The sequence below is a fragment of the Poecile atricapillus genome, chromosome 1, assembly GCF_030490865.1.
Source record: "Poecile atricapillus isolate bPoeAtr1 chromosome 1, bPoeAtr1.hap1, whole genome shotgun sequence".
NCBI classification, from domain to species: domain Eukaryota; kingdom Metazoa; phylum Chordata; class Aves; order Passeriformes; family Paridae; genus Poecile; species Poecile atricapillus.
Window position 1 is genome coordinate 177961171 of NC_081249.1, and position 141376 is coordinate 178102546.

At 45.5% G+C, this 141376-nt stretch overlaps 6 protein-coding genes and 1 non-coding gene across 16 annotated transcripts; 3 read left to right on the top strand and 4 right to left on the bottom strand.

Annotated features, from left to right (window-relative positions):
• The first annotated feature begins 2861 nt into the window (after nucleotides 1-2861).
• Nucleotides 2862-11485, top strand: TBPL2 (TATA-box binding protein like 2). Its single transcript, XM_058855719.1, has 7 exons — nucleotides 2862-2912; nucleotides 5819-6225; nucleotides 6965-7052; nucleotides 7270-7361; nucleotides 8422-8589; nucleotides 9581-9675; nucleotides 11406-11485. Exons 1-7 carry the CDS (start codon nucleotides 2862-2864, stop codon nucleotides 11483-11485), a joined length of 981 nt encoding a protein of 326 aa, XP_058711702.1.
• Nucleotides 2980-3051, bottom strand: TRNAG-UCC (transfer RNA glycine (anticodon UCC)). The gene has a single exon. It is a non-coding gene; the product is annotated as a tRNA-Gly (tRNA).
• Nucleotides 11486-14116: 2631 nt separating the features above from the next.
• Nucleotides 14117-37472, top strand: ATG14 (autophagy related 14). Its single transcript, XM_058829884.1, has 10 exons — nucleotides 14117-14343; nucleotides 19028-19090; nucleotides 19226-19268; nucleotides 19673-19754; nucleotides 23937-24174; nucleotides 24819-25048; nucleotides 25562-25679; nucleotides 26812-26902; nucleotides 27012-27097; nucleotides 29989-37472. The coding sequence occupies exons 1-10, from the start codon at nucleotides 14126-14128 to the stop codon at nucleotides 30293-30295; spliced, it is 1476 nt and encodes a 491-aa protein (XP_058685867.1). The 5' UTR covers nucleotides 14117-14125; the 3' UTR covers nucleotides 30296-37472.
• On the bottom strand, nucleotides 32803-76058 carry FBXO34 (F-box protein 34). 9 transcript variants are annotated; one of them, XM_058829876.1, is made up of 5 exons: nucleotides 75924-76058; nucleotides 62349-62427; nucleotides 50590-50689; nucleotides 47987-48186; nucleotides 32803-39661 (listed from the first exon to the last, which is right to left on the bottom strand). In XM_058829876.1, the coding sequence occupies exons 4-5, from the start codon at nucleotides 48061-48063 to the stop codon at nucleotides 37525-37527; spliced, it is 2214 nt and encodes a 737-aa protein (XP_058685859.1). In that variant the 5' UTR covers nucleotides 48064-48186; nucleotides 50590-50689; nucleotides 62349-62427; nucleotides 75924-76058; the 3' UTR covers nucleotides 32803-37524. The 9 variants fall into 9 exon arrangements, with proteins under 9 accessions (XP_058685859.1, XP_058685862.1, XP_058685858.1 ...); XM_058829879.1 differs by lacking the exon at nucleotides 75924-76058 and adding an exon at nucleotides 62761-62963; XM_058829875.1 differs by lacking the exon at nucleotides 50590-50689.
• Nucleotides 76059-82983: 6925 nt separating this feature from the next.
• Nucleotides 82984-102482, top strand: DLGAP5 (DLG associated protein 5). Its single transcript, XM_058847739.1, has 20 exons — nucleotides 82984-83004; nucleotides 83606-83663; nucleotides 85592-85841; nucleotides 87046-87254; nucleotides 87715-87819; nucleotides 88228-88312; nucleotides 90030-90122; nucleotides 90944-91014; nucleotides 92676-92968; nucleotides 93349-93464; nucleotides 93542-93659; nucleotides 94049-94134; nucleotides 94673-94833; nucleotides 95564-95656; nucleotides 97078-97297; nucleotides 98306-98528; nucleotides 98870-98927; nucleotides 100029-100185; nucleotides 100528-100577; nucleotides 101258-102482. Exons 3-20 carry the CDS (start codon nucleotides 85601-85603, stop codon nucleotides 101378-101380), a joined length of 2502 nt encoding a protein of 833 aa, XP_058703722.1. The 5' UTR covers nucleotides 82984-83004; nucleotides 83606-83663; nucleotides 85592-85600; the 3' UTR covers nucleotides 101381-102482.
• Nucleotides 102483-103445: 963 nt separating this feature from the next.
• On the bottom strand, nucleotides 103446-108427 carry LGALS3 (galectin 3). 2 transcript variants are annotated; one of them, XM_058829712.1, is made up of 7 exons: nucleotides 108350-108427; nucleotides 105910-105963; nucleotides 105742-105764; nucleotides 104995-105480; nucleotides 104756-104844; nucleotides 104345-104513; nucleotides 103446-103716 (listed from the first exon to the last, which is right to left on the bottom strand). In XM_058829712.1, exons 3-7 carry the CDS (start codon nucleotides 105757-105759, stop codon nucleotides 103561-103563), a joined length of 918 nt encoding a protein of 305 aa, XP_058685695.1. In that variant the 5' UTR covers nucleotides 105760-105764; nucleotides 105910-105963; nucleotides 108350-108427; the 3' UTR covers nucleotides 103446-103560. The 2 variants fall into 2 exon arrangements, with proteins under 2 accessions (XP_058685695.1, XP_058685696.1); XM_058829713.1 differs by lacking the exon at nucleotides 108350-108427 and adding an exon at nucleotides 108241-108272.
• An 8442-nt stretch (nucleotides 108428-116869) lies between these two features.
• MAPK1IP1L (mitogen-activated protein kinase 1 interacting protein 1 like) lies at nucleotides 116870-129128 on the bottom strand. The gene is made up of 4 exons (XM_058846123.1): nucleotides 129031-129128; nucleotides 121204-121231; nucleotides 119987-120700; nucleotides 116870-119537 (listed from the first exon to the last, which is right to left on the bottom strand). The coding sequence occupies exons 2-4, from the start codon at nucleotides 121225-121227 to the stop codon at nucleotides 119526-119528; spliced, it is 750 nt and encodes a 249-aa protein (XP_058702106.1). The 5' UTR covers nucleotides 121228-121231; nucleotides 129031-129128; the 3' UTR covers nucleotides 116870-119525.
• Nucleotides 129129-141376: the final 12248 nt, after the last annotated feature.

A 141376-nucleotide genomic window follows, 5' to 3' on the forward strand; every position in this document is an offset into this window, starting at 1 on the left:
GTGCAGAGCACTGATGAATTAAACAGGTAGAGGTTCCTTAATGACTTGCTCCTTGTCCCTTCCAGGTTTTTGGAAGTCTCCTGTGATGAGTGCCATCCCCTGATGAGATTCCAGCATCCAGGTGAAGCAGCAGTGCCTGCTGCAGAAATGTTGAAGAGGCTGATGGAGAGGTGCTAGGAGGGCTCTGTGGAACAGTCTTCTCCAATTAGTTACCCAAGGAAGAGTGATATTGAATGACTCTTACAAAGAATGCACAAAGCACTTATTGTGGCGCTAATCATCAACTTTCTAAGTAAAATTAACCAATTTGCTAATTAAGGCTCATGACAATTCATCATTACAGGAACTGTGCACTGCAGTGACTGATCACCCGCTCACCAGCTCCTCTCGGGGACATGGGGAAGGGCTCCTCCAGCGGCTCCTTCCCTGCCCTGACTCACTCAGGCCGGGATCTGGGTGGCTGCTGCTTCCCAAAGGAATTTAAAATGTGCAGGGAAAGAGAAGGAGAGGAAAAGAAAGGGAAAGGGGGAAAAAAATGGGGTGGGTGGAACTCCAGGCAGTCTGAGAGAGAAATAATATTTTTTAAAAATTGGCATGGGAAAAATAGTTGCTTTTTCTAACATGATTTGACTTGGGTGATCAGAAATTAAGCAGGTAGGTCTGGTGAGTTCTAAGTGCTACATTTTGCATTAACATCTGTCCAACCCATGACAGGGGTCAGTCTCCTGCTGAGGAAGGAAGGCGCAGAGAGGGAATGATGCCTCTGCTGACTAAGGAGAGACACAGGGAGGCTGAGGGGAGAAGCCCAGGGATTCTGTGGCTCCTGCTCGCTGGAACACTGCTCTCTGGACCTCCCACCACCTGGGCTTTCACTCCCTGGGGCTGCCCACCACTGCACACCCCTCTCATGGAGCCTCCCCCACGGGTACATGCCCAGCTTGGAAGAGGAGGCTGCGAGTACAGAGCCCTCCCGAGGCACAGCCATAGCTGCCCTCCTTTGGGCAGAGGCCACAAGACCCTTCCCCTACAGCAAAGCAACCCTGAAAGCTTGAATTGCACATACAGTGTGACTCTTGGGTCCTCAGATGCTCCCTCAGCTTTCTAAACATCTTCCCTTCAAAAGGGTAAGCAATCTTTCACCCACTTAACCTGAGACACCAAAACTCCATGACTCACCCAAACTCTCAACACTTCCTTGTGCCCCTCCCATTTGTTCCTACTCAAGGCAAGAAACAACACCAGTATCAAGAGATTTGTATTTTGTGTTCCCCTCTGATATAGCCTCACACACTTGAACACCATAATTTGACCTTCTGTATCTCAGGTTCCCAAAATGCAGACAATTCAATTTTGGGGGCTGCAGGATGAACATAGCTCCTCTCCATGGGGTTCTTCAATGAAGGATTTATTAGCTGAGGATATTCACAGCACTACAGCTGCAGTTCTACAGGCAGGGCCACACCAGAGGAGACCCAGGAGCAGCTCCATCTTCCCAGCTCAAGCACAGCAATAGTGTCAGGCACTGGGGGAGCACCAACCTCCTGCCCCCTGAGATGTCACTGCAAGGGCAACACTCAGCACAATCCCCATGCTCAATTTAATGATTTCTGTGGGCAGGGCAGGCCCAAGCTGTCAGGAAGAAGCTGTGAAGGCTGGGCTCACACTGCAGGTAGGAGCAGAGCCCCCCACCACAGCCCTCAGTACCCCACCTGTTGTGCCCACAAAGGTGGGGAGAAAGAGAAGAGAAGAAGAGGGGGAAAAAAGGGGGTGGGTGGAACCCCAAGCAGCTTGAAAGAGAAATACTATTTTTTTTAAATTGGTATGGGAAAAATAGTTGATTTTTCTAACGTGAGACCATGGAGCTGTCTGCAAGCACCCCGATCACCTGCCAGCCCTAAATGGGACATTTTAGATTTAACCATCCTGAGCTGACACGAGCTAGCTCCACCAGCCTCCCTAATTCAAAGTACAACCTCTCTGAGTCCTCTCCTTGCTTTGCTGCCTGATTTGCCTCCCGGGTGCTCCAGGACAGGCTGTGTGATGTAAATCAACCTGCTCAAGGCTGGATTTTTCTGGGGCTGAGAGGATATGGCACCTTTTATTACTCACTTGTAAGGTGAGTCCCAGAAATACCACAAACAAGCCCAGCAGGCTGGCTGAGGAGGGAAGGATGTTCATCAGCCATGTATGCTCTGTTCCTTGGATAAAGAGCATGAAGTTAAAGCCTTTGCACTTCTGGGGCAGTGAGGAGAGCCTGGCAGCACCTCCCAAAGACCTGCTGCATGGCTGAGCTTTGACGTCTTCTTCCAAAGGGTTTCTTCAGCTCAGCTTGCTGGTTGTAAGCAAATCTGACAGCAAAGTCTCGTCTGACAGAGCAACAGGTGCAGTGATCACGACAGTCAGCACATCCACCAGGCAGGCACAGGGATGTGTTCCCAGCTCTTCTCGAAGGACCAGATGTGCCTCATTGCACTCGATGAGGCAGGTGGGAGAAATTCAGGTGCACATGACACTTGCTAAAAAGCATCATCCGTGCAAGGTCTAAACTGCAGGTCTAACACCATTTCTCTTCAACCCTGCAGAGGAAAACAGGCTCAGAGGAGCTCGGGGACAGGTTGTGGTTTTAAACGCTCCTGTAAAGCACACGAGAAGAGCACCCTGATTTCTCTAGTCCTGCAGGATGGGGCAAACCCTCTCAGACTGTGCGGCCAGGAGAGAGGCTCCAAGGCTGCCTGATGAGGGCAGAGCTCCCAGCTGCGATGGGCTCTGCTCCCTGACAAGCCACACGTGGCCCCGGTGCTGTCCCTGGGGATTAAAAGCAGGACCGGAGCAAGGTTTGGGGATTTTTATCGGCTGTGCCCATGGAGGGCGAGTCCCCGCTGGAGCAGTACCTGGAGAGCTATAGCGGGCAGGTAACGGAGCAAGGAAAAAATAAAGTGAGGGGGGGAAAAAAGAGAATAAACCTAAGCAAAACGAAGCTGCGTTGGCCGGGAATCGAACCCGGGTCAACTGCTTGGAAGGCAGCTATGCTCACCACTATACCACCAACGCCGCGCTGAACTCAGCCCCGCAGCCGCGCCTCAACTGCGGCAGTACCGCGTTCCTGCCGGGCTGAACCCCAAATCCCGCTGTCCTGAGGGATTCCCCCTGTCCGGGAGCACGGAGGAGCTCTCTGCAGATTTTTCTCCCTGTAAGAGGGATTATACGGCTGTGTTTAAACTCTTGTTGTGAGATGCTGCTTGCGAGGGTCAGCCCGGGCGCTGGTGTGGTGTGCACTGAGAGAGTGCAAGGCTCGCATCTCCTCGTTCGGGTTGATAAATGTCTGTAAAAATTTGTTATTTCGGTATTTGGTATGGTCGTCCTGATCTCAGGTGGTTGTAGGAACAACAGGGTGAGGGACTGGAGGAGAGGGTTGGACTCCACAACTGAGCATTATCGTTACTCAGGGAGCAAAACTTCTTTGCATCCTGTTGTAAAGTACTTTTCAGCTCAGCAAACAGGCTTAGCACAAGCTGTTTAAATCCCAGAGACCATCCTGTGCCAGTGGGTAAAGCCCTCTGAATGTGCCCTCACAAAGTATATAATATGGTAAGGTATAATACAGCTTTTACAAATGCTTAATGAGCTTTTTATATTTAGACTTGCTGGAACACTTGATAATAGCAGATGTGTGATATCACTGCAGGGAGGGGAAGAAAAAAAAAATCTAAGTCTGTTGCTTAAGGCAGCTGGGTTTGATTTGTGTCTACCTGAGTTGTAGGGATTTCTGCAGTGAAAGTGGAAAAGGCTGTTTCCCCTCAAGCTGCCCCAAACTGAGGGATTTCAGACAGGATCTGTGTGTGAAATCTCCTCCCTGGAGCTGCTGGGAGATATCCAAAGCTGTGCAGTTGGTGGGGCTTTTGGTGAAGTTAATTAACCCAGAGTCTATAGCAATAACCCTTGGCAGCCAGCCCAATGCAAACATGGTCTTGTGCCCCTTTTGCAGCCTCTGAGCATCTGTCTGACGTGAAGAAAATATTCCCGAGCACTTAACCCTATCAGGGCTTTTCCTCAGACCTCTTAGGTGCAAACCCGAGCAGAAAGGAAAATTTGCTTTCTGTCTCTACCCGCTCCAGGCAATTTACTCTACTTTTTGGAAACTTTACAGCTGTGTGATACTTCCAGCCTCATGCACCACTAATTTCTCTATCAGTTTCTTTAAGATATGTCACAAATTGACTTTGGTTGTTTGTTTGTGGGTGTTTTTTTAATTGTTATGTTTATTCTTTGATGCCCACTAGTATGATGTGAGTAGTCTCACAAGGGAGCTTTTCTACCATTTTCTCTACATTGTGGCTCATATAAAACCTTCCTAATGAGCTGCTGAACTTCTAATCCTTCATCCACTGGAATTCTTGCAGAGACTGTGACTTCCTTCCCTTGCTGCTGACTTGAAAAATATCTGTTTAGAATAGATGTATTTTTGTGATTCCATAATGTTTTATTTGTAACTGTTAATTACATATTTAACCCTTTTTTCTAAAGGGTAAAGGAATACCTAGACTTATTCAACAGCACCCTGCCTCACCAGATCTCCTGTGGAGCTCTGTAATTTAAAATCAATTTTAAATGTAAGTGTTGGCAATGCTTTCCTGATTGCATCTGTATTCAGGCTGGTGAGGGTCCTCTGGGAGGATTTGTCACTTTGTCAGAGTTTTCCAAGTGTCTGCAGGTAAATAAACTGCAAAGTAGGAGCAGAGATCTCCCCATGAGCATGGCTGGGTTGCCAACTGAGCTGACTTAGAAGAGAGCAGCACTAGCTCAGGGCTGGGAAGCATTGATCTGGAAATCCTGCTCCAGGTCAAGCAGCTGCTGCCAACTTGAGAGCCTCAGTCTTACGCACCATTCCCTGCTCTGATTTGTGCTTGGACTTTTCAAGTCCTTCTGGCTCTTGAGCCTAAAAATGCCTGATTAAACACAAAACCTCTTGTATGGATTCTTTAGTCCAAGCTGTCACCTGCTGTGGATGTTGGCAGAAACTCCCTTCAGAAAGAGGCTTATGCACCAATGGAGAGGAGGGAATAAATCCTATCCTGAAACTCTTGCCTCATTGACATGATGATGCTTTTTAAACAGCTTTTAGTAATAAATAGTTGACAAAGAAGGACATTAGTATGAAAGAGCTTACTTGCAGGTGTGTTGTGTGCTTGGTGCAGGGCAGGATGCTGGTTCTGCTGACTGTGGTGAGGCTTTTTTTAGTCCCATCTTCTCATCTATAGCTTCAATCAGGCTGGTGGCCTCCAGGAGCTGAGGAATGAGCTGCTGCTGGTTCTGTGAGCTGCTGCCCTCTGTTGCACAAAACAACGCTGACACTGTCCCCTGCAGAGAGAGGAAATGGAATAATATACTGAATGGGAGATAAAGACAGCCAGAAAATGCTGTCTGTCTTCCATAGAAAAACTCATGAGCGTGATAATGTGGTTGTGTGCATGGCTGAGGGGGGTGACAGTGGCTGTGAAGGGTGAAGTGCCAGTGTTACACCTGCATTTCTCAATTTCTGCTGTCCCAGGAGTTCTCTAGGATGCTCAAGGGCTGTGGTAGGAAAATGCATTATACAAGATATCTGGATTTTTATACACTCACAGAGAAGCAAAGCACTTTCCATTTTAAAACTAGCCTTTGTTAAAATACATATTGGGGGAAAATCATTGAAACTTCCTCATTGAAGATTAATCTTAAGATTAATCACTGAGGATTAATCTTAATTTACTCCGCCAGTTATAGAGTTACAGTCTTGCTTTAATACGAGACCTTTAATTGCACTTTTTCTTCATTCAAGGATGACTTCTCCACTAGTCCTCATCTGTTCACTCCTACGAACCTTTATGATTTAGAACTTCCAATTCAAACAGCTGAAGATGGGGTGTTTGCTTCCCAGTTCAGTCATTCCAAGGAGCTCTGTACAGACTTCTCCTCCGTGGATCTCAGCTTTCTCCCAGATGTTACCCAAGATAACAAAGAACAAAACCTCTCTGAGGACGGTCACGAAACGCAAAAAGAGCTTGATGGGTCACCAACAAGTAATGAGGACAGTGGTGTTTTCATGGATGAAAGCAGCTTGTCACATCCAGGTGCAGCTCAGCCATCTCCTGAGGCACCTGGCGTGTGTCCTCCCATGACTCCAATGACTCCCATGACCCCAGCGATATCTCCTTCAGAAAGTTCTGGAATAGTCCCTCAGCTACAGTAAGTTATGTATTATTTATGTAGCACACACCACAGTCAGAGTTTGGCTTAAACTGCAAGGTGTTGCTCTGACTTTTCACTTGGAGAATGTAGCAAGCACGGCTCAGTCTTAAATAAGCCAAAAAACTACAGGAGCAGTTGTTCCTTTTGAAGGGGAGAGGTGGAGAAAATGAATTATCAATATTGGATAAAAATATGAAGGTACTTGACTAGGAGGATTTCTTCCAGGAAGGAGAATGTGAAGGATGACAACAGACTCCAGGGGTTTAAAGATGTCACTTTGCTTTTTCAAGAGAAACAGAACTGTCTGTGAAAAACTCTGGCCCTCATTAAAAGGTGCTGTCCTGTCTAGGATAGAGCAACTCTGGAGTAGTTTATACTTGTAGAAAATAGCCCATCCATACCTACCTTAGGTGCTGTTGCAACTCTAAATAGTCAATAATGGTTCAATCCAAAGCTGTGAAAGACTTCAGTGACAGAGTTTTTGGAAGACACACAAATTTATAATTCAGAGGCTAATAATTTCATGCCTTGTTCTATCTCAAAGTGCACTTTTGGGATTGAATTACTTAAGTTTTGCCAGAAGCAGCTTAAAGCTAGAGTGGAGAAGAGACAGGCAGGAAATCAGTTGATGGCAATTATTAATTGGAATGTGACTCCACATTAAGCCTGTGCTGCTGGGGGGTGGCTCTGCAGTGGCTGGGTTTTGCAAGGAGAAAATTCCTCCCTCATTCCTCAGGAATATCGTGTCAACTGTAAACTTGGCTTGTAAACTGGATCTGAAGAACATAGCTCTGCATGCCAGAAATGCAGAGTACAACCCAAAGGTAAATCTTGGACTCAAAGCTTTACCCTCACTTCCCTTTCCCAGTGCTGATGGATCCAAATGGTCCCATGACTGTGGTCTTAACACTCCCGCTCCTAGGTGGGTGGAAAATAACTTTGGGGTGGTAAAGAAACACTTAAAAAACAAATATGTGTTGTGATAAACTTTGAAAGTGTTAATTGTTGCAAGACTGAACAGAAATTTCAATGAATTTGTAGAGGTTTGCTGCTGTGATCATGAGAATCAGGGAACCACGAACAACAGCCCTCATCTTCAGTTCAGGAAAAATGGTCTGCACAGGAGCAAAGAGGTATTTTTCTGTTTTTTCCCTTCCCTCTAAAGGCCCAGGTCTTGCAACTATCAAACATTCTCCATCAGAATATATGCAAAAGTCTTGTTTAAAATATCTAACAAAGGACTAATTGCAAGAAAAAGTGAAGCACTGATATTGAAAATCTTGCTTTCTTCATGATGGCACCTTAGCAATTTCTGAACTGTGTACTTCTGTCTCTGAATTTAGATTGAGCTAAGCAGACATTGGTAGAAAAGCTGCTAAAATTCCCAGAAATTAAGGGATTATTTGCATTTCTCACTGATTTTAAGGTGTTTAGGACATAGCTTGTGTCTGTCAAGACTCTCATCAGTGTCAGTGTTCAAGAGTCAACACATCTGCCTCTAGAGGAAATGGGAATTGGGGAAAGCAAAAGTTTATTTCTGTACTCTGAATCTTTTTATCCCGAAGTCCAGCAGAGATTTCCTTGGTTTTTATATCCCAAAACAGTCAATTAGAATTAACTCATGCTTAAGAGACCTCTTCCCCAGCCCCTAGCACCACCCCAGGTAGGTGACTGTACTGGTGCCTGCAGTCTAACTCCTGGATCAGCACTGAGAAGCTGTTCTGAGGAACTGAAAACCTCTCAAAAGGGGAACCTTTGAGTGATGAAACCTCTCCAGTGGGTTCTACCTGACCACAGAAAGGTGAATGAACAAGTGCCTTACTCCTTTTAGCTCCCTGTAGCTGTTCTGGGGATGGAACCTTGCTATTCTGAGCACCAGGATCTCTTTTTCTGGAGTGCAGATTAGCATAGTGGTGGCTATAAACTGAATTCCACCTTGTTGGTGTTTAGGGAGTGCAGTAATAAAAGTTGATTTTTCCCCTTTGCTCTTCCTTCAGTGAAAAGCCCCATCCCTGGAAGTGTTCCAGGCCAGGTTGGATGGGGCATGGAGCACCCTGGAATAGTGGAAGGTGTCCCTGCCCATGGCAGGGGGTGGAACAAGATGGACTTTAAGGTCCCTTCCAGCCCCAACCATTCTGGGATTCTGTGGTTCGAGGGCTGTTTGAAGATTACAATAAAGGTTTCTTCCTCTAGTGAAGAGCAGTCAAGGCTGGCAGCCAGGAAATACGCACGGGTGGTGCAGAAGCTCGGCTTCCCTGCCAAGTTCTTGGACTTCAAGATCCAGAATATGGTGGGGAGCTGTGATGTGAGGTTCCCCATCCGGCTGGAAGGCTTGGTTCTCACCCACCAGCAGTTCAGCAGGTATGAGGAAATCAGGTACAACCCTGTGCACCTTGCAGCAGGGTCTGCAGCTACTGGAGCCTGGTCCATGCCTTGGCTCCACTCTGGATTTTAGTACCAAGGTGGCCTCTTAACTCCCAGCAAAGCAGATTCCTGTCTGCAAGGATTTCCAGCCTTCAGACATGAAGCCAAACTGCATTTTCAAAATACAGAATTGCAGGTATATTGTGTTTTTCTGGGATATTGTTTCGGTTCTGTTCGGATGTTCTTTAGCCAAGAATTGAAAGTAAAGCTGTAGCTGAGTGATGGGCATGTTGTACCTGTGAGATCAACTTGTCCAAAACTAGATATTGCCATCAGGAAAGGATGATTTCAGCACTGACAAAACCAAAATTCAGTTGTCTTTTATTAGCACTGCATCTAATAGTTTCCATTTCATTTAGGAATTAGATATACATTAAATATTTATGTTGGCTGTTATCTTGTCTAACTTGCACAAGATGCTTCCTGATAAGGGCTCTTTGCAGACTGAGGAAGGATTTACTGTGAGGGTGGGGATGCCCTGGCACAGGGTGCCCAGAGAAGCTGTGGCTGCCCCTGGATCCTGGGAAGTGTCCAAGGCCAGGCTGAATGGGGCTTGGAACAACCTGGGATAGTGGAAGGTGTCCCTGCCCTCAGCAGGAGGTGGAACTGGGTGATTTTTAAGGGCCATTCCATGACTTGAGGACTGTTTGAAGATTGCAATAAAGGTTCCAATGCCATGACAAATCAGAAGTGGCTCACAAGTCTTTACAAGTCAGCATGAAGATCCCTCACCAACTCCAGCTGGGTTTAACAGGTTTCTCTTCAAGATGTCCAAAACCTGACCTGCCTTTCTCAGGGCAGCTAGATAAAACCTGTGGTTAATTACCCTATTGTTACTGTAACTAAAAAGCACTTTATTTTTTATTTATTTATACAACACTGAAACAGCATTTGCATTTTACTAATCTTAGCTGCTTGCTTTGAACAGCTATGAACCTGAACTATTCCCTGGACTGGTTTACAGGATGGTCAAACCAAGGATAGTGCTGCTTATCTTTGTGTCTGGAAAAGTTGTACTGACCGGTAAGTGTTGCCTCTCTATACCTGTAGCCCACTGCTACTTCACTTTCTGAGAAAGCATTTAAATTAAACATTAACTAAAAATCAGTATCCTGCCACAGCAAAGCCACTCAGGGATCTTTCTAATGGCTGCTGCATCTTATCTGTGTTTTCTGCAGATACCATCAGTGTTGTTGCACTGGAATCTTGTCATGTTTCATATATAGAGTCTCAGATTTCCATGTTAAGTATTTTTTTTTCATTCAAAGCCTGATGCCACATGCCAACACAGAGGATGCCAACAGGATGCTGACATGCCAGCAACTGCTTAGGCACTTAAATAGGAACCTCACAATAAGCAATTTAGAATTGCTTGGACAGGAAACAAACTTCTTAAAACACTTCACTGACAACATTTAGTAGGGATTGTCAGAGGAAAGGGTGGAGATCTAAGAGCTTGTTCCAGGCTGTTTGGAAAAAAATCACGAGGCAAAAGCCTTGCTGAGTCAGTTGTGCTCAGCAGATACCTGTACCTCAGATCCCAGGTCAAAAAAGGTGAATTCCTGAGCTCTTGGCACATCTTTTTTGTGACGCTCATGAAACTGCTTCTATTCAGATGTACTGAAAGGTAGATGATGCTTGTCCCCAGAAGCTCTGAATGCAGTATTCATATTCACAACACAGCTTTGAGGCATGTAGAAGGCAAGAGAAGTGCTGCCTGCCTTAGCCAGAGATTCTCACAACCATAAATCAGGAATGAGCTCAGTGAACTGAAGGATGGGGCACTCAGGACAAAGCTTAAATTCTTCCCTCTCCAATGTCCCCCATTTTCTTAGGTCTTACTAAAATCATACTGGTCAGTTCCATTCCATTGATGCTTGCATTTTTTGGGGTACATTAATTGTAATGCCCTTGCTTCAGGGCCTGCTGCACACTCAGTCCTTTTCTCTGAGTATTGGGCTCACCTGTGATGATAAAACTGAATTCTCTGAGCTTTGAGGAGTTTTTTTCCCCTAATCAAGAAAGTAACTTTACTTTTGAAAGTAAAAGTTGTGATAAGGCAGATTAATTATTTATGTCCAAGTGAGGACATGAGAAAAGATTTACACATTCAACTTGAGTAGGGCTTAATTCCTTTTAGTTCATTTAAATGCAGTTTTCTTGTAGCTGATGTTTGTTGGGCCAGCATGAGCAGTGTTTCTGGAAGGGAATGTTCCTGCCTACTGCAATGCAGTTTGTGTGCAAGACTTGGTATTAAAGATTTGTTTACAGTACCACAGAAAGGGATTTGAAATCAAAGGTGTCTTAACACACAGCTTAAAATTAAAATTGCTTCTCAGAGCTGGAGAGTTCTCAAACTGTGGAACAACTCTCAGTATGAAATAAAGACCTTTCACTTCTTGTTTCTACCTTTTCCTTCACCTTATGAACTGGCAGAGCTGTTATGCTTAAGCATATAACACCATTTTTCCTTCTTCAAAGCCAGTATTTTACACCTGTCAAGAGCAAAAAATTGCTGTTTTGCTTTCACAGATTAAACAAAACTAGTCTTAAAGCTAAGCAAGCTAGAAATTGTTCTTTGAGGTGGCAGATGAAAATTCTGCATTTATTAGTAAGGTGCCTTCAATCCCCTGTGTTTCTTCATGGTTTGTAATCCTACTGGGTTTAAACTGCATTCAGTTACTCTCAGCACTGATAATTCATGGGTTGTTTTGTCTTTGTTTTTTTTTTTTTTTTCTTAAATGTCTGTTTAGGAGCAAAAGACCGTTCTGAAATCTATGAAGCATTTGAGAACATCTACCCCATTTTAAGAGGTTTCAAGAAACCATCGTGACACGGCTCACAGAGCAGTCCAGAATAACAGCTGGGTTTATGCTGCTGTGCATGGAACAGAAGCCAAGGGGATTCCTGGACCCATATGTGGGGTTGTGGATTATTAAGCAAATTATTCATTTCTGAATGCCACATATGCTGATGCCTTTCTATAGCTTGTGAAATGTTCTTTTCTTTCAGTTTATCTGCCTGTAATCCACCTGAGTTCGGACAACTTTTGTCACGTTATAGCACTTGACAAGTGAACACACTTTTAATAGGATGTATATTAAGGTAGCACTTAAAAATATTTTGTAATAGGAGCCCTGTGTCTCTCTCTCCCTGTTGAACAGGTGAATCCACAATGCACTTCAAACTGGCTTAATGAAAATCCTCAACTTTAAGTGTCCTGAAATGCTCCTGCAGTGTTGTAGCTTCATGTTTAATCTCAACATATATTATTGTCTACAACATGGCTTACAAAATCCTCCATGAGTTAATTTTGGTGTTTAGAAGACATGTACTGAACCACTCTGATCCCACTGGCTGGGTAAACTCTTGTGTGTGATGGTGCAGGATTTTCTTTCACAGAGAAGACACTGCAGCTCCTGACTGCTGGAATATACCTAGAAAAATCTGTAGGTGGAGGGTAACTAATTAAATTATCTAATTTGACAAGTTAGATTTTAACTAAATGGTACCCACTTGTATTACTGAAATACCCTTAGATCATGGGAGTTTGGTGCAGAGAAAACCACGTTGGTTTGGGACTTTGTTGAAAATGGATTTGAGGAAAATATGAAAAGTCTTGGATACTCCTGACTTAATTATCTGTATTATTTAAGCATAATTCAGCCAATGGCAGTACATTTGGTAATTTTTGAGCAAAAACAATGGGGTTTCCTGTATTTGGTTTGAACTCAAGCCTTTCTTTTCAGAAGGTGTCTTGCTCAGAGTGGTTCTGGGAGCAGGAACAGTGCAAAGCCGATCCCATGGCTGTTCTGGAAAGCCCCTGGAAGCAAGCCAGAACAGTCTGTGTTGTGTTCTTCCCTCCTGAAGGTGTGGTACCTGTCTGGAAACACCACTAGAGGTTGCTCTTAGATGACTTAAGTGTAACCCAGGCCAAAATCCTGCTCTGTCCTTACTGGAAATACTCGGGATGGGCTATGGCTCAACTCACAACAGGGTCTTGCTGGGCTTAGTTGCTGCCACAAAAGTTTATTTCTGATTCGGCGAGGGTGTGACTTCATCGTTGGTATCTGTTATGTGTCTCTCTCAAGTGTTTTTATATCTATCTCCCTGCTTCTCTGGAAAAAGAGTTAGAAAAACTTTGTGCACTTCCTTGTGATAAGCTGGTCTTAGCTGTTATCGGTTTCTCTGTCAAACTGTGGATTTCCACACTCAAGTCAATTGTAAACACAGGCTTACTTTTCTGTTTGCTTTCTAACACTGGAGACTTTCCATAGCCATGGGCTGGAGTTTTATTTGCACCGTAGCTGTAGGAGCAGCTGATGAGCTTCAGTTACAATAATCTTTTGTGAGTGAAAACACCTGGTTTTATTGCTGTTGGTGTGGGGAAAAAGGTTTATCTAAGATGAGCCCTCTTCAAGAAATCACATTTTGGTTAAGAGCTTGCCACATGATTTCAGTGGTAAAATTAGTGCTGTTTAGAAGCATGGATAAAGCCTTAGAGATAAGAAATGGGCTCTGTGCCTTTTCACTGATTAACTTCATGTTTGCTATGGTAACTCTTGTCTTAAAAACAACAATCTTGATTGTACCTCTACAGTGCTGTTCCTGCTTAGTGTTTGATAACATGGGGATGGGGAGAAATATAGGCTGGGAATTGCTCTTTAAAAAAAACCAAAAACAGTTGGACAATGTTTTGTTGCAGTTGCATTTCTTTTGGGAAGGGGGATATGGGGATATTGCTGAAGTTATTCTGGCTTCTGCGGACTCTCATGGCCTGGTCTTTCTCACTACTGACAGAAGATGGAATGGCTTCAAACAGAGTGGGTTCATATTAGGAAATATTAGTTATCAGGAAAAAGTTCTTTACTCAGAAGGGGGTGGTGAGGCCCTGGCACAAGCTGCTCAACCAAGGCCAGGTTGGACAGGGCTTGGAGCAGCCTGGTCTAATGGAGGCTTCCCTTTCGAGGTCAGGAGTTTGGAACTGGATGATTTTTAAGGTTCCCTTCCCTGATCCAGAGCTGCTCCCTTCTCAGCCCTACATCATCCGCTGTATTTAACTCCTCATCGTCGCTCCACCATGGAGGCCGGTTTGAGTCAACCTGCCCCTGCGTCGTTTTTAAGGATGTGCAGCGGTATTTGCTACTTGGCCAAAGCGATTTGGATGTTATTGTAAATACACAGCCGTGCTTTGCTTGGTAGCCATAGTCCCACGGCAGCGTTACTGCTACGGCTACCCGCTGGGACGCCCTACGACCCGGCATACAACACCCACATCGCTCTGAGAGCAGGACAGGGGTGATGCCTTTCCTTCTGCAGAAGGAGAAAGGAGCAATTTCTATTAAAAATCGGGATTTTCCCGGCGGAGCGCGGCCCATCCCGCGCCCTCCCCCGCTCCCGCCCGCCGCCTCAGCGCCCCTTCCCACAATGCCCTGCCCGGCAACAGCGTCCCACGTGACCCGCGGCGCCCAACATGGCGGCTCCCAGCGGCCGCCGGCCGCAGCCCGCGGGGCCGGGCGGGGGCAGCGGGGCCGGGCCCGGGGCTCTGCGGGGCGCCGAGGAGGACGCCGAGGGTCTCTACGTGGCGGTGGAGCGGTGCCCGCTCTGCAACACCACGCGCCGCCGCCTCACCTGCGCCAAGTGCGTGCAGAGCGGCGACTTCGTCTTCTTCGACGGGCGCGACTCCGAGAGGTACCGGCGGCGCTGAGGGGAACGGGCCGGCCTCTCCCTGCCCTGCCGCGGGCCGCCTCGCCTCGGGGGCCCTTCGGGCTGTGCCTCGGGGATGAAGGGCCGGGTTCTGCCCCTTCCCCGCTGTCCCGGGGCTCAGGGTGTGGGCGGGGGAACGCGCCGGGGGCTGCCGGGCCCACCCCGGGGCTGGGGGCGGACAGAGCAGGACCTTCGGCACGGGTCTTGAAATGAGAATTGCTTTAATAATAATAATTAAGGAATCACCCCGACTTTCACACAGTCAGGTGCAGATGGCTCCGTGTCGCTTACAGAAGCTCCAGGCAGTTCAGGGCACAGAAATCCGTATAATGTTATTTCAAACGGGTTACCTGTTTTCGTCAACACTCCTTGAAACAGGAGTTTCCTGAATCGTTAAGCGAAATTAGGAAGGTGTATAAGAAAGAAACTAAATGTTTTGTTGTGTGTAGACCCATAAACGTGAGCACCCCCTCCTTTAGCATTACAAAATAATACTTCACTTGAGTTAATCGTGTGCCATCCTGCTCCTTTCGGAGCACTGGCTCTCCCCGAGGGAGGCTGGATGAGTGCTATGCCCATAAACAAATTTACTCATGATATGACTCAGATGGCTCCTCCGTCGCTGTTGTTCACAGCGTGTCCATCCCAGATTCTTAAAAAGTCTCCCAGTGCCGTGTCTGGGATGGCTCTGATTCTTGGCTGGCACCGTGCTCTTGGTCCCTCTCTCGCAGCTTGGTTAGCAGCTGTTGGGAGCGATTCCTGGAGCTATTTTGGGAAGCGGGTGGGGTGCTGGTGTCCTCGCTCCAAAGGCTCCTTGTGTCCCCAAAAACAAGCAGACAGCAGTGCCTTTTACCCATCAACATCCAGAGCTGTCAGCCAGTGTGACACAGTTTGCAGAATTGAGACTTTAGTCTGTCACTGGATGGCTTTCTCTTTTTTTTTTTTAATATAAAAAAGCTGTGTTGTAGAACCACAAACTAGATTTAGCCTTTCTAAAATAGGTAGAAAACGTGTAGTTGTGTGAGACTGCTTGGGGTTTTCTGCAGATTCTATTAAAAGATTGGATACGGAGCTTGGAACATAAACCAAGTTTGGGTTTTTTCCTGTCTCTTTTGCAGCCTTAAGTTTTTGGCTAAATATCAGGTTTAATTATAGAAATTCAATTGTAGCCTGTGTTAGAGTTGAAGCACTGTTGTTCTGTATTAACCAAGGTTTAAGAAGTCTCTGCCCATCAGAAAAATGAAGTCATAAAGAAGCAGCTTTAGCCAAAGAAGCAGCAGTGTAACAGAAAACCCTCTTTATCTTCTCACATGAGACAGGATCAGCTTTTCTGTCTGACAGTTGTCACTGCATCCTCCTGAGAAGCTTTCACTGCCCCATTTGTCTGTGGCTGGAAAAGCTCCTGTATATTTACATTGTGTTTTTAACTGCAAGGATTAAATCTTTTTTTTTTTTGGTCTTTTTTTTCCCCCTCTCCTGCCTGGATCACAGTTCCATCTCTGGGGGGTCACTGCTGTTGTATTAACCTGGGGCCTCCCTACACACTCCATTTCCCCAGGCTTTGTTTCTCCTGCTGCTCAGAACTTTTCCATTTATGAATTGGAGTTGTGCAAGTCATTTAAAATGGCAAATTTATTTAAATGAATTAAAGGAACAGCACACCTCTATGAATAACACCGTGTTCACAACCTAAATATCCTCCATGGCTGCAGGAACACTGTGTAGGACAAAAGCTTGGGTTTTGAGGATAATGGGATTATGTTTAAACTGTGCCTGAAATACTTTGTTTGCATTCCCTAATTAATATTTGGAATGACTGATGTAAGTGTGAGGAAGAGGTCAGTTTTCTTTGTTTGCTCTTTGTGAGTGTCTCTGAATTTCTTGTGATGTGAGCCCTGGGAGAGGGGGAGATGTTTGAAATGGTGACCAAGCACCACCAGGGCAAATCCATGAAGGGACAGGTGCAGTTCACTGGCTGCCTTTCAGCTGGTGTTTACAGCCATCATTATTTATTTGTTTATTTTATGCCTTCTAGTAGTACCTGGGTTAATTTTAGATCAGCCAGTGCTGGAGGAGTGTCATGACAAGGGCTTTGCTGAGTGGCAAAATTCAGAACATGGAAGTGTTTGGGGGCACTTGGGCCTCCCATTTGTCTTTTTAAAGTGTTACAGATGGGGGAAAAGGATCATTATCTTCCTGGTTAAATATAAAGTAACCAAGCATTACTCCTTGTATCCAACAGTAGTTTATTTTTAGAATTTTCTTGTGAATTTTCCTTATATGAAGACAAACAATTTCATGTTCCAATTATTTCAGATTTCATGGGACTATTTTGTGTGCTAACTTTCAGAAGAGCTGCAGTAAAACTGGAAGTTTTTCATCTGTCTGGCAAAAATCACACCCCGTATCTGTGAGGGGGAGCTCCTCAGCTGTTAAGATTAATTACTTAAGGAGAGCTACAATTAAGGATGAGTAGTCCAGAAGTCCTCCAGTAAAACAGTCACTGTCATCCTTCTTTTCATGAGTAATGTGTTGTATATTCAAAAACCAAGCTGGCATCTTGATGTTGGTCTCAGCTCAAAGGTTCTTCTTCCTCCCAGGAGTGTCCTCCAGCCTGTCATGTGCCTGAATTCTCACAGTGTGTTTCCCAGACTACTGAATTGTTTTGCTTTATGTGTCTGCAGATGGCAAAAACCAAAGACAATGTAATTGTGACGTCTGATCCTGGCTAATTTCTCCAAGCTATGGGTTATGATTAGGAATAGCGACTTTTTTTCAGCAAGGGAGTTACAGTGGATATAGTGCCCTCAACTCCTTCAGCATTAATCAGCTCCTGTAGATTAGGAAGCCACTCTCTCTGGTTTCTTCTCTCTAATCATGAACATGTGGAAATAAGCCAGGCAACCACAGAAAATCTCACCTTAATGTGATAAGACTTGAGGAAAGACAAACATTTCATGGGTAATTCAAGACGTTCTCTCATCTCAGTTTACATTTTATGGGAGTTCCTATAATAATTCATCCCAAGTTTTGTTTCTTTGCCAAATTGAAAGGCTAAAGATATATAAAGAGAAACGAGTTGCAGGATGCAATGCAATTGAAATCAGAGCTATATAAAGAAATGGAAATGTTTGCTTAGGAGAAACCTGCTGGAGAAGTTGGTAGGAGCTGTTCGACATCGCTGCCGGAGCGCGTGGTGAGCTGGAATTTCTACAGGCTTCCACAAATATTTCTGTCTTCTCTCCACAGTCAGAACTTAATTTATTCCTGTATTCTTTGACACATCATTCAACTTTTTGCTGATGTGACAGATGGCAGTTGGGTAATTCTGTTCAGAGCCTGTGCCCATTAATCCAGCTATGAGCCCAGGAATCGCCAAATTACCCCAGCGCTCTGCCTGCGTGGCTGCTGAGCTCTGTTTCTGGGCCAGGGGATTTTTGGTGGCAGCCAAAAGTCGGGGTGCAGTAGGTGTGCACTGCTCTGTGGTAAACAGGAGGCTCATGCAGGGCCTTTTGTCATTTCCAGGGTGACTCCTGGGGTGAGGACACACAGGAAGAGGGGACACGCTGGGCTGAGCAGCTGGGCTCCAGTTGCACCACATTCCTCCAGCTCACGTGTGGCCTCTGGCTTTTGTGCCAAGCACCTGCATTTGGTTTTGGTTTGTTTTGGAAGGAAAACAGATTCTTTTGCTTGACTACAGAAGCAGCAGCCAGTGGCTTTGTTGTTTTAATGCTAATGTCATCTGGGAGGGTGGTTACACATACTCTGAATCCAAAGGTAGTCACCAAGCTTTCAGATTTCAGCAGTAGAATGAAAAAAGTGAAGCATTTTGAAGTTTTACCTGAAATCAAACCCACATAGTAACAGAGAGGGAAATCCAAGATGTCATTCTGTCAAGGCTTAGTGTACCATTATTTCTAAATAAAGCTTAAATATCCATGAAATGAAGGTAAAATCATAAAATTGAATTGTTTGGGTTGGAAGGAACCTTAAGGACCATCTAGTTCCAACCCCTGCCATGGGCAGGGGCACCTTCCTGCCCTATCCTGCCTGGCCTTGAACACTTCCAGGGATCTGGGGACATCTGCAAATGTCACAGCTTTGTTAGAGTGGAATTGTCAGTTCTGTATGTTGCAGAGGAAAATAGAATGAATTGTGGAACAATAAGGGGGGCAGAATGTGGCTTCTGTATACTCAAAGGGTGAAAACACAGGATGATGAATCCTGAAAAAATTCCTTTCTGGTCAGTTCCCATAGCCTAGAATCCAGTGAAGCAGAGCTGAAGCAGACGTTTGGGTCACGGGCTATGTGAGATAATACTGTTAATTTCTCCAGTGGCTGAAGGCTTTTAAAGTACTCAGTGTTTTTTGTAACACACAAAATACTGATCTTGCTAAGCTATAAATCTAGAAATAACAGTACTTTGCTATTTGTTTGATAGTTTGACATTCTGGTGTTTCTCCAGCTTAGAGGTTCTGTTGCAATTCCAGTGAGACACATGCTCTGGAGTTCTGCAAGAGTTTTACACATTGAGCCATTAACTTCCCAAGATGAAGACAGATAGCTGAGGTTTGGAGCATCCCCAAGCTCCAATTTTATTATCTTTTTCAGACAACTTACAGTGCTGAAATTGTGCAAAATACCAATAAAAGAATTTAATCTCTTCCAGGTTTTCAGACAAGAAAGAGAGGCTTATGCATCTTAAAACCAAACAGAGAGAATTCCAAAAACAGTAAGTTGTATTTATTAAATTGATTTAAAATCTAAGAGATCTCATAAAATGAAAAAGTCTCTTTTAACACACTGTTGCTGGAGGCAGACGGAGTCCAGATAGTCATAAAACTTTCAATCATGTTTTTTCCTCTAGTGTTTTGAAGGCCATGGAAGGGAAAGAAATAACTGATCAGCTGGTGAGTTGCTCCAAGTGTCCCATGGTTTTTAAACTCTCCAAATTCCTAGATCTCATAGTTTAAAGTTACAGTTTACCTTGAGGGCATTGTGTTGCTTTCCCAAATAGCCTGTTGTAAGCAAAACTGCAATGGGCTCTGCCCAGCAGAGTGTTCCAAGCTGAATTTTTCATTTCTCACTAGATGTTTGTTCAATAACTTATTTTACCGATTGACTTTATACTAAGCACTCATTTTGTTTGTGCCATTCTTCTGTGCACAGAACACTGTATGAAATATTTAGTTGTTTGATCCATTCAAGAGCATCCTGCTACTTTTGCACTAAAGCTGCTGGCTTTGTTGTTAATCATTAGTTCAGTGTGTTTGAAGTAGTTTGTGCCCTAGAGTTGCCGAATGTTCTTTTTCAGAGATGGAAAATAATGTCTTGCAAGATGAGGATTGAGCAGCTGAAACAGACCATTTGCAAAGAAAATGATGAAATGACAAGACGTGAGTAATGCCTGTGCTTTTGTGATGTGGAAAAACTCCCTGTGCCTTAGAGTGAAAAATCAATTGAGGTGAATTTGAGCATTAGGTTTTTAAAAAATGGTGAATTTCAAAACCATCACTTCCTAAATCAACTTGAAGGCAAATCACTGAGTGGATTTTGGCCTTTTTATGCTTGGGTTTTAATTAGCAAACAGCAGACATTATTCAGCTGGATGGAGATGGTTTTGCAACAGCTTTAAGAGCAAATGCTTAGCAGCCTGTGACTCTGGTTGTGTCCCTAGAGATGGCTTTATTCAGTGTAGTGTTTCTGATCACTTCCTCTTGATAAAGAGGAGCAAACAGCTCTGCAGCTGTCACAGATTTCCTGAAACTGCTGAATTTTAACCCACACCTGTCTGAAAATCCTAAAATCCTACTTGAGCAAGAGTCACTGAAATACAGTGTAGGCTCCATTCAGAAACTTCAGTTTTTGAAATTAAAAAAAATAACTGTTTTACACTAAATTTGCAGGGTCATTTTTCAGAAGAGAATATGCAGCTCTCCTTACCACCTACATGCAAGGGAAGTAGAGGAAGCATATTCAGAAGCATATTGATTGAATCTGGGATATTTTTATAGCTTGAAATTCAAGAAGAGCCATACAGAGAATGGAAGCAGAGGCATAACCTGAGAAGAGTCATAAAGAATTAGCACAGGTTGGGGTGAAAAATCAAAAAGGCTGAGATACAAAATTATTTTCAATTATTAAGGAGGAGGGATAGTAACAATAATGAATGGATTATAAAGAAAAGGTGAAGGAGCAGACAAGTTTGTTAATTAACAGGAAAGAGAGCAAATAACAATGCAGAGAAGTCTGAAGCATTTGTTCAGTGCTGCCTTTGTTTCATCTTCCTGCAAAGAAAATGTGATCAGCTGCTTAGCCAGGTTAAATTTTATATCATGAGAGGACTGCAGGCTGAGGAAAGGAAACAGACAGCTGCACATTAGTTTGCTTTATGGAAGCATTTTAAGCATTTAAGGAACAAGCTGAAGTGGTCTGTGGAGTGCTTGGGAACACGTGAGGGGACAAGGGTGTCTGAGGAAGCTGAAAACAGTCCCTGCTTTCAAAGGGAAAGGAGAGAACCTCAAAGTGATGACACAGGCATCCTCTAACAGACCTGGAGGGGCTTTGCTGGTAACTGACAGATAAGGTGGTTAAAAATTGGCATCACTTGGTTATGATATTCATGTCAAATCCACGTTTTGTTATTTATGTCATGATATTCATGTCAAATCAACCCCCCGTCTGGAGATCAAGTGGTGCAGTGGAGCATGTGGCAGAAGCTGCACATAACTTGGATTTGGGCACTGTCTGAATCTGTCTTGTGAGCAAACAGAATTTGCTCTGGCTGTAACCCCTGCAAGGTCATCACAAAAGGTTATAAAAGCTGCATTCAAAGAGCGGGGACAGTGGTCAAGCTGAGGAGGTGAGACAGGTGGAGCTCAGCAGGAGCCAGTTCCTGCCCCAGTTCTCTTCAGTATTTCCCATAATAGCTAAGTAGAATAGAGGGTGGAATGGAGGAAGCCAGGCTGGATGGTGAAACGACTCCTGGAGATCAGGACCAAATTCAAAATTGTGCAGATAAATAGACAGCATCATCTAAAAAGGACAAAATCAAGGTATACATTGTTGTAAAGAGAAACAAACCCAGAATGGGGGATGGTGGTGAGATTTAGCAGGAAGGGATCTGGGGAATTGCAAATTAAATAAAAATTATCAATCTTGTGCTGCTCCAGAAAGGTTCAGGCCTCTTTCTGGGTTAACTAATACAAGTGCTGTATTTAAGATGGAAGCAGTTATCCTGCTGTGTCAGGTATTGCTGTTGCTTCAGTGGAAGTCTGGTGTCCAATTTAAACAATTTAAGAAAGATACAAATCACCTGGAGAAAATCTGAGTATTGGAAATGAAACAGAATGGCCAAGAAAATTCATGTTTGGTTTAGAGACGAGAAAGTTGAAGAAAAACAAACTTTTCAGTTGGTAGAAGATTACTGTTATAGGGATTAGATTAGATTATTAGATTACTTTTTGTCGTTTGCCTGTGAAGAGAGGAAAAGAGGAAATTAATGTGACTTTAAGGAATTAAATCACCTTTTCTCACAGTGCTCTGCTCTGAAGGTGGCAGTGTTAGGATCAACTAGGGAGTGGAGTTCTCCATTTTCCCACTCTTCTGTGGAATTTATTGTCTGCAACTTTTGCAACTTCTCCTGATTCACAGTGCATTTGATTAGATTTAACCTAAAAACTGAGCTGACTATTGCCCAACTAACCTATTGTTAGCTCAGTTGCTTTTGGAGAGAGACCAGAAATGAATTCCAGCTGTGAGTAGCCAACATCAGGATCCAACTTGGTCACTTTTGGGCCACATTGAAAAGTGTGAAGAGGTTGTTTCTCTGCTCTTGGATGTGGCATAGTTTAATTTTCTGAAATAAAAACCATTTCTAGAACACTGGGTTCCTGCTTTTGGAGTTGACTCTCCTGGAAACCTCAATAATTGGTGGTGCTTAAAATAATATTTTAAAATCTGTGTGTTTGCCTTCTTTCTGTGCAGAACAGTTCAAGGAGACAGGCTTGCAAATACCTGGCAGAGCTCTCTGGGCAGAGATCAGTGTGCCTGGGCTTGCATTTATCAGGCAGTGCAGGTGTGTGGGACACAGTGCTGTCCTGAAGTACTCCTGGGGACAGGTATTTAATCACCTCATGAACTGGGTCATAAAGCAGAGGTGCTGTGCACAGAGCAGGACAATTGTTTATGCACTGGGACTGCTGAAGAGGAAACGTGAGTGCAGTGTCTCCCCTGCTCCCAAATAATTGCTGTTGGACCTGCAGGGAAGGGAGTTCACTCTGAAAAAGTAGCCTTTCAAGTCGAATATGAATGTGAAAATTGAACAGATGGATGTTTTCCTCCTCCTCTGTCTCTTGCTCATTAGGCAAAGGGAGAGTTTGGGACTATGAATACAAGTGTTAATTGATTTTCTGTTGATGTTGCAGGACTGTTTAAAGGAAAGGGAATTACAGCTGACACATAGGAATTCTGGTATTGCTCAGAGAAAAGTGGATTTTTCTGTTGCTCCTTTAACAAGGGTCACTTATTTATATTATATAAACCTGAGGATTATTAGTTCTTATCTGCATGGAGGAGCTTTTCTCACCTCCTTTAATTTGGGACTTCTCATCTCCCACATACCAGATCTTCCTTCCTAACCGACACACCATGAATTGCAGCAGATCAGATGACTGGAAATAATTCCTGATGTTCAGAGAGAGCAGCCTGTGTCTGCAGGGGCAGGCACACTTCAAACTAGGGCACAGGGAGAGTTTTTAACATTTATTTGGGAAGGGCACAAATCTTTCCCTGTGCTTTTAAAGGTGGCTGACTGTCTGCTTGTGGGAGCATTACTGCAGCTGCTTATTTTATACCTGAATTAGCAGACTGTAAGATCATCAAGGTTGCAAAAGACCTCTAAGATCATCAGGCCCAACCTTGGATACTTCAAGACTCTCTTGCAGGGTATTTTTCCAAGCCTCAGCGTGCCTGACACGTGGAGTGAATCCAGGCAGTTGCAGCACTTCAGCACATGAGCACAATTCCCATTTTGTGAGTGGAAAGGGAGATAGCCAGTGTTCCCTGTGGCAACAAGGAACCTGCACTGTTGGGGTCCAGGTGCTGTGAGAGCACATCCAGGAGTGAAGCCCAAATAACCCACACTAACAGCAGCAGAGGAGCCAGAAATGGTGAATGAAGATGCTATCTGCACTTGATTTTGGCTGCAAGCAGGGCAGGGCTTTTTTGGCCAGCATGATGCAAACGTGTACAGTCAGGCTATTTCTGTCAGGATTATTACCTCAGGAGTTTAATTAAACTGGGAAATCTTGGCTTTTGTGCTCCAAATCCAAAAATAGCTGGGTGAAAGATAGGGAAAGAATAATCCCAGTTGCAGTCTCTTTGGAGATCTTCAGAGGAGATTAAAAAGTTTGTACCACTGAGCAGCTGGAAGAAGTTAATAGTTTAGCAGGGTTTTCTGTTTTAAGCTGCCACAGATCTTGTTTTCCATAAATATTAATAAAGCTTTTCTCAAGCTTTTCCTACAAGCACCTCCCAGGTCCTTTTCCAAGGGATAACATCTGCTGCTGTTCTCACAGACACAGAGGGGCTGCTGAGGATCAAAGAGGAGAACCAGAAGCATTATCGCAGGGCACAGAGGCACCAGGAGAAGAAGGAGAAGATCCAGAAGCACAACAGGAAGCTGGGAGACCTGGTGGAGAAGAAAACCTACGACCTGAAAACGCAGTACGAGCACCTGGCAAACCTGCGGCGGACGCACATCCTGGAGCTGACCTCGGTCATCTTCCCCATCGAAGAGGTGAAGACAAGCATGAGGTATGGCAGGCTTGTCCTTTTGGGATCATTTGGCTTGGCTTTAGGCAGCCAGAAGGGAGTTGGGTCAGTCTAAGATAGGTGGTCTGGCTCTCTTAGGGTCTGTGGGGAGGAGGAGTTGTGTTCTCACCCACAGAAGAATCTGAATCTGGAGGTGCTTGTATCTCCCTGCTGAGAGATCTGAGGTGCATGTCCAGAGTTAAACTTCCTTAAAATATGGATTCCCTATCCCTGGAAGTGTTTAAGGCCAGGCTGGACTTGGAGCAGCCTGGTCTAGTGGAAGGTGTCCATGCCCATGGCAGGGGTGGAATGAGATGGTCTGTAAGGCCCCTTCCAACCCAAACCATTCTAGGATTCTACAAAAGCAGATAATTAAAAATCCCAGAGAAAATGGAAGTAGTTTTGGGAATGAGGAGTTTTTCAGAAATGGTCTATAAGGTCCTTTCCAACCCAAACCATTCCTGGATTCTACAAAAATAGCCAATTAAAAACCTCAGAACAAATGAAAGAAGTTTTGGGACTGAGGAGTTTTTCAGGAGTGTTCTGACCGGCACTTTGCCCTGAGTGAAATCTGGCTCAGGGCCTCCCAAGTCCACCTTTGCTTCTATTTTCAAGCACCTTTTTTCAACCCCTTCTGGCTCCTGCAGGGACCCTGCAGATGTGTCCTCAGAGAGTGACAATGCCATGACCTCCAGCACTGTGAGCAAGCTGGCAGAAGCACGGAGAACCACGTACCTGTCCGGGAGGTGGGTGTGTGACGACCACAACGGGGACACCAGCATCAGCATCACGGGGCCCTGGATCATCCTCCCCAACAACGGGGACTACTCAGCTTACTACAGCTGGGTGGAGGAGAAGAAGACTACACAGGGACCTGGTAAGGGGCAAGGCCTGGTTTTAGGCAGCTGGGACACTCCAGAAGCTCTAGGTGCCAGCAGAAGGCACTGAGGAGCAGTAGACTGGTCCATTTGTTCTCATCCTGAGGCAGAAATAAATGCCAGAGTAGGGATTTTAGGAGAAGATTCCCTCCCCAGTTGGAACTAGGTGGTCTTTTAGGGTCCCCTCCCACCCAAACCATTCTGTGATTTTATAATTAGTCTGCTGAAATCTTTTGCATGAAATGCTCCCTGGGATGCACAGCACAGTGAAATAGAGAAAGTTAATTATTCACAGTTTTGACACAGTTCACATGTCATCATCTTAAAAGGAATTCCAAGAATTACTATTTTCTTCCAACTTCTGACAGATTTCACTGGAAATGATTGCTAGATTCAGGCTGTTCTCCATACTTAGAAATGACATATTCCAGAGTAGACTCCAGGAACATATTAACACACCCACCGAGGCTTCATTTAAAACAAAGATTTCATATTGTTTTTATTTCTTTCAGATATGGAACATAATAACCCTGCTCATACCATCAGTGCTGCATTGTGCTATGCAACTCAGCTTGTTAACACTTTGTCTCTCATACTTGATGTAAATCTTCCCAAGAAGCTCTGCAACAGGCAAGTAAAAACACAGCAGAGGAATGAGTGACCTTAGATCAGTTTAATTTGAGGAAGAAAGTCATGAATTGGAACAGCTTTTGATAACATAGGTGGCTCATGGATTTTTGTGCTGTTTGAGGGGAGGGATGGCAGGATTTTACACCACAGTTAACAGTCCCTCCCTCCTTTTTTACTTCCTGAGAGGGAGACCAACCATCTCACAGTTGCAAATAACACCTCTCTAATTGACATATTCAGCATCATCACATGAGAGATGAAATGGCACTTGCATGAATGGCACTTTTCATTTTATTGGACCCCACTGTGCTTCACAAAATCCCAGCCCAACCCAGCAGCTCTTGAACAGCTCTGCTGCCTCCTGTGCTGTAGGACAAGTCCTCTCATATGGCATGGCAGCCATATTAATGGCTGTAATTCCCAGTGGGATAATGGTGTCATTCCCAATGGGATAAAACCTCCACAGGGAACACACCTAGGAGTGCACTGCATAAACCCCATTTGGGATGAAGAGCACTGCTAGAATTTTGATGTCTGTGTGGAGCAGCTGGGATCTGCACAGAAGGAGCTGCAGACCTGGGCAGACTCCCAGGGGTCCCAGAGGTGCTGCTGAGATTCTTTGAAGTGTTTTAAAATAGTGATTGTCAAAGTGAGGGCACAAAAGCTGTGTAGGATTTCAGCTTTTCCCCACCCTGTGGTTGGAGGTTTAGAACCAGATCTTGAAGGCCAACCCAAACCATTCTGTGATTTTCTGATTTTGTTTGGGTGTTCAGCCCTCACAGAAGGAAAAAGTTGGGAACAGGAAATGATGCAAGATTTTAAAGGAGATCTGAAACCGTTTGGCTCTGGTGGATCTGAGTTCCCTACAGTTCACACCACCTGTCCTGTGGAAACTGGTGAGGCCAGGGCAAGCAGAGCTTGTTGATAAAATGCTCACAGTCCTGCTAGGTTTAAAATTAATCTCCTCAGCACTCTAAAACTGGTTGTAGACTTTGAACAAGTGCTTGCTGCGAGGATTTTTACTCCAGGATTTGTTAGGATGCCAGGGCACGGAATACTTATGCCTCCAGTAAGTGTATTTTCACAGCATTTTGCTTTCTTGTGTATTTTTGTGTGTGTGGTGTTTTAACAGTGAATTCTGTGGAGAGAATCTCAGCAGACACAGGTTCACACGGGCAGTGAAGAAGCTGAATGCTAATATCCTTCACCTCTGCTTCTCTCAGGTAGGGGGTATGAACATTTCATATCTTTAAATAGCATTTTAAATATCAGCTGTGCCTGCTGGTTTCCTTCAGGGCCTGATCATGTTTTTTTTTTCCTTCCCCATGTCAGCATGTAAATTTAGATCTGTTGCACCCCCTGCATACCCTCAGGAACCTCATGTACCTGGTCAGCCCAGACACCAAGAACTTGGGCAGGTAAGAAAAAAAATATGAACTCTCCTATGGCTGAATCCCTTTTGAATTTATGCCTTTGCCTTGTTATTTGTGAGGGAAATTGTCTTCTGCTGTGCCTGTGGATCAGTCCTCAGCACAGAAATCAGGGTAGTTCCAGGAGGAGGAAAGACTGGACAGAAAAAGGGGCTTGTGAGTAGGGAATTAAATTTCACAGATGTGTGTTTGTTGTGCTTCTGCCTATGGCAGGCTAAGCTGGAGGCTTTGCAGCTGATGAGGGATTTATTTCCCCTGCACCCAGGAGCAGGAACTCCTTCCCTCCAGGGAACAGCAGCACCAATGCCAGGCCCATGCTCCAAGGGTGACCCTGCCCACGCCTTGCCAACATGCAAACACCTGAGAGCATCCAGTAACAAACCCTGAAAAGAATCCCAGGCAAACCTTTCCCAAAATACTTCCAGTCAATGAACTGCCTAGACCAAAGCTGACCCTTCAAATAATGTTCATTTATATGTAAATTAAGATTAAAGACAGCTGTTCTCTTAGCTTAGAACGTGATGAAAAGAACGTCAGTTCTGGCCTGCACACACCAGGTTTAAGAATTTATTTCTTTTTTTACAAATTACATATAAGAAAGCAAACAGCTGATTGCCCCATTGGGATAACCCAGACACAAGTCACTTGTGCCCAAGACAGTCTGCAAATATTTGTTTGATGTGCCTGGTGTTTTATTCTCCCCTTAAACACAGTAATGTTCTGAAATCTACTTTTCTGCTTTGTTCTCTTGTACGGATCTGCTTTTATTCAAAAACCTGCAGTGCCACTAAGAGGAGCTGCCTGTTCCTACTTCCTTGTGTTCTCTGGATACATCCCTATGATTCAGCCCAAAGACTCGGGGAACCACATCTTTGTAACAGATTTTGGACAGAAATCTGTGCTTGCTGCTGCTTGCCTGAAAATAGAGTTCTGGAAATACCCAGAGGATGGAGAGCTGTGTCCTCAAAGGGAAGCAGCTGCTCTAAAAGGTCCAGGGGCTGCATTGGGCACCTGTGCAGGTGTCACAGAGCTGCACATGCATCAGCTGGGTCCAGAGAGTAAAAGAAAGGGTTACAGGAGAGCTGGATAAAATACCCACCAGGCTGCTGAATGGCTTTACAGACACCACTGGGAGCAAAGAGTCTGAGCTGGTTGAAATGCGGCCCGTGCACTTAGCAGAGACATTAATTACCCACAGGAATGAAGGTGGGGATTCTGTTTCCTTCTGTCATCCTCTCAAGGCTGGATGAGTTTCTGGAGTGGATGCTGTCATCAGGCAGGAGTTGCTGGGCTCAGGACAGGGAGAACGGGTGGGACGCAGTGGCCTTTGTTAGACAGGAGGTCACTCGAGATGATCTAATGGTCTCTTCTGGCCTCAGCCCTGATGACTCCCTTCTTGAGTTGCCTTGTTAAGCAAAAGGCTTTGCCAGGAGGCAGCACTCCCATTCCTTTCCAGACCATGAAAGAGGAGTGTTTGCCTTTAATTTCTCAGCTGGCTGCAAAGTTTGCAGCAACCAGCTCTCTTTATTTTCCTTTAGGTACCTTAGCCTGTGGTTGCCTGACAATCTCCTTTATGTGCTGCTTTTTTCATACACTTATAATTTTACCAAGCTTTAATTATCTGGATTAATATTTCCCATGATAAATCACTGCTTTAGGCTTCTTCTCCCTCTAAGGCTGGCTAAACTCTTGCCTGTGTTAAATGGTTACTGTGTTTAATGGCTGGACTCAGTGATCTTGGGGTTTTTCCCAGCCTAAACGATTCCATGATTCCATCAAATTCTTGCTCATGTTCAAGGGGCAGTTTTTGGCTTGGAGTGAACTCTGTCAGGGACGCTGCTTGTTGTGGGGAATCCACATTTTTCCATGGAATACGGGCAGCCCAAAGCAGTGGGATGGGGCAGGATGCAATCGCTTCTCCCACCAGGCAGTGGCAGCAGGGAACTCTGAGTCACAGCACAGGTGGGACCCTGCAGGACCATGGGGATCCAGCCCATGCCCTGCTCAGAGCACAGCCAGTGCCCAGGAAAGGCTGAGGGAGCTGGGGCTGCTCAGCTGAGAGGGGCCCTCAGCCCTGTCCATCCCTGTCTGCAGGAGGGTCACAGACAGACCCCGCTCTGCTCCTGGGGGCCCAGCAATGGCACCAGAGGAACGAGCAGGAACTGATGCCCGCAAGTTCCACCTGAACATGAGGAAGAACTTCCCTGTGCAGTGACCAAGTCCTGAACAGAGACCAGAGAGTGTGGAATGTCCCTCACTGGGGATATTCCAGAGCTGTCTGGACACAATCCTGTGCTCTGGGATGTCCCTGCCTCAGCAGGGAGATTGGACCAGATGAGCCACTGTGGTGCCTTCCAACCTGATCCACTCTGTGATGCTGTGTGGTGGGGTTTGGAGTGTCTCCAGGGGAAACCCCTCAGCCTCTCTGGGCAGTCTGCTCTGGTGTCTGGCCAACCTCAGAGTGAGAAAGAGGTTGAGGTGTTGCTTGGGGCAGAGTGGGAAGTCACTGGTGAGTTGTGCCAGACCTGCGAGTTGCAGGGTACAGCCTGACAGAGCTGAGCTCTCTTGGCCTGGCCAGGGCTGGAACTTAAAGCTGCTCCACATCAAGGCAAGATTCCCACCAGTGGAGCCCTGAGTTATCACCAGCAGCTTTCTGTGTGTGTTTCTGTATCGCTGCCACAGCACAACTGCTCTCCCAGCATTCCTGCTCCATGGTCTGGAACCCTGTCCCTTCCTCAGCCAAGTGTTTGTGTTCTCTTGGTGACACCAAGTTCCCTCTGCAGTTCCTCTGCCAGCTGATAGAGACTTGATCTCTGCTGTGCCCAGAGCAGGGTGCTGAGAGGACAGAGGGACTGATGGCACCGTGTCCTCACCCACAGGTCTGGCCCCTTTGAAATCAGCGCTGACCTGGAGGACTCCATGGAGTTCGTGGAGCCCAGCGCGGCGGGCGAGACGGACGAGAGCGGCGACGAGCACGTGAGTGACGAGGAGACGGACCTGGGCACGGACTGGGAGAACCTGCCCAGCCCCAGGTTCTGTGACATCCCCTCGCAGCAGGTGGAGATGCTGCAGAGCCAGAGCACCCAGGTGTCCCAGCCCATCGCCAGCAGCAGCGCGGGCGGGATGATCTCGTCCGCCGCCGCCTCGGTCACCTCGTGGCTCAAGGCCTACACCGGGCACCGCTAGCGGGCACAGGGGGCTGTGCCAGGAACCCCTCCCCGACTGTGCTGTAGTCAACCTTTACCTGTTCAGTTAAGTAGTGCCTGGAACAAAGGAAAGGTCAGACTTGCATTTTGTAAACCGGAGAAAACCTTTTTATTTACCCAAGACGACTGTGACGGCCCCGTTTTGTAAACGAGCTCCGTGCTCCCCACGGATTCCGCGAGGTCTCGGTTCTGTCTGCATCGAGGATTGTGAAAGGACCCAGCAACCTCCAGCTCTACTTTCTGAAGAAGAAACAGATTTTGGAGCGTTTGGATTGGGGTGAGCGCAGGGAAGGCTGCTCAGGGCGCGGTCTGGACAGTGGTGCAAATGCAGTTCCCACTTTCTTAACTCCTTACAGGGTTTTCCTTTGTGTGTGTGTTTTAAATCTGTCTTGCATAATGCAAAAATGCGTATTTCTAAATTTTTTTCATTCAGGACATGAAAATTATGCATTTTTAACATGTTTTCTAATCTCTGTTGCCATATTTTTAATACAAATGATCAGCATGGACAGGGAATTCACACAGCAAATTGCTCTTGGTTTAGATTTGGTTGTGAATCTTTACCCAGTTTTGCCATAGAAAACTGGCTCGTTTCATGCTGTTTCCACTGGTAGGTGTAGAAGTTTTGTGTTGTGCTGAGGCACACAGGCTCTGTGCTCTTTAATACCATACACCAAAGAAACACTGGACATTCTCTTGCTAGACCCACATTCGATGCTGATACAGAATTGCATTGTTGCAATAATATCCATCGGTTACCACACCACGTTGCCACTTTTTAGCATTAGAAAAACCTCATTTCATGCTAATTTGGTGAAGTCACGCGCTCTCCACACTACATGTTTTTAACCCTATTTTATTGTATGTTCTTGGTGGGGTTTGTTGTTTACTGACTGCTAAGCTGGTTTGGTTTCCCTGGCACAGCTGGCTCGTGGATCCCCAGGAGGTGGGCGCTGAACGGTGACTCGGTGAGCCAGGGCTCCTTCTCTTCCTCTGCCTTGCAGGACGGGGCACCCACGGGGGGTTTGCTCAGCAGAGCTTCCAACGTTTACATTTAGAGCTGGGACAGTTCCTCCACAGGGCCAGCCAGGGAAGAGCCTCCTGCCCTCCCTGCACGAGGGAGGATTTCTGGCACTGCCCCGCAGCTTGTGGGGACACGGCTCCTAACGAGGAGCGGTGACAGAGGGCACATTCCTGCCCGATCCCAGCTTTCCCAGCCTCCTCACACGGTGTGCTGTGGTGGATTTCTCTGTTCCTCTCCAGGCTGGCCAGCGCTGCCTCTGTCCCCAGCCAGGAGGGGTGGGAAGCCAGGTGTGGCAGTGACACCTGTGTGCCCCATGCCAGGGGTCTGGCTGGACATTGTGTCACCCACCCCTCCACAGCAGCTTCAGCCCTGAGCTTGGGCATCTCTTGTCAGCAGTTTCTTCCAATTTTTTCTTTTTTCTTTTTTTTTTTTTAAACCAAAGACCCTTAACTCTGCTCACGTTGTCAGCCAACACCACCCTCGCTCCTGCCGCTCCTCTGCTCTAAGAGTTGGGTTTGTTTTAGGAGAACAGCCCAGGCCCCTGGGCTGCTGCAGCCCGAGGGGGTCAGTGCCCCCAGCCCCGCTGCCAGGCCCAGCCCGGGCCTTTGGGCTCTGTGGCTCACAGCACTTTATCACTCACAGCTCTGAGCAACCAGCACACGCCAGTATTGGAAACTGGGCTCACAGCCCAGCCCCTTCTGCTTCCCCATGGATTTTGCACTGGACCTCGCCATCTAAAAACCTTTTTTTGGTTGTTTTTTAACAGGAATTTCAGTCCCTTTTTCATTGCTGCCTTTGCGCTTTGAGCTCCGGAAGGTCAGGCCATGACTCAGCCTCGTGCACTGTCACTGAACTTAGGGAAAGAAAATCCAACACAATAACTTTTCTAAGCCATATATTTCATATCCATGTTTTCCAAAATAATTTATTTCCAACCCTGTCATACTCTGAGAGTGCACAAGGGCACTGTGAGGGTGTTCAGATGTGTTAAGAGAGGGCTTTTCATGGAACCTTTTTTTGTAACAGAACACAAGGTTGTGGTGGGGTTTTTTTTTAAAGTGTTTTGCACATGTGTAGCTGAGGAAGAACAGTATGTCCAAACCTTGAGTGCAATCACCAGGATTCATTTCCCAGGTTGTTTGGGGGGTTGGGGGAGGGAGGATGGGAATATCTGTAATTATAGATATTTGAAGGCAGCCAGCTGAGAGTTTACAAAACATTTTGTGTAGCATGAACACGGGAATTTCAGTTTGGGCCGGGATTTCTGGTCCTGACCAGTGGCCTGGGGTGGCCAATTCAGGCTGCCAAGGAAGAGCCTGATTTTTGGGGGCCCAGCCCTGTGCTGAAAATCAGGTGCCTGGGCAGGGTCTGGGGTGGGGACCTGGGGGTGGCTTTTTCACCTGCGGAAACTCGCGGCCCCTCTCTCGCAACTTCCAGACTTAAAATGTAACTAAACACAAATGGTTTGGTTTTTGTTGGTTTTTTTTTTGTTTTTGTTTTTGGTTTTTTTTTTCTTCTAAATTTTATTGTATTATTGCAATAAATCTTTAACAGTAATTTTTTTAAAGTTGTATATTTATGACTGTTATTTCTGTGTGATTTGTTTTTCACCGTGCTGGGCAAAGAACACAAGAATTTCCAGCCTTCAAAGCATCACAGGGACCAGACCTGTTACAGTGCAATCAGTTGTACGGCGGTGGAATAAGCAATACCCATTCTAAAAAAATACTCTTACATAAAATAACTGCATCTCCATGGGAGCAGGGGGTGGAGTCCTGCACAACACACACACACACACACACATCCCTCTATGTACATGTAAACGGATAAACCTCTTGGGTGAGCCTGGCTCGGGGCTGCTCCTGTGCTGGGGGATGTTTCTGCAGCTGCTGGATTCTTTCTGCATGCAAAGGCTCCTCGTTACAGGCTCGTTTTGGGATGCAAGAAGGTGACTTTTGAAGGATGGAGTTAATTGTGGTGTCAGAGCGGCAGGGAAGGCTCTGCCCACGGGCCCTGGCAGCCCATGGGTCACAGGCTGCTGGACCAGGGGGGAGAAATCATCCCTCCCACTGCATTTTTTGTGATGTATCAGATGGGAAGGAGCGATGGCCCTGCGATTCCTGGCTGTTGGACACTCGGGATTGGGAGCAGCCGGCACCTGGGGCTCCTGCACTCAGAGCTGGGGCAGTTCATGGCCTCGGTCACAGCGCAGTCGGGTCATGGCCAGCGGCAGAGCAAAGTCTGGGCCGAGCTCAGCTCGTGCAGACAATGCTCAGGCCACTTCTGCTTAAACAGGAGCAGCAGCAGCAGCTTTTGGCCTCTGCCCACTGTGGTTTGTGGCAGGAGAGCAGCCTGAAAATGCCCTCACCTGTCCCTACACCAGCACTGCCTGGACCAGCCAAAGGCAGGGGGGAAGGAGAAACAGCCCCAGGTGGGGCTTCAGCACCATTTCCACCGTGCAAGAAGTGGGAGTGGAGACACAGCTTGGATCTGTCAGTGCAGTTTTGTGCAGGTGTGAAATCCTGGAATGGTTTGGCTTGGAAGAGACCTTAAAGTCCATCTCATTCTACCCCCTGCCATGGCAGGGACACCTTCCACTGTCCCAGGCTGCTCCAAGCCCTGTCCAACCTGGCCTTGGGCACTTCCAGGGATCCAGGGGCAGCCACAGCTTCTCTGGGCACCCTATGCCAGGGCCTGCCCACCCTCACAGGGCAGAATTCCTTCCCAATATCCCATCCATCCCTGCCCTCTGGCACTGGGAGCCATTCCCTGTGTCCTGTCCCTCCATCTCTTGTCCCCAGTCCCTTTCCAGCTCTCCTGGAGCCCCTTCAGGCCCTGCAAGGGGCTCTGAGCTCTCCCTGGAGCCTTCTCCTCTCCAGGTGAACATTCCCAGCTCTCCCAGCCTGACTCCAGAGCAGAGGGGTCCAGCCCTTGGAGCTTTTCCATGGCTTTACCAACAGCTCCAGGGCACAGGAGCAGGTGCTGCAGGAAGGGACCTGGGTCCAACACAAGGAACTGAACTCTGCTGCAGCATCCCAGGATTTCTCCACAGGGAACATGGCCAGCAAAGGGAAAAGCTGCTGCAGAAACAGCCAGGATGGAGCAAGAACCCAACCACAAGGCTCAGCCACAGGCAGCTTTCTCAGTGCTGTCCATGCCAGGAGAGCCCCAGAGCTTGATGAGAACTGGAAGCTTATGGACAATGGAAATGTTATTACAACTTCTTCACAGGCCTATCTGGAAATTCAGTCCAGACACTCCAAATGCTCTCAAATGCAGGGAGGTCAAGCACATGGTGCAGTCCTTCATCCTCAGTTCTAAACACTGAACTTTGTAAATCCAACACTGGATTTTATTTTTTTTTTTTTAATTGCTTCTTAGGAAGAAAAACCAAAACCCTAACATTCATCAGACCTTGGCTTCTCCCTGAACCATCCCTTAAGGAAACAGAAATCTGCATTTTACAACGTTACAGGAAAAAAAAAAAAAAAAAAAAAAAAGCCTGCAGGCAGGCAGCTCAGCATGGCAACATTCAGAACCAACCCACTTCTGGCTGCAAAAGCTTGCTCCATGAAACAATTTTTAACAGCAATGCTGTGCAGGAGGGACAGTTCCGGCAGACAACGTAATAAATGATGTATAAACCTGCCCACACTCCCCAGCCAGCCTGGGGGAGGGCAGAGATGGGGTAGGGTAGATAGCAAGTTGTCCTCTGGATTTACCTGCTCCAAGAACAAAATAGCCTCATGATATTATTTTATCCTCGTTTTTCCCCTTGTTCAACAAAATCTCATACCCTGTTCCAAATAAAATGACCTCACTGGCCCCTTATCTAATTACAAAATATTTTCCTCTGCCACTCCATTCCAGCCTCACAGGGACTTTCCTCGCTGCTGTCAGCCTCAAGTTTTCCACAGTCTTGGGTGGGGGGTGCAGGAAAGCAGCTTCTTTTCCTTTTCCCCTAATCAAAATTAAGCTGAAGGCCTTTGATGCCGATGGCTTTGGCAAAACAACAGCTTGGAGGGTTTTGCTGCTGGTCCGGGCGCAGCCGAGGGAGCAGATGGAAGTTTGGGTGAAGCCTGCACCCTGCTAGAGGATGAAGTCAGGGATTAAGGAGGGATCCCGCTTTTCCTCTCCCTCTTCCCAGCCGATTACAAGGCGGCCGCACCCTTCTTTCAGATTCCTAATTTCATTCCTCCTGCTTGTCATCATGTCTGCAGTGCAGGGAGGCTGAGCAGCTCTGGGAGCGGTGGCTGACACCCGGTGGGTGGCAGGAGCAGGTGAAGGCAAAATATAAAACCAGCACATCCTTTAAAGCTCCCTGAAAAGCCTGAGCTCACCAAACCCACATTTCAGGCTGCCAGGGCTCGATTTTCCTTCTCCCACTGTTAAAGAACAAAAGCCTTCAAAACCCTCTTTTGTCCTCCTGCCGCTCCAAAAGCAGGTGAGTCACTCCCTGTGAGCCCAGGGCAGGTGGAGGGGGGTGGCTCAGCCTGGCCCCCACAGGCAGCAGTTTTCCACACCTTGCTGATCCAGCACCGAAGGATAGAGAACATGAGCCAGGCACAGGGCCACCCCATCCCTGCCCTTTCCAGCGGCTCCCTGGGCTTGGCAGGGCAGAGGAAGGCCCGAGGTGAGCCCCATGGGGAGGTGGCACCAGCTCAGAGATTTTGGCTGCTCCAGCTGGAATGGTGAGAGCCAGGAGTCCATCCATGCCCTGAGAAGGGGCAGAGGAACAGCAACAGCACCAAGTGGGGGACAGAAAGACGTGGCCAGGGCAAAGGCACGGCCGCCCCGCTCCGTTGGGCTCCCTGGAAAACGGCTGCTGCTCCCCTGACGGAGCTGGATGCGGCTGCTGGACTGAACAAGGTCCATTCCCAGGCTTCCAAACCATCCACCCTGCGAGGGCTCTAGCGGGAGGCTGAGGTCTGGCTCACAGCACGGCAGGGCAGGAATGGATCCAGGGAATTCTGCCACGGATTCCACGCTCCGCTCCCGTTCCGAGTGCGAGGAATCGCTGTTGATCTGGCACAAACCTCTGCAATTCCCCTGGAAAGCAGCGAGCCACAGCACTGGCAGGAGAGGCCAAGGGCTGCAGCACAGCAGGGCACAGCACTGCAAGGATTCTTCTTGCAAGGGAAAACTCAATACAGAGAGACAGGAAAGCTTCTGGCACACCACAGAGCCAAGGCAACACCACACTGATCCTGCTGGACCCACAACTCCATCCTTGAGCATCCAGGGAATGGGGCAGGTGCCCACACAAGAGCCAAGAAGCAGGAGGAGCAGAAAGTTTTTGCAAGTTTTACACACCTAGCACCAGAATTCCCGATGAAAGGAACCTCTGCTGCACGCAGGGCTGGCAGGAAGGAAAGGAAAAGCTGGAATCTGTGACTCTTACAGCAGGGAGTTCTCCAAGTACTAGAGAGCTGGGGGTTTTTGTTTCTTTGTTAGCAGGAGGACAGGTTTGCTAGAGAAAGCACATTGCACGTCTGAACTACAGCACAGCACCAAGTTTCTGCCACGTGTTTTACAGCATTTTTATTTTGGGGCAAAAGTCTTACAAGAGAATGTCTGGTAAGGCAGATCTAGAATGCACATTTTATTTATGTAAAAAAAAAAAACAAAAAAAAAAACCCAACCAGACAACATGGGTAAGGTAGACAAGAACTTTTTTTTTTATATTCTGACTATACAATAATATTCCTCTTTTTTTTTTTTAATCCACTGCCACGCTAATATAATGGATCTGCTCTATAGTCTAAAGTTTGTTGTCCAGTTAAGTTGTCTGCAGCTTCTTTAAACAAGTTGACCTTTACCTATTTAGAGTTTCTTCTCAGAAACATTCATATATTATACAGGATATACAGATTTTGAAACAAGACACTTAAAAACACACACACCTATAGCCGCAACACTGGGATAGCTGCATTGTAGGGGTTACCTTGTTCAGCCAGCTGTAGACTCTGTATGTACAATTAGTTTTTATAGTGTTATTTACAGAGATGGACTAAAAGCTCTCTTTTAATCTAAAAGGTAAAGGCTCTTGTGTTTGAGTATGTGCAGTTTCATAGCCCTGTGGAAAAAAAAAAAATAATAATCACGACAATTATATACACTGTAAACAGCACAAGGCATGAGAATCTCCTCCTCCTATCCCAAACAATCTTGCAGGAAAGTGTGCACTAATATTCCTCTTCCACCTCTGCTCCAGCCCCTCTGGTTTTCTTATGGATCGCGCGGTTAAAGCTGTGGCAGGCAGGGACCCAGTGATTGTCATGGAGACCCAGCTTACAGCCCGGGATGCCCTTCTGGGAGCGGTGGCAGCACATCCAGTAGCCAGGCCCGTAGGGCAGGGCCTGGCAGTAGGGCTTGGGGTGCCACCGGCACAGGGACACGTCCCCCTTCACGTATTTCTTCTTGCACTGCTTGCAGGGGTCTTCCCGGTAGCGAGGGTCACGCACCCAGCGCGAGTCCGCCGGCCTGATGTTGTAGTACTCGATGATGAATTTGAAGTAGTAGCAAGTGCATTTTAGGGCAACCAGGCTCCTGGTGGGAAGCAAGCCAAAGATCTTCACGATGATGTGGTGAGGCAAGAAGGCCATGTACTGCTGAGGCTCCAAAAGCTGCTGGATTTTAAACCTGGTTTCCAGAAAGTCATGTGAAACCTGCCGCTTTAGGCAGGAAGCGTCAAGTACTTGCAAAGCCCCTTCTGTGGGAGGGACAGAAGGGGCTGATGGCTCTGTAGGGACACTGCTTCTAACACACGATCTAGCAGATGCCAGAGCATCCTCATCCTCGTTTGGGGCTACTTCCCCTGACTTCTCCTGGATACTCTCCCGCCGTGGCTGTTGCTCGTGAGCAGCAGGCTGCTCACCCTGGAGGAAAAACAGCCTCCCTGGGAGTGAATCCTCACCAGAACTGGAGAGCTTCTCCTTCCTGCACCCTTCCTCTGTCTTGGTGACTGATATACTGATGCATAAGGGCTCCTTCCTAGCAGGATGCTTTGGGAAAATTACAGGCTCTTTCAACATACAATCAACAGTCGCATTCTTGCTCTGCAAGGGATCTGCTGGCAGCCTGGCAGCAGCCGGACAGGGGGACAGCAGAGCCCTGGGAGGCTCAATCCGCGTTTCAGTGTCATTCCTGCCAGCTGTCATCGCCAACACCGCGTGGGCAAGTCCCGAATTCACATTCCCCACCCGGGTATCCAGCCCCGAAGGAAACGGCTGCCGAGCAGAGGCGCCGCCATCCCACAGCTCCGTGGTGGCGCCCGGAGGGCCACAGCGACCTCCGTAGCCAGCCTCTGCCACCCCTGCCTCCCCCAGGCCGTCCCCCTGAGCCGGGACCCCCTTCCCCCCGTCTCCCTCGGGCTGGGTGCCGCTGGCCAGGAGCACCCTGCCGACGTTCCTGCGGAAGCTGTTGTTGCGGGAGAGGCTCCCGGCCTCGCGCTCGCTCTGCCGCCTCAGGCACTCGGACTCCAGCTTGGCCACCATGTCCAGCACGCGCACGGGCTCGCCCTGGGGCTCGCCGGGGCCGCGCTCCGCCTCGCACGCCCCGCCCGAGGAGAAGGGGTCGGAGCCGGGCGGGGCGGCCTTGGGCTGGGCGCTCAGCCTGGTGGCAGAGGCGGCCGTGCAGGTCTTGGCACAGTCCACCAGCAGGGCGCTGGCCCGCTGCTCCAGGAACGCCACCATCTCGATGACCGACAGGGAGCGGCCCGGGAACGCGCCCTCCCCGCTGTCGCTCCCGAAGTGCACCGAGCAGTGCTCGATGCCGCAGGCGAAGGGCTCCGGCTGGGAGCACCTGGCGTTCGCCTCCCTCATTCTTTCCAGTTGGATTTTGGCTTTTTTAAGATCCACCGATTTTTTCCTGCGTTTGGCCGTTCTCCCGTCGATGTCCCACGTGCTCTTGATTTTCATGGAGCCCGCGCGGGTGTTGCTGCTGCACTGCTGCGCCGCGAAGAAGGCGATTTTCTCCTTGGTGTTGCCAGGTTTCACCACAGCCCAGACATCCAGCGGCCCTTCCCCTTCTTCTCCCTGGTGGATCGTCGCAGACAGGGCGTTCTTCTTTTCCCTTGCGCTTGGACCGTCCGCTGGGCCCTTGCCGTTCATATTGCACATAGTATTTGGATAAATAATCCCCAGAAGCTTCTGAGATGGAGTCACGAGGGAGGGTTTGGGGAAAACGTTCAGTTTGCTGCAGTTGGTGTATTTTTCTCCTTGTGTTGGTCCCTGGTGGCCTCGCAGGGAATCCTGGCTTATTTCTGGGGATCGCTCTTTCTTCTGTAACTTGAGATATGGCTTTAAGTGCATACCAGAAACCCTGAAAAAACAGAGAGGGAAGAAGTTATAGTTGCAAAATATGCCTGTCTGGAATTAGAGAAGGTGGCCCAGAGCAGGCACCAGCCCACACCTCAAGAGGAACCACATGAGAAAGGAAAAGAGCCACCAAGGCTGCAGTATCCACCCTTGAAGAACTTGCTGCAGTAGGAGAGAACTTCCCACCAAAGATATCTGTTTCCAGGCAGTTGCAAGGAGAAATCCTACAGTTTAAGTTGTATCAGTTGTGAAAACATACCTAGTGGTTCATTCTTGAGCTAGAGCCATCCTTCTGCCTGTTCATTCCTTAATCCAGTTCTAAGGCACACGTGGGTCACAGGTTTATCTGGACATCAGCTACCACACACGCTCTTTTCGGTAGATAAAATGTGGTTAAAGCTCAAAAGGGAAATTAGCAAGAGTAATTATATTAATCAGAGATCTCGGGAGATATCTTATCTCCTAGTATCACTCAAAATCACACAGTGGTTTGGGTTGGAAGGGACCTTAAAGGTCATTTGTCATTTGCTTCCTTCCATGAGCAGGACACCTTCCACCACATCTCAGGTTGCTCCAAGTCCCAACCAACCCATCCTCGGACACTTCCAGGGACGAAGCAGCCACAGCTTCTCTGGGCAACGAAACCTTTCCTTTAGCATATTGATAATGGCAAATTTGGTGACTTTCCCATAAGAGCCCTTATGTTACACATCAGATGCCACCCCCCAAAGTGACAGCAGCATGACACCAGCTGAGGACACCCACTCTCAAGGATGGGATTTTCGAGTCAGGAATTCCAGAGCTGTGAAGGACCCCTTGGATGCTGCTGACACTGCAGCAGCAGCCCCAGACTCCTCTGTTCTGTCACACCTCCACAGTCACCTTCCATTCAAAGCTCAGGAACGCCAGAGCCCGGGGCACTGCCACACAGGAGACTCCAAGCTCTTCTCCCAGCTGTATCACATAAGCACATTACAGAATTAACTATAGATTATGTTTCCATGGTAATCTTCAAGTTGTTGCACTCAAAGGGTGTTCAGGGATGATCTGTGCTCGAGAGTTGAAGAGCAGCAGGTTCAATGCCACATTCATCATGAGCTGACACAGACACTGAACGTGTTTCCCAGGAGAGCCAACACCAAGAGAGTTGTTTAAGTAACTTTGTTTAAGTAACTTTGTAGGTTTCTAGCCTAAAAGCAGCTTTTAATTAAAAAACTCAATTCATTGGTCTATAAAGTCCAATAAATTTATGAGTGATGTTGCCCAAGCAGAGGAAGCCTCCAGGACTAGAAGCAGCTGTGCTGCCTAACCACTGCTGTCCCTGGAGGTTTGGTTCCTCCTTCTGGCCCTAGTGACAAGGGAGGGCAGGCACAGAGATTTTGGGGAGCTACATCAGGAGGAAGGGTTTAGTTCACCTTTCTGCACCTCTCTGGTCCCGGCAGGGCTTTCAAGGCCAGGAAGCAGCTGATGGAAATGCAGATGTTGTGTTCCTTCCCTCTGGATTTTTTAGGGAGACCATCACCTGGCTCTTGCTACCAGACAGTACCAAAACCACCTGCATCTCACCTAGAGACTGTGGGAGTAAAAGATCCCAGTGCTGCAGACACATCTATCCAGCCCCTGGGTTAATTCTCTCCCCGTGCCTCCTGCGTGCCAATTCCAGCTCGCTGGAATTGGGTCACCTCCCAGTTTAGTCTCCTCTGCAAAATGCAGCTGAGCTACTTTGTTTGCCTCCTCAGTCGGATGCTAAAAACTAAAATAATCTCATAAAAATAGAACTTTGGGGCGTTGAAATAGATGCATGGAGAGAAAAATGGGAAATCGAGGCTGCTGGAGCTTGCTTTGGCCTCATTTTTCACAGGGGCTGCCTCATTCTGGTTGTACTTCACAGTGAAGCAGGGTCAGGCCACTGATGTGGCCTGGCCAAAGCCCAGCCCAGAAGAGCAGCAGGTGAAGCACTGCAGCAAACTGCTGCAGAGAACAGTGCCTGCAGCCTTCCCCTCCCTTCCCTTCCAGAAGGACATTTCCCAGACTGGAGAGAGAAAAGCTCCGGTGGCTGCTCGCCACCGTACCCTGGGGAGAAGAGGTGAATACAATTAAAACACGACTTTGCATGCTGAAATCTCCTGAGCCAGGAGCAGAAGATCAAATTTCATTCATGAGTTTTTATGCCAAGGTGTTTGAAAGATGAGCTGAGCTTGTTTCTAAAAGGCTTTCTTCAAGCAGTTTTCAGGAATCCAGCAGGACAATCAGCTCAACACCCTTCATTAAGAGAAGCTGCAAATGGAGGTGAGAGCAGGTATTATATGAATAAAACCAGAACCAAACTGGTTATCCCAACAGGCTCAGGGGACATGTTCAGCCAGCAGAGTTGGTTCAGCTGCTCCCAGCTATTTCTGGTCTATGGAGAAAGATAAAGGGTAAAGTTCTGCCTCACCTATTACAAATTTCTTGTTTAAGGTTATATTTCCTATGTTTCAGTTCGTCCCTGGCTAAGCCAACAATACCATTTAAGGTTGAAAAGTTATAATTTACATAACAAAATTATGCCTTAGTCAAAAGTTTTACTGCCAGAATAATTGCCTCATTTGAATTCAGCATTCAGTTCATTGCACATGTTTTAATGGATCCAGATTTAAAGAAAACCTTCATCTAATAACTTCAGACAGCTATAAAGAGCATTGCAAACTCCACAAGACCAGCTGCCACCTGCCTCAGAGTTTTCCAGCAGCAGGGAAGAGAACTTTCATTTTAAAAGCCATCTTAGCAATGAGCCTTACCTGAAAGTGTCACTTGGAAAAAACAGGCCCCCACCTCACACATCCTTTGCTGTGGACATTGAGAATGAACTTTTAGGCAATCACAGCTCCTTCCCTGCACGTCAGCAGCACATTTCATCTCTAACTTCTAGAATTAGAACAAGGCTTCCCAGCAGAAATTGCTTTGAAGATGAACCAGAGCCCAGTCCCCACCCACAGACTCCCCTGTTTCTCAGTGCTGGCAAGCAGAGAGCTGTGGCAGCTGCAGGTAAGCTTTTAAATATTTAAAACCACCAAAAATAGTTGTTAAAAGGTGAAATCACATATTCCCTATGACACTTCATTCCAGAATAATTCTGTTTGCTTTCCTCCACCCTTTAAGTTATCAAGCTCTCTAATTTTATCTTTAGAGACAACGACTCTTCAGAAGTCCACGGGAGCAAACATAAAAGGTTTTCAATCCCAAATGTGCGGTTTTAAATTGCTGATAAGAGAATTCTGCCAGGAATGATCAGCACTGAAACAACGAGCAGTGCTGCCTTTATATTGTTATTCCATCCTTAAGCTGATGAAATAAAGGGGCCAGTTTTTCTATTTCTAATCAGCCATGTCTGAAAAACAGGATACTTGCACTGCTGGAATGACACTGCTGTTTTTGTAAGTCGTAACTACAGCTTGTTTCCACAGCAGTTTTATCAAGTTGGTTACTACACACTGCTGATAAAGAAATATATTCCTTTATATGAGCTCAGACACTCACACAGCCCTTTTTTCCTCACCCAAGGGAAGACCTATAACCCACTGGTGGACTCCCTATCCCTGAAAGCGTCCAAATCCAGGCTGGATGGGGTTTGGAACAACCTGGTCTAGTGGGAGGTGTCCTTGCCCATGGCAATGGGTTGGAATGAGATGACCTTCGAGGTCTTTTCCAACCCAAATCATTCCATGATTCTACTTGCCAAGCTGGATAGAATCTTCCAGCATCCTTTTGTATTTACGTATGTTCTAAATCACAGCAGCCTAAAACAGTAATATATTTGCTTTAGTGGAAACTCCAGAGTTGGAGGAAAAACTCTTATAAAACACTCAGTTTTCACAGCTCCTTTGTAAGGTCCACAGAGAGCCTTAATTCCCCTTCCAGCTCCCAACTCAGGGACTCTGATGATGCCCAGTGAAGCCAAAACATTTCCTCTGGCCAGCAAGAACAACAACAACAAAAAAGCCTAATCTTCACAAACAACATTTTCACACTGCAAATTTTCTGAGGAAAGCACCGGAAGGTTTTATTAGGGTGAAAATTTCCATTAAAACCCCCAAGTTTCCTATGGATTTCTCCTTGTAAACACCAACTCCAATCAACAATCAGCTCCTCGTGTTGCTGACTGCACACCCAGTGCCAACTACAACTCTGAAAAACCCCTCAGTACATACTAACACAAGGCAGAAGCCAAAAAAGAAAAAAAATAGAGAAAGGAAAAAACATCAATAACAACAAAAACCCCACACCTCTGGTACAGCATTCCTCTTCCCTGGCATCCCAGTTCTCTGTCCATAGAGTTTTCCTCCTCCATAAAGGACACTGACAATTAGCAAGGACTGAGCACAGAGTGGGAGTTAACCACGGTCAACCACTTGTTATTTCTGGAAGGGCTTGGTGGGTCCTTTGGGCTCGATCTCCAGTACCATTTCCATCCCCTTTGCACTGCCAGGGCAAAGCAAAGCAGACAGAGAGCTGCTTCAAAGGCATTCCATGGATTCTGCCGGGGCGGGAAAGTCCCGGGATGGAAGGCGCTCTGCTACTCGTGGAGTTTGTTCTGGAGCATGGCAAGGGTCCAAGCTCAGAGAAAGGAGGCCTGGGAAGCTCCAGAGCAGGGGTGGGTTCAACTCTGGCAGCTGTGGAAGCATCTGATTTCCTGAAAACCCACTCCCCTTGGAGCAGCAACTGCTCCTGACCCACTTCCCAACACCTCCAAAATGCCTCTTGCAGCACAGGGAGAGCCAGCAAGGATTAGAGTGGGATTTGAAGGCAAACAGAAGGCATGTGGCTGCTGAAGGAGAGCTCTCTGCTCCAGTGGCCAGCCTGGGGCAAGTGGAAGAATGCCAAAACCGTGGGGCAGAGCTGGCCCAGCAGAGCTGAGGAGCCAAATGCACTGTAAGAATCAAACTCCTAAGGCTGGGTCCCTCCCCAGCTTGCTCACCTGTGTCAGGTGCTCAGATAACCTGACTCTGGGGGAGACAACACCCAAATACAGCTGCACACAGCACAGCCAGAAAACCCATCCCACAAAGCCCATCACCTGCAGCACACAGAGGTTTCGGGTGACAGCATGCAGCCCCAAACCCAACACAGAGCACTCCACTTTGAGGGCTCCCACCCATCAATGTTTTGAACACGTTTTACACTAAACACACACCCCCTTCAGTAAAGCACAGTTGCCCTGACTACTTCCTAAATTTTGTACAGAAAGAAGTGCCACTGCTTTGGCAGGCTTTTGTATAAAAGCACTTACCGTGAAGGGAGAGATGTAGCAGCAATTCTGTGCTGAGCCTCAGGAAGCTCAAAGCCCTGCTTCCCAACCATACCAGACACGACACAGAGATGACAAAGCAGAAGGGAACAAAAGAAATGGAAAAATTTGGAATTCAAGGTTATCAGCTGCTCCAGAAACATGCAGCTCAGAGATGATGGGATGGCACATGTGGCTGTGGTTGAGGGGAAATCATAGAGGGACAAGACAAAAACTGGTGGGCTTCTGCTGAAAGCTGCCCAGAGCAGCACAGGTAAGTGACAAGTGTCCTTCCAGAAATGTTTTACCTTTATTAATTTGTTTCCTGATTTATAAAGTACAAGAGGACCAAGACCTTTCTTCATATCACAGTGCAACAAATTTCTGGTGTTAATGAATCAACACAGAGTGAAGCTATTTATAGCCTTCATTTTTGTGCATACTTAATGAGAACACGTGAAAGGTTGCAGAAATTAACCTTGGACCACACACTCAGTAACAGACTCAGCATTCAAAAGAATAAACAAGCAAAAGTAGAGCTGAGGGCAAGTTATCAGGTTGCCCTTTTGAAACTCAAGATTGAAAGAAATTGGTTCATGAAGTCAGCTTCTGCTGGGGAGGATTTCACTGCACACAGCATTCTCCAGGAGTCAGAAGGTGTTTTCATTATTAAGAACACATCCCAAACAAGATCCAAAGCAACTCCAACTGGATGTGATCCTTCTTTGTGAAGGATACCAGAAGCAGACACAAGTTTGAGGTCACATCACTTGGAAACTTCTATCTTAAGAGATCAAAAAGTCCAGGAATAAACATGAGAACTGGTGCAGCGTTAAGTCACTGCAGAGATATTTAACAAAGAAATAGTGAAAGGTTTTTTTCAGTTTGTGAGAGAAAAGAGAAACAGGGCTGCAAGCAAGGGCAGGGCAGAGATCAAGACTACAACACGAAACACCAAATTTGACTTTGCACCATTTTTAAAAAGGGGAGGTAAGAGTGATGGTGAGGGCAAAAGCCCAGGCGTTAATCTGAACAAGAGCATCGGCAGAGGGAGGATTAGAGAGCTTCATAAAAATTGTGAGGATTGGCTCATCCCAGTTTTAGAATCCAAACCAGATAGGCTCATGCACTGCAGGCCAAGAAACAGGATTTATAAACCTCTTGAAAGGCAACAATAGGAGATAATAAACATGTGGCACATTGGAGGGGGCACTGCAGGGGAGAAAGAGGAGAAGAATGATTGCAGCCTCTCCAGGGCTCGTATTCTGACTCCAATATAAAGGTGCTTTGCAAGCAAAGAGGATTAATGTGACACAGAGAAAAAGGGGGAAGAGGGAATAGTTCAATATGCCAGACTAACCTCAAGGTTCTCAAAAAAAGCCATCTTTTTAGACCAATCTACTATATCTTCCTCACATGGACTTCAGAGAGCACAAAGAGATTTACTGGTTAAGACAGATTGGCAGAGGAATGGGAAAACAGACAAAGGAGTTGGCTTAGCAGCAGACAGCCCCAGGTGATGCTGAATAAGAAAATACCAGCCTGGAAACCAAAGACATGCCTCAAGAATCAGCCCTGGGAACATCTGATTTTGTTAGGAATGACCTCAGCACTAATTCTGCACCCACAGAAATAGAGGCAGTTCCATAACAGCAGAGGCACAAAGCTCCAAGTAACACAAACTGAGGAGGGTTTTGAAATGCAGGCAGTGATGCACCAGCCAAGAGGAACACCAATAAATTTTGGAAGTAACTGAGGTGAACTGGCCACCATAGAGACATCCATGAAATAGGGAAGTGCAGGTGATGCTGTGACAGCAGTGAGAAGCTAGAGCAGCTCCAGAGCACAGCACAGGACTGAGAACAGCAGCAATTGCTACTCAAGAAGCTACTAGAGAACACTTGGGTCACTTAGCAAAACCACAGGTGATGGTCACAACCCCCTTTTACAGAATGCAGAAGAAGAGGTAAACCACAGAAAATAAGCAGCGGTCCTTAGGCAGAAGGAAAATAAAGGAACAGAAACTCAAATGAGTCTATAAACTGCCATGAATGTTCAGCTGGGAAAGAAAAGATGATTCCTAATTGCACAGCAAGATCTGTCATCTTCAGTAATGGCTTAATCTACAGGAGGAGAGAAGAAGAGATGCAAGAAAAGATGTAAATGTTTTGAGGCTGGACTAAGTTCACAAAAGGGATTATGAGATCCTGCTTGGGAAAGCAGGGAGCTGGGTGACCCAGGAAGTCTTTTCCAGCACTAAATTACCATGAGACTAACATAGCAAGTATATGCTGTCTACACAACCACAAAGAACAAAGGTTAAAAGTTTCCTTTAAACCCACACAGCCTTTGGAAACCAAAAAGCTGGCACTCTTCCTCCAGACTGAGGAAGTTTAAGAGCCTTGGTTTCAAAAAAAAAGAATTAAAAAAGAAATACACATATATTTTGAAGTAGGTTTGAACTCCAACAAACTGGCATGTCCTTGCATTTGCATGAGGACAAGTTGTTCTGCACGGTGTTCCTATAAGGAGACACAGTGAGAGGCATTCACTTAATTGTCACATAAGCACAAGTGTTTGAAATCAATCATGCATTTCTCCTTAATAAGAGACACAGGAGAGTGAGCAATGCAAAATCTGAGCTTAAACTAATCTAATTACTTAGTCCATAGTAAGACAAACCGCAACAATGACTGCCAGCATTTCCACTTGCTTTAAGCTGCCTGCATGTTTTAAAGCCTACCCTGATGATCCTTTTGCCAATTAAGTTTTACTTCAAAGTCATGTTTCCCAAACTAATTTACAGCTGTTGCTAGAAAACCCAAGGATTTCTGCAAGTACACTACCAGCTGCAGCGAATCTGTAGTTGTCATTATCAAATAAAAACGTCAAAGAACATTTCTGCCCTTAAGCCATTACAACGTTTCGCTTAAACACTACCCCAGAGTCAGAATTTAGAGCAAATGTTTGAGTGACAGCACAAGACAATAGGAGAGGACAAGGAGAAGGCTAAAATCGGTGCTGAGTCCTCAGCTGCAGGCAGAGCAGGCAGTCTGTTCGTACCGTTTGACTTGATGGAAGGTGGAGGATGTGGAATTCAGCGGTTCCCTGTGGAGGCCAGCTCTGCAGGAACTCTTCATGGTAACAACCTCTCCAGCTAAGGCACGTCGTCACAGCCAGTCCATCCTGGGCTACACCCCAGGCTCCCCCATCAGCTCTGCCTGCCCCACACTCAGCTTCACCGTGTCTCTGCCACCTAAAAACTGAACAACAGAGAATTCATCAGAAGATCACAAGCACAGATGATCAGGACATGGACTTTCCCGTGAGAGAGAATAGATACAGATATAAATATAAATATAAATATAAATATATACAAACACAAACATGCTACGCATGCATAGATATAAAAGATACATATTCAGATATAAAAGAACTTAACACCATCATGCCAGTGTTGCAGCTGGAGTTCCTGAACACCACCAAACACAAATGAACACGCCCCACCACGGCCTGTCTGCACACACAGAGTTTTTTCACCTTATATCCAACTGCAGTGCTACCTTGGCACCTCCCACGGAACACGCTGTCTTCCCAGCTCCATGTAAACAGGACGCACAAGATCTCTCTGCTTGTTAGCACCACATCAGGCTTTGGAGGGAAGTAGCTGCTAGCAGTGAGATTTGAGGCTGCCAGGAGTTACGTTAGCGTTCTAATCAAAATAACGTGGTGGATTTTATAAAAGGACAGAAAGCATGTCACCACGCAGCCTCTTAAGTCTTGTGAAAACCGCCCTGTCTTTGCATCACATGCAGATAAGAAAGATTACACCAAAACAAAGCTGGTTCTGCAGTATCTCTTGTTCTCCCTTGGCTGCTGCCTTCTCCACCTTGTCCTTGGAGCAGACACTCTTACCGGCACTTTAACGCACTTTGATGGAGAAAGAACAACAACCTTCAAGCTGGAACATTAAAGGGAAGAGTGACACAGCAAAAGAGCCCTGGAAAACCTCAAATAGCCCAGCCTGAGCTGCCAGCAGATTGTTTTAGAGACCGTTTGCTTCCTCTCTAGAGGACCGTGCACAATGATGCCGTAATAAAGGAATGCCATTTGAGGATGCTAACTATGGAGCTGTGTCCCCAGGGAGCTGTGATTTAGTGCAGCAGGTTGTTCTCTCCTTTTCAGCAGCTCTGCCCAGTGTTTCTACTGCTGCTCTACCCCTGCTTTTGCAGAGACTGAGCCTCTCACATCACCCCCTTCCCAATGCCTCCCACACAGAAGAGCCCCCACTACGCCCAGCTGAGCACTGCTTGACCAGTGTGGTTCACAACCAATGCTCCCACTAAACACTCCTGGCTGGAAAACCTGCTCTTGGTAGCCACACTTGCCAGGAAAATGATGAAGGATGAACCTTCCAGGCAGGAAAAGCAGAAGCTGGTTTAGATCCACCTGACTTGATGTCTGCTACAGCAATTTCACGGTTCGTCTAATGATGGTGAATAAGAGGTTAAGCGTTTGCCTACATTTGAGTAGCAGGGGCCTAAAATAATATATAAAATATTATATAAACACATTCCAGTCTTCATGAAGAAATCTCTGCTGAGCTCTACACAAGGCTAAGAAACATGTGGGGTGGAGAAGATGAAGGCAGGGCAGTGGCAGAGCAGGAGGAGGAGAAGATCATATCCTCTGCTGCAGGGATTCAGGATGACCAGGAATTAGGCTGTCGTGATCAGCAACAGCAGAAATTGAAGCTTTGTAGTTAAACACCATTTTCATCAGACTATCCAGAGTCTCTAACAAGGACCTACCTCTCTATGAGTGAAACCTAGGCACAAAACCAGCTGTTTCTGATGTTCTCATGCTGTAAAGATATATATCCACAAACAGTAATTCACAGAGAAGAAAAAGCATGTGCCCAAGTGCTTTAGGAAAATCAAACACAAAATCGTTACTTTCCCACGAACCATCACCAAGAGTCACTGAAATTCTGACTTTTCTCCAGTCTTTTGTCTGGCTCTGCTTCTGGTTTTACTAACACTAGCATTTCAAACTCAGCAGGAACTGTATCACAGAAACATGATTATATCCACACCCAAATAAACACAACCACACCATTTCAAGAATGCCACTCACTTTTCCAATAGCTTAAACCCTCTCCATGGATCCCTGCTTAAGAATACCACACGTTTTGTCCAAGTCCCACTCCTCTGGACAGCAATAGAGAAGTAAAAGATAAAAAAGCCAGACGGAATTGAAACCCAAAGATATCTTGTTTGCAGTAAAGAGCTCAAGAAGCAAAACCATCAAGTGGTTCAGGTCAGGAGCAGCCAGAACCCTGATCCAAGCACAGGCATTGTGTGATGAGATTTCGTGAATTTAGGAAGGGACCAGCAACTACTAGAGGGAAGCAAAAGCTGACAAAATAGACACAGCCAAGTTCAGATGGGCACTGCAGCACAGACCCAACCACAGCTCCATACAAAGCATGCTTTTTCCCCCCCTCTGTAGCTGCTGGGCTATAGAAAAAGGCTGAAATAGACTATTAATGCCAGCAAGCTCCTGACAAATTCCTACTGTGTGAGGAGTAAAAAGCTGTGCTTGTGAATTATAAAAAAAAGGAAGAGAAAAAAAACCCCAGCATTTAAGCTAGCAGATATACTTACTGCCTTTTAACTACCACTGTTTCTGTACCAAGGCTGATCCTTAGCAGGAGCTGCAGCCGATTTGTTAAGTTTTGCACATAGTCAGGTACAGCCCAAAAAACTGAAATACAGATGCACAGAAAAACAAAACAGAAGAGGAAGTTAAAACCCTAATCGTGTTCTTCCCCCTCTCTGAAACCACCCCCAAACATATGCCTTTCTGCACAAGATGTGGGAAGGACTTGGGTTTTGGCAGCAGAAAGCATCACATCCTCTCAGCCGCGGACGGCAGCTCAGGGAATGGTCCCACAAAATTCCCTGTCTTATCACCAGGTTTGAAGACTGCTGCAGCTTAGGAAAACAAATGTATCAACTCAACCAGGCTGCAGTCAAGGTCTCCCCATCTGCATAGCAATTCACTACAATATTTTGATAAGTGCAAGTGTGTTTTAGCTGTAGCAACAGTAACTGATCAACAAACCAGTTCAAAGGGTGGGCACATCCTCTCAGAAAATTCACTTTCTTGAAAGGAGGCCATGGCCTCTGGACTGGAACTGAGCAACAACTGCCCTGTTGGTAAGAACATGTTTAAAAACACATTTGACCACCCCACCTCCATGCAGGACAAGCTTTGGGATGCTCCATAGGGATGTCACTCTGGATCAGCTGGCAAAGAGCATCAGCATATTCAGGATCAGCAGCATTTCAGAGCAGAAAGTGTTAATACCAAAAGCAATCATTAGGATGGAAAAAGTCAGTGCTGAGGTTTTATAGCAAGATAAGGGTACTTGTTTTCTTGCAAGAAGCAGGTTCCATGTTTATTCTCCCACCACGGAGCTCAAGCTCAGGTTGTTATATGATCCCTGTCTCCAAACGAGTAATTCACCAGACATGCAATTCTGTCATCCCCCAGCCAAGTCACCCCTTCCTCCCTCCCCAAACACCCCTCAGGACACCTATAACAGCACCAGATCCTTCTAAGGAAGAGACTTTGGCACAAAGTGTTTCCTCATCCCAAAACTCCCACTGGGAACGATCCACAGCAGCTCCCAGGCTAGGTCTGACAGAGAGGTGATTGACACACCAGGTCCTCAGCCTCTTAGACACCTATAGCAACACAACCATTTCTCTTTAACCGTTCTTCAGGTAATATTTACATATTTAAAACACCTAAAGAACTGCCTTTTAACCCTTAAGGAGCCATCACAGGCATCATTTGCCTTGTGAAATTTTGTGTGCTCAAGCTTCCCCTGTTTATGCCAAATCAGATCTGGTATTATCTGATCTAAAGGCAATGAAACTGCCACAGGGTTCCAGATGGAATTAATGTCAGGGAGCTTCCTGTGTCTACTCCCACACCAAAACCTGATGATGGCACTTCTGCTTGGCATCAGGAGCCAGTGCTGGCAAAGCAGCAGGACCTGGTTACCATTGCCCTTTGCTCATTTCCCCACCAAATTCACTCCAGCCCTTCCTTCTCTAAGCTCCTCCAAGCTCCTGTCCTTGGATCCCACCAGGCAGAGCAGCAATTTAAACAAAAACTAAAGATGTCCATGTAAGCAGAATCAGCAGAGGCTGATGATGAGGGGTCTGGAGCACCTCTCTTATGAGGAAAGACTCCAGGAGCTGGGCCTGTTTAGTCTTTCACACCTCCCCCTTTATCAGCACTGCCTCCCTGTCTCATTTCCAGGAGCTGGACCTAGGACAGAATTAACCCAAAGTGGTCAGAACTGAACCCACTTACCCCTGACCTGGCAGGAACTCACAAGGCCCAGCAGGACAAGGTTCTCAGACACTCAGACTAGACTCAGCCATCTCAAATCCACACCTGAAATCATGCTGGAAAATGTCTGCTACAAAGTGGATTTTAGGTCCTTTCAGTGGAAAAGAACACTTCTGAATGCACAGTGGGCAAAATCCAGAGTGTTTCAGAAGCAGGGAAATGAGTATGTAGGGCTCCAAGGCAACATCTGACTCCTCACTGCTGTCAAACAGCACTACTTGCTGTACTGATAAGCATGTGAAATGTTTATTCCAATGAAGCACTACAGGGAGAACCTGTTTTCCTTCCATGATCACGCCAATAAAGAATGAAAAGCTCCACATTTGTGGCTCACATGCTTTCTCTCTAGGTGGGGTAAGCATTGGAAGGACTAAGTTGTCACCTCAAAGGGAAAAACCTCAGAAGGGAAAAAGAAAATAAAGACAAGCTCTGCTGCACCCTCTTAGCCCTGCATGAGTATTGGGAAAAATAATATTACAAGTGTTTCCCTTGTTTAACTATTCCTGAAAGATTTCCGCTGCCTTACTCAATTTGGGTAAGGACATCACTCGCTGCTCAGCTGGGAAGAAGTTAAGAACTGGCTCATTAGATTTGTTCTGCTTGATCCAAGAGGAAAACAAAACCAGTAAATCCCTCACTGGGCAGTGCTGCTGCAGCTCTGGTGACAAACACACGGGGCTCACACATCACTTTGCTTTCTAGAAAGCTGCCTTGGCACCTCTTGTCAGTGTCGCGTGCCCCGAATGACAAACTGGGGGTAGCAAAGGCCCCGTGAGCGAAGCTGTGGCTGCTGCACCCTCAGCTCATGGGGCAAGGGCAAAAATCCTCCCTGAACACACCACACTCGAGGCCATGTGACCCATAAACCACATCTGAATTATTTAGCCTATAAAACTACATCTGTTTTGCCATGCAGATTGTGAATTAATGAAAGCTCAGCTGAAAGGCTACTTTCTTGGGGCGAGAGGAAGGAGAAAGCTTCCAGAAGCCTTCCTATTATAGAAGCAATAGAGCTGGTTCCAAATATAGTAGAGCAACACTCCCAGAGCTCTGGAGACGTCGTGCCCTGGTTTTGTGAGGCTGAGGTCTCACTGGATTGCTCCTGCACATGCAAAGATGGGTAGAAAGGACTGCAAGATGCAGAACTGACGTGAAAAGGGAGTTTCAGGACAAACACCAGAGGCAGAAACCCAGACTGCTTCTATGAAAGATCAGCATGAACACCATGAGAGAGCCAACCTGCCCCATTTTAGAGAAAGCCAGTCAAAACCAGCAAGAAGAATCCCATCTTTTTCAAGAACACAACATAAGCTTACAAAAAAGACCATTATTATTATTATTATTACAACCCCAACGTGGCAGATTAGGATTGCTAACCATCATTTCATCACCCTATTTTGCCTGTGATAGCAGGGATCCTGGCTGGAGAGGTGCACTTGACTCACTTTGGCACGCAGAGGGTGGATTTGTTTTTGCTGTGACAGCTCATAAAGTGACCATGACATGCCCTGCCTGACAGAAATGCCTCACCAGTTCACCAGGAACAGTTTGTTAGTGATCCAGCAGCGTGGGATAACGACCCCTTTTAATTCCTAAAGTTTCCTTCTCCTGTTTCAGGGCAGATCGTGTAACATAACAGAAATAAACTCAGTTGCAAAACTCTGATTACAAGTGTATCTTTGTGTATCTCTTCATCTGTGTACTTCAGCATAGGACTGGCCTTTTGATTGGCAAATGGTAACAAAGTAAAATGTCACCAGGACACCAAAAATCTCATACAGGACACTACATAGGGAAGAAGGCCCCCTGCACTGTGGCACAAAACACACAGGAATAATTGCTCCTGCACACCTCTCCATGACCCCAAGAAATGGCTCCTAAAATAGCAAAACAAACTTACAGCTGACTTCTAAACATCCAGCAAAAAAATAAATACAGTTTCTTCTTTGCAACTCTGCTAACAAAGAAAACCCCACAGCAGGTGACTCGAGGTTAAGCACTAATTTCATCAGATTTAAAACTCAATTCACTGAACAAAATATGGCTTTAACAGGTTTATATGGCTCTAACTGGTTTGGACCTGCTCTTGGGTTGCCCATTCTCCTTTCTAAGACCACCTCATATTCCCTGATCACAGGTCCAGACCTCCACAGTTTAGCAGAATAATTTAGTTCATTTTTATTAACTTCTGTGGAATCTTACCCTTTAACCAAAAGGTTATTTTGTGCTTTTCTCTGTCTTATACCACTGTGGATACCTTTTCAGTGGAGACAAGAGGCACAAAAGAACCCCAAAAAACACTCTCCAGAAACCCCAATCAAACCAAAACCACACAGCCACACAAAAGAATCAAAACAGAACGACAGTTTCCACCTGGGTTCATTCTGCCAGTCCCCTGCAGAGCTGAGAGCTTACAATATCCATTAAGCATCTCTAAAGTGTCCAGATTTTTCCTCAGGGTCTCCAAATCCAAACTCAGCAAACCTTACTCTGCAGCACAAACACTAGATGAAATATAACAGTACCAAAAAAGAGTTTTAGAAGTAACTGTGCCATTACTTGCAAATATTTGGATAGGCTGGATAAGGCCTTAAGCAACCTGGTCTAGGGGGAGAAGTTCCTGCACGTGGCAAGAGGTTGGATAAGATGATCTTTAAGGTTTCTTCCAACCCCTTAATATTCTATGATTCCATTATTTCTGTCATTCAAAATGCCCAAGTTTTTTCTATCATATTCCTGAATCCATTCTGTTCTCACGTAAAAGCATTTTCTGCTGTTTTTAGCAATGTCTCATGAATTGTTACAAAATCTTAAGTATTTTCAAACTTTTGTTTAAAGTAGGCCACTGTCGGTGCCCCAATGTCACACTTTCACAGGGAACTGTCTTCCACCTTGCAAGGACAATGCAAAAATGCTGAACTCAGAAATCTCAAATTTATAGGTCAGCAGTTTACAAAAAAGTCTGCTCTACACTTAGGGAAAGAGCTATCCAAGTACACCAAACTCCAGGACAGATTTCATGCAGAAAGCATAAAAATTTTCACAGCACATTTTGGAACAAAGTGCCTCATTACATCTGCAAACTTCCACCAGAACAGATTCCTTAGGAACATCTGAAAACAACCCACCCACAAACAAGCAAGACACACCACCACCCACACCCTCTGAACAAGCTCTGGATTCCCTGGGCTTTCCAGCTGTGTTTTATGAAACGAAGCATAAAGCTCCCTAAAGAAGAGGTTACAATCTAAGACAAAAAAAAAATAAAAAAAATAAAAAAAAAAATCACTAATTAATGCCAGGCCCCATGGCAGAGCAGGTCATGCCCCACAGTGAAACTGGAGAGAGAATATGGTGGTTTTATACTTGTTTCTTACTGTTATTTTACTATTCTAGTCATCATTAGATGATGGGTTTTTGTTTTGTCCACAACAGTAATCAGTAACCTCATGAACTTTATCTTGACCTTTAAGCTCTCTTGGCAGTCCTTCTGTGACATCTCTGGTTCCAGTTCCTGGCAGGCAATAACCTCCTCCTCTGGACAACCCATCAGGTGGGCAGATGGATGTGTCTGTCCCCTGCAGCAGGGAGCCACCCACTACAATCACTCACAGCTAGTTATTAATGTCAAGTCTTCAGGAGGGACAGGAATATTCCTCCTTGAACGGAGAGTGACCACTTTCCAGTCTCCCCCTTTTATTCACTTCTGACTTCTTGTGAGATGTGGTGCAGATCCCATCAGATCCCTGATGTAGGGGGAAATTCAGACTTCTGAGTCTCTGAGCTCCCTGAAAACATCCTACTTCATAGAACACACGAAAGGTTCAGGTTGGAAGGGACCTCAAAATCCATCCAGTTTCAAAGCCCAGTCAAGGGCAGGGACACCTTCCACTATCCCAACCCCAAGCCCCATCCAATCTGCCTTGGACACTTCCAAGGATGGGGCAGCCACAGCTTCTCCAGGCAACCTTTGGGGGGAGAACCACATCACTTGAGCTGCTGTTTTGAAGCAGGCTTGGACTCAGTTATCCCTCTGGGCTGTGAAAACACATGGCTGGCTCACCCACCTCCTTCCATCCACCAGAACTCCCAAGTCCTCCTGTGCAGAGCTGTCCTCAATGACTTCTTGTCCCAGTCTGTACTCACACCTGGGACTGCCCTGACCCAGGAGCAGCACCTTGCACCTGGACTTGTGGAACTTGATGAGGTTTCTCATTCCCATGAACGCCACAAAACCTTCTCACGTTCCCATACAACTCCTGGACCTGGTGACACAGCTCTTCAGTGAGGACACACCTTCTGGAGAGATGACTCTCAGCCCCAGTTTCCTGGATAGGGAGCAGCCACTCTAAACCCAGAGGCCTCCAGAGCTCTATTTCCACCAGGTCTCTTTGGGAGGGACCCTCTGACATCATTGGGGCTGCCAGGAATGAGCACCTCTCCTCCAGCTCCAGGCCTGCAGCATGAAGTCATGCAAGGAAAGGGAAAGAAACAGGACACCAGGGTGTCACAGCCAGCACCACAAAGCTGGAATTCTCACCAGTGACAGGAGAATAGCACAGCAAGGCAAACGAGACTCACAACAGCACTTGGCACAACATCATGATCCAAGCAGACCCCTCAATATCCATCAGCCAGAACCAGGCCCCTGCAGAGCTCATCCAAGCACAGACAGCTGCAGGAGCAGAACAGGGAGGGAACAGGGCTTTGGTGAGCAGAGCTGGGCTCACAAAAACACAGGTGATCGATGCCAAAGCAGCATCAGGGTATTTCCTACCCTAAACTGCTTTGCAGCTTGTAAAAAAGCACAGAAACCATTTAAAGGGACCAGAAAGGACTTTGAACACCCAAAGCCCAGACATGTGACACGTTACAGCTAAAGGGCTCAAGATGAAGACAGAAGGCAGCCAAGAGGACACACTACAAATCCTTCCCAGACAAACTATCACCTGGGTTTATAGAAATTCTCAAGAGAATGTTATACATAAAACATCTGCTGAACCCACTCAGCTTCAGATAAACTCTGAAAAAACTAAACTGCAATAGAGACCAACATTAAATACAGTATCTTATTGCATGATTGTTTCAAAGGACTGTTTAAAATCTAAGCTAATCTGGAAACCTACCAACTCCACAGATCTTTAATCTTTTTTTAGCTCTTTTTTTAAAGATATTTTTTCCCCATTAATAACTCAAGAATTATTGAAGTAAAAAATAGTTTGATATTTTCAGAGCTTTATAGTCAATACACCTAGCAACTGACACAATTACAATTTCAGAAATCCTAAGCATAGCACAAATTCCACTGTATTCGTTCTTAAGGAAAAAAGAAAAGCCCCAAAATAGCATTGAAATTTCAGTAAAGGACAACTTCTGCACGCTTATGAACTGTGACAACTTCTGCTTTCTGCTTCTGCCTTTCCCTTTTTACATTTCCTCTTCAAAATTCAGTGGCACAGACCTATAAGAGGACACCAGAAACAATTCTGGTGTGATTCTTTCCACGTTAATAACCATTTTGGATGTATGAATTTTTCTGAAGTCCACTAAAAAAATCAGATTTGTGTTTGTATTACAAGACTTTAAACTTTTTTTATGAAAACTAACAAAATCCTGGAACAATTTGGGTTGGAAAGGACCTTCATGATCACCTTGTTCTAATGCCCTGCCATGGGCAGGGACATCTTCCACTATCCCAGGCTGCTCCAAGACCTGTCTAACCTGACCTTGGACACTTCCAAAGATGGGGCAGCCAAAGTTTCTCTGGGCAACCTGCACCAGGGCCTCCTCACTCTCACAAGGAAGAATTTCTTCCCAATATCTAATCTAAATCTCTCCCCTTTTACTTTAAAACTGTCCCCCTTTGTCCCAACCCTATCTACTCACATAAAAAGTCACACTCCCTCTTTTTCCCCAAGTCCCTTAGGCATTGGAAGGGGCTCCAAGGTCTCCCCAGACCCTCCTCTTCTCCAGATAAACACTCACAGCCCAGCTCCAGAGCAGAGGTGCTCCAGTCCTCAGAGCATCTTTGTGGTTTCCTCTAGACCTGCTCTAGCAGGTCCAAGAAATAGCTTTATAATCAAGACAGAAAAGGAAAAAAATACCTGCATTGCTCTCTAACCCAATATTCCCAGTGCTTCCTCCAGCACAAACAGTATTTTATTCTCAGTTTCCCCCCTCTTGGACAAAATGGAGAAAATATGAATAACCACTACCAAATCACTAAGAAGTGGAGCAGAAAATGAGGCACTCACAACTGTGGTTCAGAAGGGATGGTTTAAGTGAGCCAGCTTTGGAGCTGGGGATTGTGACCCTGCTGTGGAAATCCTCAGCACTTTACAAACCAAATGTGCCACTCCAGAGCTCCCACTCCCCCACCCTGGCTTTCAACATCTGATTTTCTCCCAAAAGCCAGCTGCAGCTTGCCAGCCCAAACACTGAATTACCAAAGCAATCACCAATCTTGAGCCATCACCATTTGACATCTCTCACCAATTCTCTACGAGCTTGCAGAAAATAATTTCAAACAGCTCCCTCAAGAAAATAAGTTTCAAGCCTTAGTTTTTTCCATCCCAAGCCATCCCTGCACTATTTCATAGCTCTGATAATTATACCACTGACTAAACCTCCAACTGGGAATAGCTGTTTTTATCATCACTATTAAAAACAGTCCCTCACACTGCTAGAAATCTGGAAATTTGCTGGAGCTGCATCCCACCCTTCGGCCTCTCAAAACACTACACAGCAATGAAAGTATGTGCTGAAACCAGAGGATCCCTGTGCTGAACAACTCCTGTAATTTCTGGGTAACTGGAACTGCTCCCTAAGCAAACCATGGAGGCTTGGTTATTGATTTTAGAGGGGCAAGTGGCACCAGAGCTCTGAAAGTCAAAGTTTTCCATACTGGACTGGGAAGTTTTGTTACTTTTAGAAATGCAGCAGTGACATGCATGCTAAAAAGCTCCTCATATTCACCTAGTTTTGTAGTTTTTATGCTTTTTTTTAGATCATCTGCAGTTTTCCTTTCCTAAAAGCACATTATCTTCATTTTACACCGTGGCCAGAAGGGTGACTGACAGCTCTCAGAGAAGTAGCAAGATGCAGAAAAACAAGAGTTGAAAGAAATGTGGATTTTAAAAAACAGCTTTTAATTATCTGAAGGTACGGTTGCCAAGTAGACAGCAAGGAGGCTGTGCATCACTTACAGATGGGAAAATTCCCCCAGGTTGATTTCACAGCCAATTACAGTGGATTAACCTATTAGGAAGAACAAAACAGATATATTTTTTTTGTGGATGCAGGTTTCAACAGCTTGAAAAATCATTGCCACTGGTACTTTGATACACAGGATCAGCAATCTGTTTTATCACACTTCAAGTCATCACCATCCATAAACACACCCTAGAAAAAAACCTCACCCTCTTTTTTAATGCATCTTCTGTCATTATTTCCTTCCCAGGGAACGGCATCTCTCTTGGCTCCTCATTTTGAGTATCACTTCATATATCAATACTTCTTTTATTGTTGTTATAAAGAGAAGCATCAAACACCTTCAAGCTGTTTTACACACACCTTTGCACACACATATAAAATATATCTGCCAGATGCCATTGTATAAGGTATTTGTCAAAAGAAAAGCACCAAAGCACTGATTTTCAGCTTTCCAGGACCCCTCTGCTAAATCCTGGGTGTGCCTACTTTTGTTTGGTATCAAGTTCCTCCAGCTGGCTCCGCTGCAAGAGCAAACTACGGGGATAGTTAAGTTTTTCCCCACCACCAAACACATCTGTTCCTTTTCTGACTTCTCCAGACTTCCTTCCCCTGACTGTATCACAAAGCCTCTCTTTTCAGCAAGGCTGCCTTCTTGATAGTCCATCACCATTATCTTCTTGTTCTCTGCAGAGCCGCTCGAATCACTGGGTCTTGCAGAGCTTCCAGTCCTTTCAGCTCAAGGCCAGGATCTGAATTCAAGCACTGTGATTTACAGAGAGGGGTGTTAAACTTCTTCCCTGATTTTTTTTTTAACACTCCACAGTTTCCTGTCCTGGGAGGCAACCAAACTGCCACAAGAAATGCCAGTTTCTGTTAAATATCCTCAATTCCTGTGACACTGAGCATTTCAAACAATTACATTCCTTTCAAATCTTGCACTGTAACAGCTTTTACCCCACCAAGTGCAGAGATGAGCAAAAATTACTTTAGCACCAAGGAGTGTGACTTGGTTATTTGCTGCATCTCACAGCATTTCTAGTTAACATTCAGGCTTGGCATGACCCACCATCCACTTGAGCACACAGCACAAAGTCACCCCTCAAAACCCCACTGTTCAACCTAAAGGCACTTTTAAAATTTTTTTATTTTATTTTAAGGGTGCATCAGCTGCTCACTGAAAGTGGGAATGCTTCATTTAGCACACACACACTTGTTAAACTGCTCACAGCATGCAAATAAAACACCACATTGTGCAAAAGTCATTCAGTCTCCCCATCCGTAGATATGTGCAATGGAACCGGGGCCAGGAAAGAGAAACTTGGAACAATGTGTAAATATTTCAGTCCCTTATTCCCAGTACTCACATCTCAGGCTAAAGCCCACAGCCCTGTCATGCTGAGGGGTGACCATGTTTGAGAATCTGCCCTGTGCAATGGGTGGGAAAATGACCATTATCTGTCTTACCCCTGGACTGCACCCTTTTATTTGTAGTTATTACTGCAAACTGCCTTTTTTTCCAGACAATGGTTGTGTTATTATAGGTACCTTCATGCCGTGCCAAAGCACATACACACAGCAATTCAGAACAATCAGCCTTGTTTTCATGGGAGCAAAGGTTGCAGCCAAATGAAATGGGTGGAGATCACATTAAACAATCTTGGAATCTGCTAATAGGATATAGGAAAATGTGACCATAATGCAGATGCGGAGTTCCCCTTTCACCTTCCAATGTTATGGATAAAATAAAAGCTTTGGAAAACCAATTAAACTGTTTGAACAACATTAAGCAAGTCAAAGTGTTCTCAGGGTGCTTACAAGACCACTGAGAGGTTCTTTAAAATTAAAAGAAAGCAGTACCCTTTCAAAGCTCTGAAATCAGAGAGCATTTCCCCACCCCAGAAACGATGATCTCTTCCACCACCTGTTTTAAAGATATAGGAGACCTGCAAGTCATCTGCTTCTCCATGGTGAAGAGAAGCTCAGCAAGACAACTGTTCCTGTCTTAGAGACAGGATCAGCCCCTCCTCTAAGTAGGGAATTTTCACACTGAGGCACCTTGGCCGGTCAGCTGTAACCTGCATTCCCCTTGTTTGCTTTTGAGATGTGCATTAGTCAGCTTTCTCCTCCACAAATCTGATTGTGCCTCTGCATGATCGTGCACTGAAGTAATGTCCTTGAGCGTGTGACATCAGTCTGTTGCCATGGCAATGCACAGGGCAGTCCAAAATTCAGTATTATGGCATCACTGCGGGATCAGACAGCAGAACAAGCCAACGCCTGAGAGCTGGTTAATGCAGCACGAACAGCCAAGACATTTCAATCTAAATGTTAAAGTGTAACTGCACTTCCTCACAATATTCCTCATAAATATGCCTAGAAGCCTCAAGAAAGACAATCCAGAAGGTCAATGAATTGAAGAAATAGGCAAACCATCATGCATCACTAAAAAGAAGGGCAATATGTTTCCAAGGATGGCCACCAAAAGAAGAAAGCTTAGTTCAGCTCTCTGAATAGAAACCACCATCTGTTCCTAAGGCAACACCAGAGCTGCCTGAAGACATCATCCACAGAGAAACAGGGATGGCCCCTCAGCACCCTGAGCCAAGTGTTAGGCTGCACCCAGTTTTTCTGGAAATCAGAGACTGGAGGATCACAGCACTGTCAGCCCTTTCAAAGGGACAGCATTACATAAGACACAGTTCTTCAATTTCAAGCTTTGAAGCAAAGATCAGTACATCATTAACCCAACCTGTAACAAAGCCATGTAGTTAAAAAAGTGGGGTACCTTCCAAGAGTTGTTATTCCATGTAGGGTTAGACATTACAGTTCTGTAGGTTCCTTGCACACTCAGGAGAATGGCATTTCTGAAGAGCAAAAGGGAAGGAAAAAGGAAATTAGTGACACAGTAACGGTGTTAACAACCACTACCCAGCTCCTAAAACCTGAAAGATCCCATTTTCCCAGAGCAAAGGGCACATGGGAACATGTTAGGAACAACAACCCATGCATTGCTGACGTGGAAAACCACCAATTCAAGGTCTTCAGTGCTGACTGATCGAGTACACCCCAAAAACATCCCAGCAAAACTACAGGTGGCTGGGCAGAAGCCACTCAGGCACCATGAAAGCCCAGGGAACACAGATAGCAGAGAAAGGACCACAAAGCCCCCAGAAGCCAGAGTGAACCCTTTTCTTTACCTGTTCCTCTCTTCCCATCAAGCACACATGTTTTGGGGTGTGGGTGTGGATTCCCAGTGGCTGTTCTAACACCCAGATTCCTCAAGCCCCTGGAAAGCCACTGCTGTTGTACATCAGCTTCTGCGTAACCCAGCCCCTCCCCGTACGCTTGGCTGGTTTCATTTCGCCTCCTTCCGCTTTCCCTTATTAATCCACGCGTCTCCAATAACTCAGTCAACACTTCCTTCTGCAGGGCTGACCTCCAGCCTTCCCATAACCCCAGCTGCACCCACAGTTTCTTAACACTGCCATTAATGAGGCACATTTCATGTTCTCCACACGGATGTAGCCCTCACCCACTTCTAACCCCTCCACCCATGTCCCTGGCTGTAATTACCCCATCCCTCGTTATCTAATACCTAACACAACCCTTGGGGCTGGGAACCGCTGTTTGTTTGGCTCTGCAGTGTCACACACCCCACTGGTGTTGTATAAATAAATTCCACAACCTGTTTGAGCCTGAGCTTGATGGAGATTTGAATTACCCCAGTTTCTAAGTGACTGCTGCGAATACCTTCGCTCTCTCCCTGCTGGCTTACGCAATCGGCCACCAAGGCGGCTTCAGGGCCAAACACCACAACAACCAACTGCTCCCACGGACCACAGCTGCACAGAAAACAATTTAAATCCCTTTCCTTTTAAATATAAATTGCAGATTATAAAGGGATGAGACAGGCAGGAACACACAGCTTTCAGAAATGTGCCTCTGCCTGTCACCTGAAGGATGAGTTCCATGTGCCAGTGTCACCTCTCAGCCACCAAAGCACCCAGGCTTTGCCACAATCCTTAACACTCAGCAGGTTACCCAGTCACAAGTCTGAAGTACCAGGGAGGATGAGATTCTGGAAGCAAGTTTAAGCTAAATGGATTTCAGAGCAAAATAAAGCCAGCAGGCTTCATCTCCATGGAGCTCCTGCAACACAACATAGGCTGAGCAAGACACTCAGGGCAGAGGTCTTTCTTATTAACTACCTAGTAAATTCAGATTAAAGTCAGATAGCTTTTTCCCCTCCCTCATATAAAAATCAGATGTTATCCAGCCCCGAGGAATCAATCCAGCTTCTGCAATAAGGAAAACCTGCTCACAGCTCCATGACACCACACACAATCCATAGCATTGTGGCTCTTCAGGTACTCATTAAATTTTTTTTCCCTAGAAAAGTCTCCAGTAACAATTTGCCTTCATTTTCTGCAGTGAAGATGGATGGTAACTAAGTACTGGATATGGAATCACATGAGCAGTCCCAGTGCAGCCATCCCAGGTCATAAAAACACCAGTGTGATCCCACAGACATTCACCAAGTACCCACCTGCTCCCATGTGCTCATTCCAACATCTGAGGGGCCATCAAACCCCTGAGCCAAACACCAGGAAGACAGGAAGGAAGCACGAAGGCACCCTACAACCATTAAAAGGCAAACAGAAGCCAGAGAAGAGCCAAGGCTGGGTGTGTGTGATGGTGTTTACAGGTGGAGGAACTTTGCCCACTCGTAGGAAGGAGCTGTGCTTTGCTGATGCTTCCTGACTACCCAGCTGAACCTCCTCTCCATAGGTGAGTCCCTTTCCACCTGGATTACCCTTGGAGCAGCATGAAAGATATCACAGCCCATTTTTTGGCTTCTTTTCCTTACAAAGTCAAGGCACCCAACCTCTTTAAAAGGTACTGTGGCACCTGTGCTCCCACATGAGACTCACATCCTAAAACATTCTCCCAAAGAAACCATGAGCAAAGAGCACTGTGAGTCAATGTCCCCAGCAGGTGGGGGTCAGGCAGCCCTGCCAGGTTTAAACCTCATTTTTATTTAAGCAATACCCAATCCAGCCTGCCAGCCTCCTGTCCCTGCAACATCAGTGGCTAGAAAGGCATTTAGGAGTCTGATCACCTACAGACTCTCAAGAAAAATGTATTTTTCCCCAATATGAATAAATAAATACCTCTTTTAACAAAAAAGCTGATGTAGTTCATCTCACTAAATAAGTCACACTGTTCTTATCAAGGTATGGATCCACTACAGTATACAATGCACAGCTTGGTTTGCAAAGTGTGTTTGGGCCTTTCCCTCTGACAGCCACCCTAAAAATGTAAGACTAAATTAAGGAGGCCTTGTACTCTTTGTTCCTTTGAAATTCACACCACCTCACTTTATTCCCAGAGCTTAATGCTGCAGTTGCATCTAAACAATCAACTCAATCAGCCAAGTTACAACCAACACAACCAAGCCTGAACTTACAAAACTACTAACTTTTAACTGGGTAAGTATTTTACATTTTCTTTCCCAAAACATTTAACCTGCTAACAAATACCTGCCTTAGTGCATTACCATCCTCCCGTTGTCCTGGAGTGAGTTAGCAGGCTTGCAGCAAAACACAGGGAGAGCCAAGCACACTCTGCCTCCCGGCCAAGTAGAGCCTGCAAGAACAGACCCCCTTTGGGGCAGCGACAGTTGAGGTCAATTTAATGGGAAAACAAACTACTTTTCCATTCAAGTGCAAAGCAGAGACAAAGAATTTTATGTGGCTCAGATTGCACAGTCAGCTGTCTTTTTAGGAACAGATCAGATTTAATGGTTCTGTGGCAGTTCAGAAAAAATGAGCCTGAAGAGAGTTTAAGGTTTGGACGGTATTCCATTGTGCAAAGTCCAGGCACTTGTCTGGGGTGCTCTTGTGGCCTTAAATCGGTACCTTAAAATCATCATCATCAACAGCAGTTCCAGGTATTTTATGAGCTACTAACCCAGGTTTTCCAGAGAAGCCATGGCTGCCCCATTCCTGGAAGTGTCCAAAGCCAGACTGGATGGGGCTTGGAGCAACCTGGGATAGTGGAAGGTGCCCCTGCCCATGGGACGGGGCTGGAGCGAGATGGGCTTGAAGGTCCCTCCCAACCTAAACATTCTGGGATCTTTTGATTTCCCAGGGTTCAGCCCGGAGTACAAATTTACTTTTACCCCATTTCAAAGAAAGGCAAAATCTCTCTCCCAAGCTCTGCCTGATAATTCTCTTTTGCATCACGAGTTACATTTGACACCATTTCTACACCAGAGAACCAAAATGAGGCAATGCTTCAATGCGACCACCCTCACCACAGGGACTCATATTCTGAAGCAGCTGAGATGCACTCAGGCTCTTTCACTCAACTATTTCAGGGTCTAATGCAGACAGAGAAGCTAATTAACATGTATTGCTATGGAAAGGAATATAATCCAAACCTTCACTGGTTTATATCTAAACCCTCTGAGACATCTAACGTCAAAGCTAAACAGATCTTCACCTGGCAAACATTTGGAGAGCCTTCAACTGAAGCTTCCAGGTAAGGGAATGCGGTATTTTAGGATATTTTTGCTACATACACTGGGGACATACCTCTAACACAAAGCCCAGAGAATCATCACGACAGCTGCAAAAACAACTTTGTCCTGGCTAACATTCACATAACGAAATTACAGTTTCACTCCAGGGAAAAAGGAAAAAGCACTTAAGTTTTGTTTAGATTGAAGTGCTTCGAGCCATGCCACTTATCTGCTATCAGAGCAGATTGCAGGGCTGCTCCAATGATTATTCTGTAATGAAGTAACTGGAATTGGAAGGTATGCAATTAGTCCTATCTCCTCCTCCTCTGCCACCCCCCTATCAAGAAGAAAACCAGCACAGACGTTATCACCTCTCCCTGGAGCTCTGCTACCCTCATCACTTAAAATACCCACAAAGCAAAGTAGGGCTGTCACTTACAAGCTGCTAACAAGCCTGGCTTGGTCCTGACTGGCAGCAAAGGTGATATTCTCAGCATCTCCCCAGGAGAAAGTTACAGGGTTACCTAATGGGATGCTTTCTCAGGTACCCACACATATGTATATATTAAGCTTAACATGTCTGCATTTAGTTATTTTAGTAAAAGCAAACCACTTTTGAGAGGGGAGAAAAAAAAAAAAAAAAGCACTGCTGTTCCTAGTAGCTCTAGGTTAAAGCATCTCTCACTAATCCTCCTGGGCATGCTCATTGGAAAGGGAATATATTAAACTCAGGACACAGGTATCACTTGCTGGCACTCTGGGTAGTTTTACTGACTCCAGCCTGGCTCATTTTACCTGGGTCGTTTACCCTTCCTTCCCCTGAAGAGCTGTGCTTACATCTGTAAAGTGGTAGATGCAGCTTTCCCATAACTGCAGCTAAGAGATGGAAGATGCACAAAGGCCCCAGACAGCCCACAGCCAAATGGAAACTCAGTGAATCCCTGATTCCTAACTGCAATTCTGATAAAATACAATCTGACATTTATTCAGGCTCAAAAGCTCACTCAATCTCTTCCCCTCCACCCCAGTGATACCCACTGGTCTAATTAAAAACAAAGCTTCTCTCAGCAGCCTCTGCCTTACATATATCCCAGTAAAGTCTATTTGTGACCCAAGGAACACAGGTGATAGGAGGCATTCCCCAAAGCCTTAAAATAAAATAAATATATAAACATTAAATTAAAATAACCTTACAACCACCATTAAAGCAACATCAACAAACTTGCTCTGTATAGGTCCACTAGAGATGCAACAATTTTCACTCCCTGAATTCACTCAACTGAGTGAATTTCACTCAGTTTTTACTTGTTCCTCGACATTTTCCTAAGTTTTTCCCAATTTCTTAAAAACATTTTCCCTAAGAAAATGGGCCATCCCTGCAGGATGCACTGGTGCCTTCACTTTGTTGGATTCAGTCGGGTCAGGGATGAAGCTCACAAAATCTATACACAACCCTTTCCTCACTCCATTCATCTACTGTTCCAAAAGAACAAAAAGGGATTAAAAAAAAAACCTTTTAAGGCAAGAAGAGTGTACAGAATGCTGCAGAGACATTTGCTACAAAGGTATGTAAACTACTGCTCTTTATCCTACAATTTACCCCATGGCCTCCAGCTGACACATCAGCTGACACCATCTTAACAACCCCATAAGTAGCTAAAGCTGAACAAAGCAATCATTAGGAAAACTGGTTTAGTCCATTGCTGGTGGCATCCCATGTCCTCTCCATGGAGGAAGCATGACTCAGACTGCTCTGGGCTCCCATCCACACAGGCTGCAAAGCTGCATTAAAAACACAATTCTCAGTAACTTCTACCAAAGTCACGTCTCCAACTCCTTCTGCTGAGAGACCAATTCGAAGCGAGTTGTTTTATATTTTAGTATGATTACATCTGCAGTCCTACTGCATCTAAAAAAATCCATAAGCACTTTAAGAGAAATACAGGAACTTTTTTTTTTTTCCTTAACACCATGGAAGATGGATTCATTGCTATCTGTAATCCTCCCACAGCCCCAATTTCAGAAGCAGCAGCAGATTCCCAGAGATTTCAGCCGCAAAAACAAGCACTCTTTGCATCACTTCATTCATCTGTTTATTAAGATAAAGTTACCTCATTAAAAAACAAAACAAACAAACAAAAAAAAACACCAATGGTAGAGTGTCATCCTTCTTTAGTGAGGAAATTAAGTGAAAAAATGCAAGGAACTAACAGTCTGTCCCACACCTGCTGGCAAGTTCTGGTGCCATGATTGTTAAACTGAAGTGTATAAACCCATTTTCAGGCAACAAGATTTAAGGATTTTTTCTTTTAGAATTCCCTTACCAAGTGTCTGACACTTGTCTTAAGGTACCATGCCTTGCATGTCCTCATTGCTCAGCAGAGGATCCTCCAGGACACATGTAGGAGGTCAGGAAGGGAAATGAACAGGGAAAATCACAGTAGACATCATGGCAAAGCAAGAGCTGCCTTTCAGCAGGAGAAAAAGGGGCAGTTTTGGATGTACATTTACAGGGAGCCTGTCTCAACCTCAGGAGTGGGAGGAAGCACAGAAACTCTGAAGACATAAAAACATTAAGAGGCCCAACACAAGAGCAAAGGCTTCATGATGGAAAGGATTTTTACAATAAAGGTGAAGCTCAGAACAAAGACCTCAAAGAAGAGTTTCATAAGTGAAGAGAGAACTGAGGTGCTCTGGAAGCACATGAACATAATCCACAATCCAACACAAAGCCACTATCACTGATGCACAAGTCCTGCTTGAACTTAAGGTCCAAACTCTTTTTTTAAAATATAGCCTCCAGTATGACACATCTCAGAAAGCCAGACCACAGGCACAAGCCATGAGCTTGTCTTTGAAGTTCAGATACACCAGAAAATTACTTCACCTCCTAGATGCAGAGGGGATAGTGCTGCCTTTGATGCTACAAGAAATTTTGGTTTTAAACTGCCCCAAGGACTTCAAATTGTTTGCTGGACTGCAGCATGGCAACACCCAAACCTACACATACACACGAACATAATTATGCCTGGTCTAGACTTGGGGGGAGGGGAAAAAAAAAGAAAAAGTATTTTCAGTAATGTTAGCACGCAAAGAAAATAATAGCACATACAAAGAAACCTCTAGGGTGACTTATGAAGAAGATTTTATGCTTGGCTTTCTGCCAATTAGAGAGGAATTAAAGAGTCTGGCAATATAACCCTGTTCATCCTGAGGAAGAAATTGCATTTTTAAGTGGTCAACGGAGCAAGAGGGATGAGAAAAGAGGGACAAAGACTCAGGAGTGTAACTGCACAGAGCAACATAGGAAGTTTCAGATGGTACTGAGACAGAAAGTGGGCATGAATAATTCAAATTTTAAAATTAATCCAGTCTATTGACTCCAAAAGAAAATCAGCACGTAACAGCTGACTCCAAATGACAGCATTCCAATAAAGCAGACAGTATTTTTTGCTATAAAATTCCAACTGCTTCAATATTTTACAGATTATCTGCCTCCACTGACTGCCAACCAGCAAAATCAGTGAAAGGTGGAAGTCACAAAAACAAAAGCAAACCAAGTGGAAAAGGCATGCTGAAGCTTGGGAAGCTGAAAAAGTGTTAAAATGCAGCCTTTGAGTAAGACAGAACATTTACTAGCTATCTGCAATGATGAATTTATATCCAAATTCTTTGGAGCTTAAAAATTCACATCATAAGACCAGCTTCTACCAGAATTAGGACCAGACTTGACATGCCCCAGTTTCCCCAAGGTTACTTTTGGAAATGCATCTACTCTTAAAATATTGCAAGTGCTCTTCTCACACTGCAGAAGAGCAACCAAAACCTACCTTCTAATTTTACTTTTTTTTTTTTAACAAGAACTTAACTTCAACACTTTTTTTTAATCTGAATGACAGAAGGAATTCTGTGTCACGTTGCAGGTTGAAAGTTACTGGAAATGGCAGCAAGCTGCTGTTGCTTATACAAAGTCATTGCAAGGAAAAGAAAAAAGAAGCTACTGAAGCTTTCAAAATCAAAACCTGTAAAACACCAAAACCACAAAATGAACCAGAAGTAGCTTAGGAGTTGCTAGGGATGTTTAAAGTTAATAAAAATTCTAAATTAAATGGCTGCCGCTTAGGTTTGCCAAAAAATTATGCAAATTTCCAAAGTTCATACATAGTAATTAGCAGAGCAAAAAGCAGGTCCCAAATAAGTGATGAAGTTAGCCTCGCTCTTATTTCTCCAGCAGATGGAATTAGCTATGTGTGAAGCTATTTTTTTGCAATTGAAGATTAAACATATTATCCTGAATATCAATTCTGCAAGTACAGCACATTGGATACGTGCATTCATGGAAGTAGGAATATGCAAAAGCCAGCCTGAATCCTTCTTTTCTGTCATTCTGAACAGGACACTCAAGAGGCTGGGGGAGGGTTTACATATTTAAGACCTCATTTTTCAAACTGATTGCTGACAACGTGGATGAGACAAGTTCTCTCAAAGAACATTTAGAGTTAATAGTCCAAACAGGTTTTTCCAAAGAAAAATGTCTGCCTTGACTAAAAATACATCTTCTTGATGTGCTAATTGACAGATCACAAAAAGTCACCCAAACTGCAAGTCCAAACAACATGTGTCAACAAAGGCTCCTGGCTTTGCCCATTACTTCTCCAAAACCTGGCTCACAGGAGCATCCATCACATACTGTGTGATACAAATTCAACTTTTCCATTCCTATTATGGATTTGCCCCTTGCTTTGCGCTTAAAAAGACACAACCTTCCCCTCAGTCCTGCAGCTCTCCAGCAAGGGCTCAACCTCGTGTGTGCCCTTGACCAAAATACTCCACCTGTGTTCCATATCCTCAATTTAATCTCCCCAGCTTTGGAGCCCAGAGCTGCTCCACCACAGCAAGTTCCTCTCAAATACGCTGAAAGACCCAGCAATTTTTCTGTGTTGTCAGGCTGCATTTTATCTTCCTTAGAACAGCACAAGCCATGAAGGCTCATATCAACACATCCACCCAGTTTAGGGGGCACCACCCAGGAAAATCTCCCACTGCAGCAGGAGAGTCTGGAGAAGGTGCAGGGAGGACAACCAAAACCAAGTTGCTGCACTGACCACAAAGAGAGTGGTTAAGCTTCTTCCTAAACACCAGCTTCCAAGTAAAAAACTGATAAAAGAAATAAAAACAAACTACAAGTCTCTTCCTACATGAATATCACTTTCAGGCAGCCCAGAAAAGATTTCTAGAATGTGTGCCTGTTACAAAAAGAACCCAAAACTTATATAATTAAAGGAACATAGGGAGGGGAAGGTAAAGTTTAACGCTAATTTCAAAGTCAAGTAAGTGACACCCTGGATTGAATACTATTAACCAAAATTGTACAAGTTAAAAGTGGATGTACTGAAAGCAGCAGAAACCCTGCCCGCAACAAAATGAGAACTCTCTTACAAAAATACCTCTGTGGCCAAATGAAACACTGAGTTTAAATAAGAAAGCAAGCACTTACACCTATCGTGCTCTCCCCCTCTTCCTTCTCATCTAGGGAGTCTCATTTATCTCAAAGCAATCAAAAGAAAACACTTTGATTTTTAAAGTCAGAAAAGCTGCAGAAATTACAGCCCTGTCTGGCACAAAGAAATAATATTTCTGAAATCAAAAGAAGATTCTCCAAGTTAGGGGAAGGGCAAAAACAGTCCTGAATAACTTACTTTGCATAGCCCAGTTCCTGCCAAAACAGTTCTGTAAATCCCATGGTAGTTCAGAAAATTTTCATTCTTAGAGCAAAAAAAAATCTAGACTGAACATTAGCAACATTAATTGTGTGATATGACCTGAATGATGCAAGAACAAGTAGTTAAGTGAACCACAGCATCTGCTGAATTTTTAATCACTAGTTGTTTTGCTGCAAGGCAGAAGAACACTATATATCAGCTTCCAAGCACTGCACGGAATGGCACATTAGGACAGCAAGATTTTAACTGGCAGGAATTCTGCCTCCCTGCTACCCAAATGCCATCACTTTGCTGTGAACTGCAGACAGAACAGCTTCTAAAGCAGGATTATTTTTTAATCACACAGAAAAAAAAAAAAAAAAAAAAAAAGCAAGCACTATTTTCTACACCCCGAGACACCAGTCAGCCATTTCTAAATTTTTCTTTTTAAAGCTGACACTTTATTAACAGCCATTTAGGTGCTCCTCTACAGTGTACTTCTACTCTCCAAACAGCTTTAAGTAGTCATGTGGCTGTCCAGCAGCAACTTACTACCAAAGAGGTGGTTGAACCTGGGGTGTGTAGGAAGGTGATCTATGTAAACATTCCTATTAGCCCTGTACTGCAACAGGAGGAGAGCTGCAACATGTTGGGACACACCTGAACTATATTTAATCCATCTCTCCCTGACACCCATTGCAATGACGCTGCAGACACCCAAATTTGGACAGCCACGTCATGGTACTGCTGATGCTCATCCTGTACCTACACCAAGCAGTTGTGTTGTGATTTCTCTGTGTTTGATACCCAAAATAGTTAAATAAACCAACCACCATGCCTACAGCAGTAAATACAGCTCCAGTTATGCTCTAGGCATAAAACTGCAACAGCAGGATTAGCAAGTGATACAGCAGATATTCCCCTTCCACAACAAAGACAAAAAAAAAGTTATTTGGGGAATAAACACTAAATCCACAATTACAGTGTGAATTCCAAATACCAATCCCACAATTACAGGCAGAATCTGCACTATGGACAATTATTCTATTTCATATTTTAGGGGGGAAAAAATGACATTTGGGAAAAAAGGACAACATTCCTACATTAAAGAAAGACTGTCACCCTGACTTTAATAGATTCTGAGTTTAATAAGTTAAGAGAATCAAAATAGCCTAGAAAACAAAGCCAGTAAAATGTGGTACAAATAAAAATGGAGCAGCCACACATACCAAAGCAGCATTCCTGTGCCCTCCTTCCTGCAGAGCTTATAGAGCTGGGAAGAGGATCTCCAACCATAACTTTCACTAAACCAGTATTTCCCTCAAAAGCTCAAATCTATGGATAGGAATATCCAGGGATAAATCCAATGACAAAATAATCCACAAGAGACAAAAAATCCCAGCAGACATGGGCAAGAGATGTTTCCCAGGCTATATTATCTTTCATGATAGGTTTAGGATCAGTCCTGTGTTTTCCTTATAGGCTCAACAATCAAGTCCAAGAAAAGCTGTTCTCTTCTCTGAAACCTGCAACAGGAAGATTGAAATATGCCAAATCTGCTGGGAATACAACAATCTCTGTGCGAGGATTATACTAAAACGCTGGTTTGGTTATGCTGTAGGGCACCAAGAAGTGAAAATAACACATTGTGATGAAGGTGTTGACACCTGGAACCTCAGGGAGCGTTATTGTCGTGCATCCACCACACAGTGCTCACCTTGACATCTGCCAAACCTAACCTGGCACCTCCACACCCCAAAAGCACAGTCCTTCCTTACATGGGAGCTGCAGACCAGTCTGGGAACACTGGGATAAACACCTGCAGCACAAGCATCAAGATGAGCTTCCAAATTTAAGAGACACAGAAAGATGTTTTATAACGTATAAGTCACTCAGCTGCAGCTTAGCACTTAACAAGCTACTCACAATTCTTTACCATCCTTCTCCAAATGGAGAAAAGATTTTAAAAATCATTTAGTGCAAGTGAAACATCCCCAGCTTTCTCCTCAGCCTCTGCTCGCTCTCCAATTAAATATGAAAGCAACAACTTAGTCATACTGAGTATACAGGATGATTTTAAGACAGTGGTATTAAATCAAATCCCACAACTTTTCACACCTATTAAATCATTAGGAGGGGAGATTTTGATAAGTACGATGCAATTAACAGACAGTGCCTTTGTTACCGGGCTGCTCCTGATGAAGCCCAGGCTCCTTGACATTCCATTTCTTCTCCTCAAAGGCTCTGTGCTACAGCAAATTTATGGGTTTTTAGCATGTAAGAGGTGAATTGGGCAGGTTACCTTCAAAATCAGTCAATAAGGGCCTTTCACTCAGGCTGGGGAAGGCGGGTGGCTGCTGGAAAGCAACACAAGGCACTCCCTTCCCCCTCCCCTCAGGACCCAAAAATGCTGCGTTCAAAACACTCCCATCCCCTGCAGCAAGGGATTAGCCATTTATTAAAAAGGAATCAAAACACTGTAAAAGGCTTCCAGTTAAGATTTCAAGGAGAAAAAAACCAAAAAATACAACCAACATTAACACCAGTAGAACCAGAGTCACATTAGGAATTCTTCTGGGCACCAAAGAGCATCTCAAATGCTAGCAGGATGTAATTTGTCCCGATGATGCTGATCAAATGACTCAAAAGGAGGACAGAAATAGATTAATTATTTAATTTATTTTTTTTTTACTCAGTCATTTTGCTGCCTCCACACTGAGCAGTAACAGCATCCACAACCTACAGGCACATTTAGACTTTGGACTTTTAAGACAACTACCTACCTCCACGCTTGTTTTTTAGGGGCCTTTTTGGCTCTTCTCTAGGGGTGACAGACAATTATAATGGCCAATTATGTAAAACCTTTCATCCGAGAAAACACGAAGCACTACGCAAACACTCATTAAGACTCTCAGGCTGGAGCCTGCGCCTGCTCCACAGCTCCCCTGGATATCTCCAGCCACCAAAACTGGATGCCGAGCGCTGTGGCACGGCCAGGACAGCGCCCAGCAGGGCAGGGCAGCCCCTGGAGTACTTACACGGCCTCGCAGGAAGGTTTTACAGCCCGCAACACGCCCCGGGCTGCTGGGGCTAAGCTTTACAACCCCATCCAAGCCGGTTATTTAAAAACACAGCAGAGACACACGCGGCTGCTGGGCGTTGTACGAAGCACCTCGCAGGACGAGCCTTAGACCCACTTGTCCGGCTGATCCAAGCAGATTTTTCCAACTGGGAGCCGCATGGCACAAGTCAATCACCTCGGTTTACTGAAGAAATTAAAAGCTACGCTTATTGTTTCGAGTAAGGCCTTGGAGGAAGTAATTCCGAGAAGAAATCACTTCCACTGTAATTGTACTTTTAACCTTTCCTTAGGTTCTTACGCCATCCCCACGTGAAGGCGTTATTCAAGAATTATCACAATATCTAGTAACCATTAAAGCTTTTTTCGGACCACTGTTTATGTTCAGCGAGTTCACAACCCCTCCCTTCTGAAGGGCGGCTGATCGATGGATGAACCACGGGGGAAACTGCAGAAAAAACACGACCAGGAAGTGACCGCAACTGAGGAGATCAAATTTTGGGGGGGAAAACACGCGGTTTGGGAGGGGGTTGCTTTTAAAAGAGGGTCGGCGAAAAGACTGGCCCGCAGAAAGCAGGGGGGGCTCGGTGTCCCCGGCCACGCGTGGGACGGGCGCGTTACGCAATCCCGGGGAGCGGGGATGCTCCGCGCCCCGCACGGTGACCGGGCGGTGCGGGGGACACGGCCCCGCTCCTGGGCTCCCGCTGCCCGACCCGCCGGGCCGGGAGAGCCGCGGCAGCGCTGCCAGCGGCGCCCGGGAAGGAGCACCACAAAACGCCCGCGGAGGCCGGGAGCGGGGCGCGGGCGCTGGGGGAGCATCGCGGACAGAATAAAGCGAGAGGATAAAATAAAACCGAGCGGAGCGGGGATAGAGCGCGGTGCCCTCAGCACGGCCCCGTCCTGCGGGCGGCAGCGGCCCCTCGGCGGCCCCGCAGCCGCCATGGCCGGCGGAGCGCGGGCGCTGCCGGCGGGCCCGGCTCGCCGCTCGCCGCCCACCTGCCCGCACCGCGCCGAACCCAGCGCCCACCCACCCCTGCCGCGCCCGCGGGAGCCTACCGGGAGCGGGGCCGGAGGACGGGCCGTGGCGGAGCCGCCAGGCTCGGCTCGGCTCGGCTCGGCCGGATCCCCCCTGCGCCCGGCGGCGGCGGGAGGAGCCGGGCGGCCGCGCCAATCCGGGGCGGAACGGGGCGGGACGCGGAGCCGGCGGGGAGGGACGCGGAGCCGCCCCCGCGCCGCGCCAGGCACCGGCCGCCCCGCCGCGCCAGGCACCGGGGGCTCGGCTCGGGGCGCTTCCCGGGCTCCTCGTTCCTTGCAAGGCCCTGTTCGAGGCCAGCGAGTTCCAGGGCAGCCCCCGGCGCTGGCGACCCCGTGGTCCCTCGCTCTATCTCCCCGGTGAGCCGGCTTGCGGCTCGCCGACGAGGCTTAGCGACCAACGTGGCACTGGAAGCCACGAGGGTGCCAGTTCCCAGCCCGCTGCGGGGCACCGGCAGCTTATCAGTGGATTTAGTCTGGTGATAACGAGCTAAAAATCTACGGTCCCCTACAGGAGGCCAAAAAGTCGTTCGATAAATCTCCTGTCTTTGAAACCTACTGAACTCCCCACTGCAGAGCCAGAAAAATCTCAGAATCAATTAGGTTGGAAATGACCTGTGAGATCATCGAGTCCAACCCATGACCAAACACCACGCTGTCAACCAGATCATGGCATTGAGTGCCACGTCTAGTTTTTCCTTAAACACCTCCAGGGATGGTGACTCCACCAGCTCCCTGGGCAGTGCATCCCAAAATAGCTGGAGGGTGGTCACTGGGACTGTCCCTCCCTACTGGAACCCCACCAGCGTGGTGCCAGTCTTGCCAGCTTGTTTTGCCAACGTTTCCTCCCCAGCAAAATCACTAAATACCCTTTGCTGCCATCTGTCCTTGGCAGAGGAAAACGTGAGCTGCTGTTCCTGCTGCAGATGTGTCCATAGCAGTGGGTTGTCATGTAACTATCACCCCAGCCATCTTCGCTGTGCAGTGCTCAAGAAGTCTCAGCCTGCAGGGAGAAAGAGAGAAGGGCACTGGAGAAATCTTCTGAAATCAAAGGTATTGAGAACAAGAGAAACACAAAGGGAAAGCATTGGGAAACGAGGAATTAAGTGGTAGCATCAGATGATAGATTGAACCTCGTAGAGTGAGGGTCCTGGGTGCGGAGACAAAGATTCACACTCGTGCTCCCGGTGCTCATGAGACAAACAGCCTAGTTTACTATTCAGAACTCACTTAAATACTCAATTCAAATTTCCCGGGCTAGACAGCCATTGGCTGATACTTCTCTTCCTGCCCAGCGGTGGGCAGTGGTTCAGACATGAATTAGGCTAGCTAAATTAGATGTATGTTATGGCTAGACCAGATCCGTGTTATGTCTACACCCACCCTGTCCAGTCCAGACCAGCTGCACTGTGACACTACAGCAACAGAACCTAAAAAGGTTTCTACAAGAAGGAGCTTCCCCTCTCCTTAAAAGATTTTGGCAAATCGTTTCCACTTGGATGGAAGCAGGCAGCAAACCGAAAAGGCCCGGTTTCTTTCCAACCCAGGGAACAGCAGGAAGCCGTTCAGAGGACGGAAAGAAGAATCTTTCTGGGCACTGCCCAGGCTCCCCAGGAAATGGGGACAGCCCCGAGGCTGCCAGAGCTCAAGAAGAGTTTGGAACGCTCAGGAACAAGGTGAGATTGTTGGGGTGTCTGTGCAGGGCCAGGAGTTGGACTGGATGAACCCTGTGGGTCCTTTTCCACTCAGAATATTCTCTGCCCTGACCTGCTGGAAGGCAGCACTACTTACTCTCTGTGTACACTGCTGAGAGGAGATCCTTGAGACTGTTCTCAAGCTAAAAAGCAGTGTAAGTGTGTCGGCACAGCACTGTGCCATGACAGTCCTGACAAGGGACAGAGCTAATTAGCCAAGGCCCAGCATCACATTTATATGGTGTCTCAGATGGCTCAGACGGACCTCCCAAAGTCTCTGTTGACTATGGCTGCTATACAAAGCGAGGGTGGGAGGGAAGATAGAGGTAAGTTGAATGGCTGAAGGTCAAATATTAGATCAGGACAGAAAACAGACCCCACTGTTCTCACCTCTCCAGTGCTTTCTCCACTGGACTCTAACAAACCACAGAACAACAACAGGATTTAGCTGCTGCTGACACAGTAGTTTCCTGTGTTCCAGGGAAAAATTCTGTACTTTGGTACAGGACCAAATGCATATGGAAAAAAAACAACTATTTACTAGCAGGGCCCCCAAGTTTGGTGACATGCAGGGAGATGCAAGATATCCCCAGATCACTTAAAGGGAAATGAAAAACGTGCCCTGCTGTACTAGAAAAAGGCCCCACAAAGATACGGCCCCAATCTTCCATTGTAAATTGATAAAGACAGTGAACTGCCATTTGCTGCTAAGTGACTCCTAATGATTAAACAACCTTTCTCCTCCCACCCCCTCGGGGCACTTAGTGATAATATAAGAAAGATTTTGCACATTGTTTAGCTTAAATGGCCATCTGGTCCTTCTGCATTTCAGTAGCCTTGAACATTAAAAAAACAATAGATAAAGAAAACCTCTCCTATCTTATCAGAGACCTGGATAAGTTTAACTCTGTCAGAGCAAAGAGGATTAACCAAGTCCTTACAGTTCTTTTATTGTTCCCATCTTGATTAGCAGTCATATTCCTCACAGCTTTGTGTCATAGTCTCTAAACAAAGAGAAGAAACAGTTCCTTACTGGCTGTATTAATTTTAACCATGAAACACAACTCCAGCAGTTCCATCCAGCTTCCACAGGAGGTGTTCTGCTCCTGGGCACATGGACTCCACTCCTGTGGAGACACAATGGAGGCACATGCCAAAAAAAGATACAGGTTTTCAGCCAAAATTAAAAACAAAACAAAAAAAACCAAAAAACTGGAATTATTGTGCAAGTAGGGAAAAAATGCTCCTTTCAGAGGAAAATGTAATAGTCTTGCCCTAACTCAGAAACCTAGTTCCCACTGCTGAAACTTCATCTAATCCCACCCCAGTAAGTGGTTTCTTCATCTGCTTTTGCTCAAGGGGATAAAAACACATTTCCACCAAAGCAACCCACTCAAAGTCCCCGGAAACAAAAAATAGTTTGATCTCAACTCAGCTTATGGTTGGTTTACTGCTGAATCCAGCATTTCTTCTGGGTTTAATTCCCATCCTCTTCTTTGCCATGGAAGAAAACTAAGAAGGGTTGAGTCTGTTTGGAAAGAAGTGTGATATCCTTAAGAATGTGGCCTTGGACTTTGAAAAAAGAAGCCAGCCGAGGACGCTTTCACCTCCAATGCTGGAGCAGGTTTGTGAGTGAAATCTGTAGCAGCAGGGAACATTTGGTGTAAACAAGCCATAAATGAGAGAGGATGTACAGATATGCTGAGATAAAACCACTCAAGCTGTGTTCCCAACTGTACTTTGCATCCTGACATTGCTAGTTTGCATTTTTGTGAAAGCTGGGAGCTAATAAATGTGCTACAACATCCAACTTCTGGGTATCAGCTGCCAGAGTGCAATAGAATCTCCAGAGTCAGGTACCTCGTCCTTCTATTTATAGTCCAGAGAGAGACACTTCCCAAGGGCAAGTGGAAACTCCCACCTGGGAGCAGAGACCGGGGGAAGGAAACATCAAACGAGGGCTGTATTAGAATCACTTTGCACAGCCAGTGTAGGTGTTTCCATCAGCTCAGGATCCCAGGCCCAAACTTTGGTGTTTAAGATTCTGTTGGTTCTCTTTGAAGGATTGGAGCAATAACATTTTCTGTTTAACACTGTGGGTGTCAAGGTTGCATTTGATGTTATTTGTTGTATGTGCTGATCTCGGTGGTGGAAAAATACCCAGGAAAGGGAAGACACTGCAGGCTCATCCAGGTGTGAGTCCAAACATCTCTTTCTACCTGCTTGGACCATGCCCTCCTCCCAGGTTACAGGCTGAGACACTGGGGGGTGGCTTCCTCCTATTCCTGGTAAAAGTGGGCTGCAGAGCAAAATAAACCTCACAGAACAGAGCAGGAAACTTAACTGTGTTCCCTAGTTGCTCAAAGACAGGAATTTCACTTCTATTTTCTCTCCTAGAATTTGTTCTGGTCTTTAAACTAGCAGTCACTTCAGATGAAAACCTTGAGCAGAAGTGGGAACAGCAGCCAATGCACCATGATGAATTTGTTGTTCAATACTTGATTGAGAGGTTATCAATTAAATTTGGCAACCTGTTCCCTCTGCAGTGTCTTATTTTGCCTACAGAGGATTTTTTTGGACTGCATGCAAGTGGCTGTGGGGCACAGTTTTGTAACTCCATTTACCTGTACTTTCACCAAAAACATGATCAAAAAATGTAATTATTTCAGGGATAAATTTGAGGATAGATTTACCTACACACTCCATATTGCTCTTCAATTGTGCAAGGGTGGGGAGAATCACCTTCACAAAGAACAATATTCTGTGTGAAGGAATGAAGAGCAGAAAGAACAAGTTAGCAGATTGCCACATAATGATCTCCTCAGTACAAAATGTGTTGGATAATGACAGTTATATTGCCAAGAAATAAAGAAATTCAAATTGGTTCTAAAAGCTCTATGGCTAAAATGGGATATTATCATAAAGTCATCAGGTGTGTATGAGAACAAGGAGTTTAACCTTTCAGCATGGCTAATATCTGCACAGGATAATGAGTTTAGAAATTCATATCTTTTGTTTATCTCTGTGAAATGGTGATATGTTTATTCCTCTTAACACAATATTCCTCTTAGCACAATAAAATCAGTAGCAATCAGGGATTTGGCTGGAAAACACATGATTAGAGTGTTTTATCTTCAGTGACATCACAACAATTTAAAATCTTGGCGTTATTCAAACACACCAAGACCCTTGTGCTGACCTAAATATTGTCAGTGGAAGGTGTCTCTGCAGCACATTAAGGAAACCCATTCTGGCTGTAACCTACCTGGCTCAGGTAACACCTGAGCAGTGCACAGCAAACCCAGGGCAGCTACTCAGGTTCCTCAAGGGCCCACGGCTGTGTTATCACTCCTGTTGTTACTTGAGCTCCTGAGATTAAGCCCAGGCTGTAGCAAAGCTTCCTAAATTCTGTATCGACACCCACGAGAGTGGAAATGAGCAAAGGTGAAAGTCCAGATGCTCCAAGGAACAAACAAGAATTGTTTCAGCATATTCAGGTATGCAGTAAGGAAAAAACACGATTTTTGGTCGAAATGATGACACTCCTAAACTCACTTTCTCCCTAAAACTTGTTTCACCATGGCTCACATCATTGGACTATATCCTGATATAAGGTAGAATTGCTGAATGCCCTCAAATTCCACTGCCATAGGAGAAAAAGCGGATTAAGAAAAATCAGCAAATACTGAGGACTGCATTGGACTGGACTCTGTGCACTCTACAGATCTGAGCTCCTGTGGTTCTGTCGTTTAATTGGATCTTATTCAAACCATCACTTTGGCAGCACTCAATAACCTCCATGCTGATTTCTTTTATTATCACTAGCAAATAAATGACTGTAGGATTAGGCTGGATGGTCAATATTTGTGACCTTTGCTGGAACCTTTGTCAGTCTGCAGAAACAGGGGGTGACTCTTCCCCGACTGCTCTGGAATGCCCAGAGCCACTCAGTCTGATCGTTGCCGTGGGGAACAGCTCTGTGCTCTTACTGTAGTACTTAATCCATTTATTGCTGTCTTGAAATCGCATTTACATACAAAATTACCGATATATTTGTGTAACGCCAGAGGGGATCCCGCATTTTCAGGCTGCTGGAAGGGCACAGCTATCCTCCACCGCTCCCGCTGCTCAGCAGTTTTTCCTTTCCACTTTTTTTTTTTTTTCTCCTTCCAAACGCTGTCCCATTTTTGCAGTGCCACCAAGCGGATGGTTCCCCCGTTAGCATTTGAATTTCCCAGGTTACCACTTTAAAAAGAAACGCAGAACTCTCCGGTTACTGAGAACGGGGTTAAACTCAGCCCACCCCAGCAGCCCGCGGGGTTAGTGCGGTGCGGGTATTGCAGAACATACAAAGTCGTTAATAAAAACCACTTGAATAATGTGTTTATGGCCCTTTCACACCCGTGGAGACCCGGCTTCGGCTCCTCAGGAGGTGGCACAATGCAGGTATTAAGGTGTGGACACAGACCTTGTGGGCTCCTCGGTTCAGGCGAGACACGGAGCTCCTGGAGTGGGTGCAGGGGAGAACCACAGGGGGACTGGAGCATCTCTCTGATGGGGAAAGGCTGCAGGAGCTGGGGCTGTTCAGCCTCGAAAGGGGACCTCATCCTTGTCTGTTCCCGTCTGCAGGAGGGTCACAGACAGACCAGGCTCTGCTCCTGGGGGCCCAGCAATGGCACCAGAGGAACGAGCAGGAACTGATGCCCGCAAGTTCCACCTGAACACGAGGAAGAACTTCCCTGTGCAGTGACCGAGTCCTGAAGAGAGACCACAGAGTGTGGAATGTCCCTCACTGGGGATATTCCAGAGCTGTCTGGACACAATCCTGTGCTCTGGGATATCCCTGCTGGAGCAGATGAGCCACTGGCGTCCCTTTCCAGCCTTGTCCGTTCTGAGATTCTGTGGGTAGTGAAAGGGCTCATCCAATGTCCCCGAGACCCGCTGGGAGTGAGGGCTTTGCAAGCCCAAACCGGTGCCAGGTGTCCGTCAGGTCCGGCTGAGACCGGAGCCAGGTGACCCCCGGTACAGGGACTCCAGGTTCAGGTGACCCCCGGTACAGGGACTCCAGGTTCAGGTGACCCCCGGCACAAGCGACCCCTGCCGCCATCTCCGCGCAGGACACCAAGGACAGGCCTCGCCCCCGTGCCCTCAGCAGCTTCACCTCCCTCACTCCGCCAGCCAATGAGCGGCAAGTGTAGGCGGGGAAATTCCCCGAGCAGCCAATAGAAATTAAGAGTGGCCATCAGGAGACCAATAAGCAGCCGGTTTTGGGGTTCTGGCGCTGCCAATCACCGGCCGCGGCTGAGGCCAATGGGAGCCGGCGGCCGGGGCTGGCCAATGAGCGTTGGCGGGTGAGATTTGAAAGCGAGGCGGGGCGGTGCGCGGAGGGGGCTGAGAGGCGCGCGGGGCAGGTAATGTCGGGCTCCGGGGGGGAATTGGGGGACCCAGGATGGGATTTGAGGGTCCTGGAGGGGCTTTGAGGGGTCAGAAGGACCTTGACTCCCCGGCAGAGTGCTCCGTAAGCGGCTAGGGGTGGGGGTCTCGCCTGGCGGTGGGCTGGCGGCGGTGCTTCTCTGGGTTGGGGTGGGAGGACCCCGAGGCGCTGGTGGGGAAGGGGCTGAGGGGACAATCCTGGGGCGACCCCTCACAGCAGGGACTGGGGGTCTGCCCGACCCCCGGGGCCCAGCTCGAAACAGGAGAGTCCAGGTTTTACTCAGTCTCTATCCGCTTTAAACGTAGCGATGTTTGCTCCTCCTGCTCTGTTTTCTCACTTTTCGTGTTAAAAGAGCGCCTAAATGTTTTCATGTTCGTATTGCACTTGGTTCTTATGGTGTTGTTGGTCAAAAGTGTCTCTTTTCCTTCCCTGTTATTTATCAAAATAAATTATCAGCTTTAATTTTTGGTACTGTACATTAGCCAGTCACAATTTTTTTTGTGTAAGCTCTCTTTATCTTTCTTGCTAATAGTCTTTACTTGAATTTATGCTAATTTAAATACCAATTAATGTTTTAGGCTCCTGTTTGGGCAAGATAGTCCACGGGAACAGTAACCTGTGAAGAAGAGAAGACAGGTATTTTTGTTCTAAACACATCTTTGGGTTATTTAGCATGACATACATTTTAAATGAGCCCACAAGTATCACTGATAACTTTGCTGTACTTAAAGTACTTGGTTAAGGGTAAATTTAGGAACTTTGTTCTGAAAAAGGATGAGTGCAGAGACTAAACTGCTGCTTTGAGGAATATTTATCATCCACTGGGCTCAAAAGCCTGCTGCTTCTAGGACACAGGTAGTAGAGTGTATTCCCACTGTTTTCTTTATGGCTTTCTGTAATGCCATGTAATTACTAACAATTCTGTAATGACTAATTCTGTAATTACTAGCAGGATCAGTTCAAATATGATTGTTGGAGATGCTCATGAATTAACCTCCCATAATCACTTAAATGTAAAGCAGGGCAAATATGACTTATGAATTGCAGTGGAGTTCTTGCACTTATCATTAACTGGCACTTTTAATCAATTTCTGAAAGCTGAAATGCAAGATGCAGGGTGAAGCCCAAGATATTCACAAATCAGGTGCTGCTGGTGTGGACCAGCTCTTCCAGGATTGTGTAGAAGAGATCCAGTACTCAATTTGAGTTTTGATTTATATTCCCCTTTGCTTTCTAACTTTCACTGACCATTTTGCTGTCATGGAGCACTGAACATCTCAGAAAAAAAGGGGCAAAATGCACTGATTTAGGTTTATATGCAGTATCTGTTCTAAGCAATTCCAGGAGGTTGTGCAGGTGCTGTTGGTGCTGTGCAAGTTCCCCCCTCCATGAGAACTTCCACTGAGTAGGGAACAGGATGCTGCCGCTGCCAGCACTGAACAGGCTTGGCCTGAAGTCCTTTCAGCAGCTCAGGTTCTCTCCTTGACTCTCCCATACATATATTCAGTTTATTTCTGCATTATTGCTACCTTGCACTGCTTTTTTTCTTCTAACACTTCAGGTGGTTCCTTCAGTTTTATCAGAGCATGCTGTCCTGAAATGACTAAATAACCAATTAATCAATAGCTGTTGGGTATTTAGTTTAGCTCTGTCACCCTGCTTACTGTAAAGCTGTTTTCTGTAAGTGGTGGAAAATGAGATGTGAAAGAGCACGGCTGAGGTGGAAAGGTTTTGGTGGGGATGCAGGGATAACAGAACCCCAGAACGGTTTGGGTAGGAAGGGACCTTAAAGCCCATCTTGTTCCCATCCCCTGCCACAGGCAGGGACACCTTCCACTGTCCCACTTTACACCAAGCCCCATTCAGCCTGGCCTGGAACAGCATCTCTGGGCAACCTGTGCCAGGGCCTCCTCACCCTTACAGGGAAGAATTTCTTCCCAACATCCCATCTAATCCTGCCCTTTGCTTACATCCATTCCCCCTTGTCCTGTAACTCCAGGCTCTTCCTTGCCCAATGTCCCTCTCCACCTGTCCTGCAGCCCCTTTAGGTACTGTTAGCACAGCAAATGCAAACCAACTGATAATTGGCTGAAGGCTTCCTCAGGTTATAAAAGATGGGAAAAATGCTGCTTGAATAACTATTGTATTGCAGTTGTATCCTGGAAACATCCTGGTTCCGAGTACTCTGCTGCATGACAAAATTCCTTGCTATCAGATAGGTCTAATCTAAATGGAATGTTGCTTCCAAGTATTGTCCTACAGCCTTGTCATTTACTTGCTCATCTCCTTAATGTGGAAAACAGCTGTGGAGAAAGCAGCCCAGCCAATCCCAGGCATGGGTGCAGTGTCCTAATTCTTTGTCAGACTTGGTGACTACTCAACAACCAAACTGGTCCCTGGAATGAATAAAAATAATGATAAATTGCTGAAATTATAACTTAAGTTTTCTCTAGTCACCTACAGAAATAAAGAATTCAGGGCTTTGCTCATAACATGCAAACTTTAACAAAAATGGCAAACAAACCGTGGCAGTGTTGTCCTAATCACTGTGATTGTTGTCTAAGGTCATCAGGATGGCTGCTACCTCCCAGTTTGCCAGTAGATACAAGAAGAATTTGAGCACAGAAGCCCTCAGAACCAAGGTTGCCCGCAGGAAATCCGTCCTTCAGAAAGAGAACAGGCACAAGCTCTTTGAAAAGGGCCGGCAGTTTGGGCTGGCAGATGTCAATGTTCAGCTCTCCAAGGACAGGGGAATTTCTGAGCTCAAGGAAACCAGGGATTTGTGCTCTCAAGAGAACAGCAATGTGAAACAGAGTAAGTCTTGCTATAGACATTTTTGTTTTTAAATCTTAATATTTTAAGTAAGTTTAGTAGCATTATCACAGAACCTAATAGCAGTCAACATTTTAATTTGGTGAAAATGTTTAAGATTTAAAACCCTATCAGCCTTCCCAAGTGTTAAAATCAGGACAATAAAATCCTAATACAGCTATATCCTCCTCACTGCTCCAGTTGTATGAATGAAGCTTTGCTCTGATGTGACTGCAGCAGCTAAAGGAAGAATGCATTTTGTTATTAATATTCAATAGGAAGTACCTTTACATTTGCTTTGTGCTTTAAGATGTGAAAAACTTCAATCTAAAATACCATCTAAAATATAACTGATGCCTGTCATGTGCTTAAAGTGTGAGTAGCAATGGGCAATTTTATATTATGTATAAAATCATTGATGGGTAAATGCATAGTATGATTTTATTTTGAAAATAGCTATTATTTTGAAAATTTCCTCTCAGAAAATAGCACCTGCGTATATGCTGAATTCTGCCCCCTGCCTCTCCTGGATGCTTGTGGTCTAAGTTAATATTTAAAAATGTTAAGGTTTTTTTAGAAATATTTTCACCTTTAGCATTTTGATAGCAGAAGATTATTGGAGGATAGTAATATTTTGAAGATTATCAGAGTGCAGTCTGTATGTAATAATATCAAATATGAAATTTAATAAATTTGTCTTGATTATCTTTTGTGAATTTCAACTTAAAGTGGATATTCATTTTTCAGGCAGACATAATTCAAGTTTGGCATCATCTTAAGGTTTTATTCTTTCATATAACTTCTGCCTCATTTTTTCTTAGCCTGAGTCAGACTTTGGTATCTAAAAGCTAAAGCTCAGTTTTCAATGACATTGCAAATGTCTGAATAGAGAAACTGGTACAAATAAACCAAATAAGTTGAAGTGTTAATTTTCATACCAGTAATCTTGCAAGCCTGTGAAATGGGAGTGAATTTCTAGTAATCCTCGGGTGGATATTTGGGGAAGTCTATTTTTAAGTTGAAATTTACCGTTGAGTTCCCTTTTAGTGGGAGGGTTTAAAACAATTTAGAGATTCCAGTCGGTTCTGCTCTTTGACTTGCGTTCCTCTTCTAGCTTGGAAAAGTTTATTGGAAATTTCTGACTTCTTATTGGCTCAAAAACATCTTCATGATTTTATAACACGTCTGTCTTCCTTATCTGCTGCAGAACAAGCCCAAAATGCAGCCACCAAGAGGGTGAATGAGCGCAGGGAGATGCTCCAGCGCTACAAGGAAGAAAAGGAGCTTCGCAAACTGCAGGAGCAGAGGGAGAAAGCCAAGAAAGGGGTGTTCAAGGTTGGGCTGTACAGACCAGCTGCACCTGGATTTCTTGCACTTGCTGCTGAGGAACCTGCAGTAGCAAAGCCAAGAGAGAAGGTAACAAGGGTAATATTTCATATCTAAGTTAATTGCATCTGTGTACTCCGTTTAAATTGCTATTTGTGGACAAGATGTGTGTGTTATTCCAAATAAGCTGTTTGTTTTGCAAATGCTTTATTAATGTTTGTTATGATAAGGAACAATAAGGGAGTAATTTGGCTCATTCTCTTTTTAAACAAAGCTGGAAATAGTACTAATGATATGTGGATTTTTGTATTTGTGACTATGCTCAGTTAAAAAGTGGAATGATTCATCCACAAATGAAAGAGCTGCGTTATTTTAGAACTAGTAACTTGTTCATATTTAGTCAATTTAGCTTTGAAAGCTTCCCAGATTGCAGACTTGACCCATTTTGCACAGATATGTTGTTTTTCACATTTATGCTTCTTGCTCAGTCTCTCAGTGACAAGAGGAAAAAGGAGTTTATTAACTCTCATTTCCTTGGGGGTGTTTCCAGGCAGCTCCTGCTTTCTCTGGAAGGATTACTCGATCAAAAGCCAAGACCCAAGAAGGAAAAACTATGATACCAATTCTGGTGCCAACTGCATCTAAATCCTCTACGGTTTGTTTTTCTAAGACACATATATAACTTTTATATATATATAACCAAATAAATTTAGAGAAAGAGATGCAATTTCAGACTCAGGGTAGTATCTTTACAAGTTTGATTAGATCAGTACAAGCAGAAAAGAGCACAGGTTTTCTGGATCTATTTTTCAATCAAGTTTTTCAAGATACTTACACTGTTGCTTAAATATTTTTCGTCATTATTTTTCTGACAATTTATTAGCTAGCTGGATAATGCATGATAACACATCCTTAAAATGTCTCTACTTTTTAAAGCCCTGTGTGCCAAATTATTTGACTTTTTCCTTTACTGTAATCTAGGATAGATAGATGAGGAAAGCAATTTGGCTGCTGAATATCTGGAAATCTGATACTTCACAAAAAACCTGTTTCTTTCTTGTAGGTCAGTGCCCAAGGGCAGAGTGTGCGCTCTACACAGGCAGGACATAAACAGATGAGTACAGTCAAAGTGGCTGAAAAAGAGAAAGGTATGGAAATACAGCTGAACCTGAAAGTTGGGTTTTTTTCAGGGAAAGATCCACAGTACATTTTTGGGTGTAGGAAGGAAGGGGAGATTTGAAGATGGCCATTCCTACCAAGGGCAGCAGCTGGCAGATTATCAAGTGTGTGGCTCCAGGGATCACATGAGCTTGTTACCTCCATAGGCTGAGGGAAATGGAATGCAGGATCCTGACAGTCCTGGTTACTGATTATTCCCCCTGGGAGAGGGAAAAGAAACAGGTCAGTGGGCAGATTGCACAACTGCCAGATGTCTCAGCTCCTGGAGCTGGGCAGAGGTTTCTGTTTGCCTCAAGAAGAATATCACAGGTGGTGACTGCTGTTAGAAAAGAGCAAGTGCCTTCTGTGTCTGTCACTTTCTGTGCCACAGTTACAGATATTTCTTAAGAAAACAGCAATTTAAAAAAAGAACCAAACAACCTGTGCCACCTTTAAAGGATTAGAATACCTTGGATCAGAAACTTCCTCATAGCTCAGTGATATCCTTAAGTAGATGTAACCAAGTCATGTGGAACGTTGATATTAATGCAAGATATTCAATAATTCAGAGTGAAATGGCTTTCACAACATTAATCAAATCAACAAGCAGCAGACCTTTATTTAAATAAATTTCAGTAGTGCCTTTGGTGACTACTGAAAAGATGTATTATTAGTGTTTGATATAACAATTAAAATGTATCATTTTTGAAAAATGGTCATCCGTTGATTATTTCTTTTTCTAAATCCACTGATTATTTCTTTCTAAAATTGATTATTTGTTTTGTACTGAATCAAAGATATGCATTATATGCATTTAAACTTCCCTGCCCATTGCAGGGAGGTTGGAATGAGGAGATCCTTAAGGTCCCTTCCAACCCAAACCATTCTGTGATTCTGTGTAACACCAATATAAAAGTGTTTGGGAAGTGAATACTAAATAAATCCATTGTAGTTATTTAGTCAGTATTTTTTTTCCCAACTTTTCATTCTAGCTTCTACAGAATCACAGCTTGACATTAAAGACAGGAATGGCATTAACAATAACCAAGTGGGGATTTCAGACACTCAGGGAATGGAATAAAGAGCTCCCATGGAATATGTCTGTGCAGGAAAATGCTGTCATTTTAAAAACCTGTTAGAAACAGTGCTAAAATAAAAGATGAAAATTATTAAGATGGGTAATACGGTGCATGAACTTGTCATGTTTTATAAAATATTTCAGAGCCAATAAGTCTTAAGAGTACTTTTTTAGACTGCATTAAATTCTGACCTTGGAAATATTTCATATAATGGCCAGGGCATCTCTTTGTTACCCCAATGGTTTGCTTAAGCTTCCAGCTGTGCAAATAACCGTGGTAAAGATATTAGTCTAAGAAACTTCATCTGTAAAATAGGGAGGGCCTTGACTCTGATTGCAGGGAACAGTGGGAAGTATTCCTTAAGCTTTGTGCATGGCATCAAGCACATGGGTACCTTGATGGACCTGTACAGAAAATACACCTCCAGTCAGGATCCCTCAGTGCACTGCCTGGATGCCAAGCTGTGCACTGACCCAAAACCATCCAACCCTGCTCATTCTGGCAAACTCATGCAACTGATAACTGCTGGTGCATTTTTCTGATTTCTACAAAATGTAAACTTTCAGTTATTTTTTTGTGTGCAGCTCCTTATTAAACTTCTAATCTCTGGGATTAATCTCTCTTGCAGTGTTGCAGACTGCAGCCCAACCAGCCCCAAGTGTGAGAGTCACCAGAGCAGCTGCAGCCAGGCAGGTGCTGAAACCAGCTGCTGCTACTGCTGGTAAGTGAGGCAGAGTTGTGTAGCTCAGCTGTACCTTAGACTGCATTTAAGTCTTAATTATCATCTAAGAAAGGACCAAAAGCTGGATCACCCAGACTCTTGTCTGGAGCTCTAGTGCAATATCTACATCAATAAGTTGAAACCCAACACTGGACAGTTTCCCACAAAATCCATCAGTGTGGAGCATCCATGTCCACATGGTAGTTACAAACTCAAAGAACAAAGCCAGAACTGGTAATGATTGGCACTTTGGTGTGTGGCTCTTTATGGCCATAGAATTATTAAATGTGTGAGCAGGAAGATCTCTGGAAGACATGAGAGCCTTTGTTCTTCAGGTCAGGAATTTCTTTGTGTTTGCCTGTTTACTATAATTTAATATATTTTTTTTTTCATTTACTTAAAATTTAAACTTAATTTAAATTAAGTTAGCTTAACTTGAATTTACTATAATTCAATCCACCAACAGGATTCCTATGCTATATAGAAATTAAAAATCTAAACTCAAATTGGCTTGACACTTTCCTAAACCTTTTAGGAAATAAGGTGACTTTTATTTTTACTATATGGCAGCAGCTAAAGATTGATGACTTAATGAGTCTGTTTTCTTGGTGATACATCTGTTACTAGGTTGTTAAATCCTAGGCCAGGTTTTCTTTTGAATGAACTTTTACAATGCTATTTCTTCCCTCTAGCCACCTCCCACCCAAGAAATAAAACAGTCACTCCATGTCTTTAGCAACTGGATTTTTATGGCAGTGATTTGGTGAAAGATTACATTAATCAGATACCTTTTTGACCTCTGGGAGTGTCTCTTTTTGTAGGTAACCAGTCACAGAGAAAGACAGCAAATGTAGGAAAGCAGAAGAAAGCTGTCAAACCTGATCCCACAAAGGTAGGTCATGTAATAGTTGAAATGGAAAAGCAGTAAAACTGATTTAAGAGCCAATAACTGTGTCATTGTAGCTGAAGTGCTCAAGCATAAAAGTAATAATTTCATTAATAAGATAGAATTTGGGAAGGAGTTGTATGTATTTATACTGCCATATTTTAAAAATTAAGATTAAATTTAGTGCTCATATAGAATCACAGAATACTTTGAATTGGAAAAGACCCACAGGGATCATCCCAGTCCAACTCCTGGCCCTTCACAGGACAACCCCAAGAATCCCACCATGGATATGGACATGACTGATGGATGATGTGATTACTAATCAAAATCTGGACAATGATTTAAAATAGAGAAGTTCCTGTATGACATAGATCTGATGTTTTAAATAGTAACAAAAAAAAACCCACTTTGCTGGTTTAATCAAGCAGCTGTGAATTTTGTGCAGTTCATTCCTTTTTGAAGTGTATTCTGAATGAATCCTTTTTCTGCTCAGGTAACAATATGAAACACTAGAAGCTAAGAAATAAACACAATTTTAGGTTTTGAACCACCAAAAAATAAAGGTGGAAATGCTGTTCTCTACAAAGTAGAACACTAATCTCTGCATGATTTACAGCTGAAGGCAGTCATTGTGGTTCTTGGTGTCATCACTTCCAGCATTTTTTATGCATTCTTGTGCAGCCAGTTCTGTGCAAGAGCTATCCATAATTTTTTCCTTCTTTTGCTCCACTCTTCCCTCTCACTCCTCCCATTTCCACTTTGTTCCTGTAACTGCAGCTCTGCTTTAGTGTGTTTGAGATTGTGCAATCACACCCAGAGAGGAGGTAAGAGCACTTGTATCTTCCTTGGACAAGCACCTCTTCACAGGCAGGAGTCCCTGCCAGTTGGTAAACTCTTGCTGTAACCACAGGCAGCTCATTTGAAAAGGCTGGTTAAAAGCAAAAATCAAAGTTTACATTCCTAGCAGAGGTGACTGAAATATAACAAGACATTCAGTGGATTGAAGATGCATATTTTCTTGAAAAACACCCAAAGTTTTTTGGCTGGCTTGAGCTAACAATCTGAATTAGGTATCTCAGAAATGTGTTCTGTGTGACTATCTGGTCACTCATCGCATAAGAATGTGAATTATTGTTTAATTTTTTTCTCCTCTTTTAATGACATTCTGTGGTGCTAACTGCACTTGTCTTGGGTTGCATTCCTCAGCTATCAGCCTATTCCAGCTTGTTTTTCAGTCTTTGGATTGGAGTACATGCATAAACTATGATTATTCAACAGCCCTAGTTGGATTTAGAGCCAGTAATTCTGCTCTTGAGGATTTTATCACCTTAAAGCTTTTTTTCCTAGCTGTGGGAGCAAGCATTTTCCAATTTTAATCATTATTGTTTTGGTAGGTGAGGTGGATTGTTAGCCCCTGGAGTGGATTGTTGCATTCTTTGTAGTGAAGTGTTACTTCTGTCTCTAGAAGGATTTGCAGGTGTCAAAAATGGTTGGACTTGTTTGGTAACTCATGACTTCTGCCCAGGTGTGCTGTTTTAGGTGCTTATTTACCTTAAGCTGTTCCCTTCTTGATGGCTTTCAGACATTCATGTTATAATTCAACCCATGCCTATTGCAAACACAATTGATTTGATGATTTGATTTGTTTATCTATGCTGTTACAGATAATTTCTTCTAAACATGCAGTGGAGACAAATGCTGGAGTGGATCCAGGAGTGAAAAGTTCTGCAGCTGATTCCAAGCACTCAGTGCCAGCAGAACTTCAGCAAGAACAAACCTCAGTGGAAAACAACAATTTTTCTCCAAGGAGACCCAGAACACGCTCCTTTGCTCCTCAAAACTTCGTGTTTCAGCCTCTGAGTGGATTGGCAACCTACACTGTGACACCCATGTCTCCTTCAAGGGCAAATGCTTTTTTGACACCCAGTGCTGTCTGGAATTTTTCAAAATCTCCAGTGTAAGATTCTTCCTTCTAATGGGGCCTAAAATGCAAGTGAACCTCTCTGTGGGGATGCAAAAAGCCATTTTTCTATAGAAAGATAACATTAAATTGTAAACAAAGTATTATGGTGTTGTAACACCTGATCCTCATAGTTTCTATCATAGCTTAAATGTGGACTTAACAGCAGATATGGATACAATCTGTAATTCTCTCCATGCTTGAGGAGCAGCTGTCAAGGACTCTGCCCTGTATCTACCTGCACAGATTTATTTATTTGAGTTCTCTAGTGTTGTGGGGAGGTTTGCCTTCTAAACTATGCATTTTTGTAATATTGGCTATATTTGATGTCACTTTCTCAATGTGTCTTAACTAAATGTACTTTGGTTTGTTTCCAGCAAAATATTTGAAAAATCCAGTGAAACTAAAGCACAAAATCCTAGTTTAAAAAAACAAACTTCACCTGTTAAAGGCATTCAAGAACAGCAAATGACCACAAGTTTGAAAGGAGAAGGTAGGAAGTTCACATTTAGTTTATTCTAATGCTTTTAATTATCACCAGATTCCGAACACTTTCATGTTTTGCTGCAGGTGAATCAGATGAGAGAACTTCCACTCAGAGATCAAACAAAACAACTCCTGTCTCAACAGCACTTGCAGTGAAGTCAGATGATACAAGAGAGCAAGAGCATGATGTGCCCTATTTCAGGTTTGGGTTCACTTGTTTCACTTCCCTGATGTCCATTTGAAGGTTCTTCATATGAATAACAAGTCCTCTTCTACAGATCAGCTGAATTTAATGGTGATTGGTGTCTGTCAGCTGTGACCTCGGCAGGCAGGCATTCCTGTCTTCCTTTTTGTACTTTAGGTGCAAGGGAAAAATGTAAAATTCTGGAGACTAACACCTTGTCCTAAGGGCCACGAGCTTGAAAGCAGTAGAAAAGAAATTGCACCTCAGCCACCCAGCAAAATAAAACAATCTAACCTTCAGCTTAAAGTCTGTGGCTTCTCTGAGAGCAAAAAGATAGTAACCATTAACAACCATGAGTCAGGAAATTCTCCAAATCCTTATTTTTTTCTCTATCCCTGTATTTTCAGAAACATTCTTCGGACTGAGACGGAGAGGCTGCTGTCTCAGTGCCTGCAGTGGGATGGAAACCTTGAGCTGGAGATTCCAGAGGATGGTAAGAGTGAGCTGCAACAGGCACTAGGAGGAGAGTTATGGGAACTGAATGGGACAGAGGGAAGGACATGTATCTGCTCTTTGCAAAACAGCAAAAAAAATCTGCAAAGCTGTACCAGAGAAAATTTAGAGGTGTCTGCCCCAAAATACAAAAAGTTTCCTATTCCTAAAATTTGTGTAGCAATTTCTGTGATGGTGATTGATAAAGTGAACAAAGTGCACATCAAAATAATTGTTCTGTTGCTCTGAAGTGTATTTAAATGTATGAACTTTAACCAAGCTGTTTTTTAGAAATAAGATTAGTTTTTAAGGTGGAATAAGTGCCCTTATCTGGGAAAAAATAGATGACTCCAGCAATACATATCTTTAAGATTTGAGAGAGTAATTTTTTTTTTGAAAGAAGCAACTTGAGAGCATTTCAGTGGACAGGAAGGTTCCATCTGAATTAAATTATAGGTTTGCAATAGGTGGGACAACAAATTCCAGACTCCTCAACCACTTATCCGAGATGTCCTGTATTTTTTTCTTGTTGCTACCAGCTAAAGACCTGATTCGTACCACAGTTGGTCAGACAAGGCTGCTCATAGGAGAAAGGTTCAAACAGTTTGAAGGACTGGTTGATAATTGTGAATTTAAACGAGGTGAAAAAGAAACAACATGTACAGACCTGGATGGATTTTGGGATATGATTAGTTTTCAGGTATGTACTTGCATGCTAACTTAGTAAGATAAAACTGATGGAGTTATTTATGAACCAAGTATTGAAAGTTGTTTCTTTTAATACCCAGGGTCTATTTTTTTATCTTTAATGTAAAAAATGCATGTCCTTGTTTTTATACTTTGTGACAGTGAATAGTTGCAGTTGGGATACTATGATTTATAATTCATGGACCAGTTTTTCTGTTGTGTCTTCTTGTGGCCTGTGTATCTTGTCTGTTTCTGGAATGAATGTGTTTGGCCAAATCTTATTGTTTTGGAGTAAGGATACAGTCACAATGTCTACCTCCCAGTTTTTGGAAAATTCCTGAAGCTCACTGAAAATTAGGGGTTCCATGCTTCAGTATGAGAATAATACAGAAACTACAATACCCCTATTTAGGGCTGAACTTAGGTGGTAGAAAACTTTCATCTCTTTTCCTCTGTTGATGCTTTCTTTAGTTTCACCATGAAATATAATCTGAATTATAAAAGGAGCTCTCAACAGTATTTGTAAATCAGCACTCAACAACGGAGTTTGTAAGTAGTTAAATGCAGAGATGGATTTGTTATGGTTCTAGTCATAGGTTTTGACTTCTCAGCAGAAAGCATAAAAGTTTGATCTGCTTCAGAGGTATTTGAGAGATGTTTCCTGCAGGATGGAAGACTGTGCTTGTTTGGATAAAGGTTATTTTACAATATATTGTTTTGCTTTCCTTAACTGTGACCAACAGATTGAAGATGTGAATAAAAAATTTGATAATCTGAAGAAGCTTCAAGACAATGAATGGCAGCCACTTGATGTCCCAAGAAAAGCAGTTGTCAAGGTATGAATAGCCCCTAAAGTACATCTTGTATGGCTTCTTTAGATATATTGAATATTAAATGAAATTCCTCAGAGTACACCCTTCTCCCTCACCTCTCCCACATATACTTGTATTATTTAGTGAGTTTAGTCCTAGTTTCTGCTTCTGGCTGGTAAGATTAGAGCTAAGAATTAACAATGACTTTTTTTGAGTCATGGGATACTATGCTAGCAAGGCATATCTCTTAAATTTAGGATATAAACTTACCCTTCAGATGAAAAACAATTTATCTGAGCCACTGACTTAACTGGAAAGGAAACCACACAGAAATTTGGGAATGACTGCCAGTTTTGAGCAAGGAGTGTTTAATTATAATGATGTCTCATTAAGCCAACACCATGGGTGGCTTTAAACTGCTGCTTTTCTAAGCACAAATGGATCTGACACTCCCCAAAATAACTTAGTGCTTATTGCAAAATAAGCTGTGAGTTGTTTTATCTACTCTTTGGTTTGAAATAATTGCTTAATAATAATAATTAATTATTATTTCATACAGTTATAATTCAAATTATAATTGAATAATAATTGCTTCTTGCTATCGAGTTGTATTTGCATTGACTAAACTCAGTGCAGTTCATTGAGACTGCTTAACTAATCATAACATTGAGATGAAGGTGGATAAGAAACTCCAGGCATGGGAAAACAGAGGGAATGTGGTCTGTGGGAGCTGCCCATAAATGCCAGAACCCTTCAGGTGGGACAAAACAAAACTTCCCATGGAAAACTGAATGCCAAGTGAGACTTCACTGAGAGCCTGGAGTCTGTCCTGTGGTTACACTATGTCCCTGCCACTAGGAGTCCCTGCATCCCAGTGCTTCCAAAATCTCACTGAATTTATTAGGAAAAAAAAGTTGTATTGAGGATTTTTGAACTGCAGATTCATTTGGAAAAAAAAAAATAAATCTTAATGATGCCATCACAGACTTACCTTAACAGCTGGATGGCAGCCCAAGAGATGCTGGGGATGGGCAGAGGCCTTGATGCATAAAATTGTAGAATTGTGGAGGTTGGAAAAGTCATCAAGTCCAGCCATTCCCCCAGCACTGCCAAGGCCACCACTGACCCCTGTCCCCAAGTGCCACATCCACAAGGCTTCTAAATCCCTCCAGGGATGCCCTGGGCAGTCTGGACAACCCTTTCAGTGAAGATATTTTTTGTGATATCAAATCTAAACCTCCTCTGATGCAAATTAAGTCCAGTTCCTCTCATTCTGATTCTTGTTCCCTGGGAGCAGATCCTGACCCCCCCTCCTGTAAGAAGGTTCCCCCTGAACCTCCTTTTGCTCCCTGCTGTGTCTGTGGCAGCAGCACCTGTGTAGAGCTTCATGTGTAATTGCTCCTATCTAGAATTTCCAGGTGTGACCCAGCTTTTTACCATTCCAGAAAAAGGCAGTTCCAAATGGAGTGCCCAAACCCAAGCTGGAAGCAGCTGCCAGAACCGCTGCCCGGAACCGCCTGGCTTCTGTGAAAGCAGCCATGAGGGATAAAATGAAGCAGGAGGGAGCTGCTGAGGGTACACAACAGGAGAGGCTGCCAGAGGTGGAAAAAGTGGTTTTTGAAGCAGGATTTTTCAGGATTGAAAGCCCTGTGAAAAACTTTTCAGGTAGGTGAAGTTTAATCATTATTTCTGTGACCTGAAAGTACTGAAGAGAGTTTAATCCATGTCACTGGGGAGAGGAATTGTGCTGTTTATACTGGCTACAGTTCCAGTACTGGACACACTGTTTCAACCAGTGACTAATTTCATCCAAAGTAAGCTGGTGTACATGAATGTGCTGATTTGAGTGGTTATGGCAGCATGAAATCCCTGCTTAGACAGAGGTGAAATAGCTGGTTCATGTTTTTCCAGCATAAATTTAATAGTGAAATTCTAATCTGAACGTTCCCCGATTCAGCTGATGAGCCTTGTCATCAAAGTCAATGCCAGCTCACATCCTCTAATTGTAAGACAGGAATTGGCATTTATATTATTTATTTTTTTTTAGCTAAACCTCTCTCAGTGCTGTTTTCAAAGCTGCAAATAAAGTTAGCCCATAGTCTGTGTTCATGGTTAACAAGATTGTAACATAATCCAGTTTGCTATAAAAGCTGTTTGAAGTTCAGGCTTTTTAACAGGTGCTCAGATATATAACTTTATTTTCAGCATCTTATCTTATTGACATCTATGTACAGCCAGTATTTCCAATACTTCTGCTTCTCTCCCATTTCTAGTTCATAATTTGATTTTAAATTTCCTTTTTTTTTTTTTTGTGTGCAGATCTCTTTTCATCACAAAACTAACAATTTTTTTCATGTGCCTCTTGTTAGTAGAGGAGAACTCCTGAAAAGCTTTGAGCAGCACTGGGTTTAAGTCAACTCCAGCAGAGAATCTGTTATAAGCATCAGTTCTGAATCTGTGTCTTTTAAACTCTATTAAAATTGCCTAATTTGAAAGTTGGAAGTTAATAATTTCAATTTTTCTTTGCAAGTGTATATAAGATTTCCATCTAATACTTTATAAGATGATTCAGCAAGGAGAATACAATTGTGTTCCTGGTTAGAATCATAATGATCAGTTCATTTCAGCTTCTGCAAACTGCTGTAAGAATGAACCATTAAACACTTTTTCCAGGTTTGCTTCCAAGGACCCCTGGAAAACTGGCAAATCCCAGATCATCCTTTAGATCTTTGCCCCTGAATGTTCCTTCTCCTCTCCGTGACCCTGAGGATGCACCTGCAAAACAAACCCCATCAAGCCTCAAAGACTTCCACCCAGCAGAAAGCTTGAAAAGGGACCAACTTCCTACTGAAAGCACTCCCCCACTGGATAAACCCTCTGATGGTCTTGAACAAAGGTAGGCATGTTAAAGCAGCTTTTAATTAACCTTGTACAAATCATTTGAGAGTTGGAACTGGAAGACACCATGTTAAAACCTATTAAATGTTACTTTTCAACTTGGCAGTGATAAAGTTTGCAAAGTACTTGTGACTTTTCCTTCCCTTAAGCAAATATTCAGAGCTTTGCCCAAATATAATTAGAAGTTTGTTTGCCCAGGAAGTTTGATGTAGCTCACCAGTGCCAACCAAGGTAGCAAAACTACAGAACAAATAGTAAGATTAGTTGGACAAGTCAGAAGATGATTGAAAGTGATTGAAGATGATTGAGAAGAATGAAAATGTTTTGTTTCTCTTTCAGCCTTTCTGTGGTTGCAGAAGAAATGTGTCTGGTTGCTATCACAGCAGAGGGAAATAAGGTAAGTCATGCATTGTTCATGGATGTGTTTTAAATATTCCATTATTACTAGCAAAGGAAAAATTCTTTTGATTACCCAAGACACTTGGACTTCTGATCAAATCCTCACTTAGAAATCTTGTGTATTCCTCAGGGCTTTTTATCTCTTGGTGAACAAAGGTAGGGATTGCTGCAGTTTGGAGACCTTATCTTGTTCTTTAGAGCTGTAATTTGGAGGTCTTGGCTGCTCCAGGAGGACACTTGTCACTTGGACAGGCAATGTTCTTAGAAGTCCACCACCTCCTGTTTTCTGGTGTGGACTTTTCAAATGTTTGTGGATTTATGGACCCTTGACTAAAAGCAGCAGCACTCAGCCCTCAGAGCATCCTCCACAGTAAAGCATTGGGCTCCTAATCTCCTTAAAGGTACAGCAAGAACTAACCCAAGTGTCAGAAATCCATGTCCTGAAATGCCTTGAAGACTTGGTGACATTTGCCTGTGTTTGAGTAGCCTTAAAAAAAGCAGGAATGTGGCCTCTAATTTAGATGATACTGTGCTACCAGTGAAAGGCAATGCTTTGGAGTCAGTCATCCTTTAGTAACTTTCATTGGAAATGGAGTCTTTAAATTTTGTTACTGCTTGGATCTGTGCATGACTGCAGTAGTCATTTCCCCTCCCATCCCCTTATGTATAATATATACTTGAAAAATCCTGGTTACTGCTTTTTTTCTTCTGCCTTTTACTTCATCCTTTCTCTAATAAAATGAGAAATCACTTTTTGGTGATTTCACTCTCTGGGGAAACCTTTCAGTGTGGCTGATAGGTTTTTCTGGAGAAAAAGTCACCAGATAACGCTTGAAAGTTCAAAACCTTCTTTCCTGTGGAAGAACTTCCTTTATACTCCTGTATACTCAGAGGGATTTTCAGGCTTTAAAGGGTGTTTGGGACATGAGTCACAGCCTTAAACCCTGACTGAGCCTTGGCCTGCCTGTGCCTTGTACAGTGCCTGGAGTTAAAACTCTGTGTCTCCTGAACTGTCCATAAAAACTGTAGGTTAGATGTGTGGACTTGGTCTGACATAACAAGGATGTGGCTGGGAACAGAGAAAACCCCTGTTTTTCAGGTTCTGGGAAGTTCTAGCAGTGAATCAAAGGCAATGGATGGCATGGAAGAGATGGAACTGTCTGCTGCAGAACATCAGGGACAAGACATCATCATGTACAGCCCAGAGAAGGGGACAAATTTTCCTCAGTCTGGAGAGCCACAAATACATCAGACAGGTGCTTATTGTATCTGCACCACTGCATGGTGCAGTTTGGGTGGCATTGCTTGGGCCTTCTGGTTATTCTGAGGATTTATGATAATCTGTATATTACTCTTTGAAATCAATGTCAGCTTGATTTGTGTGATCTGTTAGAAAAGCCTCCCTTAGCTGGTGTGACTTAAACACACATTGCACATGAGCAAACAGTGCCCTTGGATTTCTCTGTAGTTTCTGAGTGATGTGTGAAGGAGAGAGATAAAGAAATAAATACAGTTTAGGGTTTGGATTTCTTCTTTTAATAAATGCATCAGCATCATCAGACTAACTTTTTTTTTTAAACTATATACTTATTTTTCAGATGTTTCACGCAATGATTTGACACTCATTGACAGAAATCCTTTTGATATGGTAAGTTGACCTTCAACTTATTAAAGTTTATTTGACTAAGACAAGCTGCATGTTGCAGGACTGTTCACCTTTGCTGCAGACTCAGTTACTGCACAAAGAAAATTAAACTTTTAAAGATGTTATCGAGCCAATTGATGTAACTTTAAATACAAACCACATTCCAGCTGTCTCCTTGCTTGGGCTCACACTGGTATTCCTTATTGCACATGATGAGTGTAGGATGAATCAAGACATTTGTAGCAGGACAATGTCTGATTCTTGTCAGATTGAGCTTTTAAATTGTGTTTCTTAAAAATTTCCTTGTAGATATTCACTAACAGCCTTCTTTTTCTTCCTGGATTTTTTTTAACTCTTAAACCCCAACTCTTTTTTAATCACTTCAGCATTTAGGGCTGGAAGTAACATTCAGCAGGGAAAAGCAGGTGTTCAAAAGCTTTCACACTTAATAGAATTAATAGAATTTGAGGGTAGGATTTCTTGTGAAAAATCCTCTTTAAAATATGGATTACTGACTTGAGTAAGGAGTGTCTGTCTTCAACACGGACCATGTGTAATCACTTTATTTTATGCCTGGGAAATAAGCTTGCAAAATTACTTCTGGGGAAAATCAGAGTCCTTCCAGTGCTCTGTGGTTTAAGTGTTCCTCAAACACTGACTCCACACTCTGGCTCCTCCCACAGCCAATGCTGGATGCTGAGCTTCCCTTCACTCCAGTCAAGACCAAAGCCCAGAAGTTTGCAGCAGCTGAAGTATTCAGTGACCTCATCGTGTTTTCTCCTGTTGGTCCCTCTGGGGATCAATGAAAAGTGACTTTAAATGCAAAATATGTATATTCTATGAACAGGAAGCCCACAGAGGGTATCTGGAACACAGTCTGCTACCCTGGAACTGTGTTGAGAGAGGAAGAGTGTCTGTGGTAATGGATCTGGTAATGGGGTTTGTATCATTTTATGGTGCAGTTGTGATGCACCAAGCTCTGCTGTACATCAGTAGTGGGCTGTGTTCTGGTGATCCCTGCTGTTCCCTCTGGCTGTAAATTCTGACTGCAACTTGAAGCATTTTGATGTTGGTATCATTTAATGTATTTTCTGTGTCCTCCAGTTTGTAAAACTGTTCACCTTTAAACTTTTCTACCCTGACCTGACTGACCTCATGACTTGTTGCTGCAAGGTGCCCACCCCAGCAGCTGTGCCTGTGCCCTGTTTCTGCTGGGAGGGCACCTTCTGGGGTGAGACCCAGCCTGTTCCCTCCCCAGAACACTCTGCCATGCTCTGGGGGTACCTCTGCACCCTCAGGCTGCAGTGTCTGATGTGTTAACGCCTGCCTCAGCACCAGCTAGGACAGTGTTGGATACATGCAATTATTTCCTGGGGAAGTTTTCCTGGTGTTTAACAACTACTGGCTTTATAATACCAGAAACTAATTCAAAACAAGGATTTCTAAGTTAGATAGTACTTTTTCTTGGCAATGTATTGAAATAGGCATTGATATTATTTCCTGTAAGAATGCAATTTTCTATTGAGTTTCTTAAGTACCCTTGTTTTCTACTTGTTTTTGACATGTTTATGCTCAGCCTCTTCTCTCATCTTGTTCCTTGTGCATTCCCCATCTAGACTGTAACATATTTGTGCATAAGGAACATTCCAGTTCTACAGACTCTGGATTTGGAGGAGCACCATTACAGTACCACCAGCTGTTATATTTTTAATACTTCACTGGGCTGCTTCTTGTGCCAGTGACCTGAGTGTAACACACACATCCTTCCACCAGCCTTGATCCCAAACCAAGCAGAGTTTTCAGTCCCTCAGGAGAAAGTGTTGCTGCCACTGCCAGGGGAGCTCATCTGGCTTAAGTTTTAATCTGGAAGCTGTGTACTGATTACACTGAATAAAGAGAGGAAGCTGATGTGTGCTGGAATCCATTTTCTTCATTGCTGAACTCCAGTTCTAGGGATCCTTTCAGGTATTTTTCAATGACTTTCCTACTGAGGAATGGTTTGGGTTGGGAGGGAAACCAAAGCCCACCCAGTTCCAGCTCCTGCCATGGGCAGGGACACTTTCCATAGACCAGGTTGCTCCAAGCCTTATCCAACCTGGCCTGGAACACTTCCAGGGATGGGGCAGCCACAGCTTCTCCGTGCTGGTGGTAGCAGTGTGCTGCTCTAAACTGCTGCATCTGCTGGCAATTTTAAGGATTCTGCTTGTAACTTGGCACTCAAAGTATAAAAGGAGTCACTGTTATAAAACAGCATGAGCCACGTCAGAGAAAGCTTTGGAAACTTCAGTGGTGGCTGTTGCACTGTTCTTGTTTTCCAGACAAGACTGCAGTGACTCACAGCAAAGAGAACATACTTCTGTTTTCTTTTTTTACCAGCCTGACTCACGGGGTAGAGTTGCCAATAAACCTCCCCACCCTTGAAACCGGTCTTGACTCACACAGGGGTGATGAGCGGGGATCAGCAGCACAAGGCTCGTGACCCGTTCCTTGGAGTACGTAACAATTGTAGGGATGGGATCTCCCTGGGCTGGGAAATGGACCTGGGACACGCTGCTTTGGGCCCCAGCTGGGCAGAAATGAAGGACAGGGATGGATGGCTTCTCCAGCCAGTCCAGCAGAGAGATTTTGTCTCCTCCAGCTCTGAACCCTCTCCTGAAATACCTGATCCTGCTCACTCTCAGAGGCTGTCAGGTTTTCCCTGTGCTTCCTCGAGGATTGCTGCCCCTGTTCACAGGACCAGGGACAGAGTGCCACAGGCTGCTTTCTCAAGTTCCTCTCCACAGAAATCAAACTCCTTGTTGCTGTCTGTAGGGAATTCAGCTCATTCCAAACCAGATCTCAGCTTGGCCATAGGGTGTCATGTCTTTTGAGCTATTACTAAAACCAAATTTTCCAGGTTAAATGTTTTATTACCTCACAGTGATCTGGTGAGAAGGAACTTGTGTTACACCATAAAAGAGCACAGAGTTTGCCCAGAGTTCCCCCGTTATATCATGGTGGGCACGACGCTGGTGAGGGCGATGTCCCCCCCGATGCAGAGCTTGGTGATCTCGTTCAGCCTCTTCTCACGGAAGTTGTACAGCAGCAGGTGAGCATCATTCACGGCCACCTTGAAGTGATCTGTCTCACACAGGATCTGGAGCTGAAACAAAAACCCCAAATCAGCCCCAAAACCCAACTGGATTTGTTCCAGAAGAAGTTTTAAGCCACACACTCATGTGGGCTGGTACTGGCTGGAGGCTGCTGCCACCTGAATCCAGCCCTGGGGTGTGTGGAGGAGCTGGTGCAGCAGCTCAGCTGCAACACCAGTGACCTTTGCCTTCCCAAAACTCTCCTGTGCTCTCCCTCCTCCGTGTTTTAGCCCAGTTTCTGCCACCTCATCCCTATGCCAGTCCCTCAAAGCAAGACTCCACATCGTGAACCTCCTTTGCAGGAAAAAACACCTCGTGAGGAGCTGCCAGCAGGGAAAACACATTACAGAAACCTGTTCAACCACTGTGCAGAACAACAGTGTAAATAAAGAGGGTTTCACAATCCATGGGGATACCAGAAGCGGGGAGAAGTTATTCCCTGGGCAGCTGGAGCTGCAGGAGGGGGTCAGAAAAGCTGGGATGGTGCTGTAGGGACAGGCAGGGATGTCTGCCCCAGAAACAGCCCTGGGAGCCGATTCCTGTGTGGAAGGATCATTGTCCTTACACAGCTCTTGTTGCCCAAACACTCCCAGTGCTTCTGGTGCACTGAGACTGAGCTGGGATGGGTTTTTCTGGTACCTTGAAGGGTTTTCCAGCTTCAAATGGAAACCTGGGAGCTGTCCTCTCCTCCTTCCCCCAGTTATTTTGGAACATGGAATTGCAGACGATGACTTTCTTGTGGTCTTCATTGAAGCGGGGGTTGAAGTGGAAGGCAACGTCATTCCCTCGCTTGAAATCCAGTGAAAACCTGCAAAAACAAGAATAAAATTGCTGCTTTTGCCACAAAATCCCTGGACTCTCTTATAGGGCTTCCCAAAAATAGCAGAAAGAAAACCCCACAGACCCTGCTGGGCAACAACAGGTCATTTGCACACTTATTTAGTGTAATATTTAATGTTACACCAGGCAGGTTATTCAGGAATGGAAAGCAAGTTCCAGCCCCCCTGCTCCACCCAGCAGTGCCCCATGGGACCTGGACACCCCCAGTACCTGTTTGGGTTGGGGTTCACGGTCCCGGTGATGGTGATGAGCAGCCGAGGGACGAGTCCTGCCTGCAGGGGCAGCTCAAAGGGGACTTTCTGAGGGACAACAGGGATTTGGTGTCAGCCAAAAAATCATGTCAAAAGCCCAGCACCACCCCTGGGGACAGCCAGCCCCAGGCCTCTGCTGTGGCCAAGCAAAATCAGCCACTGGAGACACAGAAACCCTGAGAATGACGGAGCCATTACCATGGGAGGAGTCGGTCCTCCCTGGGGAGGAGCTGATCCTCCCTGTGGAGCTGTTGGTCCTCCCTGAGGAGCAGAAGGCCCAAAGCCAGGGCCACTGGATGGTTGTCCTGGGCCAGGAGATGGCCCCGTTGCTGCTGGTGCTCCAGGGAATGATCCAGGTGCTCCTGGATACGCTCCAGGTGCTCCAGGGTAAGCTCCTGGTCCTGCTGGTGCTCCAGGGTAGGCTCCTGGTCCTGCTGGTCCTCCAGGATAAGCTCCAGGTGCTCCAGGATAGGCTCCAGGTGCTCCAGGGCAGGCTCCAGGTGCTCCAGGGTAGGCTCCAGGTGCTCCAGGGTAGGCTCCAGGTGCTCCAGGATAAGCCCCTGGTGCTCCAGGATATCCTGGGAATGCTCCAGGAGCTGCTGGTTGGTTTCCCCAGGAGGGCCAGCCCTGGCCTGGGGGGGCACAGGGGGCTGGGTTGTTGCTGTTGGCCAAGGCATCAGATAACTGGGGACAGAGGAGAGGACAAGGGTCAGGTGGGGAGATTCCTCCTGGGATCACACTGACTTCTCCAAAGTCCATCTTTGGCAGCCTGCAGCGTGGTCCAGGGCAAGAGCTCCACTCCCAGCTGCCCCCCGGGGTTTTTCCAGAAAACCAGTAACTACTGGTGTAAGTGGAGAGGGTCTGGGGATTGACCCAGGTTAGCAAGGACGTGTTCCCTGGCATCCCAGCCAAAGGTCTCTGTTTTTTAAATAAATCCATACTTACAGAGAAACCGTCTGACATTTTTCCTAAGAAAAAAAAAACAAAAAAACAAAAAAAAGGAAGTTTCAGTCATTTTTAACCTGCCCCATCCAAAAAAAAACAGAGAATTTTTGAGGGGAGTTACAGTTTGGAGTGGCAATCGATGGGAATTGCTGAGTTCCCATCACTTACCTGCCCAGCAGAGCTGACAGCTCCGGTGCCACAGAACAAATCCTGGTCCAACACCTGCGGGATAAACGGGAGTCGCTGCTGGGAGCAGAACCCAGTGAACCCAGCCCCGACAGCCTCCGGATGGAATCCACCACTGAGCTTACAACACTCCCGGCCTTATCCACTTCCCCAGCCCCGAGGCGCCATCCAGGAAAGTATTTCCATAAAAAAACCCCAGTGGAATTCCCGGGGGGTGCAGGCACAGCATCAGGCAGGAGCCATCCCGTGCCACATGGGATGGCCTGGAATGGGGAGAGGAGGGGGCAGCCACGGGTACAGGTCCCTTTTCTCCTCCATCCATCCCCAGCTGTCCCATTCCAGGAAGGACAGCAGATAAAAGCTGCTTTGCAAGTTTTAAGAGTGCACACCTACCTGTGAACAGGAGTAGCCCGAGCTGGGCTCCTCCCATCAAAGGGAGCATTCATAAGAGAAGGAAAAAGGGAGAGCCAGAAACGGGGAAAGGAAAATTCTCCTTGAAAGAAACATTCGGATGTACAAATCTTGCAGGTGTGGCTGCCCTGCCTCAGGAATAACAAACTCCCCAAGTTTCACAGCTAGCAAATCTCTCCCTGCAAAACACTCATTCTCCTGAGCCCACGGGAGTGGTTCTTAAAGTTTTTAAGGCAGCTTTCCCAGCAGAATCCCGGAGTGTTTGAGCAGCTCATGTCTCCCAAAGCTTTTATTTGCCTTTTGGGTTCTTTTTAAAGCCCTTGGGTTTGCCATGAGTTTGGCAGGTGAGGCCAGGGGTGCACACACAGAATGGGTCCAGCCAGGTCAGGTTTGCTCCGTGGTTTGTGCTGCTCCAGTGGGAAGTGCTGTGTGATCCCCCCCGTTCTCCTGGAATAGCTCAGGGAGCTGCAGTTCTGTTCCCTGAGGAACAGCCCGGTGGGACAGGGTGGCCTCGTGTCTCCCAGACAGGTCTGGACAGTTTGGAGTCTGTTACCAAAATCCCCTAAAATCCTCTGCCACCAAAGGGTGCACCAGGCTCGGAGCCCGGTGTCACCTTCTCCTCCTCTGCAGGGTTGGAGCTCTCTGGAAATGCCCCTCTGGGTTATTTGCTGCTGCCATGGGAAGGGGTTTTCTCCCACCTTCTCCAGCAGTGCCCCAGTGATGGATTAAAGGGAATCACAGCACCAGTGAGGCTGGAAAAGCTCTCTGAGACCACCGAGTCCAACCATTCCCCCAGCACTGTGTCCCCAAGTGCCACATCCACAGAGCTTTTAAATCCCTCCAGGGACGGGGACTCCACTGGTGCCCTGAGCAGCTGTGCCAGGGCAGGACAACCATTTCCATAAAGAAATTTTCCCTAATATCCAATTAAACTTCCTCCATTAGCTTCTCCAGTGCAACATGAGGACATTTCCCCTTGTCCTGTCCCTGTTCCCTGGGAGCAGAGCCCGACCCCTCCGGCTGTCCCCTCCTGCCAGGGACTTATGCAGAGCCACAAGGGCCCCCTGAGCCTCCTTTGCTCCAGGCTCAGCCCCTTCCCAGCTCCCTCAGCAATTCTCCAGCCCCTTCCCAGCTCCCTCAGGAATTCCCCAGCCCCTTCCCAGCTCCCTCAGGAATTCTCCAGCCCCTTCCCAGCTCCCTCAGGAATTCTCCAGCCCTTTCCCAGCTCCCTCAGCTGAGAAGGGAAAGGGAAGGAAAAGGTAGGGAAGGGAATTAGAATGGAGTGGAATAGACAGGACTAGATTAGAATAAAACAGAACAGAGGATTTTAGTTGGAAGACACTCACAATGACCATTTAATCCACCTCCCTTGGCCAGTGGAGCACTTGAGCTCTGATTTCCAGCAGCACTGGGGCAGCTGAGCCCGAGCTCGCTTGAGCTCACCCTGCCCCGGCAGAGGATCAGCTGCAGGGAACATCCCAGAGCTGACCCCAAACATTCCCAGTGCTCACACCAAGTGGAAAAAAGTTTCTATTTGGGAAAGAAACACCAGTTCTCTCCCTTTCGCTGCTATTCCTGCAGCTGCTCCCCGGGGCGTTCCAGCCTCCCGTGCGCCCACCCTCATCCCCACCCCGCAAGGATTTTGGGGCACGGGCAGGGTTTGCCCAGCACCCCACGAGCTGCAAACACCCCTGGAGCTGCTCCATCCCTCCATCCCCCCTAAACCCAGCCAGGGCTGCTGCTCCATCCCTCCATCCCCCCTAAACCCAGCCAGGGCTGCTGCTCCATCCCTCCATCCCCCCTAAACCCAGCCTGGGCTGCTGCTCCATCCCCCCTAAACCCAGCCTGGGCTTTCCGTGCGCCCCACACCGCAGAGCCCGCGGGAGCTCCGGCGCGTCCCACCTCGCACTCCCAGGGGCCGAGCGCACCCCAAACCTTTCCTTTTCACGGATATTTGTGCCTGATCCCCCCGATTCCCCCCGGGATCCCCGCGGGAGCCGCATCCCCTCACCTGCGTGCGGCGGCTCTGGGCTCCGGGACAGGCGGGACCCGCCCGGGGCGGGGACGGGGCGGTACCGGGAGGGTCCCCGGGCCGGAGCCACCCGGGCCAGCCCAGAACAGCGCTGTGTTTCCCTTTAGCAGCGCTGACATCACCCACAGGGGATGTTAACAGAGAATAATTGGTTTTTCTCGAGGTTTGAGCCTCGCACGGAGGTTCCCGTTCCTCTGCCCTGCCCACCTGGAGCCGCTGCCAGATGTTCTCCTTGCCAGATGTTTGCCCGTGTGTCTCCATCCCTCCAGCTTTAGTGAAGCTCGGTAAAACACCAATTGGATTTAAGTTCTGAACGTTTTCTCCCCAAGGAAAAAAAATTAAAGTAGAAAAAAAAGCCCAGAAAAATAAAAAAAAAGAGTTTTGCTTTCACCCGATACAGTGAGGCTGGCAGAGGATGGGCTCTGGGAGGCTGATCGAGGCAGCTGGAATTTCAACAAGCCCGATTTTATTTGAGGTTGAGGGTGAATCATCTCTGGTTTGCTCCATGGGCTCCACAGCTTAAAGCAGTGGAAAAGAACAAGGTGGTTTTGTGCAGAAATGTGGCCGATGTGCCACTGGGAGAAAGGAAAGGAAAAGAAAGGAATGGGACAGACTGGGCTGGATTAGAATCAAACAGAACAGAGGATTTCAGTTGGAAGACACCACAATGACCATCTAATCCACCTCCCTGAACAATTCAGGGCTGACCAAAGGTTATTAAGGGACTCACCCCATAATTGGTGTCATTACAGATATAGAAATTGCTTCTTCTAGGCAGCAGCTCAGCTGATGCTGCACCCAATATTCCCCCCCCCAAAAAGGGAAAAAATCCCTTGACTTTGGCTCTAATTAATTTTAGTATAAAATCCTCTGGTTCAACTCTGCTTATTTAAAATATTTGGTTTAAAAGAGGGCAGCCTCCCATCAGGGCTCCAGCCTGGATTTTCATACCTTTCAGCTTCATTTAATATTTGTCACAGGGGTTCAAACCAAACCTGAGGGTGTAAAAATGCCAGGGTTGCCCTTGGGAGTGGCTGGAAATTAAATATTTCAGGGAAATAAGTATATTATACTTACTACCTATTAAGTAATATATATTAAGAATATTAGTGCATAAGAAATACACCTAATTAGGGAGTGCTGCTTCACTTGCCTCTCACAGCACCCAACCCACAATAAACAGACACTGAAATATCTTTGGAGGTGTTTTAGGGCAAAGGGACCTGGAGAGGATTCAAGGCAGCAAAGCTGAAGGATCCCTGATCCATGGCATGAGGAGCTGCAGCTTCCCAAGCCTCTAAAACAGACCAGGCTGGATGAATTCCTTCGTGCACAGGATTTTCCCTTCCTCCCTAAGATTGCCTTTGGGAAGAGAGGTTTTCATGGAAAACCTGTATTGCTGTTTTCAGGATTTTACTAAAAGGCTTCAAACACTAACCAAAAAGGTTTGCCTGGGTTTTTTTCCTGTTCCAATGGCCTAAGGTTTGTCCTTTCAGTTATGCAACAGACACACAATAAAGAAAAATATTTGACCAAATATTTGACCAAAATGAAATCAGAAATCAGTGAATACAGAAATCAAAATCAGATCTAATTAATTCCTTCATTTAAATAAACCAAGCTGCAGCAAGGATGATAAGTGAGGTTGGATGAGGCTTGGAGCAACATGATGTGCAGGAAGGTGTCCCTGGCCATGGCAGGAATGGAATGAAATGGTCTTTAAGGTCCTCTCCAGCCCAAACCATTCTGTGATTCCATGATCCAGCAGCCATGGGGTGGGTGCTGGAGCCCTTTGCACACAGAGCCAGCGATGCTCCTCGTCTGAGTCACCCCATGGTGACTCACAGGATGCCAAGGTGTGGCCACTGAGCTTCACAATTTTGCCTCCTGGGATCCAGGGAAGTGAAAGGTTGGTTTATTGTCAGGAGTGAGCAGAGCAGGGCTGGCACACCCCGGCTTTGAGGGACATGCAAGCCACAGATCTCCTCACCCACAGCGTTGTGATGCCCAGCTGTGCAGCCCTGGCTCTTCCAAAGTGGGTGAAGAATTAGTCATGCCTCAAAAATCGATATATTCTGTGGTTTTGAATTTTTTTAAGTACTCCCAAGTATTTTGTTTGCTTTAGAGAACCCTCAATATAAAACAAAACCCTCCTTACCTCCTTATTTAAAGCCCCAAATTGCAAACCCAGGGGGTGGGAGATGAAGGACCCAGGGAGGTGGATCAGCCATGAGACCACCCCATTTCTTGGGGATGTGCTCTCAACTTGCCCTTCACTGCAGCCCAACACTCTTAGCACGAGCTACTTTCCCCATTTAGAATTCTCAGCATTTCTCCAGTGGTAAGAGCCAGGGGATATCCAACAGTGGCTGGGTTTGGCTGGGGGAGGTTGATGCTCTTCCCTGCAGCTGGTGCAGGGCTGTGGAAAAACACCCCACTGCAATAGAACATTGATCTCTAAAAGTTAAATCACTTCAAAGCAGCAATTTCAAACTGCTTAATGGAAAACAATCAACAGGAAGCTGCTCCTCTCTTCCTGGTGGCAAATTAACGTGGAGGAAATCAATCTAGAGGGCAAGAAACTCCATGGCAGGAGAGATCTGCTTCCCTTCCCGGAGCAGAACAGCCCACATCCACATTTCCTTGCCTTGTGATTTCTGTGGCCTGATGTGTGTGGGACTGGCAGCACCCACAGTGTGCAATGTTTGGGCTGCAGATCTGCCACGGGGGCCGTGCTTGGCACCATCCCAGAGCGCTAAATTCAGCCTCCATCTCTGCCTCCTCCCCGTGCAACCTCCCAGCCTGGGGAGCTGCAACATCACCTCCTTTCTCAGAGCTGGGGATGAGGAGCCTTTGTGGAGCCCCTCACTGCCCTTCCCTGGGGTGTCACTGCAGTTCCAGCCCCACATTCCAGTGCCTGAGTCACCTCCAGCTCTCCTCGGCAATAAAAAATGCAAAATCAGGCAATGGGAATCTCCTCTGTGACCGTCCTCCTCCTCCTCCTCCTCCTCCTTCTTCCTTGGCTGCATCCCCATCTCACCCTCCCCAATCCCTTTGCCCCAGCACTGGGGAAAACCTCCCTGAGAGGAAGGTTGAGAACTTCAGCAACTCAAGTTTGATGGCAAAGAAAGGAAAATCAGAGGATAAGGAGCAGCACCCCTGCTGCTCACATGAACCCTCGTGTACCAGCGAGTCTGGACTTGCTCTCTTTGTCCTCTTTTATTTTTTTTTATGAAGCACCAAAGCAAAACTCCTGCCTTTGGAGCTTCCTCCTCCTCCTGGAAAACACAAAACTGCAGCTCAGCCATTCCCCTCATGCTCTGGCAGCACCAGGAGAGCTGCAAGTCCACCCCAAAAAGCTTCACCCAGCTTCTCATGCTGAGGCTGATGAGCAAACCCCTGCTGAGGCTTGAAGCTTTTACATTATTAAAGACCAGAAAAAGAGAAGCACTTTGAGCCTGACATTCAGATCCCAGCATAAGTTGTTTTCAAGCGTTAAATGAGTCTTGTAGCAATTTGTGTCAACAGAGATTTACAAAAGTCCTCAAACTCCCCCTGGCTTTGAACTTCATAGAAATTCCATCCTCCTCTGCAGCCTGGTGCCCAGGGGCCCTTCTGGAGCTTCCTTCATACAAATATTCTTAAATAACTGCAGGAGAAATGCCTCCAGTGACACCAAATGCTGGTGCAGATGGGGTCAAAGACCCCCATGGCTCATTGCCATCAAAATCCAAGTGCTTTTCTCGCCCAGCCAATCCCTCCAGAAACTACTCCAGCCTAAAAAGCTGTGAGGAATAGTGCTGTGCTGAGGGAAGGGATTTCATCAGTTCATGGCAGGGAGAACCCCCCTTGTCTCTGGGACAGGTGCTCCATAAGGAGAGGAAATTCCGTGTGTGACACCACACTGAGCTCAGAGGGTTGGAAAAAACATGAAGGGCAAAGAAAGCCAGGACAGCTCAGCCTCACCCAGCAGAAACCAACCACTCTGAAGAGTTTAAAACAGCTTTATTATTATTTGTTTATTTGAGGTTGGGAAACGCCTTTAGGGTCATCAAATCCAACCTCAATGGGTGGTTTTTGCCATATCTCAGGAAACCAGAGGAGAGGGAAAGGGGAGCTTTGGAGGAGTCCTTTTCCTTCTTTCCTGCACTAGATTTTTTGCAGAGCACAGGAATTCATTCTGCTACAAAGCCTTACACTAAGCAGGGCTCAGATTTAAACCCTGTGTGTTTGTGTTCCTCCTGCAGCAGCCAGAGCTCGGGTAGGACAATGTCTGTGCAGGTTATAACAACCTCTCCCAGCAGCACCATATTCACTGAAATGTCATTTTTCCCATTTTTTTTATCAAGTTCATTGTTAAAAATTATCAATACCAGGCACAGCCACTTCTCTCAGAGGCTTTGCAGGGCAGGTGGAGCAGCAGCAGAAGCCTCTGGTGATGAGCAGGATGTGGAGGGGCAGCCTCCAGCACCGAGAGCAAAACCCAGAGGGATTTTGCAAAAATGTCTAAAAGAGATTGTGCTTGGCTTTTACACAACACTCACAAGCTCGTTTTTCCAACATCTTATAAATTTATTTTTTTTTTTTACCCACTCAGAGCAGTTTTTGCTTGGTTTCACTCCACTTCCACCCTCCTTTTAGCAGCTCCTTACCCTGAAAGCCAGGACAGAGCCCCAGGAGAGGAGCACCCCAAGGATGGAGACAGTGGCAGCACAGATCCATGAATGTGATCACCCCAGCATTCCAGGTTTATGGGGTGCTGCTTTCTCAGGGGAAAACAGGACAGAACCCAGGCAGAAATGCAGAAATGAAAGCCTGGTGTGGAAACTGATGAGACTTTGAGACTTTTCAATTAAAAAAACTTTCAAGATAAACAACTCTGTCTCCTCAACTTGAGGAGTGCCAGCAAACCCTGGCTTTACAGAGCCTGGCATGCAGTGAGAGCAGCACCAGGGTAATAAAACAATAATTTTCCCCACTTTAAGTGAATTTAAACTGTGATATTCTGTCACCTTCTCTTTGCTGGAGGGTGTTGCTTGTAACTGAAGGCAAATTGGAAGCACCACTCTGAACCATTTCTGTCACACAAAGAACGGTGATGTAAAGTTTTCACATCATGAAAATTAAGCATGTTCCTTTGAAAAGGCACCACAGCACAGGGTTGCTTTTCATTATACTTTAACAGCTCAGAAAAGTGGAGTATCCTGTCCAAATGCCCTTGTCAGCACACACTTGTGGGGTTCTCACCATGGATCTGCCCCAGAACAACACTGCATTCATGAGCCAGAGGTGTCACAGAATGTCCTCACCTGGAAGGGACCCACAGGGGTCAGAGTGCAATTCCTGGCCCTGCACAGACACCCCAGCAATCCCTTGGAGCATTGTCCAAACACTCCTGGAGCTCTGGCAGGTTTGGGGCTGTGCCCATTCCCTGGGAAGCTTGGGCAGTGCCCCACCTCCCTTTCAGGGAAGAATTTTTTCCTAATATCGAACCTAAACCCACCCTGGCACAGCTTCATGCCATTCCCCATTCACACCGAGCCCAGGAATTCACAAATGACATCTTACTGCCTTTTGTCATCTTCCAAATTTATTTCAAGAATGGATAAATTCCATATTTGCTTTTAAGCAGGCATAAAACAGCGCTGCTTTCTAAGAGTGATGTGTGATTCTGGTGGGAAGGGACGCTGTTCCTCACCCTCACTTGGAATAAAACTGAACTGATGCAGGAGTTTAGGGGTTAATTGCTACAGAATTCCCTCTCCTAATCACAAGAACATGAATGTGCAGGAGCAGGTAAGATCTTGCACAGACAGCAGGAGGAGATGAAACCCGAGGTGTGCCAAGGGCTGCTCAACACGGCCCTTCCCTGTCTTGTCATGAGAAAGTCGGGGACAGGAACACAGCACTGCGATTTTATCTCCCTGTGCCTCATTTAACAGGGAGGGTTCACTTTGGAAAGTGATAACAGGGAGCAGAACTGTTCCTACCGCTACACTGACCACCCCTTGTCACTCACCTGGGTGTAACTTGTAACTCCATCGCAGCTCAGGATCTGCTGCGCAGGGGATACAAAGTCCCACTGTCATCAAACAGAACAACCTGACCGACCAGCCAACAGAATCCCAGAATGGTTTGGGTTGGAAGAGACCTGAAAGGTGATCCAATTCCACCCCCTGCCAGGGGCAGGGACACCTGCCACTATCCCAGGGTGCTCCAAGCCCCGTCCAACCCGACTGTGGACAATTCCAGAGATGCGGCAGCTGCAGCTTCCATGGGCAACCTGCTCCCAACAACCCTGAGAGGTTCTGCAGGCAAGGGTGACCAAAATATCCTCCCCCACTGCTATCAGCTGGCATTTTCAGTTAACTCATTCCACTGACCTGTGAGAGCAGAGGAAAAGTTTTAGTAGCTCATCCCACTCCACCAACCTTGGAAAAAGAAAAGCTGGGCCAACAGGAGGTGAAATGGGGAGTATCCCAACACTGGAGCCACCACCCCTCTCCAGACCACACTCCTGGGTCCCAGGGGCTGCCCAGCAGCAGCACAGGCCCCCAGGGATGGGTGGCTGTGGGTGCAGAGCTCACTCCCTGCATGGCACAAACACCTACAACACCCACCCACGGGCACATCTGGATCCAAGACCACTCAGGATCCTCCTGCAGCTGTCTCTGGGATAAGCACACCCCGGTGTGAGACACTGGGAGTTATTCCTGCTGCGTGGATGCCTTGATTGGAAGCTTTGTGTGAAAGCTGAGACTTGAGGTTTTTCATCTCCCAACACTCAGATACCGGTGCCTGGTGAATAATGGCTGTTTGGTGCATATGGAATTGCCCTCTAACAACTGGAATTCTGAGCTTGAGAAAGAGGACAGCCAATATTAATAAAAATATGCATGGAACATTTCATCTGTCCCCTGATGCTGAAGGGCTCCCACTGCACTGAGGCTCAGAACACCCTTCCCATCAAGGTGGAAGGGCTCCCTGCCCACAGCAGGGGGTGGAAGGAGATGGTTTTTAAGGCTCTTTCCAACCCAAACCACTCTGTGATCACCATCTCTCCCTGGGGACAGCTGGGACTGGCAGGGCAGTGAATCCCTTGATGTCTGGGCACAGCAATGGATCTGGACTCTCCTGCAGGAGTTTGGGCACCTGCCCTCACAGGAGGGGAGCAGAACTGACACATCCACCTGTGGATGAACCATGCACTGACCACTCTGCAAGAATCCTGGCACAGCTTCTACTGCTAACAATGAAATAGGTAAATACCACTGAGAACCACTGAACCCTTTAGGTTGGAGAAGCCCTTGAAGATCAAGTCCAACCATTCCCCCAGCTCTGCCAAGGCCACCACTGACCCCTGTCCCCAGGTGCCACGTGCACATGGCTTTTAAATCCCTCCAGGGATGGGGACTCCACCTGAGCAGCTGTGACAGGGCTGGACCATTCTTCCCAGGAGAAAATTTTCTTTAACATCCAGTCCAAATATCCCTGGTGCAGTTTAAAGTAATTCCCTCTCCTCCTGTCCCTGTTCCCTGGCAGCAGAGCCTGACCCTCCCCAGCTGTCCCCTCCTGTCAGGGACTTGTGCAGAGCCACAAGGGTCCCCTGAGCCTCTTTTTCTCCAGGCTCAGCCCCTTCCCAGCTCCCTCAGGAATTCTCCAGCCCCTTCCCAGCTCCCTCAGCTGCTCCTTGCTGGAGATGGTCCCTAAAAATATTCACCTGAAGTTTTCTGGGTCTTCAGGGCAGCAATTAACATAATTGGATCTGCATGGCCATGTCTTTATTGTGCAGACAGAATTCATTTGAGAAATCCAGAGGAAGGGAGAATCCCACTGCTGGACAGTCAGGATAAAGCACTGCCCACACCCTGCACTGTTCTATCAACAGATGTAAGGATTATTTTGGACCATGGCCAAGAAAGCTTTTCTCAAGCCCTAAAGTGGATAAATAATTTTGTTTCTAATCTTTCCTGTTCACTGCTGCCATTTTTACCTTCCCTGAAGGGTGAAGGTGTGAACCAAGGCAGCAGCATTGGCCAGCTCAGTGTGAATTGATCTGCAAGCCAATATATGGAAATGCAGCCACAAGTGATGCCCAAAGGTAGTAGTTCACACTGATGCCAAGCCCTGGAGTTTCTGTTATTCACTTTATCCCATCAAACTCCTGGTAAGTGTGTAAGATCAGTGGTTTGGGGGGTCACTTACCACATCCACGTGTGTCAATCTAGCACAGGAATTGTTCAGAGGCAGAGAAAACACACACACAACTCTTCACAGGTAAAAAACAGTCCCATTCCTCCTCTGGAACAAGCAAGACCAGATCTTTTCTCTCCTAATTACCAAGGAATTTGTGAACAGGCAATAGCTGGGGCTGACATGCTACACCAGAGCCATGGTCGCATCCACATTTAATATCCCTTATGTACAGGCTGCAAATATCACAAAAGGAAGAGGAAAAACACTCACAGAAGTCAAGTAATTCTGATTTTATATTCAGGCTTTGCAAATCAAGGATGTCCTATTTTTACTATTCATTCAAGGCAAAAGTCTACACAGGCATGTCAAAAGCAGGAATTGAAAAACAGTGAACACAACAGTCTTGAAAATACGTTTAATGTCTAATCTTATACAAAAGTGACAGCATTTTCAAAAAAATATCAAATCCTGTATTTATAGCTTCTCACTATCATACAGCAATATTTGTTTCATCTAAAGAAAATACAGCAGCAGGTGATAATCTATACTTTAAAGATGTGATTGCTTATATTTCGTATTGTAAACAAATGCAGTATGTCAACCTCAAAGCACAAGTCAAAACGAACTCCTCAGCAATTGAACTCAAAATGATGCATAGAAATGTACAAATTCCATTGCAAAAGCTTCAGGCCAGAAGTTGCTCACACTTGACATAACATGTGATAAAGTTACTACACGGTATATAGTGACACCTTGAGTTTTTACACAATAGATTAACAGGAATACCCTTTTCACTGCTATGCAAAGAACTCTGCTCACAAAAACAAGGGGGTTATGAAACAGTTTTCATGACCTCAAGAAATACGAATATACATTGAAAAACATCCCATATATATTGAATTTTAGCCTAAATGTTCCAGTAATAAATCCTGCCTATTTCAGGAAGAACCTAGAAGTCTAGTTACTTTTACAAAACCCCTTTCCAAAAATCATTACTTGCTACTTTTGCTTTATCCTTTCCTACCTCTTCCCATTCCCTGCAGAGACATATGGCCAGTGCAATTCCAACTGGAGTGCTGCTACTGCATGATCCATTCATTTGGAATAAATGTTTTTTCACTACAATGATTTACAGTCTAAGGCTGCAGGTATCAAAAAAGCACTTGAGCAAATGCAGTCAATGTTGCTTATGTTAATTTTTAATTAGTCTTGCCAAGTCTGCTTGGGGGGGTAACTGGGGTTGTTTTTTAAGGTTAATGAAGACTTGCACTTTTGGTTCTTATTCCAAGGGTTAAGTTGCTGGGGTTTAAGTTGAAATGTTAAAGTATTTTTGTTCAGCTCCAGTATTGTCTTCCTTAAAGAAAAAAAAATAGACATTCCTTTGCTACCAGCTTTCATGACCTTGGATTAAAGCAGCCACAACTCAGCTGGCTGCTTTCTCCTGCAAAAAATACTGTAGGACTTGGCCATAAAGGCTATTGGCCACCAAGGAGCATCACCACCAGGTCACCCCATGTGCTTTTAGAGCGTCCATCACACGCATGCAGGAAGCCATGAAGGTACTGGAAGAGAATTAACTCGTGTTCACAGTTCCATGATACAAAGACTCCCTAATGAGCTACCATGTGAAGCAAAATCTGTTCCTAATTCTACCCACAGAGGCTAAGTTAGGAGATCCCCAGCTGGGGAAGAAACAAACTGTCCGTGGTCCAAGTGTAGGCCATGAAGTACCACCAAGAGACGTGGCTGTGTCTCGGCAAACCCCTCGGATGCGCTTGGCACAGATATGGCAAGAACACAAAAACTTAGGGCAGCGCTCCTTGGGGGAGGCAGCTGCACAGCAGTGCACAGGCTTCCTGACATTCAATTTCTCCCAAATTCCACCTACTCCGTGAGGTATGCAGACACCCAGCTGGGAACAGGGGGCTGCTCCCAGGGACAGCAAAACGAGACCCCCCTCGCGCCCAACCGCGGCAACGAGGATCTCTGTCGTGACACAACTGTGCCAAAAACTGCTGGGAAGGGAATGCTCAGGTTGGGTTTTAAGCTCAAGTTCAGTTTCCAGGGACTCTGAAAAAGTCTGCCAGGTTTACACAACCCAGCAGCCAAGTCAAATTTGAAATGACTAGAACCCAGGTCAGAAATAGGGAAGTACCTACGTGGGGATCAGTTTCTCTTTACACAGACCAAGCCAAACTTCCAACCACCACAGAATGAGAACTGGCAACAGGATGTCCTCATTTGCATGCATAAAACTCACATTTTGCTGATTCAAAGTTAACTGCACATCCAGATTATTTCACTTGCACAGGAATGCCTGTTTGTGAACACCAACAGTGTGCTGACAAGTCACACCAAGGCTTCCAAACGTGGCTCTTCTCCTCCGTAGTCCCAGACCGAGCAATTGGTTTGAGTATGTACAAAATGCTGAGAAAACCTTCGAGTTCACATGCTCTGTCTTGTTAGTTTGAATTACTGTAGCATGTTCAAAAATTAGGTTTCTTGACTAAAATGTTGAAACACTTTCTCTATTGACTTTTTAGAATAACCTGAAAATAGACAAAATATGACTATCCATCCGTTCAATGACCAGCAGGAGTCTGGCAACGTGACTTAAAGCATTAATGGAAATTTAAGAATTAACTTTGAATTCCATGGGCCTGATTCTTTATAATCCTTACATGGCAACTCCTGTTTTTCCAAGAAATACTTGCCAACATAAGAACCACAGGTGTGTTAGTTGATTTCTTCTCTTTGTATTTCACTTGATTAAACCAAATAATTATGCCAGCATATGAGCAAGGTAAATTGATGTAAACTGCTCCTTCATACCTCAAATGCACATACAAGAGGCAATATTCTTCATAGCCCCATACATTACTGAAACAAAAACTGTAAAAATCTCTGTAAGTAGTGGATGAAGGTGGAAAACTACAGTATTTTGTTGCCCAGAATGTGTTCAGCGGTAAGGCTGCAAGAGATAATAAGTCATGGTCAGTACAGGCTTTTCACACAGCAGTTCATTCACAGTTAAATATTGTTAATTTATCACCTTAATTTAATAAGGATTAATCATCTTTTTATTTTGTTATTCTCTCCTTACTGCTCTATCAGTAATCTCTCTAGATTAAAAAGATCAGAATATTTTCTCTTTCAGAATTATTACAACGCTTTCCCTGCTTTGTTGGCTTTTAGAGTCTTTCCAAGCAGTGTAAGACCACTATAATGTGAGGCATGCTCCAATTAAACATAATTTAACCATTCTAGTATATTTAACAAGGTGCTATTATCCCACTGACTCGAGGAATAAAACAGGTGTGCTGAAACTCCTTACCTGCACTAATAGGTTTTACACTACTGAATTTCCCCGCTTAAAAGTGAAATAGAGTAATTTGAGAGCTAGAAAAATTAAATACTCACATGGGGACCACCAGGCATTGATGGAGCACCAGCAGGACCAGATGGCACTTGAAAAGGATTAGGGGGCGTAGGATATAGTCCTGGAGCTGGATATGATCCTGTGGGTGGAGGGAATGGGCCGGGCGGTGACGGTCCCCACGTTCCAGGCGGGACCGTACCCCACGGTACTGTCGGCGCAGCCCCTGGAGTCTGGGTAGGAGCGGAATATGGCCCGGGGGGTGGATATGGCATGCTGGGAGCAGGATACTGCCCTCCCATTGTTGGTCCCCATGCTCCAGAGGGCATGGATCCCCATGGCCCAACAGGAGCAGGAGGTGCAGCTGGCTCTGTTGGACCTCCGTAAGGTCGTGGAAGCTCTGGAAAGGGCATATTTGGTGGAGGATACTGCCCTGGCGGGACAGGACCTGGCACAGTTGGGGGTGGATATGGACCACCAGGAGGAGGGCAGGAGGGTCCAGTAGGAGGAGGAGGAAATGGAGCAGGCGGTCCCGGGGGCATTGAAGGATACATTCCCGTGGGAGGAGGTCCGAAGGGCACGCTGGAAGCCGATGTGTTTGGTGGCAGTCCGGTTGGAGTCATAGGGGGGGCGCTGGGGTTATTCCAAGGGTTGGAAGCCGGCCAGCCCTGCGGAGGCTGCCCGGGCTGCTGGCCAGGCTTGGTGCTGCTCACTTTGGAGGTTTTAGCAGGCGATTGGTCTGGTAAAGCATCTGCCAACTGAAAGACAAAGAGCTGGTGAGAAGGGAAGGTGCCCGGCGGAATTCCCGGCTGCAGACATCCCCCCAGCACAGCAGAGCTCTCGGTGGCGGCACAGATGATTTACACTCGCTCCTGTGCAGCTCCTATCACTAAGGCAGCACAGGCGTTCTGACAGGCCGCAGTTAAAAAGCCAGAGATAAAAGGCGACCCACCACACGGAACAACAAGCAACTGCAGCACAAAGCTGAAAACATTTTCCTAGATTTCCATTACGACTATCCTGATGCCATGAAAACACAGCTCCTTTGTTAAAGTCACAGGAGAGAACCCACGAGGCACCCAGCAGCTTCTGATGTTTAGTCCAGGGATTGCTACATCTACCCAAAAGGAAAACACCACGACTGCGACACAGAGGAAATCTCTCAGCTGTCAGCTCCCCTTTTCCTTCAAAAAAACTACGTCAGCTTTTGGAATAATCAACACAATTGGCTGATCTTCAGGAAAGAAAAACTGTTACTTACCGAAAAATCATCAGTTCCAGACATTGTGCTGAAAAGTAAGGTAAGATAAAGTGAAATTTGTTGAAAATAATAAAGGTATTTTTAAGCAAGACTTCATGAGACATCTACATTTGTCTCATTTGGAGCACAGCAGGTGCTGAACCAGCAGCACCTCTTGGTGCCTTGGTTCCAGTGCCTCTGGCCCACGGCAGCTCCTGGAGCATGGATCAGGGTGATCACTGCCCCTGGCTGCTGGGACACCTGTGCCAGCTGTTCCTTTAGGGATTCCTGTTCAGTGAGATAATGGGAATTAATTTACTCTTTGTGTTTTAGCCCTGGATTTATTGCTGTCCCAGCTGCCTCCCTGTGCTCACAGAGCAACCCAAACACCTTTCTCTGGATGAAGTTCCCATGAAAAGGGAAGTCCTGAGCCTCCACCTGCCTCCTCTCAGACAGGTGCCACACAGGATGTAAATGGGTCACATTGCAATAGGAAAAAATATTTCAATCATTCATATGGAGCATATGGAGCCTGCCCAGACAGGGATGCCTGGGAAGGATTCCAGCTGTTTTCTAAACAGGGATTCGGAAAAGGTATAGCAGGATTCTTGTGGATGAAGTCAGTGCCTCTAAACCAAAAGATGATTAAATCAGAGAATCATGGAATGGTTTGGAAGGGACATTAAGGTCACTCACTTACAACTCCCTGATGTGGGCAGGGACACCTTCCACTATCACAGGTTGCTCCAATCCTGTCCAGCCTGGCCTGGAACACTTTCAGGGATCCAGGGGCATCACCACCCACAAAATTCCTTCCCAATATCCCATCCATCCCTGCCCTCTGGCAGTGGGAAGCCATTCCCTGTGTCCTGTCCCTCCATCCCTTGTCCCCAGTCCCTCTCCAGCTCTCCTGGAGCCCCTTCAGGTCCTGGAAGGGGCTCTGAGCTCTCCCTGGAGCTTTCTCTTCTCCAGCTCTCCCAGCCTGGCTCCAGAGCAGAGGGGCTCCAGTCCTCGCAGCACCTCCAAGGCCTCCTCTGGATTTGTGCCAATAGTTCCACATCCTTCTGATGTTGGGGACCCCAGAGCTGGAATCCCCACACGGATCTTACTGCCAAAATAAAAGAACTATAGCTTGCTGATTGTTTACCCTCCAATTATTTCAGAATAAATAATAACACCAAGGGCAAAGGATGCTTTCATTTACATTCACCAACTCCAGCAAGTGACTACAGAGGTGTCACTAATATGCATCCAATTTCCAACCTCTCCACGCTTCCAGAAAAAATAAGCACCAAAAAATAGGGACCAATGAGCCATATTAACAAATAACCAGAGGTGAGAACTGTTAAAAAAATAACCCAAGAGCAGCCAGAAAGTTTTAGGGGAGAGTGTAGGAGCCAGAAAGGAACATTAAGAGGAGGAAAAATGTAAAATAGAATTCAAGAGTACAAATACTACTGCAAAGTTGGTTCCCACAAAACATAATCCTTGTATTCCCCTTGTTGATGGTGAAAATCTGACTTCCAAGACAGAGAATGGTATCAGGGATGAAGGTTTGTATGGAAATAGACCAAATAGGTTTATAAGCTCCTTTAGGTTAATATATATTTACATTATTTATACATTCATCTCTGAAACTGTACTGTAAATTTATTATATCTACACAATCTCCTAATCTCAGGACAGCTCTGGATCAGAACAAGGGACCATTTATCTCAGTATCCATTTTATCTGAATGATGACCAGTAGAGAACAACAAGAACAGGAATGACACTCACCCCAACACTTCAATGATTCCAAGCTCAGACACTTCCTAAGCTTTAGGTAATTTCCATGGAGCAATAACCCTCAAGTCATTCCTTTTTCATGAACACATCCAGTTTCCTCACTTAGATGAGGGGATGTCTCATTTGCCTACCTCAGAGTTGTTCCTTTAACACCCACTGGCAAGGAACTCCACAGGCTGCTATTTGTTGCACAAAAGCCACCTCCTTTTTTTGTTCTAAACCTGGATTTTACTAGTTTGACTTGTTGCTCCTCCATTCTACCAGCTGAGGAAATCAGCAAGTCTATTCTTATCCACCCTGCCCATGCTGATCATTATCCTAAAATTTTTTACCATTTTCTTTCAGCTGTCCCTTCTCCAGGCTGAGCTCCAGTTTACTCCCCTGACCCTCGTGCAGCAGCTATTCCATACCTTTGAGTATTCTCCTCACCTCAATTAAAGGCTTTTCCAAGTCTTTGGGATCTTTTGGGATGAATGACAAGAAAGAACCACAGAGAACTGAAGATGTGGGATAACCATTGATTTATACAGTATCATAATTATGCTCTGGATTGTCTTCTATTTCCTTCCTAATACTTCTTAATTTTTCAGCTGCTTTTAGATCCCTATGGAACTGACACTTCTGTGGCAATATTTCACTCCTCGGTGTCAAGGGTCAGCCCAGCATTTTATATGTGAAATTATATGCACCACTCTACATTTATCTACTCTGAATCACAGCAGATTTATTGCCATTGAATTATTTCTGCGAATTTATTACCTAATCCTTACTTTCCTGAATGACTTTGTACCAACAAGACACTGCTCATCTCATTTCCCAAGTTATTTATGACCACATGGAACAACCCAGACCTCTGTGGAAACACGGTGAACTTTTCAAGTTACACCTAATAATTTAAATAACCCTTTCAAGAAATACCTTGTAATTTAAATAAACCTTTCAAGAAATACCTAGCAATTTAAATAAACCTTTCAAGAAATGTGTATCTACAAATTTGATGGAATTCAGTGCCTAATTGCATGAATACAAAGGTTTGTTAAAAATCCAGCACTCATTTATAACAGCAGTAGTTCTTTCAAGTAAGGACTCTTTGTCTCAGATGAGGAACATGTTCAGATCAAGGACTATTTGTTTAAAATTGAGAAACCAAATGAACTATATCAGGGAAGTGGTTTCTGCTCCTGTTATTAACAGCTCAGCTGTCTGAGTTTCTACCAGAAACTCAATTTATCTTCAAGAAATACCTCTTCTGCTAAGAATTCATTAATTTTTGCAATTAACCACACTCAATAATAAGCTGGCAGGTGTTTTTTGGTGGTGCTGTAGTTCAATTATTTCTATGGACAGAGAAGCTATTTAATATAACCCCAAAAATAAAGGAAAACAATCATTAATATACAGACAAGCACAAAAAAAAACCTTATGTAATACATAAGTGCACAGATAATCATCATCATCAAGTTATTAAAAAAAACACCACCAAAACAGGTCAAGAGAATCCTGATTTCAGGCAGATGGAGAGATGGGGTAAGACCAACTGAACACCAGATCTATAACAGATTGAAAAAAATCCACAGAAGAAGTTGGAACATTTGCTGCGAGGGAGAGAAGGAAGAGAAGAAATGAAACTAAAGGAGAACTCAGAAGAAAATCCTGTGATCTGTCACAAGAGTGTCAGAGAGGAGCAAATTCAAGTCAAGCAGTGGGTGAACAAGGTTGAAACAGGCCTGCTTCCCAAATATCAACTAATATCCCCAATATCTGTTAGCAGATCATTCCCAAATATTTCTGTGCCATGAAAATGAATGGAACAATTCTGCTGCATGATTTATGTGAGGGAAAAAAAAAAAAGGTAGTTAAGCATAGCTTATAATGAGATTTAGTGGCTTTTTTACTTTGGCAAGCAGACAAGAGCAACATTTGTTGGCAACATTTGGGATAACTGAGCCCATGCCAAGCATGTCAAGGATCCTCTTGCAGACAGGATGGCCTATTTCAGGGATGTTTTTTAAACAGACATTTAATCTGGGTACTGCCACCTTCATTTCATAAAAAAGAAACTGAAATTACCCTTAACATTCAGACAACATATGAACTCATCTGTACTTAAATCTGGAATCTGTATTCCATTCAGGTTGTTCAACACTAGTTAAAGAATTCCAGCCAAAACCTTACAGGAATATCAATTATATTATTACAATTATTGCCCAAGGCATTCAAATGCTCACCAATCAGACTCAGAGACAGTGTCAGACAGAAGACCTCCAAGTAACTAAATTTTGAAGTCCCTCCTGGTCACACATGGGCTCAAGATTTTAGAAAAAAAACCCCACACTGAATGGGATCTTGATGGGATTTTTAGAGTCATCAGAATTAACAAATGGACTCCTGAATTAACCAATTATCTCTTGAAACTTTCCTGGTGCACAAGCACTATTATCAGCAGAGAGAAACCCATTAATGTAACAGACATTCATTCTGCCACATGTAAACTCTACCCCAAATTATCTTCCCTGCAGCTGGGATGCAGAAAGAGCAAATGGAAGGAGGGTTCAGGAGTTAAAGTCATTTGGCAGGGAGCAGAAAAACAGAGCTGGCAGCATTCAAAGTGAAGTCCTGCTTGCATCCAGCGTGCTATAAGATAAGATTCCCTTTGTTTTCTGAAGGCCAACGCCCCTGGAAACATCTCTGGCTTTCCAGAAGCCCAGAGCCTGCCACCTCCAGCTCAGCTGGTCAGGGCACCACCTCTCAGCCACCTCGGAGCACATAAACAGCCAGAAACACAAAACTGAAACGAGGGATGGAGAGAGAGATGATCAATGCCTGCAAAAAAAAAAAAAAAAAAAAAAAAAAAAAGAAAAAAAGGCTGCCAGGAGCTGAATCGCTCTCACCCTTTATCCTGAAGAGCCATGAGAGGCAGGAAGGACTTCACTGCACCTGCCCAGAAATTATACCCTGCAAAACCTTCAGGCCACAGGTCAAGGCCTCCTGAATATCCATGAGCTGCTCCCAAAATTACCAGCAGGTAGGTGAGATGATCGAGGCTGCTGGGCTCACGCTGCACTGGGAAGAGAGGAAGGCTGGGAAGCACAATTCCAACACGGATCTGGCAGGAGAGTTCTTCCAAGAGCGTTCACAACCAACTGGTGACTCTCAGAGAGGTCTGTGAAACGCCTGTTTCTGGAAGCGTGGTGCTACGTGTGCTGTGCTAAATCCGTCCTACTAAACAGCTTCCACAACAAACCAGCTCCACGCTGGTTTTTTCAGCTCTAAACCCTCTTGGATTGCATCCATCTCACTGAAACTATGGATGTTGTAGCAATTTTTCCCATGCTTTTGCCTTTCCTGGCTTTTATCCACCATCAGTCCTTACAGACCCTCTTTAGGAAGAGCTGTCCAAAGCACTTTTTCTTCCTTACCCAAAACTAAGCATCAACTGCCTTCCTATTTTTTTTTTTTTTTTGAGTTGTATGACATTTTTCCAACACTTGATGTGCCAGATTTAGTTCCTGTCTCCAAGATCATCTTTCAAACACAGAAAAAGGTTTTCTGGATATGCAACAGGGTGTGCTGCATTTCCACTGGGTGGCACGGCTGCCTCGGCAGAGAGGTTCCTTTGTCACTCTAACATGACTAATTCCTGCCAGCATAACCTCATCCACGACAGGATTTCTGCCCACATAAGTGTAACTACCTAACATAGCACACGGAGAAAATGGAAGAGACACCAAGTCTTTGACAGCTTCTAAATGTTTTCTAAAATATGCAAATTTCTGCAGCTTCAGGCGTTAAATATCAACACTTTAGAGCCGGCCTTTATAGAATTCCAGAATGGTTTGGGTTGGAAGGGACTTTAAAGCTCATCTTATTCCACTCCCTGCCATGGGCAGGGACATCTTTTTCCACTATCCCAGGTTGCTCCAAGGCCCATCCTCTTCCAGGGATGGAGCAGCCACAGCTTCTCTGGGCAACCTAAGCCAGGTTCTCTCACAGGGAAGAATTCCCTCCCAGGATCCCATCCAACCCTGCCCTCTGGCAGAGGGAAGCCATTCCCCCCTGCTCTTTTGAACAGCCCCTCTCTATCTTTCAGACTCTCTTCAGCTACTGGAAGGCCACAATTAAATCACCCCAAAGCCTTCTCTTCTCCAAAATGAACCATCCCAACACTCTCAGCCTTTCCTTTATAAGAGAGCTGCTCCAGCCCTCTGATCATCTTGGTGGCCCCTCCTCTGACCCTTCTCCCACCTTTAAAGCCTCCCCAGTGCTCACATACCATAAAATAATTTTGTGTGTCCTGGCTGTTTATCCATTGGGAGAATAAAGCTAATTGACAAACTAAACCAACAGCTACATCATCAGTGGCTATGAGAGGTTTGGGAACATTTCTGCCTCTTTCCCTGTCTAAGTGAAGAAATGCCAAAAGTCAGTTTTCAGATTTTCAGGACAGATGTCATTAACACCAACAACCAAGTTGTGGCACTTGCTATAAACTGTCGACTACCAAAAGAAAATAATTCTTCAAAAACAGAGGTCCTGGCAGTTCCCAAGACCTGTAAAACACAAAGCCATAAGGATCTGTGCCAGCTCTTCACCCTCATCAGGCCATTCAGTTTCACAGCTGCCTCCCCACCAAGCCCAGAGCTGATCCCTTCATCTGGTCCCCAAACGCAGCCAGATGGCCCCACACCCGCCAGGCACGGAGCAAAAGGAGGTGCCTTGTTTGTGTGCCAGCTGTGACACAAAGTCAGGGCACAACACAGATGAGCCCCTGCCAAAGATCCCCCCTGTCCACACCACCCAGCCCTGGGAATCCTGAAAAAGATCTATTAGTCCAGCAGCTTGGAATGATTAAAATTGATCTTTCAGATCCAAATTATCTTGAGAGCTACAGAGCTTCACCTCATGGAATCCCAGAATGGTTTGGGGTGGAAAGGACCTTAAAACTCATCTCATTCCACTCCCTGACATGGGCAGGGAAACCTTCCAGAATCCCAGGTTGCTCCAAGGCCCATCCAACCTGACCTTGCACACTTCCAGAGATGGGGCAGCCACAGCTTTCCTGGGCAGCCCCTGTTCTTCTCTCAGGCATTACCAGCTTAGTTATTTTAATTGTTTCGGATGAAATAAACACTATGACTCTAAGGAGTGACTATCAAACAGCTTCACTGCAGGGTTTTGGTGTGCCACCCCCTAAAAAAACATCAAACCCATGTGTCACATTCCAGCTGTAACCCCACCTGACACACAAACCCAGACACCTTTCTGCTCCTTGGCAGAGGTTCTTCCCCAGGAAAATCGCTTTTCAGGATTCACACCTGGCATCTTTCTTCAACTGGCACTGTTAAAATGCACTTGAACGAACTCAAGCTTCAAGAATACTAAAAATGCCTTCCAGGACCGGCCTGATATTGATCACAATTTTTTCCCTGATCTCCACAGGTCCTGGGAAGGGCAGTTTCAGGGCGTGTCATTTTGGTTTCAAAAAGACAAAGCAGCTACTTTTGTTCTTACACACCACTGGCATTAAGGCCGAGTACCGTCACATCAGCACCGATTTTCACGGAATTCACCTGGAAACAAAAGTTCCGTCAGAAACAAAACCCGTCAGGCGGGCAGATCAGTGTTGGCCCTCCCCTGTAAGCCAGCTGCCTTAAATACGTTAAAATCTGATAAACCAACTTGTCATCAACTCTGAAAAACTGGCTTTCCCGAGCCCTTCTTTAGAGAGGAATCTGTAAGTTAAAGTCACTTATATGCAATCCACGCTCATTGATGCGCTCATTAATAAACTACGACCACACAACACACAAAAAAAAGCCGAAGAATTATTTAACCCAGCCAAGACAGCGCCGCCGCCGCCGCTACAGAGCCAGCAGGCCCCGCCACGAGCGACCCCCGGTGCTCTGCAGGGACCAGCACCGCCCGCCCCCCGCAGGCGGGGCGGCACCTCCGGGATGTCTGAGGCGCGGCCCGGCGGCTCCCCGGCCGCAGCCCCCCCGCCCTCCCGCGCTCCCCGCGGCGGCGCAGGGCCCGTGCTGGCGGCGGGGCCGGGTCGCGGTACCTGTGCGGGGGGAGCCGGCGCAGGCCCGGAGCGACGCGGCGGCCACAGCTCCACCGCCACCGCGACGGGCACCGGAACCGGAACTGCGTCACGGCGGCCACGCCCACCCCGCCACACCGGAGGGGCGCGCGCTCGGCCACGCCCCACTACGGCCGTTGTGTCACCGGCACCGCCCACCCCCCGTCTGGCCACGCCCCCTCCGTTCACACGACGCGCGGTAGCGTTCACACCCAGCCCCGGCCACGCCCCACCCATTCCCCGCCACGGGCATGCGTCATACACCACGCCCACCATCATTAGGCCACGCCCATCTCCGCCCATAACCCGCCGCGCTGTCCGGGCGAGGTCACGTGACAGCGAGCGCGGCCCCGCCCTCGCCCGGCGCGCGGCGCCCCCCCCGAGGTCACGTGACTCATCCCTGAGGGGACGCGGCCCGGTGTCCCCCGCAATGTCCCCGGGGCTCCGAGAGCTTCTGCTAAACAGCATTTCAGCACCGTTTGCACCGCTTTCTTTAAAAAAAAAATATATATAAAATAAACTGGTATCTTGATTTGTCGCCCCCCTCGTCCGTGAACCAAAATCTGCGCCGTGCAGTTCAAAAGCATCAGCAGAAACCAACAAAGCAAAGCGCTTCTGTCCCTTTAACGGGAAAAAAAAAAGTCTAAATATTCTCCCCGTAAAAAGAAAATAAAAATATCAATTTAGTTACTAAGGAATTAAAATGTTAATTCTGTGTAGAAGGTAAATTGCCATTGATGGCTCCAGTAAAAGCTCCAAGAACACTGGTTTGTTTAGATCCACAGCCGCCAGCACAAACACTTCAGAAGCTGCACAACTCCTGTCATGTTTAACAGTCTAATTAATAGTCATATAAACAGTGTAATTAATAATCATATAAACAGCTGTTTGTCATGGATCTATATGACTGTTGAAAGTTCGATTCTGATTTTCTTCTCACTCAATAAGAACGTCTGAAGTTAATCCCAACAATTCCACCAAGTTCCTGAGAGCTTTGTCCAAACTTTCCCTGAGCTCTTACAGCCTTGGGGCTGTGACCCCTGGCTGGGATTTCCCCTCATCTTGCACAAAATCTCACCGAATTTTCATTTTAAGTTATCCCAAATCATCCAGTTTTCAATGTTCCAAACCTGAAGTTGCACGTAAAAATCTGCGTTTTCCCTTTGCCCTCTCCCTGTGTGCCTCTGTGTCCCCAGCCCCTGTGGCAGGGCCCAAATACGCGGAGTGGTTCCCTGCCCTGCCCTTCCCAGCTATGGCACTAATCCCGAGCCTTTCCATGCCCGGATAATTCCGTTAAACTCAGCAGAAACGCGGGCACAGGCGATGCCCAGCACATGCCGACCCGGCCGCTGGCGCCCTTCCCTTGGGAGTGAGCATCTATTTGTGCTTTTCAAGGTCATTATTTGGCTGTTTCTGAAGTAACAGGGAAAATTCAGTGTCAGGAGCAGGAGCTGGGCGCTGGTGGCCCAGAAACCACCTGGGGCCTGGGCTGTGTTCCCAGGAGCGTGAGCAGCAGGCACAGAGGGGGAATCTGCCCCTCTGCTCCAGTTTCCTGAGACCCCACTGCAGTGTTGTGTCTGGCTCTGGGGCACCCAAAATCAGAAGGAAGTGGAGCTGCTGGAGCAAGTCCAAAGGAAATCCAGGAGATGCTCCAAGGGCTGGAGGCAGCCTGGGAGAGCTGGGGAAGGGAGTTGTTCACTTGGAGAAGGATCCAGGGAAAGCTCAGAGCCTCTTCCAGGGCCTAAAGGGGCTCCAGAGAGCCGGAGAGGGACTGGGGACAAGGGATGGAGGGACAGGACACCAGGTTAGATCCCACTGCCAGCTTAGATGGGATATTGGGAAGGAATTCCTCCCTGTGAGGGTGCTGAGGCCTTGGCACAGGTTGCCCAGAGAAGCTGTGGCTGCCCTGGAAGTGTCCAAGGCCATGTTAGATGGAGTTGGAGCAACTTGGGATAGTGGAAGGTGTCCCAGCCCATGGCAGGGGATGGAACAAGATGGTCTTCAATGCCCCTTTCTACCCAAACCATTCTGAAATTCTATGGAAGCTGTAACAGGCATGAAGCTGCAATGTTTTTACTGAGTAATTTTCATAAATAATTACTACCAAAATTAAATGGGCATTTGCTATAGACCCCATCCCATAAGGACATGACAACCTGCCCTCTGAATTTAAGTAAAATCTAGGCTGGCATGGAAAATTTAGGCTGACTTCACAGATCCTTCACAATTGCCCTTCTGAGTCCAGCGATCACTGGGTGTTCCTGTAGGAACAGCCCTTTTGGCGTGGCCTCGTTGGGAGAAATGAGCAAATAAGAATGAAATCAATCCTCCTCCCAGCTGTGTTCAGGGCACCTTTGCTTTTCCATGCTTGAAAGGGCAGCGCTGTGGGCAGCTGCTGCCATGTCCTGGGCTGCCAGTGGTGACAGCAGGAGTCCCCACAGCTTGACGTTTCTTCCTGAGCAATCTGGTAGTTAGAAACCCTAATTAACGAGCAAACATGCAGCCAACAGACTGGGACTGCAATAGCACTTTTAATCAATAATCTCATCAGCCAACCTCGCTGAGCTTCGTGTTAGGATCACACAATATGTAGAAGCAGAAAAGGATGATGAGTTTTTGAACTTTTTTCCCTCCCTTGGGCAAATGAAGCTCTTCAGCTCTGTATGTGTATATGCTGAAGGCAATAAAATCAGTCCCAGGATGGTTTGGATTGGAAGGGACCTTAAAGACCATCTTGTTTCAGCCCTATGCCATGGGCAGGGACATCTTCCACTAGACCAAGTTGCTCCAAGCCCCATCCAACCTGGCCTGGAACACTTCCAGGAATGAGGCAGACACAGCTTCTTTGAGCAGCCCATGCCAGTGTGGAATTTACATTCAATTGATTAATTTTAGTGCCAGGAATAGGTCTTGGGAGGGGCTAACACCAAGCCCTGGCCACATCCTATTGGAAGATGGTACTTTGCACGCTAAATTATGTAATGAAGGAAAAGTTGGGATGAAACTGTGAATTTAAATTATTCAGAAAGGCTGTTTGGTGTAATAATGTGAGGACAGTTCTTCATTACAGGCCCACATTGCAGGGCCTGCACCGCTGCCTGGGTGCTACAAGTATTGGCCACTCTGTTTTTAGCTCAGCTTCATGTAAATATTTGGGTTGGAAGGAAGCTCTGGTCTAACCTCTGTCTCAAAACAGGGATAGCTGTGAACCTTGTCTGCATGAGTTCTGAGTGTCTCCGAAGTCGGAGATTGCTCAACCTCTCTGGATGTTCCATCCCTAAAAACAGCCCCTGTGAGTGCTGCCGTTATTCCCCACATCCCGTCAGACTTTCCCTTGCTGTACTTGTGGCTTGTCCTCCTGCCAGATACCTCTGCCCACTCAGTACCACCCGCCTGGATGGCTGGAGGCTGCCGTGAGCTCCTTCCTACCCTCTCTCCCAGCTCAAAAATACAATTTCCACAGCCTTTCTTCATGCTCTAGCCCCCAACTGTGCCAGTGGCCCCTGCTGAACTCCCTCCAGTTTCAGCATCTCTCTTGTCTTTCAGTGACAAAATTGGGCATAATTGCCTGCCTCAGCCTTTGTTTTGGGGTAAAAGACCAACAGACAATACTTAAATTGTCTGATTCAGTACTTTTCAGGGACAATAACACAGATCTTGAGTTGTGACAGGCATCAGAGGCAGGGAACTTTATCGCACCCGGAGGGCTGTTCATGCCATGAACAGTAAATTCAAAGGAACAATAACAATATCTTTGTTGTACCTCCCTTTTACATCAGCCAGTCAGGAGGAACAGCACACAGTGGAGGCATCACTTTGCTATCCAACCCGAAAATAAAAGGTCTTTTTAACAAATTTAAAATTCTGGAATGTAACGTCAGCTTTCATTAACAAAATGCCAGTCTCTTGCTGATGGGCTGGAACAGTGAGATGTAAGATATTAATCTTCAGTTCCAGTGTTGATTCTTACAGGGCGATGTCACTCGCTTTTCAATTCATGCCTCAGTGTGCTCTGTGAACATCAAGCACTGTGAAGAATTAGCTGAGCCACCCTGAAGCTAGATTTTAAGGGATACCAGATGGTATGTTCAATGCATGTGGTAAGCTTTTATATGCTTTTCCCCTATGGCAAATCACTGACTGATCATTTATTTCAAAACTCTCATAAAATAAATCACTTTGAAAATGACGCTGTCTCTAGTTAATAAGTGCTCTTCCTCAAAGCAGAGGCTTGTTGCCATGAAGATAAAATCATAAAACTGGTTCAAAGTGCATGGGGATGGCAAATTCACTCTATTGAGGAGAGGAGATAAACTGGATTGAACTGGAAAGGAAGTGTAGCTGTCTGCTTGTTGTGAAATTATGAGCAGGTGAACTGTCATTAAAGACACTCCGACAGTCACTTTGGTACTAACACATGAGCTTTCTGTGACAAGGAGTGAATTTTTTGGGTACATTTTCTTCCCACAGTGGTGGATATGTAAAGCCTTGATCATGTGTCAAGTTACTGTATGAGTTTGTTTTCAGGTTTTGGAGTTAGTGATCATGTCTGGCAGCAGAAAACAGAGCTCTCTTCACTTTTTTTTTTTTTTTCTTTTTTAGTGAATAAGAAGTAGGAAATTCCTCTGTGGGTGACAGCAATGGAACCCGCCTCATCATCTGTCCTCTCAGAGAGGTGCTCACCTTCTCCTCACCCCCAAAATGAGAACCACATTTCCTGGACTGATCCAAATCTTTTTCACTACTCTCTGTCATGGAATCACAGAATCATTTAGGTTGGAAAAGACCTCCAAGATTGTTGAGTCCAACCTGTGACTGTCACCACCATGTCAACCAGACCAGAGCACCGAGTGCCACATCCAGACATTCTCTGAACACCTTGAGGGACGGTGTCACCTCCCTGGGCAGCCCTTCCCAGTGTTTAACCACCCTTTCCATGAAGGAATTCCTTCTCATATCCAAAATTCCTTCTGATTCCTCCTTCTGATCCCTTCTTGCCCTTCCCCTTTGCTCCACATGCCCAGTCCCAGAGCGTGGCTCCCAGCATGGTGTTGCAATCCTTGCAGTCTCTCAATGAGCTGTGTGACATTTGCTGTCTGGCTGGCAGCCATGGCTCCAACAGGCAGATGATAATATAGAATTATGGCCCTTCATTCTCTGAAGGATCAAGTTTTCAAGTGCTCAGTGCTGTGGAGAAAAAGCTGGAAAAATTCATTTTCCAAAACCTTGAAAAGCAGATAAAAGGACCCCTTATTTTATTTCACTCTGATGTTGCAATTGTAAACAAAGCTCTTTTTTTTTTTTTTTTTTTTTTGAGAGGGAGGAGGAGGAGGAGGTGAGGAATAACTGGCTGTGGAGGCTTTGCCGTGGCAGTGAGGGCAGAGTTGATTTTCTCTGTGGCCCAGATGCTCTGTCAGATATAAACACACAGGCACATTCACACATGCCTGGGGGAGCGATTTTAGAATAGTCACACTGGGACAGCCCAGAGGTGCAGCTGGCCTCATGAATGTGGGCAGCACCAGATCCTCAGGAAAAGGAGAAAGACAAGGAATTGTGATCCTCCCCTTGCCAAAGCTCCAGGCCCCTGGCAATTGGCACTCTGGGGTTACATCTGCAGCAGCAGCCATGGGAAACCCACCCAAGGCCAGGCTGTGGGACGGTGTCATTTGTGCCATGGGGTGGCTGCTGGTGATCTCTGCTCTCCTGTGAGCAGCTCCCAGCAGGAAGGATGTGTCTGGATTGCTAAAATCTCAATCACTCTGTTTTTCATCACTTCCTCGTGACACCATTTGTGGCTGTATCTTTGTGCCTCATTTTTATCTTTCTGTGTTGGGATCCATTTGCTCACTGGGTGATGTTTCGGTGCTCAGGCATTTTCCTCTGCAAACCTCTGAGGGCCTTTGAGGTCTGGTTTTGCACAGCCATTGACACAAACCTCAGGGATATGGTTTAGTGGTGAATATGGCAGTGATGGGATAATAGTTGTACTCGATGATCTTAGAGGTCTTTTCCAACCTAAATGATTCTAGGATTTTGTACATGACATGAAATGCTCGGTACCAAGCTGTTCCTGTCTCTAGTTCAGATGTGTATTGATGGTGTGGCCATACTGGCAAGGTCAATGATCCACTGATGGGTGCCAAAGAACACATTTACAGGCAAATGGCTTGTAGTAATGCAGGGAATGAGGATCGTTTGAGCTCGTGAAAGATCTCTAAGTCATTGATGTGACAAAGGTGCTACTGAAGGGAATGTGATGAATTATCGACAAGAGTATTGAGTAAAAAAAACTCTGTGCAAAGTTACATCCAGAGCTGATCGGGGGAGGATGGGGCAGCATGGGCTGAGCTGCATTTTCTGCTTTCCTATCTGTGTTCTTCTGGTAACTTCAGCAGTTATAGGAATCTTTCAGGGTGGGAGAATTTTTCCCCATTTCTTCCCTAAACTGGGGTGGGCATTTACCAAGTGCCTGGTTCAGCTAAGAGACTTTATTCCATTCCAGGACTGAGTTTTGTATCTTACCTCTACCCTCCCTGCTCTGGGCAGAGATTTGATGGCTGCAATTCCTTTGCCAGTTTTGGGCTACCTCATAAAAAAAAATCCCGAATTTCACCCGCTGGAACTTCATACAGTTAAATCTTGTCCCATCAGCTAATAGCCATTTAATGCTCCCAGAAATTCTGTGGGAATAACACCCATGCTATTCCTCCTCCTCCTCCTCAGCTTTCAGGCCCTGATTAAGCAAATAGCTGAAGTGCCAGGCTGAAGTGGTGCCTTTTAGTTGCTAATGCCATGCAAAAATGCCCTGAGAATAAAGCAGTTTTCATGATCACTGTTAAGAATCCGCTTCCTTCTTTGGGTCTTATTTTTCCATCAGCCTGCTGGAAGAGTACAGCCAGAAAACAGATTAGCCCGGGAAGGACTTCTCAACTAATAAACAAACCGCAAAAATACACTTCTTAGTCATATTTTAGGTCAAATGGATTTGTCACGTCAATAGTTGCCCAACTATGAAGGAGTCCTATAAATAAATGACACTTATATATTTTTAATATCTGCCTAACAGAGATCCTTTAAAGTGCAAATAGAGCTGGAATTAACTGAAGTCAAGATCACTTCCAGTCATTAAAAAATAAATTTAAAAAAAAAATTAAAAAAAAATGGAAAACAATAATTTGAACTTTTTAACCTTGGGCTTGTTTCCAGCCACATCTCTCACAATGATAATAAATTCAGAAAATTCCATGAAAATCACTATTCTTTGGACTCTTGAGGCATTTAGCATAATGTTCTCAGTTCCTCTTTCTCTTATGAAAACAGGAAGAAATTATGCAGGGTAGTAGCTGTTTAAATACTAGAAATTCTCCCTGGGGAGAGTTACAGCCATTTCAGTGATAAATTGCAAGTGAGATAACGGAAGGCTGGGAATGAGCCTGATCCAAACTTCATTTCCAATCTTCCTCACTGATTTCAGGGCGTTTTGGATGAGGCTTGAGATGAGAAAGTCTCAACCCCGCTGAGTTTGAGTGGCAGGTTTGCCTTTGTGCAGGCTTACGCTGGGGAGTTCTCGTTGAAGCAGGGCAAAATAATGTCAACTCAGCTCTGGATTTTTTGGCATGGAAATCCTACATCTAGAATTCATCCCGAGCCTTCCCAGCAGCCAGGCTGCTCTTCCCCGGCCAGAGCAGAGCCTTACAGTTCCAGGCTGTGAGTGAGCATCATCCCCTACCTCAGCTCTCCCTGCACTCCTCCTCCTGTGAATGTTTGCAATATTGTCGGAAGAAACAGATTCTAAATCCCCACCGTAAACTCTTTCTCCACCCCCAGGGGCGAAGGCATCCTAATTAATTAGGGGGAACACTCCTCTCTACAGGCATTTAGAAAGCAAAGGGACTGACTGTTGTGATAAAGTGCACGGCAAAACATCCCGGGCTGAGCTCTAACAGCATCGCAGGGATGTGAGGACATAATTGCCTCGTTATTTTCGTGCTCCCCAGGGCTGTGCTGGAGGCAGTTTAGCAGAACGGGCACTTACAAAGTGCCTCCAGCAAACTCCGCTCCCCGCTGCCTGCTTTCCCAGATTCCCTCGTTGCCTTTGCTCCGCTTGGCAGAAGCTCGTTTTCCTCCTCCTCCTCCTCCTCCTCCTCCTCTGGGAAATTCCCGTCCTTTGATTCCCCATCCCATGACTGCAGCCCCGGCGCTGCTGCCGAGCCCTCCCGCCTCCACCACCGCTCCTGCAGCCATCCATTGTTTCCCACTGTGAAAAAACGAGGTTCACATAATTTTTATAGTATTTAAAAGTTTAATAAAAAAAAAAAAAACAATTAGGGGAAAAAAATAAAGTAAAATATACAAATACAGCCGGGTATCTCTGCATTCAGCTAAGAGAGCACACCTTGCTAACAAAGGATTATCCCTTAAAAACAGAACCCTACTACATATCCATAAATTCTCATATATATTCAGACATTCTTCTTAGGATCTTTGGTGTTCTTCTGTTTAGTTTTCTCTTGCCCCCTTCCCAATAGATCAATCTTCTTGGCGCCATTGAGGTTTACATTCTCTGATACCAAAGATGCAATAAATTCCTCCCCCCAGAGTTCTGGTCACTGCTGTCTTCATCTGGATAAGAGAGTTTACAAATGCAGGAGTTCTGTAGCTATTTTTTTTTTCTTCTTCTCAGTCTTTGGGTTATACAAACAAAAGCAGTTTTTATTTTAATACTATGCTATAGCCTAACATATATGTATTATACTACTATTTCTAAATTTCATCAATAACAGAAATAAAGAAAACTAGATTAATACAACAAAATTTCTCATTCTTCTACACATAACATTCATTTTAATATTTGCAAAAAGCCAACAATATAAAATGTATCTATAACACCCACTCTGAATTTCTCCGGGACGTGGAGCATCTCCTTGGTTCGGTTTCGAGTTGTGCAGCAGCGAGCGCCTATTGCGACACAAAGAACATTTCCTCGGTGATATTCCAGCCCTGTGTCACAGCTCTCAGGCCGGCTGGTGACCTGAGAAAACCAGTCTTGCTCGGGACTGTCACCCTCCTTCCCTTGGCGCTAAACACATCCTGGGAAAACAACAAGATATGCTGCCAAAATAACAGAGAGGACCAACTCCCCAAACACGAGGCTTCCCCCCAGCTTGAACCGTGGGTTTAATGAAGTAACAGGAGGTAAAAACAGCCTTAAAAACAGTGCTCTTAAAACTTCTGAATAGCTCCTAATCACACACATATTGTTTCTGAAGAGCGTGTAGGTAAGAGCAAGGATTGCAGGATAAGACTCCAGCAAAACCATTGTACTGAAGTACAGCAAAAAATGAAAGGACTCTTTCCCTCAGTAAAGATTTCACCGAGGTTAAGTCTGCTATTGCTAAGAATTACTTTTCTTTTAGACAAAGTATATATTTCACGTGTGCCAGAATGTATTTTCATAGTTAAAAAGGAGCTGTAATTAGCAAATTAATTAAGAGCACTTTTTTTGGAGATCCACTCTCATTCACTGATTTGCAGTCAGTTGTTCACAATGACTCTCCCTACTGACAGAAATTCAGACACTTTATAACATTTAGTCCATAAATGCAGAATCACAGAATTGCAGAATATCCTGAGCTGGGAGGGACACACAAGGATCATCGAGTCCAGCTCCTGATCCTGCACAGAACAGCCCCAAAAATCCCAACACGTGCCTGAGACCGTTGTCCAATGCAAGAATTCAATGTTTCATTCAAAAAACAACTTCATACAATAATGCTTATTTTTATTTTGAGGTGAGTAAAGCACACTTTGATAAATTGTGCTGGCCACTGCCTGAGCTCCTCTTCCTTGTGCCTTCACTTTTGGCCACTGTGGGCTACAGAGGACTCATCCATATGGACTTTTGGCTCAGCCTGGTGTGGCCATGGATGATCTGCTTTTAGAGAAAACCAAGTTGTGTGTTAGAGCACAAGAAGGAATTTTGGATACTCATGACAGAGCTCCAGCCAGCAGGCGATGGATTGAAGTGTACATGGTTTTTTTGCTTTACACCCTCCCACTGGACATTTCAGGTTAAGGTGAATAAGACCCACTTGTGATTTCAGCTGTTACAGTATTAAATTTCATTTGCTAATGCCATATGTTATTTGTGTGCTAACAAATGTGCCATTTTTAGCTCATAAAGTGCTGAATGAATTTATCTGGAATAATTTCCACCCTAACGTGGCCAAACATTTGGCAAACAAAGTTCCGAAGTGTGCTTTTGGGAGTTGTATTTGATGACAGCGTGTGGGTATCGAAATAATTAGGAGTGCAGGCTGGGGGAAGAAGGACACAAGATTACAGAGCAGGGACACAACTCATAGCTTGGGAAGCCTTTGGAAAGAGGTGACTCCTGTTGCTCAGTTTCTCTGCCTCCTCTTTCTGTCTCCTTCCTCCCCTTCCTTTCCCCCTCGATAATCCTGCCTGTCTGGAATCAATAAAAGCAGCGCATCAGATAAGGCAAGGGATTATTTCCTTATGCTTTTGCTATTATTTGAAGCACAGTATCAAAGTATTCCGTGCATCCTCCCAGCTCCTTGTGAAAGAAAGGATCCCTTTATTCCTTGGCTGGCCTATTGTCTAGCCAAGAATCTGCCGCCCACTCAGGTAATTTGTAGCAACAGATCATACCTGTGGTAGCAGAAGATCCTGTCAGGAGGGAATATCCAGCAGAAACCAGGCATTGCTCATATGTGAGGAAGGCTGCCTGGAAAAGGGAGGAGAGCTGATTTTTTTTTTTTTTTTTTCAACTCCTTCAGAGGAAGGGAAGACTTGGGAAGAGGCTTTTGCTCAAACAGGGAACTTTTTTTAATCTTACCTTAATAAATGTGTGTGTTCCTAGTGAGATGATGAAGGGCCTCATCTGCTGAGTGCTCAAACTCACACCTTCCCACTCAGTGTCCCCCTTGGCCATATCTTCCCCAATAAAATATTCTCCCATTTCCCCTTCATGTGTGCTCTCTCCTTGAGCACAGGAGCCAGATTCCTGGTGTACAAGGACACCAGAGCCAGCAGTATCACACTGGGATATAATTTGTCTCGGAGAGTATAAAAATGACAGGAGTGTAAAAATGACAGGATGTCCCCGTGGCCAGCCCTGTGGCACCTTGGCTGCGGCGACATCTCAGGCAGCTCCCAGTCTGATGCCAGAGGTTCTGCTAGGAAAAGAGGGACAAAAACAGCCTTCAGCTTGTCCTCAGCTTCCAGCTTGCCAGGTCAAAGATGTCAAAAAAACCACCAGGGTGGAGGTTCCCTTTCCCACTGCTGCGAGGTCGTGGCCAGCACCGCAGAGAAGAGGCTCTGTTGAACCTCAGCACTGGATTTTTCCCTTGCTCCAGCTCTTAACCCAGTTCCCCTCTCTTACTCCTCTTTATCCCAGTCTGGTTCTCCTTCCTGCCCCTGCAGACACCCTTCCCTCAGGCTGACAGCACCCTTTGTATGTTTGTTGCATGAGAGGCTTCTGGAATAATAATACAATGCTGATAAAGAAATTAAGTTTGGGGCTGTGTGGGTGGATTAATTTCTAATACGTGAAAACTTTCCAAAAAATAGCCACAAACCTGAAATAACCTCAATTTGCAACTGTGCAAATGTCATATTTAATAAAGCTACTCCCTTTTCACTGCCTCTGTGTTCACAAAGACCTTTCCTCCTTCCCCTGAGTTGGAGAATGAGAAGTTTTGGATGGCTCCAAACAACACAGGCAGTGCTCAGATTGATTATTCTTGACTAAATTTGCTTAATTTTTTTTCTTTTTCAGGCTTTGGATATCAATTAAAAGAACACAACTCTTTTGTCTTGTGTGTTGCTCCCCTCAAAATAATGAACTGTTTAATACACCAGAGGCAATTTCAAATTATCTAGTTTAATGAGGAAGGTTGTGACGGAAGATTTATTACCCTTTCTGATCTGCTAATGTATTTTCTCAACCATCCCAGCAGAACCAATCACCGTATTTTCATTATACACTCTATTTTCAGGGGTTCATTAGTTGTAGACTAAAAATAACAGTGAAGGTCTCAGTCTGAAAGCTAATCCAATTTTTTTTTAATTGGAAACAAAATTTGATCAGACAACTTTCTAATCATAACAGCATCAAGACCCTTACTAGGTGTTTTGTCCAGTTTGAAACTTCATTTGGCTACACATAAAGACCTGACCTATAAATACAATCATGTAACTGCTAGGAAGGACAAACCCAGCCTTTTCCTGAACAAAAAAAAATCCCATGTTAGCACAAGCCATGGACTGTGGTCTAGTCCAATTAACACACATTAAAAATAAA

Coding starts and splice junctions, on each gene's coding strand:
- TBPL2 (XM_058855719.1), top strand. CDS start 2,862: ATGGAGGGCGAGTCCCCGCTGGAGCAGTACCTGGAGAGCTATAGCGGG. Junction 2,913..5,818: donor TGGAGAGCTATAGCGGGCAG/GTAACGGAGCAA, acceptor TCTTCATTCAAG/GATGACTTCTCCACTAGTCC. Junction 6,226..6,964: donor GGAATAGTCCCTCAGCTACA/GTAAGTTATGTA, acceptor CTCATTCCTCAG/GAATATCGTGTCAACTGTAA.
- ATG14 (XM_058829884.1), top strand. CDS start 14,126: ATGGCGGCTCCCAGCGGCCGCCGGCCGCAGCCCGCGGGGCCGGGCGGG. Junction 14,344..19,027: donor GACGGGCGCGACTCCGAGAG/GTACCGGCGGCG, acceptor AATCTCTTCCAG/GTTTTCAGACAAGAAAGAGA. Junction 27,098..29,988: donor GACACCAAGAACTTGGGCAG/GTAAGAAAAAAA, acceptor CCTCACCCACAG/GTCTGGCCCCTTTGAAATCA.
- FBXO34 (XM_058829875.1), bottom strand. CDS start 48,063: ATGAAGAGTTCCTGCAGAGCTGGCCTCCACAGGGAACCGCTGAATTCC. Junction 39,662..47,986: donor ACCTTCCATCAAGTCAAACG/GTACGAACAGAC, acceptor CTGTTTTTTCAG/GGTTTCTGGTATGCACTTAA.
- DLGAP5 (XM_058847739.1), top strand. CDS start 85,601: ATGGCTGCTACCTCCCAGTTTGCCAGTAGATACAAGAAGAATTTGAGC. Junction 88,313..90,029: donor AGTGGCTGAAAAAGAGAAAG/GTATGGAAATAC, acceptor TCTCTCTTGCAG/TGTTGCAGACTGCAGCCCAA. Junction 90,123..90,943: donor ACCAGCTGCTGCTACTGCTG/GTAAGTGAGGCA, acceptor CTCTTTTTGTAG/GTAACCAGTCACAGAGAAAG.
- LGALS3 (XM_058829712.1), bottom strand. Junction 104,514..104,755: donor GTGAACCCCAACCCAAACAG/GTACTGGGGGTG, acceptor TTGTTTTTGCAG/GTTTTCACTGGATTTCAAGC. Junction 103,717..104,344: donor AAGCTGGAAAACCCTTCAAG/GTACCAGAAAAA, acceptor TTTTTGTTTCAG/CTCCAGATCCTGTGTGAGAC.
- MAPK1IP1L (XM_058846123.1), bottom strand. CDS start 121,227: ATGTCTGGAACTGATGATTTTTCG. Junction 120,701..121,203: donor CTGGAACTGATGATTTTTCG/GTAAGTAACAGT, acceptor TTTGTCTTTCAG/TTGGCAGATGCTTTACCAGA.